The sequence below is a fragment of the Triticum urartu genome, chromosome 4A (assembly GCF_056163025.1).
Source record: "Triticum urartu cultivar PI428250 chromosome 4A, HENAU_Tu73, whole genome shotgun sequence".
NCBI lineage: Eukaryota > Viridiplantae > Streptophyta > Magnoliopsida > Poales > Poaceae > Triticum > Triticum urartu.
Genome location: NC_141876.1, coordinates 97,070,233 through 97,214,411, shown reverse-complemented (window position 1 = coordinate 97,214,411; position 144,179 = coordinate 97,070,233). Strand labels below are relative to the sequence as shown.

Sequence of the window (144,179 nt, the reverse complement as noted above, 5' to 3'; positions counted from 1 at the left end):
TATCTACCTATATGCGGTATTCTTTTGCCGTTCTAAGAAAATTTGTATGTGCCATCTCTAATTTTCAACATAAACTTCTCTTTTGTGTGTTTTTGTACTGCTCACGGAGCGGTGAGGGGTGGCTAATATTTTCCAAGCTAGATGTGTTATTCTCATGATGAGTGTTTATTCACTTGTCATTGCACGAGAGTAAGGCAAAGGTATTAGGGATGCCCAGTCCCGAAATGAAAAATGAATTTACTTTATGTTGTCAAATAATAAATTCCTTGGAAAGTGTTGGTATGGAAGGCACCCGTGGATACGGTTAGCCATGGAAAGTGAAAGTATGGTGGAAAAAGGAATAAACTTTACTTTCTATTTGGGTACCACCTATGATATATCTAGCATCGAAAGTGTTGGGAACTCTAAGTCGTTTTCATTGGTGGGAAAGACACACCTCCCAAAATGTTTTTCTCTCTAAGTTTTTCGCTTTGAGCTATGGCACCTCTACAAATCCCTACTTCCCTCTGCGAAGGGCCTTTCTTTTACTTTATGCAATTTTTATTTTGAATTTGACTCTCCATCTTCTCTTATAAAAGCACCAACTAGGAGGCAATATGATTGTACTTGAGTATTGGGTGTAGTTAATATGCGAGTGTGTTTCATGAATGGGTCAATGATTGAGCATGTTCGGCTAGGGATAACTTATTTTAGCGTTGCTATTTTGAATGACATGGTTGCTTGTTGATATGCTTGACTACTTAAGTTGTCATGTCAAAACTAGACTATTGCTTTGAATCACATAAAAGTCCAAATGACCATGCTATAAGCAAAAGAATATGATATGACATGTTAGGCAGGATTCCACATCAAAAATTCTATTTTTATCACGTACCTACTCGAGGACGAGTAGGAGTTAAGCTTGGGGATGATGATACGTCTCCAACGTATCTATAATTTTTCTATTGTTCCGTGTTGTTATATTATCAATCTTGGATGTTTTATAATCATTTTATATCATTTTTTGGTACTAACCTTTTGACATAGTGCCAAGTGCCAGTTGTTGTTTTCTGCATGATTTTTACATCGCAGGAAATCAATACCAAACGGTGTCCAAATGCAACAGAACTTCACAGAGAATGTTTTTGGACCAGAAGACACCTAATGGGCCAAGGCTGCGCCTAGGGGGTGCTCCGAGGGGAGCATAACCCACTAGGGCGCGCCAGGAGGCCCAGGCGCGCCCTGGTGGGTTTTGCCCACCTCGTGTACCCCCCGGACCGCCTCTTTGCTCTATAAATACCCCAATATTCTAGAAACCCTAGGGGAGTCAACGAAAATCAATTCCAGCCTCCACAGAGTCCAGAACCACCAGATCCAATCTAGACACCATCACGGAGGGGTTCACCACTTCCATTGGTGCCTCTTAGATGATGTGTGAGTAGTTCTTTGTAGACCTCCAGGTCCGTAGTTAGTAGCTAGATGGCTTCCTCTCTCTCGCTGAATTCTCAATACAATGATCTCTTGGAGATCCATATGATGTAACTCTTTTTTGCGGTGTGTTTGTTGGGATCCGATGAACTTTGAGTTTATGTTCAGATCTATCTTTTTATATCCATGAAAGTTATTTGAGTTTCTTTGATCTCTCTTATATGCATGATTGCTTATAGCCCCGTATTTCTTCTCCGATATTTGGGTTTTGTTTGGCCAACTTGATCTATTTTTCTTGCAATGGGAAGAGGTGCTTTGTAGTGGGTTCGATCTTACGGTGCATGATCCCAGTGACAGAAGGGGAACCGACACGTACGTATCATTGCTACTAAGGATAAAACGATGGGGTCTATCTCTAAATAGATAGATCTTGTCTAGATCATGTCATCGTTCTTATTGCATTACTCCATTTCTCCATGAACTTAATACACTAGATGCATGCTGGATAGCGGTCGATGTGTGGAGTAATAGTAGTAGATACAGGCAGGAGTCGGTCTACTAATCTTGGACATTATGCCTATATAATGCTCATTTCCTAGATATCGTCATGATTATTTGAAGTTCTATCAATTGCCCAATAGTAATTTGTTTACCCACCGTTTGCTATTTTTCTCAAGAGAAGCCACTAGTGAAACCTACGGCCCCCGGGTCTCTTTCTCATATTATTTGCCTTTGCGATCTAGTTTCCTTTGCATTTATTTTCAGATCTATTAAAGCAAAAATACAAAAATACCTTGCTGTGTTTTATTCTTATTTATTTTATTTGGCGTTCGATGTATCAATCTACTACAATTTATTCACGCCCGTTTGCCTATCTTAAGGCGCCGCTACCCAAAAGGGATTGACAACCCCTTTTACACATCGGGTTGCGAGTATTTGTTATTTGTGTGCAGGGGTTGTTTACGTTGTGTTCTCCTACTGGTTCGATAACCTTGGTTTCATCACTGAGGGAAATACCTACCATTGTTGTGTTGCATCATCCCTTCCTCTTTGGGGAAATACCGACATTGCTTCAAGCCACAATCATGTACCTGTGAATTGAATAATGCATTGGTTGTTTGAACCTAATGGATATGAATAAAACTATAGCCTACTTTCAAGTTTAAATTAGGTACAATTTTAAATAGCAGCAATTAAATTAGGGCGAAATTATGGTGTGCAGGTCATTACGGCGCACACGGTTAATAAAGCACAGCATGTGCGATATACATCATAATCTAGCACGGTTCACAGAGAGGAAACGTGTGTAACAATGCACACAGTTGTCGTTTGCAAAGCGTGTGTGATGTCAGACACTATCACATACGGTGCGGGAAAACTAAATGTGTGTGATTGTCTACCTATCATACACGGTTTATAATCACGAACTGTTTGTGATGTGCCAGGCATCGTAAAACTCCCGTGCTTGGAATCTGCCTGGAAAACTCCCGTGCCTGGAATCTGCCTAGTTTTAGGTAAAACGACAAAACTCCGACTGCAATGGCAATGCGAGCACAAACGAGTAGCAAGGATGAAGCGTTTGGGATATTCGAGATATCGGAAACGGTTATATAGGGACAACTGTATGCATTAAGGCTCCCTATCCTCGACGGTTTCTGGGTCGTGTGGGAAGGACCCCCCTATCGCCGTCACTCACTAGGCGATGGTTCCAAATGCCGTCACGGAAAGGGGTTAAAAACCGTTTGTATAGCACTGGCACGTACCAGTGTATTCATGGAGCATGATCTTGCAAAAAGCGCGAAATATGAAATTAGTTATGTGTCTTTTTGAACAACTGTCAGGTCTGAAGATTAACTTCCACAAGAGCGAATTATCTTTCTTTGGTAGGGCAAAAGAGGAACAAGATAATTATAGACAGTTGTTTGGTTGTGAACTGGAGCCATTACCTTTCAACTAACTAGGGATTCCAATTCACCATCGGAAGTTAACTAACAAAGAGTGGAAATGTATCGAACATCGATTTGAAAAAAAAAACTATGTTTCTCGAAGGGTAAGCTTATGTCGTATGGAGGGAGGTTAGTGCTAATTAATAAAATATTAACTAGCATGCCGATGTTCCTCCTCTCTTTCTTACCTAAAGGGGTACGAAAGAGATTAGATTTCTCTCGATCTCATTTCTTCTGGCAGTCAGATGAGGTTAAGACAAAATATCTCTTGTCAAGATGGGATATTATTTGTTGACCCAAAGACTAGGGGGTCTAGGGATTGAGAACTTCGAGATTAAAAATAAATGATTGTTGAGCAAATGGTTCTATAGATTATGTCAGCAACCGGAAGGTATGTGGGCACAAATTTTACGGACTAAATACCTACACTCTAAAACTCTAGCTCAGGTGACCGTAATACCTACTGATTCACCATTCCAGAAGGGACTCATGAGAATAAAAGAGTCTTTCTTCCATAGGGTGAAATTCGTTGTTGGGGATGGAACGGCAACAAGGTTTTGGGAGGATACTTAGCTAGGCGAGGCACTGCTAGCTGTACAGTACCCTACCTTGTATAATATTGTGCAACGTAAGCATGATTACATGGCTACAGTATTACAGACGGTTCCCTTGAATATTCAGTTCCGGCAGGCTTTAGTAGGGGAACGATGGACTTCCTGGTTATGCTTAGTGAGGAGGTTGATGGACGTTCAGCTTGAACCACAAGCAGATGCCGTGTACTAGAAGTTGATGGGGAATGAAGTGTTTTCGGTTAAATCTATGTACTCAGATCTTATTAATTCTGGCCCAATCCCAAGATCGATACACATTTGTAAAGTTAAGGTTCCCCTTCGCATCAAAATTTTTATGTGGTTTGTGCACAAGTGGGTCATTCTTACCAAAGATAATTTACTAAAGCGACGATAGATTGGTAGTTCACGATGTTGCTTTTGTGTTCATGATGAAACAATTCAACATTTATTTATTGATTGCCCCCTCACAAAGTTACTTTGGCGATCTATCCATATAGCATTTAACATATCGCCTTCATCTAGCATAGATACGTTGTTTGGGACATGGCTAAATGGAGTGCAACCGAACATTGCATCACATATTCGGATTGGAATATGCGCACTTCTTTGGGCTATATGGAACTGCAGGAACAATATGATTTTTAACAGATTACATGTTCTAAACTTCTTGCAGGTTATCTTCAGAGCTACGGCATGGATCCGTACTTGGTTGCTACTCACTCCTACGGCATCCAGGGAGCATTTGTCTACTGGGTCCAACCGATGGGAGATGGTAGCATGATGCGGCTTAAAGCTATGTCGGTATTTCCCAAAGAGGAAGGGATGATGCAGCACAGCAGGGGTAGGTATTTCCCTCAGTGATGTAACCAAGGTTATTGAACCAGAAGGAGAAGCAAGCAACACAATGTAGACAGCACTTGTACACAAATAACAAATACTCACAACCCGACGTGTGAAAGGGGTTGTCAATCCCTTTCGAGTAGCGGCGCCAGAAATTGGCAAACGGACGTGACAAAGAGTTGTAAATAGATTGATAGATCGAACGCCAAATAAAATAAATTGCAGCAAGGTATTTTGTATTTTTGGTTTAATAGATATTAAAATAAAAGCAAAGGAAAAGTAGATCGCAAAGGCAAATAATATGAGAAAGAGACCCGGGGGCCGTAGGTTTCACTAGTGGCTTCTCTCGAGAAAAATAGCAAATGGTGGGTAAACAAATTACTGTTGGGCAATTGACAGAACTTCAAATAATCATGACGATATCCAGGCAATGATCATTATATAGGCATCACGTCCAAGATTAGTAGACCGACTCCTGCCTGCATCTACTACTACTACTCGACACATTGACCGCTATCCAGCATGCATCTAGTGTATTAAGTTCATGGAAAAATAGAGTAATCCAATAAGAACGATGACATGATGTAGACAAGATCTATCTATGTAGAGATAGACCCCATCGTTTTATCCTTAGGAGCAACGATACATACGTGTTAGTTCCCTTTCTTTCACTAGGATCAAGCACTGTAAGATCGAACCCACTACAAAGCACCTCTTCCCATTGCAAGGTAAATAGATCAAGTTGGCCAAACAAAACCCAAATATCGGAGAAGAAATATGAGGCTATAAGAAATCATGCATATAAGAGATCAAAGAAACTCAAATAAATTTCATGGATATAAAAAGATAGATCCGATCATAAACTCAAAGTTCATCGATCCCAACAAACACACCACAAAAGAGTTACATCCTATGGATCTCCAAGAGAACATTGTATTGAGAATTCAGCGAGCGAGAGGAAGCCATCTAGCTACTAACTACGGACCCGAAGGTCTACAGAGAACCACTCACGCATCATCGGAGAGGCACTAATGGAGGTGGTGAACCCCATCCGAGATGGTGTCTAGATTGGATCTTGTGGTTCTGGACTCTGCGGCGGCTGGATGAATATTTCGTCGACCTCCTTAGGGTTTCTGGAATATTAGGGTATTTATACAGCAAAGAGGCAGTCCGGGGGCACCCGAGGTGGGCACTGTTGGAAATATGCCCTAGAGGCAATAATAAAAGCATTATTATTATATTTCCTTGTTCATGATAATTGTCTTTATTCATGCTATAATTGTGTTATCCGGAAATCGTAATACATGTGTGAATAATAGACACCAACATGTCCCTAGTAAGCCTCTAGTTGACTAGCTCGTTGATCAACAGATAGTCATGGTTTCCTGACTATGGACATTGGATGTCATTGATAACGAGATCACATCATTAGGAGAATGATGTGATGGACAATACCCAATCCTAAACATAGCACAAGATCGTATAGTTCGTTTGCTAGAGTTTTCCAATGTCAAGTATCCTTTCCTTAGACCATGAGATCATGTAACTCCCAGATACCGTAGGAGTGCTTTGGTTGTACCAAACGTCACAACGTAACTGGGTGACTATAAAGGTATACTACGGGTATCTCCGAAAGTGTCTGTTGGGTTGACATGGATCAAGACTGGGATTTGTCACTCCGTATGACGGAGAGGTATCACTGGGCCCACTCGGTAATGCATCATCATAATGAGCTCAAAGTGACCAAGTGTCTGGTCATGGGATCATGCATCACGGTACGAGTAAAGTGAATTGACGGTAACGAGATTGAATGAGGTATTGGGATACCGACGATCGAATCTCGGGCAAGTAACATACCGATTAACGAAGGGAATTGTATGCGGGATTGATTGAATCCTCTACATCATGGTTCATCCGATGACATCATCGAGGAGCATGTGGGAGCCAACATGGGTATCCATATCCCGCTGTTGGTTATTGACCGGAGAGCGATCTCGGTCATGTCGACATGTCTCCCGAACCCGTAGGGTCTACACACTTAAGGTTCGGTGACGCTAGGGTTGTAGGGATATGTATATGCAGTAACCCGAATGTTGTTCGGAGTCCCGGATGAGATCCCGGACATCACGAGGAGTTCCGTAATGGTCCGGAGGTAAAGAATTATATATAGGAAGTGCTATTTCGGGCATCGGGACAAGTTTCGGGGTCACAGGTATTGTACCGAGACCACCGGAAGGGTCCCGGGGGTCCACCGGGTGGGGCCACCTGCCCCGGGGGGCCACATGGGCTGTAGGGGTGTGCGCCTTGGCCTATATGGGCCAAGGGCACCAGCCCCAAGAGGCCCATGCGCCTAGAGATAAGGAAGGGAAGAGTCCCAAACGGGGAAGGCACCTCCTAGGTTCCTTGGGGAGGAGGGATTCCTCCCTTGGCCGCCGCCCCCTAGGAGATTGGATCTCCTAGGGCCGGCGCCCCCCCCCTAGGCTCCCTATATATAGTGGGGGGGAAGGAGGGCCTCTCATCCCACACCTTTGGTGCCTCCCTCTCCCTCTCCAACACATCCTCCTCCTCCATAGAGCTTGGTGAAGCCCTGCCGGAGTACTGCAGCTCCACCACCACCACGCCGTCGTGCTGCTGCTGGGGCCATCTTCCTCAACCTCTCCTTCCCCTTGCTGGATCAAGAAGGGAGACGTTACACTGACCGTACGTGTGTTGAACGCGGAGGTGCCGTCCGTTCGGCGCTAGGATCTCCGGTGATTTGGATCACGTCGAGTACGCCTTCCTCATCCCCATTCTTTGAACACTTCCGCACGTGATCTACAAAGGTATGTAGATGCAATCCAATCACTCGTTGCTAGATGAACTCCTAGATGGATCTTGGTGAAACCGTAGGAAAATTTTTGTTTTCTGCAACGTTCCCCAACAGTGGCATCATGAGCTAGGTCTATGCGTAGTTCTCTTTGCATGAGTAGAACACAATTTGTTGTGGGCGTAGATGTTGTCAACTTTCTTGCCGCTACTAGTCTTATCTTGCTTCAGCGGTATTGTGGGATGAAGCGGCCCACACCAACCTTACACGTACGCTTACGTGAGACCGGTTCCACCGACTAACATGCACAAGTTGCATAAAGGTGGCTGGCGGGTGTCTGTCTCTCCCACTTTAGTTGGAGCGGATTCGATGAAAAGGGTCCTTATGAAGGGTAAATAGAAGTTGACAAATCACGTTGTGGCTTTCACATAGGTAAGAAAACGTTCTTGCTAGAACCCTATTTCAGCCACGTAAAACTTGCAACAACAATTAGAGGACGTCTAACTTGTTTTTGCAGCAAGTGATTTGTGATATGATATGGCCAAAGTTGTGATGAATGATGAATGATATATATGTGATGTATGAGATGTTCATGCTATTGTAATAGGAATCACGACTTGCATGTCGATGAGTATGACAACCGGCAGGAGCCATAGGAGTTGTCTTTATTTTTTGTATGACCTGCGTGTCATTGAGAAACGCCATGTAAATTACTTTACTTTATTGCTAAACGCGTTAGCCATAGTAGTAGAAGTAATAGTTGGCAAGCAACTTCATGGAGATCATGATGATGGAGATCATGGTGTCATGTCGGTGACAAGATGATCATGGAGCCCCAAGATGGAGATCAAAGGAGCTATGTGATATTGGCCATATCATGTCACTATTATTATTTGATTGCATGTGATGTTTATCATGTTTTTGCATCTTGTTTTCTTACAACGACGGTAGTAAATAAGATGATCCCTCATAATAATTTCAAGAAAGTGTTCCCCCTAACTGTGCACCGTTGCGACAGTTCGTTGTTTCGAAGCACCACGTGATGATCGGGTGTGATAGATTCCAACATTCACATACAACGGGTGTAAGACAGATTTACACATGCAAACACTTAGGTTGACTTGACGAGCCTAGCATGTACAGACATGGCCTCGGAACACAGAAGACCGAAAGGTCGAGCATGAGTCGTATAGAAGATACGATCAACATGAAGATGTTCACCGATGTTGACTAGTCCGTCTCACGTGATGATCGGACACGGCCTAGTTAACTCGGATCATGTTATACTTAGATTACAGGAGGGATGTCTATCTAAGTGGGAGTTCATTGAATAATTTGATTAGATGAACTTAATTATCATGAACTTAGTCTAAAATATTTACAATATGTCTTGTAGATCAAATGGCCAATGTAGTCCTCAACTTCAACGCGTTCCTAGAGAAAACCAAGCTGAAAGACGATGGCAGCAACTACACGGACTGGGTCCGGAACCTGAGGATCATCCTCATAGCTGCCAAGAAAGATTATGTCCTACAAGCACCGCTGGGTGACACACCTGTTCTCCCTGCAGAACAAGACGTTATGAACGCTTGGCAGGCACGTACCGATGACTACTCCCTCGTTCAGTGCGGCATGCTTTACAGCTTAGAGCCGGGGCTCCAAAAGCATTTTGAGAGACACGGAGCATATGAGATGTTCGAAGAGCTGAAAATGGTTTTCCAAGATCATGCCCGGGTCGAGAGATATCAAGTCTCCGACAAGTTCTTCAGCTGTAAGATGGAGGAAAACAGTTCTGTCAGTGAGCACATACTCACTATGTCTGGGTTGCATAACCGCTTGACTCAACTGGGAGTTAATCTCCCGGATGACGCGGTCTTTGACAGAATCCTTCAGTCGCTTCCACCGAGCTACAAGAGCTTTGTGATGAACTTCAATATGCAGGGGATGGAAAAGACCATTCCTGAAGTATTTGCAATGCTGAAATCAGCAGAGGTAGAAGTCAAAAAGGAACATCAAGTGTTGATGGTGAATAAAACCACTAAGTTCAAGAAAGGCAAGGGTAAGAAAACCTTCAAGAAGGACGGCAAGGGAGTTGCCGCGCCCGGCAAGCAAGCTGCCGGGAAGAAGCCAAAGAATGGACCCAAGCCCGGGACTGAGTGCTTTTATTGCAAGGAAAGTGGTCACTAGAAGCGGAACTGCCCCAAATACTTAGCGGACAAGAAGGCCGGCAAAACGAAAGGTATATGTGATATACATGTAATTGATGTGTACCTTACCAGTACTCGTAGTAGCTCCTGGGTATTTGATACCGGTGCAGTTGCTCACATATGTAACTCAAAGCAGGAGCTGCGGAATAAGCGGAGACTGGCGAAGGACGAGGTGATGATGCGCGTCGGGAATGGTTCCAAGGTCGATGTGATCGCCGTCGGCATGCTACCTCTACATTTACCTACGGGATTAGTTTTGAACCTCAATAATTGTTATTTAGTGCCAAGTTTGAGCATGAACATTGTATCAGGATCTCGTTTAATACGAGATGGCTACTCATTTAAATCCGAGAATAATGGTTGTTCTATTTATATGAGAGATATGTTTTATGGTCATGCTCCGATGGTGAATGGTTTATTCTTAATGAATCTCGAGCGTAATGCTACACATGTTCATAGTGTGAGTACCAAAAGATGTAAGATTGATAATGATAGTCCCACATACTTGTGGCACTGCCGCCTTGGTCACATAGGTGTCAAACGCATGAAGAAGCTCCATGATGATGGACTTTTAGAGTCTCTTGATTACGAATCATTTGACACGTGCGAACCATGCCTCATGGGTAAAATGACCAAGACTCCATTCTCAGGAACAATGGAGCGAGCAACCAACTTATTGGAAATCATACATACTGATGTGTGCGGTCCAATGAGTGTTGAGGCTCGCGGTGGCTATCGTTATGTTCTCACCCTCACTGATGACTTGAGTAGATATGGGTATGTCTACTTAATGAAACACAAGTCTGAGACCTTTAAAAAGTTCAAGGAATTTCAGAGTGAGGTTGAGAATCAACGTGATAGGAAAATCAAGTTCCTGCGATCAGATCGTGGAGGAGAATACTTGAGTCATGAGTTTGGCTCACACCTAAGAAAATGTGGAATAGTTTCACAGCTCACGCCGCCTGGAACGCCTCAACGTAATGGTGTGTCCGAACGTCGTAATCGCACTCTATTAGATATGGTGCGATCTATGATGTCTCTTACCGATTTACCGCTATCTTTTTGGGGCTATGCTTTAGAGACTGCCGCATTCACTTTAAATAGGGCTCCGTCGAAATCCGTTGAGACGACACCTTATGAATTATGGTTTGGGAAGAAACCTAAGCTGTCGTTTCTAAAATTTGGGGATGCGATTCTTATGTCAAGAAACTTCAACCTGAAAAGCTCGAACCCAAGTCGGAAAAATGCGTCTTCATAGGATACCCTAAAGAAACTATTGGGTATACCTTCTACCTCAGATCCGAAGGCAAGATTTTTGTTGCCAAGAATGGATCCTTTCTAGAGAAGGAGTTTCTCTCGAAAGAAGTAAGTGGGAGGAAAGTAGAACTTGATGAAGTATTACCGAACCGGAAAATGGCGCAACTCAAGAAAATGTTCCTGAGGTGCCTGCACCGACTAGAGAGGAAGTTAATGATGATGATCATGAAACTTCAGATCAAGTTGCTGCTGAACTTCGTAGGTCCACAAGGACACGTTCCGCACTAGAGTGGTACGGCAACCCTGTCTTGGAAATCATGTTGTTAGACAACAGTGAACCTTCGAACTATGAAAAAGCGATGACGGGCCCGGATTCCGACAAATGGCTAGAAGCCATGAAATCCGAGATAGGATCCATGTATGAAAACGAAGTATGGACTTTGACTGACTTGCCCGTTGAGCGGCGAGCCATAGAAAATAAATGTATCTTTAAGAAGAAGACAGACGCGGATGGTAATGTGACCATCTATAAAGCTCGGCTTGTCGCTAAGGGCTATCAACAAGTTCAAGGGGTTGACTACGATGAGACTTTCTCACCGGTAGCGAAGCTAAAGTCCGTCTGAATCATGTTAGCAATTGCCGCATTCTATGATTATGAGATATAGCAAATGGACGTCAAAACGGCATTCCTTAATGGTTTCCTTAAGGAAGAATTGTATATGATGTAGCCAGAAGGTTTTGTCGATCCTAAGAATGCTAACAAGGTGTGCAAGCTCCAACGCTCGATTTATGGGCTGGTGCAAGCATCTCGGAGTTGGAACATTCGCTTTGATGAGATGATCAAAGCGTTTGGGTTTACGCAGACTTATGCAGAAGCCTGCGTTTACAAGAAAGTGAGTGGGAGCTCTGTAGCATTTCTCATATTATATGTAGATGACATACTTTTGATGGGAAATGATATAGAACTCTTGGACAGCATTAAGGCCTACTTGAATAAGAGTTTTTCAATGAAGGACCTTGGAGAAGCTGCTTATATATTAGGCATCAAGATCTATAGAGACAGATCAAGACGCCTCATAGGTCTTTCACAAAGCACATACCTTGATAAGATATTGAAGAAGTTCAATATGAATCAGTCTAAGAAGGGGTTCTTGCCTGTGTTGCAAGGTGTGAAATTAAGCTCAGCTCAATGTCCGACCACGGCAGAAGATATAGAAGAGATGAGTGTCATCCCCTATGCCTCAGCCATAGGTTCTATTATGTATGCCATGCTGTGTACAAGACCTGATGTAAACCTTGCCATAAGTTTGGTAGGAAGGTACCAAAGTAATCCCGGCAAGGAACACAGGACAGCGGTCAAGAATATCCTGAAGTACCTGAAAAGGACTAAGGAAATGTTTCTCGTTTATGGAGGTGACGAAGAGCTCGTCGTAAAGGGTTACGTCGACGCTAGCTTCGACACAGATATGGATGACTCTAAGTCACAAACCGGATACGTGTATATTTTGAATGGTGGGGCAGTAAGCTGGTGCAGTTGCAAGCAGAGCGTCATGGCGGGATCTACATGTGAAGCGAAGTACATGGCAGCCTCGGAGGTAGCACATGAAGCAATTTGGGTGAAGGAGTTCATCACCGACCTAGGAGTCATACCCAATGCGTCGGGGCCAATCAAACTCTTCTGTGACAACACTGGAGCTATTGCACTAGCCAAGGAGCCCAGGTTTCACAAGAAGACCAGGCACATCAAGCGTCGCTTCAACTCCATTCATGAAAATGTTCAAGATGGAGACATAGATATTTGTAAAGTGCATACGGACCGGAATGTAGCAGATCCATTGACTAAACCTCTCCCTAGAGCAAAACATGATCAACACCAGAATTCCATGGGTGTTTGATTCATCACAATGTAACTAGATTATTGACTCTAGTGCAAGTGGGAGACTGTTGGAAATATGCCCTAGAGGCAATAATAAAAGCATTATTATTATATTTCCTTGTTCATGATAATTGTCTTTATTCATGCTATAATTGTGTTATCCGGAAATCGTAATACATGTGTGAATAATAGACACCAACATGTCCCTAGTAAGCCTCTAGTTGACTAGCTCGTTGATCAACAGATAGTCATGGTTTCCTGACTATGGACATTGGATGTCATTGATAACGAGATCACATCATTAGGAGAATGATGTGATGGACAAGACCCAATCCTAAACATAGCACAAGATCGTATAGTTCGTTTGCTAGAGTTTTCCAATGTCAAGTATCCTTTCCTTAGACCATGAGATCATGTAACTCCCAGATACCGTAGGAGTGCTTTGGTTGTACCAAACGTCACAACGTAACTGGGTGACTATAAAGGTATACTACGGGTATCTCCGAAAGTGTCTGTTGGGTTGACACGGATCAAGACTGGGATTTGTCACTCCGTATGACGGAGAGGTATCACTGGGCCCACTCGGTAATGCATCATCATAATGAGCTCAAAGTGACCAAGTGTCTGGTCACGGGATCATGCATCACGGTACGAGTAAAGTGACTTGCCGGTAATGAGATTGAACGAGGTATTGGGATACCGACGATCGAATCTCGGGCAAGTAGCATACTGATTGATGAAGGGAATTGTATGCGGGATTGATTGAATCCTCGACATCGTGGTTCATCCGATGAGATCATCGAGGAGCATGTGTGAGCCAACATGGGTATCCAGATCCCGCTGTTGGTTATTGACCGGAGAGCGATCTCGGTCATGTCGACATGTGTCCCGAACCCGTAGGGTCTACACACTTAAGGTTTGGTGACGCTAGGGTTGTAGGGATATGTATATGCAGTAACCCGAATGTTGTTCGGAGTCCCGGATGAGATCCCGTACATCACGAGGAGTTCCGGAATGGTCCGGAGGTAAAGAATTATATATAGGAAGTGCTATTTCGGGCATCGGGACAAGTTTCGGGGTCACCGGTATTGTACCAGGACCACCGGAAGGGTCCCGGGGGTCCACCGGGTGGGGCCACCTGCCCCGGGGGGCCACATGGGCTGTAGGGGTGTGCGCCTTGGCCTATATGGGCCAAGGGCACCAGCCCCAAGAGGCCCATGCGCCTAGAGATAAGGAAGGGAAGAGTCCCAAAGGGGGAAGGCACCTCCTAGGTGCCTTGGGGAGGAGGGATTCCTCCCTTGGCCGCCGCCCCCCTAGGAGATTGGATCTCCTAGGGCCGGCGCCCCCCCCCCTAGGCTCCCTATATATAGTGGGGGGAGGAGGGCCTCTCATCCCACGCCTTTGGTGCCTCCCTCTCCCTCTCCAACACATCCTCCTCCTCCATAGAGCTTGGCGAAGCCCTGCCGGAGTACTGCAGCTCCACCACCACCACGCCGTCGTGCTGCTGCTGGAGCCATCTTCCTCAACCTCTCCTTCCCCTTGCTGGATCAAGAAGGAGGAGACGTTACGCTGACCGTACGTGTGTTGAACGCGGAGGTGCCGTCCGTTCGGTGCTAGGATCTCCGGTGATTTGGATCACGTCGAGTACGCCTTCCTCATCCCCGTTCTTTGAACGCTTCCGCGCGTGATCTACAAAGGTATGTAGATGCAATCCAGTCACTCGTTGCTAGATGAACTCCTAGATGGATCTTGGTGAAACCGTAGGAAAATTTTTGTTTTCTGCAACGTTCCCCAACAGGCACAACCTACCAGGGCGCGCCTAGGCCTCCTAGCGCGCCATGGTGTGTTGTGCCCCCCTCGCCCCCCCCCCCCCAGGCGCAGCCAGGGCGCATTACGTTCCTTTTGGTCCAAAAAAAATCTCCTTGGAGTTTCATTGCGTTTGGACTCCGTCTGATATTGATTTCCTGCGATGTAAAAAACATGTAGAAAACAACAACTGGCACTTGGCACTATGTCAATAGGTTAGTACCAAAAATGATATAAAATGACTATAAAATGATTGTAAAACATCCAAGATTGATAATATAACAGCATGGAACAATCAAAAATTGTAGATACGTTGGAGGCGTATCAGCATCCCCAAGCTTAACTCCTACTTGTCCTCGAGTAGGTAAGTGATAAAACAGAGTTTTTGATGTGGAATGCTACCTATCATGTCATATCATAATCTTTTCTTTATAGCATGGACAATTGGACTTTTATGTGATTCGAAGCAATAGTCTAGTTTTGACATAATAATTTAGATACTCAAGCATATCAACAAGTAACCATGTCTTTTGAAATATCAACGCTAAAATAAGCTATCCCTAGCCCGTCATGCTCAACCATTGATCCATTCATGAAACACACTTGAACATTAGCTACACCCAATACTTAAGTACGATCATATTGCCTCCTAGTTGGTTCTTTTGTAAGAGAAGATGAAGACTCAAATAAAAATAAAAATTGCATAAAGTAAAAGAAAGGCCCTTCGTAGAGGGAAGTAGGGATTTGTAGAGGTGCCAGAGCTCAAAGTGAAAAATTAGAGATAAAAACATTTTCGGAGGTGTATCCATCCCACCAATCAAAATGACTTAGAGTTCCCAACACTTTCCATGCTAGATATATCATAGGCGGTTCCCAAACAGAAAATAAAGTTTATTCCTTTTTCCACCATACTTTCACTTTCCATGGCTAGCTGTATCCACGGTTGCCCTCCATACCAACACTTTCCAAGGAATTTATTATTTGATAACATAAAGTAAATTCATTTTTGCATTTCGGGACTGGGCATCCCTAAAACCTTTGCCTTACTCTCGTGCAATGACAAGTGAATAAACACTCATCATGGGATTAACACATCCAGCATGGAAAATATTATCCACCCCTCACCGCTCCGCAAGCGAAACAAATACACAAAAGAGAAGTTTATTTTGAAAATTAGAGATGGCACATGCAAATTTGCTTAGAACGGCAAAAGAATACTGCATATAGGTAGATATAGTGGACTCATGTGGCAAAACTGGTTTAAAGGATTTTGGATGCACAAGTAGAGATCATACTTGGTGCAAAATGAAGGCTAGCAAAAGATTGAGAAGCAACCAACCAAGAAACGAATAATCTCATAAGCAAGCATTAAGCATAATTAACACCGGGATATCACTTCATGGCATGACTATTGACTTTCGTGCTTGCATAGGGAATCACAAACCTTAACACCAATATTCTTACTAAAGCATAATTACTCATCAACATAACTCTCATATCACATCATCATATCTCAAAACTATTACTAAGAATCAAGTTTATTTTGTCCAATGATCTTCATGAAAGTTTTTATTATATCCTTCTTGGATATCTATCACTTTGGGACTAATTTTAATGTGTTGCTTTTCATAAGCTCAAACAAATATAAGTGAAGATCATGAGCATAATTCTTTTTCTTTATTTCTCTCAAAATAATTTAAGTGAAGCAAGAGAGACTTTCTTCAAAATTTTACTAACTCTCAAATAAATCTAAGTGAAGCAAGAGAGCATTTCTTCAAAAAATACTAAGCTCAGTGTGCTCAAAAAGATATAAGTGAAGCACTAGAGCAAGTCCATAGCTCATAAAACTTTAAGTGAAGCATAGAGAGGAATTCTAACAAGTCATGACATAATTTTGGCTCTCCCAAATAGGTGTGTACAGCAGGGGTTGATGACTTAAAACACAAAATAAAGCAAGCAAAGACTCATATCATACAAGACGCTGTTGGGTAACGTAGCAGAAATTCAAAATATTCTACGCATCACCAAGATCAATCTATGGAGTAATCTAGCAACGAGGGGAAGAAGAGTGCATCTACATACCCTTTTAGATCGCTAAGCAGAAGCGTTCAAGAGAACGGGGTTGATGGAGTCATACTCGTCGTGATCCAAATCACCGATGACCAAGCGCCGAACGGACGGCACCTCCGCGTTCAACACACGTACGGAGCGAGGACGTCTCCCGCACCTTGATCCAACAAGGAGGAGGGAGAGGTTGAGGAAGATAGCTCCAACAGCAGCACGACGGTGTGGTGGTGGTGGAGCAGCGGTACTCCGACAGGGCTTCGCCAAGCTCTTAACAGAGGAGGAGAGGTGTTGGGGAGGGGAGGGGCTGCGCCTTGGATGTGGTGCTGCAGCCCTCCCCTCGCCCCTCTATTTATAGGGAGAAGGGGGAAGGGGGCCGGCCCCTCTAGATAGGATCTAGAAGGGGGGCGGCGGCCAAGGGGGAGGGGGCTTGCCCCCCAAGCCAAGGGGGCGCCCCCCTTTAGGGTTCCCCCCAACCCTAGGCGCATGGGCCCTAGGGGGGTGTGGCTCCCCAGCCCACTTGGGCTGGTTCCCTTCCTCCTACGGCCCATAAGGCCCTCCGGGAGAGGTGGCCCCTCCCGGTGGACCCCAAAACCCCTCCGGTGGCCCCGGTACAATACCGATATGCCCCCGGACCTTTCTGGTGACCGTATGACTACTTCCCATATATAAATCTTTACCTCCGGACTATTCCGGAACTCCTCGTGACGTCCAGGATCTCATCCGGGACTCCGAACAACATTCAGTAATCACATACAAGTCTTCCTAATAACCCTAGCATCATCGAACCTTAAGTGTGTAGAACCTACGGGTTCGGGAACCATGCAGACATGACCGAGACAACTCTCCGGCCAATAACCAATAGCGGGATCTGGATACCCATGTTGGTTCCCACATGTTCCACGATGATCTCATCGGATGAACCATGATGTCGAGGATTCAATCAATCCCGTATACAATTCCCTTTGTCTAGCGGTATAGTAATTGCCCGAGATTCGATCGTTGGTATCCTAATACCTTGTTCAATCTTGTTACCGGCAAGTCTCTTTACTCGTTCCGTAACACATCATCCCGTGATCAACTCCTTGATCACATTGTGCACATTATGATGATGTCCTACCGAGTGGGCCCAGAGATACCTCTCCGTCACACGGAGTGACAAATCCCAGTCTTGAGTCGTGCCAACCCAATAGACACTTTCGGAGATACCCGTAGTGCACCTTTATAGCCACCCAGTTACGTTGTGACGTTTGGTACACACAAAGCATTCCTATGGTATCCGAGAGTTGCACAATCTCATGGTCTAAGGAAATGATACTTGACATTAGAAAAGCTTTAGCATACGAACTACATGATCTTGTGCTAGGCTTAGGATTGGGTCTTGTCCATCACATCATTCTCCTAATGATGTGATCCCGTTATCAACGACATCCAATGTCCATGGTCAGGAAACCGTAACCATCTATTGATCAACGAGCTAGTCAACTAGAGGCTTACTAGGGACATGGTGTTGTCTATGTATCCACACATGTATCTGAGTTTCCTATCAATACAATTCTAGCATGGATAGTAAACGATTATCATGAACAAGGAAATATAATAATAACCAATTTATTATTGCCTCTAGGGCATATTTCCAACAGTCTCCCACTTGCAATAGAGTCAATAATCCAGTTCACATCGCTATGTGATTAACACTCAAGGTCACATCCCCATGTGACTAACACCCAAAGAGTTCTGAGTTTGATCATGTTGTGCTTGTGAGAGATGTTATAGTCCACGGGTCTGAACCTTTCTGATCCGTGTGTGCTCTACAAATCTCTATGTCATCTTGTAGATGCAGCTACCACGCTCTATTTGGAGCTATTCCAAATAACTGTTCTACTATACGAATCCGGTTTACTACTCAGAATCATCCAGATCAGTGTCAAAGATTGCATCGGCGTAACCCTTTACGACGAACTCTTTTACCACCTCCATAATCGAGAAAATTCCTTAGTCCACTAGTTACTAAGGATAACCTTGGCCGTTGTCCTGTGATCCATTTCTAGATCACACTTGTACCCCTTGGCTGACTCATGGTTTGGCATACTTCAGGTGCGGTACACAACATAGCATACTTTAGAGCCTACGACTAAAGCATAGGGGACGACCTTCGTCCTTTCTCTATATTCTGCCATGGTCATGTCTTGAGTCTTACTCAATACTCACACCTTGTAACACAGCCGAGAACTCCTTCTTTGCTAATCTATTTTGAACTCCTTCAAAATCTTGTCATGGTATGTGTTCGTTTGAAAGTACTATTAAGCGATTTTGATCTATCCTTATAGATCTTGATGCTCAATGTTCAAGTAGCTTAATCCAGGTTTTCCATTGAAAAACACTTTTCAAACAACCCTATATGCTTTCCAGATATTCTACATCATTTCTGATCAACAATATGTCCACAACACATACTCATCAAAAATTCTGTAGTGCTCCCACTCACTTCTTTGGAAATACAAGTTTCTCATGAACTTTGTATAAACCCAAAATCTTTGATCATCTCATCAAAGCATACATTCCAACTCCGAGATGCTTACTCCAGTCCTTAGAAGGATCGCTGGAGCTTGAATACCTTTTAGCATCCTTAGGATCGACAAAACCTTTCTGATTGTATCACATACAACCTTTCCTTACGAAAACTGGTAAGGAAACTTGTTTTGACATCCATCTGCCAGATTTCATAAATGCAGCTTATGCTAACATGATTCCGACGGACTAAAGCATCGATACGGGTGAGAAAATCTCATCGTAGTCAACTACTTGAACTTGTGAAAAACTCTTCGCCACAAGTCGAGCTTCATAGACGGTGACATTACCGTCCACGTCCGTCTTCTTCTTAAAATCCACATGTACCTAACAGCCTTACGACCATCAAGTAGTTCTTCCAAAGTCTACACCTTGTTTTCATACATGGATCCTCTCTCGGATTTTATGGCCTCGAGCCAATTTTCGGAATCTGGGCCCACCATCGCTTCTCCATAGCTCATAGGTTCATCGTTGTCCAACAACGTGATCTTTAAGACAGGGTTACCACTTAGAAGTTGTACACACCCTTGTCAACCTATGAGGTTCGATAGTAACTCGATCTGAAGCTCCATGATCATCATCATTAGCTTTCTCTTCAACTGAGGCAGGTGCCACAGAAACATTTTTCCTGTGCTGCGCTACTCTCTGGTTGAAGTAAAGGTTCAACAACCTTATCAAGTTCTATCTTTCTCCCACTCAATTCTTTCGAAAGAAACTTTTCCTCGAGAAAGGACCCGATTCGAGAAACAATCCCTATTGCTTTCGGATCTGAGACAGGAGGTATACCCAACTGTTTTGGGTGTCCTATGAAGATGCATTTATCCGATTTGGGTTCGAGCTTATCAGCCTGAAACTTTTTTACATAAGCGTCGCAGCCCCAAACTTTTAAGAAATGACAGCTTAGGTTTCTCTAAACCATAGTTCATACGGTGTCATCTCATTGGAATTACGTGGTGCCCTATTTAAAGTGAATGTGGTTTTCTCTAATGCCTAACCCATAAACTATCGTGGTAATTCGATAAGAGACATCATGGTATGCATCATATCCAATAGGGTGCAGTTATGATGTTCGGACACACCATCACACTATGGTGTTCCAGGCTGTATTAGTTGTGAAACAATTTCCACAATGTCTTAATTCTGTGCCAAACTCGTAATTCAGATATTCATCTCTATGATCATATCATAGATATTTTATCCTCTTGTCACGACGATCTTTAACTTCACCCTGAAATTACTTGAACCTTTCAATAATTCAGACTCGTGATTCATCTAGTAAATATACTTAGCATCTACTCAAATCATCTGTGAAGTAAGAATGTAACGATATCCACTACATGCCTCAGCACTCATTGGACTGCACACATCAAGATGTATTACTTCCAACAAGTTGCTTTCTTGTTCCATCTTACTGAAAATGAGGCCTTTCAGTCATCTTGCTCATGTGGTATGATTTGCATGTCTCAAGTGATTCAAAATCAAGCGAGTCCAAAGATCCATCAACATGGAGCTTCTTCATGCGTTTTATACCATTATGACTAAAATTTCAGTGCCACAAGTATGTGGTACTATCATTACTATCATATATCTTTTGGCATGAACATGTGTATCACTACGGTCGGGATTCAATAAACCATTCATTTTAGGTGTAAGACCATTGAAGGTATTATTCAAATAAACAGAGTAACCATTATTCTCCTTAAATGAATAACCGCATTGCGATGAACATAATCTAATCATGTCCATGCTCAACGCAAACACCAAATAACAATTATTTAGGTTTAACACCAACCCCGATGGTAGACGGAGCGTGCGATGTTTGATCACATCAACCTTGGAAACTCTTCCAACACCTATCGTAGTCTCACCTTTGGCTACTCTCCGTTTATTCTGTAGCCTTTTATTTTGAGTTACTAACACTTAGCAACTGAACCGGTATCTAATACCCTGCTGCTACTAGGAGTACTAGTAAAGTACACATTTAATATATGTCCAATACATACTTCTGTCAACCTTGTCAGCCTTCTCATCTACCAAGTATCTAGGGTGGTTCTGCTTCAGTGACCGTTCCCCTTATTACAGAAGCACTTAGTCTCGGGCTTGGGTTCAACTTTGGGTTTCTTCACTAGAGCAGCAACTGATTTGTTGTTTCATGAAGTATCCCTTTCTTGCCCTTGCCCTTCTTGAAACTAGTGGTTTTACTAACCATCAACTATTGATGCTCCCTTTTGATTTCTACTTTCGCGGTGTCGCGAACAGCTCAAGGATCATATCTATCCCTGATATGTTATAGTTCATCACGAAGCTCCAGTAGCTTGGTGACAGTGACTTTGGAGAACCATCACTATCTCATCTGGAAGATTAACTCCCACTCGATTCAAGTGATTGTTGTACTCATACAATCTGAGCACATGCTCAACGATTGAGCTTTTCTCCTTAGTTTGCAGGCTTAGGAAACTTGTCAGAGGTCTCATACCTCTTGACGCGGGCATTATCCTGAAATCCCAATTTTAGTCCTTGGAACATCTCATATGTTCTGCGATGTTTCAAAAACGTCTTTGGTGCCTCAATTCTAAACCATTTAGCATTACGCACTGAACTATCATGTAGTCATCAAAACGTGTATGTCAGATGTTCGCAACATCCATGACCGACGTTCGAGGTTCAGCTCACTGAGCGGTGCATTAAGGACATAATCCTTCTGCACAGCAATGAGGACAATCCTCAGTATACGGACCCAGTCCGCATAATTGCTACAATCAACTTTCAACTAAATTTTCTCTAGGAACATATCTAAAATAGTAGAACTAAAGCGTGAGCTACGACATAATTTGCAAAGTCCTTTTGACTATGTTCATGATAATTGAGTTCATCTAATTATTTCATGAACTCGCACTCAGATAGACATCCCTCTAGTCATCTAAGTGATACATGATCCGAATCGACTAGGCCGTGTCCGATCATCACGTGAGACGGACTAGTCATCATCGGTGAACATCTCATGTTGATCACATCTTCTATACGACTCATGTTCGACCTTTCGGTCCTCCGTGTTCCGAGGCCATGTCTGTACATGCTAGGCTCGTCAAGTTAACCTAAGTTTTTCGCATGTGTTCCGAGGCCATGTATGTACATGCTAGGCTCGTCAACACCCGTTGTATTCGAACATAAGAATCTATCACACCCGATCATCACGTGGTGCTTCGAAACGACGAACCTTCGCAACGGTGCACAGTTAGGGAGAACACTTTTCTTAAAATTTCAGTGAGGGATCATCTTATTTAAGCTACCATCGTTCTAAGAAAATAAGATGTAAAACATGATAAGCATCACATGCAATCAAATAGTGACATGATATGGCCATCATCACTTTGCTCCTTTTGATCTCCATCTTCGGGGCTCCATGATCATCATCGTCACCGGCATGACACCATGATCTCCATCATCGTGTCTTCATGAAGTTGTCTCGCCAACTATTACTTCTACTACTACAGCTAACGGTTAGCAATAAAGTAAAGTAATTACATGACGTTTATGTTGACATGCAGGTCATAAATAAATTAAGACAACTCCTATGGCTCCTGCCGGTTGTCATACTCATCGACATGCAAGTCGTGATTCCTATTACAAGAACATGATCAATCTCATACATCACATATCATTCATCACATTCTTTTTGGCCACATCACATCACATAGCATTGAAGGAAATATGCCCTAGAGGCAATAATAAAGTTATTATTTATTTCCTTGTATCATGATAAAAGTTTATTATTCATGCTAGAATTGTATTAACCGGAAACATAATACATGTGTGAATACATAGACAAACAGAGTGTCACTAGTATGCCTCTACTTGACTAGCTCGTTAATCAAAGATGGTTATGTTTCCTAACCATGGACAAAGAGTTGTTATTTGATTAATGAGATCACATCATTAGTTGAATGATCTGATTGACATGACCCATTCCATTAGCTTAGCACCCAATCGTTTAGTATGTTGCTATTGCTTTCTTCATGACTTATACATGTTCCTATGACTATGAGATTATGCAACTCCCGTTTGCCAGAGGAACACTTTGTGTGCTACCAAACGTCACAACGTAACTGGGTGATTATAAAGGAGCTCTACAGGTGTCTCCAAACGTACATGTTGGGTTGGCGTATTTCGAGATTAGGATTTGTCACTCCGATTGTCGGAGAGGTATCTCTGGGCCCTCTCGGTAATGCACATCACTTAAGCCTTGCAAGCATTGCAACTAATGAGTTAGTTGCGGGATGATGTATTACAGAACGAGTAAAGAGACTTGCCGGTAACGAGATTGAACTAGGTATAGGATACCGACGATCGAATCTCGGGCAAGTAACATACCGATGACAAAGGGAACAACGTATGTTGTTATGCGGTCTGACCGATAAAGATCTTCGTAGAATATGTAGGAGCCAATATGAGCATCCAGGTTCCGCTATTGGTTATTGACCGGAGACGTGTCTCGGTCATGTCTACATTGTTCTCGAACCCGTAGGGTCCGCACGCTTAAGGTTACGATGACAGTTATGTTATGAGTTTATACGTTTTGATGTACCGAAGGTTGTTCGAAGTCCCGGATGTGATCACGGACATGACGAGGAGTCTCGAAATGGTCGAGACATAAAGATTGATATATTGGAAGCCTATGTTTGGATATCGGAAGTGTTCCGGGTGAAATCGGGATTTTACCGGAGTACCGGGAGGTTACCGGAACCCCCCGGGAGCTATATGGGCCTAAATGGGCCTTAGTGGAAGAAGAGGAGAGGCAGCCAGGGCTGGGCCGCGCGCCCCTCCCCCCTAGTCCGAATAGGACAAGGAGAGAGGGGGCCGGCGCCCCCCTCCTTCTCTCTCTCTTTTCCCACCTCGCGAATCCTATTCCAACTAGGATTGGGGGAGAAGTCCTACTCCCGGAGGGAGTAGGACTCCTCCTGGCGCGCCTATGTTGGCCGGCCGGCCTCCCCCTCTTGAACATATATATATGGAGGCAGGGGCACCCCAGAGAGACACAAGTTGATCCACGTGATCATACTCTTAGCCGTGTGTGGTGCCCCCTTCCACCATAGTCCTCAATAATATTGTAGCAGTGCTTAGGCGAAGCCCTGCGACGATAGTACATCAAGATCGTCACCACGCCGTCGTGCTGACGGAACTCTTCCCCGACACTTTTCTGGATCGGAGTCCGGGGATCGTCATCGAACTAAACGTGTGCTAGAACTCGGAGGTGCCGTAGTTTCGGTGCTTGATCGGTCGGGCCATGGAGACGTACGACTACATCAACCAAACGCTTCCGTTGTCGATCTACAAGGTACATAGATCATACTCCCCCCCCCCCTCGTTGCTATGCATCACCATGATCTTACGTAGAATTTTTTTGAAATTACTACGAAACCCAACAAGCATACCCTGCAAAAACAAGTTAGACGTCCTCTAATTGTTGTTGCATGTTTTTACGTGGCTGCTATGGGTTTCTAGCAAGAACGTTTCTTACCTACGCAAAACCACAACGTGATATGCCAATTTCTATTTACCCTTCATAAGGACCCTTTTCATCGAATCCGATCCGACTAAAGTGGGAGAGACAGACACCCGCTAGCCACCTTATGCAACTAGTGCATGTCAGTCGGTGGAACCTGTCTCACGTAAGAGTACGTGTAAGGTCGGTCCGGGCCGCTTCATCCCACGATGCCGCCGAATCAAGATAAGACTAGTAACGGCAAGTAAATTGACAATATCGATGCCCACAACTGCTTTGTGTTCTAATCATGCATAGAAACTACGCATAGACCTAGCTCATGATGCCACTGTTGGGTAACGTAGCAGAAATTCAAAATATTCTATGCATCACCAAGATCAATCTATGGAGTAATCTAGCAACGAGGGGAAGAAGAGTGCATCTACATACCCTTGTAGATCGCTAAGCGGAAGTATTCAAGAGAACGGGGTTGATGGAGTCGTACTCGTCGTGATCCAAATCACCGATGACCAAGCGCCGAACGGACGGCACCTCCGCGTTCAACACATGTACGGAGCGAGGACGTCTCCCGCACCTTGATCCAGCAAGGAGGAGGGAGAGGTTGAGGAAGAGAGCTCCAACAGCAGCACGGCGGCGTGGTGGTGGTGGAGCAGCAGTACTCCGACAGGGCTTCGCCAAGCTCTTAACGGAGGAGGAGAGGTGTTGGGGAGGGGAGGGGCTGCGCCTTGGATGTGGTGTTGCAGCCCTCCCCTCTATTTATAGGGAGAAGGGAGAAGGGGGCCGGCCCCTCTAGATGGGATCTAGAGGGGGGGCGGCGGCCAAGGGGGAGGGGGCTTGCCCCCCAAGCCAAGGGGGCGCCCCCCTTTAGGGTTCCCCCCAACCCTAGGCGCATGGGCCCTAGGGGGGTGTGGCGCCCCAGCCCACTTGGGCTGGTTCCCTTCCTCCTACGGCCCATAAGGCCCTCCGGGAGAGGTGGCCCCTCCCGGTGGACCCTAGAACCCCTCCGGTGGCATCGGTACAATACCGATATGCCCTCGGACCTTTCTGGTGACCGTATGACTACTTCCCATATATAAATCTTTACCTCCGGACTATTTTGGAACTCCTCGTGACGTCCAGGATCTCATCCGGGACTCCAAACAACATTCGGTAATCACATACAAGTCTTCCTAATAACCCTAGCATCATCGAACCTTAAGTGTGTAGACCCTACGGGTTCGGGAACCATGCAGACATGACCGAGACAACTCTCCGGCCAATAACCAACATCGGGATCTGGATACCCATGTTGGTTCCCACATGTTCCACGATGATCTCATCGGATGAACCACGATATCGAGGATTCAATCAATCCCGTATACAATTCCCGTTGTCTAGCGGTATAGTACTTGCCCGAGATACGATCATTGGTATCCTAATACCTTGTTCAATCTCGTTACCGGCAAGTCTCTTTACTCGTTCCGTAACACATCATCCCGTGATCAACTCCTTGATCACATTGGCACATTATGATGATGTCCTACCGAGTGGGCCCAGAGATACCTCTCCGTCACACGGAGTGACATATCCCAGTCTTGGTTCGTGCCAACCCAACAGACACTTTCGGAGATACCCGTAGTGCACCTTTATAGCCACCCAGTTACATTGTGACGTTTGGTACACACAAAGCATTCCTACGGTATCCGAGAGTTGCACAATCTCATGGTCTAAGGAAATGATACTTGACATTAGAAAAGCTTTAGCATATGAACTACACGATCTTGTGCTAGGCTTAGGATTGGGTCTTGTCCATCAAATCATTCTCCTAATGATGTGATCCCATTATCAACGACATCAAATGTCCATGGTCAGGAAACTGTAACCATCTATTGATCAACGAGCTAGTCAACTAGAGGCTTACTAGGGACATGGTGTTGTCTATGTATCCACACATGTATCTGAGTTTCCTATCAATACAATTCTAGCATGGATAATAAACGATTATCATGAACAAGGAAATATAATAATAACCAATTTATTATTGCCTCTAGGGCATATTTCCAACAGACGCTACAAGCAAAACACATATTATGTGACGAATGAAAATATAGCTTCGAGTAAAATACCGATGGTCGTTAGAAGAAAGAGGGGATGCCACTCGGGGGCATCCCCAAGCTTAGTTAGTTGCTCATTCATTGGATAATAGCTTGGGATACCGGGGCATCCCCAATCTTAGGCTCTTCTATCCTTCCTTCATCCATCGTAAGATAACCCAAAACTTGAAAACTTCAATCACACAAAACTCAACAAAACCTTCGTGAGATCCGTTAGTATAAGAAAGCAAACCACTACTATAAGTACTGTTGCAACCTATTCATATTTTTTTTTGCATTATATCTACTGTATTCCAACTTTTCTATGGCAAAAACTCATCAAAGAAAACCATAGAGCCATCAAAATAAGCACACAACGCAAAGAAAACAGAATCTGTCAAAACAGAACAGTCTGTAGCAATCTGACTATTTTGAAAACTTCTGGAACTACAAAAATTATTACAAAACTAGGAAGACCTGGGTAATTTGTATATTAATCTTCTGCAAAAAGAATCAGGGCAAAAGCTCTTTTTGATTAAAAAAATGAGAATTTTTTTCGAGAGCGCAAAGTTTCTGTCTTTTTCAGCAAGATCAAACAACTACCACCCAAGAAGATCCCATTGGTTCTACTTGGAACAAACACTAATTAAAACACAAAAAACACAATCATAATAGTAGCATAATTGTTTTAAAATTCAAGAACAGAAAACAAAACGCAAAAAAATTAATTTTATTCGTTGGGTTGCCTCCCAACATGCGGTATAGTTTTATGCCCTTAGCTAGGCATAAAGCAAGGATCTAAGTTTTGACATCTTTGGTTCAAGATCCATAAGATGCCCTCATGATTGATTCATAAGGTGGCTTAATTCTTGTTCTAGGAAAGTGTTCCATACCCTTCCTCAAAGGAAATTGGAACTTAATATTTCCTTCTTTCATATCAATCACGACACCAATAGTGCGTAAAAACGGTCTACCAAGAACAATTGGACAAGACGGATTGCAATCAATATCAAGAACAATAAAATCTATGTGCACATAATTCATATTTGCAAGAATAAGAACATCATTAATTCTTCCCATAGGCCTTTTAATAGTAGAATCCACCAAGTACAAATTTAAAGAACATTTCAAGATCGGTAAAACCAGGCACATCACATAAAGATTTCTGAATTGTAGAAACACTAGCATCCAAGTCACACAAAGCAAAACACTCATAATTTTTAATCTTGACTTTGATAGTAGGTTCCCATTCGTCATGCAATTTTCTAGGAATTGATACTTCTAATTCCAATTTTATTCAAAAGCTTTAATTATATCATCAACAATATGTTTAGTAAAAACTTTATTTTGTTCATAAGCATGAGGTGAATTCATCATGGATTGCAACAAAAAATACAATCAATCAAAGAGCAACTATCATATTTAAAGTCTTTGTAATCCAAAAGAGTGGGCACATCACTAGTTAAAGTTTTGACCTCTCCAAACCCACTTTCATCAATTTTATCAACAAGATTTTGACCCTCTGAAATATTGGGACGCCTTCTACCTAAATTTGACTCTTCTCCAGTCCCTTTTTAATCAATCTTAACTTTACTAAACAAGGAATCAATAGAAGAAACACCAATCATTTTAAGATCATCATCACTTTTACCCTCTAATGAGATTGGTTTAGCGGCCATTTGACTTACTAAGGTACCTTGTGCATCGGATATTTTTCCTAGCAAACTTTCAGCAAAAGCATACTTAGATTGGAGATTGCAAACTTCTCTACTAGTATCATCAAGTTGTTTTGTAATAGCATCTAGCACAATGGAGTGCTCCTTAAGTTCTTCAGTAAAATACTTATTATGCTCAAATTGTGTAGTCATATATTCCTTAGTACTCTTCTCAATTTCAAGCAAAATATTTGGGTAAGGAACATCATAATATTTTCTTTGAGGCATCATGACTATGCAAATAGGAACACACACAAAAATAGATCCGGCAAGAAAACAGCGAACGGAAAAAGAGAGGCGAATAAAACGTCAAATTTTTGTGAAGTGGGGGAGAGCAAAATGAGAGGCAAATGGCAAATAATGTAAATTGAGAGGAGATGAGATTTGTGATTAGGAACCTGGTATATGTTGAAGATCCTCCCCGGCAACGGCGCTAGAAATTCCTTTTGATGTCGCTTGAAGCTATGTCCGTATTTCCCCAAAGAGGAAGGGATGATGAAGCACAACAGTGGTAGGTATTTTCCTCAGATATGAAACCAAGGTTATAGAACCAGTAGGAGAACCAAGCAACACAACATAAACAGCCCCTGCACACAGATAACAAATCCTCGCAACCCGACGTGTTAAAGGGGTTGTCAATCCATTCCGGGGTACGGCGCCTCAAGATAGGCAAACAGACGTGAGGTAAATTGTAGTAGATTGATAGATCGAACGCCATAAAATAAATAGAAATGAAATGCACCAAGGTATTTTTGTATTTTTTGTTTAATAGATCTGAAAATAAATGCAAGGAAAAAGTAGATCGCAAAGGCAAATATATGAAAAAGAAGACCTAGGGGCCGTAGGTTTCACTAGTGGCTTCTCTCGAGAAAAATAGCAAACGGTGGGTGAACAAATTACTGTTGGGTAATTGACAGAACTTCAAATAATCATGACGATATCCAGGCAATGATCATTATATAGGCATCACGTCCAAGATTAGTCGACCGACTCCTGCCTGCATCTACTACTATTACTCCACACATCGACCGCTATCCAGCATGCATCTAGTGTATTAAGTTCATGAAAAAACAGAGTAATGCAATAAGAACAATGACATGATGTATACAAGATCTATCTATGTAGAGATAGACCCTATCGTTTTATCATTAGGAGCAAAGAAACATATGTGTCGGTTCCCTTTCTGTCACTAAGATCAAGCACCGTAAGATCAAACCCACTACAGAGCACCTCTTCCCATTGCAAGATAAATAGATCAAGTTGGCCAAACAAAACCCAAATATCGGAGAAGAAATACAAGGCTATAAGCAATCATTCATATAAGAGATCAAAGAAACTCAAATAAATTTCATGGATATAAAAAGATAGATCTAATCATAAACTCAAAGTTCATCGGATCCCAACAAACACACAGCAAACAAGAGTTACATCATATGGATCTCCAAGAGACCATTGTATTGATAATTCAGCGAGAGAGAGGAAGCCATCTAGCTACTAAATACGGACCCGAAGGTCTACAAAGAACTACTCACGCATCATCGGAGAGGCACCAATGGAAGTGGTGAACCCCTCTGTGAAGGTGTCTAGATTGGATCTGGTGGTTCTGGACTCTGCGGCCGCTCGAATTGATTTTCGTCGACTCCCCTAGGGCTTCTGGAATATTGGGGTATTTATAGAGCAAAGAGGCGGTCCGGGGGGCACCCAAGGTGGGCACAACCCACCAGGGCGCGCCTGGGCCTCCTGGCGTGCCTTGGTGGGTTGTGCCCCCCTCGGGGCACCCCCCAGGCGCAGCCAGGGCTCATTACGTTCCTTATGGTCCAAAAAAATCTCCGTGGAGTTTCGTTGCGTTAGGACTCCGTCTGATATTGATTTCCTGCGATGTAAAAAACATGCAAAAAATGGCAACTGGCACTTGGCACTATATCAATAGGTTAGTACCAAAAAATGATATAAAATGACTATAAAATGATTGTAAAACATCCAAGATTGATAATATAACAGCTTGGAACAATAAAAAATTATAGATACGTTGGAGACGTATCAGGCCTCAACCTCAACTATACATGACTAGGAGGTGGGCCACAACACATAATACATGCAACACAAAATATATACTCACCCCCCCTAAGTCGAAGCATCGCTGGAGACACAGAGACTGGACTGAAACTCCTCGAAGACGGGAGTGGGTAATCCCTTAGTCATCACACTAGCAAATTGTTGCGACGTCGGAACGTGGAGAACCCGAACACGGCCAAGGGCAACCTGCTCTCGCACGAAGTGAATATCGAGCTCAATATGCTACGTACGTCGATGGTGCATCGGGTTGGCAGAGAGGTAAACCGCACTGACGTTATCGAAGTAGACAAGAATAGCCTTGTGAACATCATAAAGCAACTCCTGGAGTAGCTGGCGGATCCAAGAGCACTCGGCCATGGCGTTAGCCATGTCCTGATACTCTGCCTCCGCGCTGGAGTGGGAGATCGTGGGTTGCCGCTTGGAAGACCAAGAGATCAATGAGGGCCCAAGGTAGACGCAATAGCCGGACATGGGGTGTCGAGTGTCGGGGCAGCCAGCCCAGCCGACATCCGAGTAGGCCATGAGGTTGGTGGAGGCGGAGGTTGTCAGGCTGAGTCCCAAGGACATGGTGTTGCATATGTAACGGAGAATACGCTTCACCAAGGCCCAATGGGAGTCATGCGGAGCGCGCCTATGGAGGCACACCTGCTGGACAGCGTACTGCAGGTCGGGTCGAGTCAGCGTCAGGTACTGTAAAGCACCAACAATGGAGCGATAGAACGCTGCATCGGACGCGAGAGACCCTTCCAGAGCAGAGACCTTCACCTTTGTGTTGACGGGGGTGGGCTCCGACTTGCAGTTAAGCATACCGGCACGCTCCAGAAGCTCGTGGGTGTACTTCTGCTGATGAAGAAAGAAGCCTCAGTCCGTCGAACCACCTCGATGCCGAGGAAATAATGAAGAGGCCCCAAGACCTTGAGGGCGAACTCATCCCAACGACGAGCAGTCAGCCGCTGAAGGAGATCGGGGGCGGACACCGTGAGGATGATGTCATTGACGTAGAGCAGCAAACATACAGTGTCAGCTCCCTGATGATACATGAAGAGTGAGGCATTAGAGCGAGTGGGCCGAAATCCCAGAGACTGCAGGAAGGCTATGATACGCTAGTACCAAGCCCGAGGCGCCTGCTTCAACCCGTAAAGAGAACGGGAGAGCAAGCACACGAAGTCTGGGTGCTCGGCATCAACAAAACCAGTGGGTTGCTCACAGAACGCCTGGTCGGGAAGATGGTCGTGCAAGAAGGCGTTGGAGATATCCAACTGGTGCACAAGCCAGGCGTGTGAGACCGCCAACTGGAGCACGGCGTGGATCATGCCCGGTTTAACAACCGGAGTGAAGGTGTCAGTGAAGTCCATGCCTGCGCGCTGCCAAAATCCACGAACCACCCACCAAGCCTTGTAGCGCTCGAGAGAACCGTCTGGGCGGGTCTTGTGGCGAAACACCCACTTGCCAGTGATGATGTTGGCACGAGGGGGTCACGAAACAAGTTTCCACATGCGGTTGCCCTGTAGGGGATCGAACTCCTCCTGCATTGCAGCAAGCCAATGGGGATCCCGGAGGGCAGCGTGGGCGAAGGCGGGAATGGGTGATGGCGCCGATGTCGAGGCGGCGCACACATACTCGTCGAAGGAGTAGCGCGTGCTCGGCCGACGCACACCTTCCCGAGCACGGGTCATCATGCCAGGAGGTGGTGCAGCGGGGCCAGTGGCGGCGAAGGCATCGGCGGCAGGGGTCGCGGCGGCGACGGGGGCCCCGGCGCTGCGGAGGTACCGGTGGCGGCGGTGGAGGGGCCTGCGGCGGGGGCGGTGGCATCCGAGCCTGCGACCAAGGGGGCGACGGGCAAGGAAGAAGTTGAGCCCGTTGCCGGGGTGGCAGGCGGGGTGCCCGTCGGCTCAACCTCGTAGGAGGGAGGCGGGGGCCCGGTCGGACTCGACCTCAGGGGATGGAGTCGAAAAACCGGACGGTGGCGGCAGAAGGCGCCGTGCCGGTGGGCCTCTGGGGGGCGCCGCCGCGCATCACTCCAGGAAGGGACGCGGGGTTCGGCGCCGAAGGAGCCAAAGCCGGAGAAACCTGAAAAAAAGGGAACACCGTCTCGACAAAGTACTCGTGCCTCGAGGTGTACACACGATGAGTGACAGGATCATAGCACCGGTAACCTTTGGTGTTAGGAGGGTAGCCAAGGAAGACGCATGGGATGAAACGTGGGGCGAGTTTGTGTGGCGTGGTGAACGCGGTGCTAGGATAACAAAGACACCCCAAAATGCGGGGACCGTCATAGGATGGTGGTGTACCGAAGAGAAGGTGGTGAGGGGCATAGTTCCACTGTGGGAGACACGAATGGATGTTAAATAAGAGAGTGGCGGTGGGGAGAGCATCAGGCCAAAACCGAGCGGGCACGTTAGATTGAAAGAGTAACATGCGAACGCAGTCATTAAGAGTGCGGAGGATACGCTCGGCGTGGCCGTTTTACTGTGAGGTGTAGGGGAAAGTTAGATGGAAGGTGGTGCTGTGAGAGGCGAGAAGTGTGTGGAGAGCGACGTTGTCAAACTCTTTTTCATATCAATTTGGGATGCAAGTATGGGGCGACCAAACTGAGTGGTGACATAGGAATAAAAGGCGGTGAGTGTGGCTAAAGAATCGGATATACGACGAAGCAGAGAAGTCCACACATAATGAGAATAATCGTCTAAAATCACCAAATAGTATAGATAGCCCGTGTTACTCACAATAGGAGACATCCAAACATCACTATGAAGTAATCAAAACAGAAAAGTGGAAACTGTAGTAGACACACTAAAAGGAAAACGGACGTGCTTGCCCAAAAGACAAGCCTCAGAAGTATGCTCGTCGAGCTTATTACATGAGAAAGAAAAACTCCTAAGAATCTGACAAAAAACGGCGGGGTTGGGTGGCCCAAGCGAGCATGCCAAAGATCGACGCCGGCGGCGAGGGCGACGGGTGTGGAGGTGGAAGCGCTGGCGTGCACCGAATAGAGCTCGTCAGGGGTATCACATTGGTGAAACACCATCTGGGTACGGGCATCCTTCACAGGAAAAACCAACACTGTCAAATTCAACAATAAGTGGATTCTCACGAGTAAGACGACGAACTGAAACTAAGCTAGTGACTAAGTCAGGTGATACAAGGACATTAGACATAGTAATAGGTGCGGAACTAGAGGTAAAACTAGTACTACTGACATGAGTGATAGGTAAGGAAGAACCGTTGCCAACGGTGATGCGAATGGGAGTGTTAACGTGAGTAGAAGAGGATAGGTTACTGGGATGAGCTGTCATGTGCGCAGTAGCACCCGAGTCCATGTACCAGTCACCTCCACCGCCGTAGTTACTCGATGATGGCGCAGAGTGAAGGACGGCCAGGAGGGTGGGGTCCCACGGTGCAGGTACCGGCGGCGGTGGCTGGCCTCCGTAGGGTGGCGCCTGAGTGGGCGCGCCATAGCTACCAAGGGGTGGCGGCGCGAGGGGAGCACCGTACGGCTGGTAGGGGCGCCGAAGAATGCTTGGTGGCCCACGAGGCGAGGACCAAGAAGACCCGGTGCAGCAGCCCGCGGGACGGGCATGTGATAGGCGTGGACGACGCCTGTCCATGGGTTCTGCCCAGCGGCCCACGGCGGGGGCAGCTGCTGGTAGCAGGGCACCCACCCACCCCGCGCCCTGCGCCTGCTGGTGGCGGCGGCCCCCGCCACCTTGCGGCTGTTGGGTGATACCTCCCTTTTGCATCATGTTTTCTTACTGTTATTCATAATGTTTTTATCCATAATAATGCTTTTTGGAGCAATTATAATGCCTTTTCTCTCATAATTTGCAAGGTACATACCAAGAGGGAGAATTCCGGCAGCTGGAAATCTGGACCTGAAAAAGCTACATCAGGCCACCTATTCTGCACAACTCCAAATGAGCTGAAACTCCACGAGGATTTTTTGTGGTATATTTAAGAATTATTGGAGCCAATAAACACCAGAAGGGGGCCACCAGGTGGGCACAACCCACCTGGGCGCGCCAGGCCCCCCTGGCGTGCCCTGGTGGGTTGTGGCCTCCTGGGCCCACCTCCGGTGCCCATCTTCTGGTATATAAGTGATTTTGACCTAGAAAAAATAAAGAGAATACTTTCGGGACGGAGCACCGTTGTCTCAAGGCGGAACTAGGGCAGGAACACTTTTGCCCTCCAGCGGAGCGATTCTGCCGGGGGAACCTCCCTCCCGAAGGGAGAAATCATCGTCATCATCATCACCAACAACTCTCCCATCTTGGGGAGGGCAATCTCCATCAACATCTTCACCAGCACCATCTCATCTCAAACCCTAGTTCATCTCTTGTATTCGATCTTGTTACAGGAATTATAGATTGTTGCTAGGGGGTGACTAGTAGTGTTGATTACATCTTGTAGTTGGTTACTATATGGTTTATTTGGTGGAAGATTATATGTTTAGATCCATTATGCATATTAATAACCCTCTAATCATGAGCATGTTTGTTGTTTGTGAGTAGTCACTTTCGTTCATGAGGTGACGGGATAAATCATGTTGCAAGTAATCATGTGAATTTGATATGTGTTCGATATTTTGATGGTATGTATGTTATGATTCCCTTAGTGGTGTCATGTGAACGTCGACTACATGACACTTGACCATATTTGGTACTAAGGGAATGCATTGTGGAGTAGTAAATAGATGGTGGGTTGCGGCAGTGACAGAAACTTAAACCCCAGTTTATGCACTATTCCGTAAGGGACCGATTGGATCATAGAGTTTAATTATATGGTTAGGATTTATCCTTAATACTCTCGCAATTGCGAATTCTTGTGGGAGGGTTAATCATAAGTAGGAGGTTTGTTCAAGTAAGAATAGCACCTAAGCACCGGTCCACCCATCAAATTATCAAAGTAGCAAACACAAATTAAACCAACATGATGAAAGTAACTAGATGAAATTCCCGTGTACCCTCAAGAACGCTTTGCTTATCATAAGAGACCATTTTGGCCTGTCCTTTGGCTCAAAAGGACTGGGCTACCTTGCTGCATACTTGTTACAATTATCGTTACTTGCTCGTTACAAACTATCTTTCTATCAAACTACTTGCTACTTACAATTTCAGCACTTGCAGACATTACCTTACTGAAAACTATTTGTCATTTCCTTCTGCTCCTCGTTGGGTTTGACACTCTTACTTATCTAAAAGAGCTACAATTGATCCCCTATACTTGTGGGTCATCAAGGCTATTTTCTAGCACCGTTGCCGGGGAGTGAAGTGCTTTTGGTAAGTGGAATTCGGTAAGGAAACATTTATGTAGTGTGCTGAAATTTATTGTCACTTGTTACTATGGAAAACAATCCTTTGAGTGGTTTGTTCGGGGTATCTTCACCCCGTCCGTAACCACAATTAATTGCCCCTCAACCTACTGCACCTACTGAAAATATTGAATATTAAATTCCTTCGGGTATGATAGAACAACTGCTAGCTAATCCTTATGCAGGAGATGAAACTGAACATCCTGACATGCACTTGATATATGTAGAACAAATTTGTGGATGTTTAAGCTTGCATGTCTACCCGGAGATGAGGTGATGAGAAAGGTTTTCCCTTTATCTTTGAAGGGAAAAGCATTGGCATGGTATAGGTTATGCGATGATATTGGATCATGGAATTGGAATCGTTTGAAATTGGAGTTCCACCAAAAAAATTATCCTAAGCATCTAGTTCATCATGATTGGAATTATATATATAATTTTTGGACTCGTGAAGGAGAAAGTATTGCTCTAGCTTGGGGGAGGCTTAATTCAATGTTATATTCATGCCCCAATCATGAGCTCTCAAGAGAAATTATTATCTAGAATTTTTATGCTCGGCTTTCTCGTAATGATCAAACCATGCTGGATACTTCTTGTGCCGGTTCTTTTATGAAGAAAACTATTGAATTCTGGTAGGATCTTTTGGAAAGAATTAAATGCAACTCTGAAGATTGGGAACTCGGTGAAGCTAAAGAGTCAGGTATAAAGCTTAAGTATGATTGTGTTAAATCTTTTATGGATACCGATGCTTTTCAAAAGTTTAGCACTAAATATGGACTTGACGCTGAGATAGTAGCCTCCTTTTGTGAATCATTTGCTACTCATGTTGAAATCCCTAAAGAGAAGTGGTTTAAATATCACCCACCTATTAAAGGAGAAATTAAAGAACTGGTACCAGTTAAAGAAGAAACTATACTCTATAATGTTGATCCAGTTGTTCCTACTGCTTATATTGAGAAACCCCCTTTTCCTGTTAGGATAAAGGAACATGCTGAAGTTTTAACTGTGGTTAACAAAAGCTACGTTAGAACACCTAAACCTGATGAAAAAATTAGAGTTTAACCTAATATTGCTATGGCTAAAGATCTCTTAGAAGAAGATGTGGATGGGCATGTTATCTACTTCTGTGCCGAAGCTGCTAGAATTGCTAAACCCGATAAAAGGGATAAAAATAGACCAGTAGTTGGCCTGGCCGTCATTTCAGTTAAAATAGGAGATCACCGTTATCATGGTTTATGTGAAATGGGTGCTAGTGTGAGTGCTATTCCTTACAAGTTATATCAAGAAATTAGGGAAGACATAGCACCTATAGAGTTAGAAGACATAGATGTTACTATTAAACTTGCAAATAGAGACACCATATCACCGTGTGGGATTATTAGAGATGTTGAAGTCTTGTGTGGGAAAGTAAAATACCCTACTGATTTTCTTGTTGTTGGTTCCCCACAAGATGACTTTTGTCCCATTATCTTTGGTAGACCTTTCTTGAACACAGTTAATGCTAAGATAGATTGCCAAAAACAAATTGTGGGTCTTAGCTTTGGTGATGAGTGTCATGAGTTTATTTTTTCCAAGTTTAGTAGAAATCATCATGAAAAAGAATTGCCTAGTAAGGATGAATTAATTGGTCTTGCTTCTATTGTTGTGCCACCTACCGATCCTTTAGAACAATACTTGCTATACCATGAAAATGATTTACATATGCATGAAAGAAATGATATAGATAATATTTTCTTTGAACAACGTCCTCTACTTAAACACAATTTGCCTATTGAAACTCTAGGAGGTCCTCCTCCACCTAAAGGTGATCGTGTGTTTGAATTAAAACAATTTCCAGACACTTTGAAATATGTTTATCTTGATGAAAAGAAAATATATCATGTTATTATTAGTGCTAACCTTTCAGAACATGAAGAAGAAAGATTATTGAAAGTTCTAAGGAAGCATCGAGCTGCTATTGGATAGACTCTTGATGATTTAAAGGGCATTAGTCCCACTCTATGTCAGCACAAAATTAATATGGAACCTGATGCTAAACCCGTTGTTGATCACCAACGTCGGTTAAATCCGAAGATGAAAGAGGTGGTCAGAACGGAAATATTGAAACTTCTGGAAGAAGGTATAATCTATCCTATAGCTGATAGTAGATGGGTAAGTCCTGTTCATTATGTCCCTAAGAAGGGATGTATAACTGTTGTTCCTAATCATAAGAATGAACTTATTCCACAAAGAATTGTTACAGGCTATAGAATGGTAATTGATTTTAGAAAATTAAATAAAGCTACTAGAAAAGATCATTACCCTTTGCCTTTTATTGATCAAATGCTTGAAAGATTATCTAAGCACACACACTTTTTCTTCCTTGATGGATATTCTGGCTTTTCACAAATACCTGTTTCTCAACCTGATCAAGAAAAGACCAGTTTTACTTGTCCTTTTGGAACCTATGCTTATAGATGTATGCCTTTTGGTTTATGTAATGCACCTGCTACCTTTCAAAGATGCATGATGGCTATATTCTCTGACTTTTGTGAAAAGATTGTTGAGGTTTTCATGGATGACTTCTCTATTTATGGGAAGTCTTTTGATGATTGTTTAAGCAATCTTGACCGAGTTTTGCAGAGATGTGAACAAACAAATCTTGTCTTGAATTGGGAGAAGTGCCACTTTATGGTTAATGAAGGCATTGTCTTGGGTCATAAAATTTCTGAAAGAGGCATTGAAGTGGATCAAGCTAAGGTTGATGCAATTGAGAAAGTGACATGTCCTAAGGACATAAAAAGTATTCGTAGTTTCCTAGGTCATGTTGGTTTCTATAGGAGGTTTATCAAGGACTTTTCTAAAATTTCTAGGCCTCTTACTAATCTTTTGCAAAAGGATATTCCTTTTGTTTTTCATGATCATTGTCTTGAAGCCTTTTAAACACTTAAGAAATCTTTAATCTCCGCACCTATTGTTCAACCACCTGATTGGAACTTGCCTTTTGAAATTATGTGTGATGCTAGTGATTATGCTGTTGGTGCTGTTCTAGGATAAAGAGTTGATAAGAAATTGAATGTTATTCATTATGCTAGTAAAACTCTAGACAGTGCTCAAAGAAATTATGCTACAACTGAAAACGAATTCTTAGAAGTGGTGTTTGCTTGTGATAAGTTTAAACCTTATATTGTTGATTCCAAAGTAATTGTTCGCACAGATCATGCTGCTATTAAATATCTTATGGAAAAGAAAGATGCTAAACCTAGACTTATTCGTTGGGTTCTCTTCTTACAAGAATTTGATTTGCATATTATTGATAGAAAGAGAGCTGAGAACCCCCTAGCTGATAACTTGTCTAGGCCTGAAAATGTGCTGATGACCCACTACCTATTGATGATAGTTTTCCTGATGAGCAGTTAGCTGCAATAAATGTTGCTAATAGTACTCCTTGGTATGCTGACTATGCTAATTACATTGTTGCTAAATATTTGCCACCTAGCTTTACTTACCAACAAAAGAAAAAAATGCTTCTATGATTTAAGACATTACTTTTAGGATGACCCACATCTTTATAAAGAAGGAGTAGATGGTATTATTAGACGTTGTGTACCTGAGCATGAACAGGACAAATCCTACGGAAATGTCACTTCGAGGCTTATGGAGGGCATCATGCTGGAGATAGAACTGCTCATAAGGTATTGCAATCTGGATTTTATTGGCCTACTCTCTTCAAGGATGCTCGTAAGTATGTCTCATCTTGCGATGAATGCCAAAGAATAGGTAATATTGGTTAGCGTCAAGAAATGCCTATGAACTATTCTCTTGCTGTTGAACCATTTGATGTTTGGGGATTTGATTACATGGGACCTTTTCCTTCCTCTAATGGGTATAGACATATTTTGGTTGCTGTTGATTATGTCACTAAATGGGTAGAAGTTATTCCAACTAGTAGTGTTGATCACAACACCTCTACTAAAATGCTCAAGGAAGTTATTTTCCCAAGGTTCAGAGTCCCTAGATATTTAATGAATGATAGTGGTTCACACTTTATTCATGGTTCTTTTTGTAAGATGCTTGCTAAGTATGATGTTAACCATAGAATTGCATCACCCTATCATCCTCATTCTAGTGGTCAAGTTGAGCTTAGCAATAGAGAAATAAAATTAATTTTGCAAAAGATTGTTAATAGGTCCAGGAAGAATTGGTCTAAGAAATTATATGATGCACTTTGGGCTAATAGAACAACATATAAAAATCATATGGGTATGTCTCCTTATAAAATGGTTTATGGAAAAGCTTGTCATTTGCCTCTTGAGTTAGAACATAAAGCATACTGGGCACTTAAAGAACTCAACTATGATTTCAAACTTGCTGGTGAAAAGAGGCTATTTGATATAAGCTCATTAGATGAATGGAGAACCCAAGCTTATGAAAATGCAAAGTTATTCAGATAAAAGGTTAAAAGGTGGCATGACAAAAGATTTCAAAAAAATGTGAGTTTAAAGTCGGAGAGTATGTTCTTTTGTACAACTCTCGTTTCATATTCTTTGCAGGCAAACTCCTCTCAAAATGGGAAGGCCCCTATGTCATCAAGGAGGTTTACCAGTCTGGAGCCATCAAAATAAATAATTTCGAAGGTTGTCAATGGGCAACGAATAAAACATTATATCTCATGTACGCCTATTAATGTTGAAAGCAATATTGTCCAAACTTTGACACCGGAAGAACACATAAAAGAGTCTTTCCAGAACACTCCAGAATCGTCAAAATAAGGAGGTACGTAGTACGGTAAGTAAACAGACTCCAAAAAATCTGCAATTTTTTTTCAGTTTTGGAATTTTTTTTGAATTTTGGGAATAAAGAAACTTCCAGGAAGCGTCCCCTGGTGGGCATAAGATACCAGGGCGCGCCAGGCATGCCTGGCGGGCCCAGGTGGGTTGTCCACCTGGGGCACCTTTCGGACTCCATTTTTCTTCTGTTTATTTGTCCTCCAAGATAAAAAAAAATCTATATATACTTCCCGAACATGTTAACCACCATATCACAGAGAAAATCCTCTGTTCTCTTTTCTTGATGTTTCCTGTCATATCCCATCTACCATGGCCTCTTCAGGTTCCTCCAAGGACAAGATTTCTTCTTCATCACCACCATCACCTACTTCACCACCAAAGGAGAATTGGGTATCGGGTATGGGCACTCCCCTTGGCTTCCGCCAAGCTTGGGGGAGGTGCCCCGATATCGTATCATCCCACTATCCTTTTGCTTTTACTTAGCTTGGTTCAATCTTTTGCTTAGATGAATAAAGTTTAGTTCGATCTTTTCTTCTTTGAGAGTTTGCTTAGTGATATGTCATTGTTATCGTGTGCAAGTTATATAATAAAGTTAGTTTGAGTTTTACTTTCTCTACTTCCATGTTGCAAATAAAGAAAAGAAAAAGAGAAATAAAGCAAAGAAAAGAAAGGAAATAAATCCATAAGATCATATACTAATCCTATGGTAGGTGAGAGCACCACATAAGGAAAAGTATAAGTAAGAAAATTTTATTAGAGATTGACAAACATAGCATTGGTCAGTGATGCAACTCATGAAAGAATTAATAAGGGAAGGGAAGATTCACATATAAATATATTATCCTAGAAATCTTTTGTGATTGTGAGCCCTCATCAAAATATTATATGCCAAAATTGTCGACATTGGACAAGGAAGACAACTTAATGGTTTATCTTTGTTTATATTCACATAGAAGTCATATTGTCATAGATCATTTAACATGCGGTGCTTGCCCCTATCTTTGCTAGCCAAAAGTTCTGCACTAAGTAGAGATACTACTTGTGCATCCAAAAACCATTAAACCCAAATCTTTTTCGAGTGTCCACCATACCTACCTAGGGATTGAACAAGATCCCTCAAGTAAGTTTTCATCGGTGAAAAAAGGCAATAAAAATTGCTTTTAAATATGTGAGATCATTTAGTGTAAGATAAAATTGAGCGTTGTACGAACTTGGATGACAAAGAATAAAAGCGACAGACTTCATAATAAAGGGTGTCATCTTAAGGGAAAATACAACATGACGTTCTCTTGCACTAAGGGATTGAGCATGCAAACAAATAAGCGCATGGCAACCTCTGCTTCCCTCTGTGAAGGGCTTATCTTTTACTTTTATGCAAAGAGTTAAAGTTTTCCTTCTATTCCTTTTATTTTTCTCTTTTGGCAAACATCATATGGTGAGGAAAGATCTAGGGACATATGTCCAGTTGAATATTGATAGCATGAGTTATTATTGTTGACATCACCCTTGAGGTGAGTATGTTGGGAGGCGAAACTATAAGCCCCTATCTTTCTACGTGTCTGGTTGAAACATTTTTCTCATGGGTATGAGGTGAGTGTTAGCAATCATAGAAGACTATATGATGGTTGAGTATGTGGACTTGCTTAAAAGGCTTTGACACGTGACCCTTCCTGAAAAGATCATGAATTGTAGTTGCAAAGTTGACTAAGAACATAGTTTGTTGTTCTCTAATAGAGTTTTTGCTTTATACTTTGATTGTGTGATGAACTATTACTTATTCATGAGAAGTGTATGATAAAAGTTCTATAATAAAAGTTTTATGTTTAAAATTTTTTTGTTATAATAATCAACATGATGCTTATATGTCCGTATTTTGTTTTTATTGACACCTCTCTCTCAAAGCATGTGGACATGTTTTTCGATTTCGGTTTTCGCTTGAGGACGAGCGAGGTCTAATCTTGGGGGAGTTGATATGTCCCTTGCCCCACCCCCCCCCCCCACCCCGCGCCCTGCGCCTGCTGGTGGCGGCGGCCCCCGCCACCTTGCGGCTGTTGGGTGATACCTCCCTTTTGCATCATGTTTTCTTACTGTTATTTATAATGTTTTTATCCATAATAATGCTTTTTGGAGTAATTTAATGCCTTTTCTCTCATAATTTGCAAGGTACATACCAAGAGGGAGAATTCCGGCAGCTGGAAATCTGGACCTGAAAAAGCTACGTCAGGCCACCTATTCTGCACAACTCCAAATGAGCTGAAACTCCATGAGGATTTTTTGTGGAATATTTAAGAATGATTGGAGCCAATAAACACCATAAGGGGGCCACCAGGTGGGCACAACCCACCTGGGCGCCAGACCCCCCTAGCGCGCCCTGGTGGGTTGTGGCCTCCTCGGCCCACCTCCAGTGCCCATCTTCTGGTATATAAGTGATTTTGACCTAGAAAAAATAAAGAGAAGACTTTCGGGATGGAGCGCCGCCGTCTCGAGGCGGAACTTGGGCAGGAGCACTTTTGCCCTCTGGTGACGCAATTATGCTGAGGGAACTTCCCTCTCGGAGGGGGAAATCATCGTCATCATCATCACCAACAACTCTCCCATCTTGGGGAGGGCAATCTCCATCAACATCTTCACCAGCACCATCTCATCTCAAACCCTAGTTCATCTCTTGTATTCGATATCGTTACAGGAACTATAGATTGTTGCTAGGGGGTGACTAGTAGTGTTAATTACATCTTGTAGTTGATTACTATATGGTTTATTTGGTGGAAGATTATATGTTCAGATCCATTATGCATATTAATAACCCTCTGATCATGAGCATGTTTGTTGTTTGTGAGTAGTCACTTTCGTTCTTGAGGTCACGAGATAAATCATGTTGCAAGTAATCATGTGAATTTGATATGTGTTCGATATTTCGATGGTATGTATGTTGTGATTCCCTTAGTGATGTCATGTGAACATCGACTACATCACATTTCACCATATTTGGTCCTAAGGGAATGCTTTGTGGAGTAGTAAATAGATGGTGGGTTGCGAGAGTGACAGAAACTTAAACCCCAGTTTATGCACTATTTTGTAAGGGATTGATTGGATCCTGGAGTTTAATGCTATGGTAAGGATTTATCCTTAATACTTCTCTCGTAGTTGCGGATGCTTGCGGGAGGTTAATTATAAGTAGGAGGTTTGTTCAAGTAAGAACAACACCTAAGCACCGGTCCACCCACATATCAAATTATCAAAGTAGCGAACACAAATTAAACCAACATGATGAAAGTAACTAGATGAAATTCCCGTGTACCATCAAGAACACTCTGCTTATCATAAGAGACCATTTTGGCATGTCCTTTGCCTCAAAAAGATTGGGCTACCTTGCTGCGTACTTGTTACAATTATCGTTACTTGCTCGTTACAAACTATCTTTCTATCAAACTACTCGCTACTTACAATTTCAGCACTTGCAGACATTACCTTACTGAAAACTACTTGTCATTTGCTTCTGCTCCTCATTGGGTTCGACACTCTTACTTATCAAAAAGAGCTAAAATTGATCCCCTATATTAGTGGGTCATCACTGGGGAGGCATGGGGGGCGCGGGCGGCAGCGAGTAGTAGCCAGCTGGCGCGGGCGGCGCGGGCGGACGGGGCTTGGTCGGAGGAGCAGGGCCACCGCGGGTGGTGCCGGCAGCGAGGGCGGTGTGCTAAAACCGCTGCTTCAGCTTCGTCATCCGGTGCTCGTCAAGTTTGAGGTACGCGATGACGCGCTAGAAAGTGGGCTGCAGCAGTAGGGTGAGGTTGGACGCCGCGTTACCGAAGTCCTCGTTAAGGCCGGTGGTGAGGGTGCTCAGCATGAGGTCATCAGAGACCTTAGCGCTGATGTCGCGAAGCTCGTCGGCGAGCATCTTGAGCCTCTTGCAGTACTCATCAATGGTGGAGTTGTCCTGGTGACAGCCGAAGAACTCCTGCTGCAAGAAAACAAGGCACTGAAGTTTGTTATCAGTGAAGAGCGCGTTGATCTTGGCCCACACGGCACAGGCGTCGTCGTCCTCGGCGACAACGGTGTGGAAGATGTCCTTCAAGACCGTCTGGTAGAACCATCGGATGACCGTGGCCTCAATGGCGGACCACTCTGGATCGTCCCGCATGTACTCGCTATCCACGGAACCATCGATGTGCTCGGTGAGGTAGTGCTCGTGGAAGATGAGGTTGAAGTAGGTCTTTCACGCGTAGTAGGATGTACTGGAGCTGTCGAGGAGGATAGGGACCCGGGCCTCTATGTTGAGGTCACGGATGGCAGCGGTGGAGGGCTCGGGGCCGGCGAACGGATTCGACGAGCGGGTCGTGGAGGAACCGGCGGAAGACATGGTGGCGCGGCTAGGGTTAGGGTTTCTTTGTGGAGAGAGGAGGAGGGGAACCGCGGTAGCAGGGGGTGTGGCGGCGGCTATAGCGGGAGGAGGGCGCGGCTGCGGGTCGGGGAGAAGCAGCGGCACGGCGCGGCAGGGAGCGGTGCGGGGTGGCGTGGGGCAGCGGTGGCGGCGTGAATGGAGAGGCGAGGCGGCTGCTGCGAGGAGCGCGTGAGGGGGCGGGCGGAAGCGTGTGCATGGGCGGCAGCGACGCGGGGTAGGAGAAGGAGGGGCGCGTCGGCGGCGGCCCGGTGTAGTGGTGGGGGTGTGGCGGCGGCGGCGGTGCGAGGAGGTGCGGCGGCGGCGATGGCGGCAAGCCCTAGGGGAGGACCGAACAAGATGATACCATGTAGACGGAGAGTTTGCAATACAATAGACGTTGTATTGATGGGGTGCTGATGCACGCATATATAAGTACAGGGTAGGCCTCAACCTCAATTATACATGACTAGAAGGTGGGCCATAACACATAATACATGCAACACAAAATATATACTCAACAGTTGCTCCTCCAAGTGGCTCATCCATGCTTCGTCTCCTATCGAGTTGGCCTGTTGCTGGTGGCGGCGGTTCTGGGCCTCCCCTAGCCTGTGGCAGATGGTGGCGGCTTGGGTGCCTGCAACATTCGCGATCATTCGGTCGCCTGGCGCCGCTGGAATCACCACCACCTACGACATACACTTTGATTTTCGGTTTGAGATTTTTTTCGCCCCAGGTCGAGATGACCGAATTTCGGCCATTTTCAAAAATTTCAGCCGAAATTTTCAAAAATCTCCTTCCTACGGTGGAGGTTTTTCCCAAGCGATGTGGTTTACTCGTCTTCAAATCCTGATCCGGCAGCATTCGGGATTGTTCGGTCAAAGGCCAAGGTAAAATCCCTCCTCAACTTTGCCGATACTAGTAGTGGCGACACCTGTGTGTGTCATCTCCTTGGAGGCACTACCATGGCCTTTTGTTCGTGTCTCTCTTCGAGCACTAGGGGAAACCCTAGGTCCGGTTCACCGGATCAGACGGCGGCGGCGTCCTAACATCGTACCCTTCATGAAGGTCTGGTCTTGGTTGCTCATGGTGTCTCTAGTGTTGGAATTGACGATGTTGGATGCCATGCTTGGTTTTTGGCTGGTTCTCAGGGAGTGGTCATTCAGGACACAATGTACTACCATCCCAATGTTTCCTCCATGGCTTCTTCCTCCCGCCCAGCCGGATCTTGCAACCCACTTGCCTACTCCCACTACTAGGAAAAGGGCTATAGCTGATATGGACATTAATGGCGCACCAGATACAGGTGCGCCATTAGTGTCCTCATTACTAATGGCGCACTAGACACACGGTGCGCCATTACTAGGAAATTTTATTTATTTATTTATTTTTCCAAAACTATTAATGGTGCACCAGGGCATAGTGCGCCATTACTAGTTTTAACTAGTAATGGCGCACCACACGCTCTGTGCGCCACTACTGACAATTTTTTTTACTTTTTTCGAAAGTAGTAATGGCGCACCTGGTTGAAGTGCGCCATTACTAGTTCAAACTAGTAATGGCGCACCACAACCACGGTACCCCACTACTGACAATTATATTATTATTTTTTGCAAAACTAGTAATGGCGCACCCCTAACTGGTGCGCCATTAGTAACCAGGGTTACTAATGGCGCATGTTTAGGTGGTGCGCCATTAGTAACCTAAGACCAGCTAAATATTTTGGACAGCCACCTACCACACTCACTTTCCCCACTTCATTCTCTCCACCTCCTCCTCCAAGCTTGTCTCGGTTGCCTCCTCCTACTCACCTCATTTGCACCATAGATTCACCCAAATTAAGTGGTTAAATTACCTTTTTTAGATAGGTAAGTAAGGGGAAAGCTTTCTTTATGTTGTAGATCTACTTTTTTCTCCCTCCAACAACGTGCACATGCACTTATTATGGCCTAGCTAGATCTACGTATGTTTGTGGTGTTGCATATATGTCTGTGTTTGCAGGTACCGGTATTTGAAATGCGATAGTTGCCAATATTTTGCCGAAATGTTGATTCATTTCCGTTTCGGCGAGAATTTGGCACTATGCATTCTTTTTGGTCCTATTTTTAGGCAAAGTCATGCCAAATTTTTTCTTGGTTCTAAAATATCGTTTTGCTCTACCCCGCAGGCAACCATGGTCCGCACGATGACCGAAGGCATCGTGAATGGGTTTTTGAGCTCCACGAAGGCCGAGATGCTTCAAAAGAACGAGACGGAGATAAGATGTCTGTGTCGAAGATGCAAGCTGAAGAGCCTTATTGCGGACCTGGATTCCGGGCAGGTGCGGGACCACCTGCTCTTGCGTGGTTTCATGGATGGCTATCGGTGGCAAGGTAATGAAGATGATTATGAAGTCGTCCATGGGGCCGGGCAAGAAATGAGGAAGGGCAGCAAGACAACCACCACGGCGAGGGCGGGCGAGAAGACGAAGAATCTCCAGGACATGATCATGACGGTGATGCTGTACACAGTCATCATGTAGAAGATGCCGGACATGATGATGAGGAAGATCAAGATGAAGGGCATGATCATGAAGATGAAGACGTCGGAGCAGACGACGATGGACCATCGATGGGCTGGGTGCAGGACCCTCATATTCAAGAGCTGCTTCTCAAGAAGATGGATAACGCAAGAGCTGCCGCCCGAGAGAAAGCCAAGTTTGATCAACTGGAGATAGACGCGGTTACTCCATTGTATGAAGGATGCAGGCCCGAGGATACCCGCCTGAAAGTAACGCTCATGGCTCTGGAGATGAAGGTAAAACGCAAAATGACCGACGCATGCTTCGACGAGAACATGTCATTCTGGCACGAACGTCTTCCCAAGGGGAACAAGTGCCCGACCAATTTCGAGGAGGCGAAGAAAATCGTGTGTCCTTTGGATTTACCGCACATGAAATACCATGTGTGCATGAACAATTGCATCATTTATCGGGACGAGCACGCGGAGTCTACCATATGTCCGATGTGAGGTGTCACTCGATACAAGAAGAGGAAGAAAGCTCCTCGAAAAGTGGTGTGGTACTTTCCGATCACTCCTCGTCTGCAGCGGTATTTCACGGACCCTAAGCTAGCAAAGCTCATGCGTTGGCACGCGGATAGGGAGGAGAAGAAGCGAGAAGATGACGGAAATGATCCGGAGATAAATAAAAAAGACAAGATGCTGAGTCACCCTAAGGATGCGAGCCAGTGGCAAGCGTTGAACATCGAACACCCAGAATTTGGGGACGATCCAAGGAACATCGTGCTGGGCGCGAGCACCGATGGAGTCAATCCGTTTGGTAGCTAGAGAAGCACACATAGCACCTGGCCTGTGTTTGTGTGGATGTACAACCTTTCCCCTGGTTGTGCATGAAGAGGAAGTACATTCACATGAGTATGCTAATTGAAGGGCCGAAACAACTAGGGAACGACATCAATCTGTATCTGGGGCTGCTGAAAGAGGAGCTAGACACGCTGTGGAAAACGCCAGCCAATACGTGGGAAGCCGCAGAGAAAGAATATTTCCCTATGAGAGCCGCACTGCTCACGATGGTGCACGAATATCTCGGTTACGGATATCTCGCGGGGCAGGTGGTCCACGGATTTTCTGGATGCGTCAGGTGCATGGATGACACAACGTATCGCCATCTAGATAGAGATCACGGGTCTTCGAAAATCGTGTTCATGGGACATCGAAGGTGGCTTCACGACGATGACCCATGGAGAAAACGCAAGGATCTGTTCGATGGTGAAACCGAACCCCGAAGACACCCACTTACAAGGAGCGGCGAGGAAATAGACGAGCTGTTGAAAAATTGGAAAGATTGCCACTGCCGGGAAAGAAGAGAAAGGCGCTAGAGCTGCTGCTGAAGGTATGGAAAACGAGGTCTATTTTCTGGGACTTGCCGTACTGGAAGATCCACCGTGTGCCTCACAGCCTTGATGACATGCATATCACGAAGAACGTGTGCGAGAGTCTGCTTGGTACCCTGCTCAACATGCCAGAGAGGACCAAAGATGGGCCGAAAGCAAGGGCGGACTTGAAATCAATGGGCATCAGGGAGGAGCTTCACGCTAATGATGATGATGATGATGATGATGATGATGATGATGATGATGATGATGATGATGATGAGGCGAAGCAGGACACGGAAAGCCGTCGCAAAGGCAAAAAGGCCAAGAAGACCGGAAATGACTACCCTCCCGCGTGCTTCACTCTAAGTCAGAAGGAGATCGAGCAGTTTTTTACCTGCCTCGTAGGAGTAAAACTTCCTTACGGTTATGCAGGGAAGATAAGCAGATACCTAGACTCAGCGAAGCAGAAGTTCAGCAGGATGAAGTCTCATGACTGTCACGTGCTGATGACGCAGATACTTCCAGTTGCAATCCGTGGGATCATGGACGCGCACGTCCATGAAACGCTATTTGGCCTATGCAACTTTTTCGATGTCATCTCTCGGAAGTCGGTTGGCGTGAGGCAACTCAGAAGGCTACAGGAAGAGATCGTGGTGATACTATGCGAGCTTGAGATGTACTTCCCGCCCGCATTCTTCGATGTTATGGTGCATCTGCTGGTCCATATCGTGGAGGATATCATCCAACTCGGGCCGACGTTCCTGCACAGCATGATGTCGTTCGAAAGGATGAATGGTGTCATCAAAGGATACGTTCACAACATGTCACGTCCAAAGGGAAGCATAGCCAGGGGCTTTTTGACCGAAGAGTGCATCTCCTACTGCACAAATTATCTAGGCATCGAGAACCCTGTTGGTCTTCCCGTCAACAGGCACCTCGGCAGGCTCGCTGGATGGGGTCACCGCGATGGTCGCCGCGAAATGCATGTCGACTTCGAGGGTCGACTCGCCGACTTTGAAAGAGAAAACCTAGTCGCGCTACAACACATAGACGTGGTCGATCCTTGGGTGGTAGAGCACAAACCCTTTATTGAGAAGACGTACAATGACCAAGGCCAACAGAGGACGGACGGAGATATAATCAAAGAGCACAACTCATGTTTCACGCGTTGGTTCAAGGAGAAGCTTCTGTCGTACCCTTTACATGAGGATTCTTCCGCGGAAGAAAAACTCATATTCGCCTTGTCACAGGGCACTGAGCACAACCTGATGACCTATGAGGCGTACGATATCAACGGCTACACATTCTACACCGAGGACAAGGACATGAAGACGATGGTTATCAGAACTCCAGGGTAACGATGGAGTCCTACACCAGTAACGACAAGGACAGATACTACGGAAGGATCGAGGAGATCTGGGAGCTGAGCTACACTGGAGAGAAGGTCCCGATGTTCCGTGTCAGATGGGCCAAGAGCGTCCTAAAAGAAGTCCGGTATCTCACCACCATGGTTATACCCGAAGCCAAATCCAAGACTGCGGGCGCAAACGTCACCGCGAAAAATGAGCCATGGTTACTGGCTTCTCATGTGGACCAATGCTTCTTCATTACCGACCTGTCAAAGCCCAGTCGTGTTGTTGTGAGGAGAGGCAAAAGGAAGATCATCGGAATGGATGGAGTCGCCAATGAGCAAGACTTCGACAAGTACGGCGACCCGAAGATGGAACATGACGACGACGATGAAGTGCCATACACCACAAGAAGCAGGATCACCCTACCTAAAGGACGTCTGTTCCACAGAAGAACTCCATTTGCGAAAAAGAAGGGCAAGAAGATTATGAAAAGATAGTTAGCTAAGATAGATTGTATTTAAATCGTAGTCTTCATTTCTCGATTGTATTTCGACATTTTGAAATGATATTTCTTCTGTTCTAGTCCTCATGAATATTTATTTATGTTCATTATGTTATTGAATTTCTAACTCATAAAAAGTATTGAATTTGTTAATATTTTTTGAACTCATGCATGAATATTTTTAAATTTCATGGGCACGTTTTGAATTCATGAATATTTTTTCAAATTTGATGATATTTTTTCATATTCATAAATGTTTTACCAATTCACAAATGAATGCAACTAAAAATCCAAAAAAACAAATTTGATGATATTTTCAAATAACAAATTTGATGATATTTTTTCATATTCATAAATATTTTCAAATAACAAATTTGATGATATTTTTTAAAAAATTATTACTATTTTTATAAAAAATTATTACTGTTTCATATTCATATTCATTTTCTAAAAACTTATTCGATGCAAAAAATAATAATAATAATAATAATAATAATAATTACTAATGGCGCACCGCTGGGTGGTGCGCCATTGATATACAAAAAAAAGTTACTTATGGCGCACCGCTGGGTGGTGCGCCATTGCTATCCAAAAAAATAGTTACTTATGGCGCACCGCTAGGTGGTGCGCCATTGCTATCCAAAAAAATAGTTACTTATGGCGCACCGCTAGGTGGTGCGCCATTGCTATCCAAAAAAAGTTACTTATGGTGCACCGCTAGGTGGTGCGCCATTGCTATCCCTCCCCCGACTAAAATCCCCAATCCCCATCACAGTAGCCCCTCCACCATCCTCTGCTGCCCCAACAACCACTCCACTACTCCCGGCCACCATCGTCGTCGCCCCACTCCAGAGCAGCGCCGTCGAGCACCCGTTTGACAGGGAGCACCACCGTCGTCATGGAGCCACTCCATCGGCAGCCACCATCCTCGCGCGCTTCCTCCTCGAGCAGGCTCCTCGCGATTTAGGGTTTGCTGGCGCCGCCGGCCACCGGCGCGGCCCCTCCTCAACCACCGCCACGGGAGCTCCCACCCATGCCCGCCTCCTCTTCCGTCTTCTCTGGCCGCCGCCCAGCTGCTCTCCACCGGCGCTGCCCCTCGTCAACCACCGCCAACGGCCAACGTAGGAGCCTCACCATCCTCGGGTCCACCTCGAGCAGCAGGAGCTCCACCTCTGCCCGCATCCGCCATCCCCGTCCACCTCGCACAGCAGGAGAACGCCTTGAGTCTCTGCTCTTCTCCTCCTCCCTGTAACCAGAGGTAAAGAAGCAAACTTACTTGCATATGCTGCTTCTATGTTTCTAATTCTTATGGATAAATCCCAGCATGAAAACATATGTGTAGATTCGTATGTTGTGTGTGTCCTCAACATGCATTATTTCCTAGTTATGTTGATACATAGCAGCTTGTGTGTGAAACATGTACTACTATTACTTCCTGGTTATGTTGATGTGAAGTGTGTGGCAGTTTACCTTTTATACATGCTTGATTGAAATTTGTGATGTGAAATGGATGAAAAAGAAAAAGGCAAATTGGGATATGCACACCACATAGCCATTTTATGCCAGTATATGCAAAGAAGAGGTTGAAAATCATAACAGGCCAGGGGGATGTTTGAACCGTAGAGGTTATGATAAAAATCTTGGAGAGAAGTTCTTGGCTAGGTTCTTTGGTTACTAGCAACTAGCATTGTTAGATGAGTTCTTATGCTATCTTGTGATAATTGTAGTAGATTATAGCTTGCTTCAGTTTGTCATCATAAGTTGGTTAATTAGATTTTAGATTTATAAGAAACAGGGTCACTAGGTGCACCCTATAGCTAGCAGCTCTTGATTGAGGAGATTATGTAGCCACCAACATCTGTGACTGAAGTTAGTCCATAGTTCACCTGGTCCTTAGTTGCCCATGAAAATGAAATTTTTTGCTTGCTATAACAAGGTGATTGGTGAATGTGGATGATTTTTTTATCCTATGAACTCATTGTACTGCTACAAGAATTTGGTATCATCATGGTGTAATTGACTGCTTGAGAAAACTGGGTAATTTGGCAGTAGAAACAACTATTTTTTACAGTCAAACAGTTCTTGATGCTTTGGTGCTCTTAGCTAGCTTAGTGGTGGGTCCCTTGGTGTCAGGCTGTGCTATCTATACATTCATGCCCTTTTTGTCACTGGTGATTGTTAGATTGGGTTCCTACTTTGGTGCAGATCATAACTAGAGATAATTTACCTCTTCTGCCCATTTAGGACGAGCTTTCTTGCCGGGTGAGGGTAGTTTGTCACTCAGGTGTAATTACAGAAGTAGTGGAGGGATGGATACTGTCCTTTTTTTGTTATGCCATTGTTTAGTTTGTGGTGGTAGCATAGCACAGCCTAGGACCATTGATTTTGTTTCATCATGTTCATCATACATACTCTACCTCTTAATTTTGTTTCATCATGTTCATCATACATATCCAACCTTTTAATTTTGCTGGGTGCATGTTTTTATGGTCCAGATAAGCTTCTTGTTTTGTTTGGCCGAAGAGCGCGTTACAAATTTGTTTGAGGCAAACAAAAATCTTAACATGATGCATACATCTGTAGACTGGTGATGTCGGATTTTGACTGCCAGACTCAGGGGCATATCAATCTGGAATGATCCTGCTGCTTTGTATATGGATGCATGACACTCCTAGTTCATGGGGTGGGTGGTCCATGGCTCATAGCTCAGAAGATGGATATATGGCTTTAATTTGTTATAAGTTTGTGTTGTTATAAGTTTGTTGCTGTCATGGGGTGGATGATCCTGCTGCTTTGTATATGGATATACTGCAATTTCATTTATGTTGTTATAAGTTTGTTGTTGTCAGCATGAGTTAACTTGCTGTTATTTATCGAAATTCAGAATGTGTTGGACTATATGTTCATTGGTACTACTTGTGATGCTGCTGCTGTACTACTTGGGAATTTTGTCAACTTGTGATGCTGCTGTTGTACCCCGAGAGGCCCTTGAGTTTGCCGGAATGTCGATTAACTTCCATTCCGGCAAATTCGGGTACTCCGTATGTCCTACTTTCAGCAAAGGTCATGCTGAAATTTTCCGTGAATTTTAGCATGACTTTGCTAAAAATAGGACATATGGGGTACTTGCGACTAATGCATGGGCCGGGGTATCTTAGTACTTAATTAAGTAGGATCAACTGCCCCTTTATTCTTGATGCATTAAACCATAGGTGGCAATAGAGCCAAGTGATTAGGCCCAACTTAGAATTCTCCTTCCCTTTTCTTGATAGGGTATATTATTAGAAGATACCCATATATATCAGTCAACCTAGGGTGCCTCGGCATCGATAAACCCTAAATGATGAAAACTTAACTTAGCATTTAGGGTGCCTCAGCGTCGACAAACCCTAAATGATAAAACCTTGGCTTTTAGGGTGCCTCGGTGTCGATAAAAACCTAAATGATGAAAGCTTAGGCTTTTAGGGTGCCTCGGCGTCGACAAACCCTAAATGATAAAAGCTTAGCTTTTAGGATGCCTCAGTGTCGACAAACCCTAAATGATGAGACCATGATCTTGTTCCTTGACAATAACCAACTTTTTGACCAAACTTTTTTCCTATTTAGAGCGAAACATGGCCCACAACGATGAGGCCGGCGGTTCGGGCAAGGCATTCTGGGAGCTGTCCTAGGAGATGGAGGAAGAACCTCACCGCTATGAGGACGCCGCGGAAGACACCAATCCCGACTACACAACCCCTAGTGGCGTCGGGGATGACACTGATGGTGCCGCCGAGGATGCCACCACTGATGATGGAGGCGCACGCACAGATGGCAGCCAACCGAAGAGGCAACGGAAGGACCGGTGCCCGAACGTGCTCGGCACCGTCAAGGAGGAATTTACTGAAGTGTCCTCCGAGGGGCATCCAACGGCGCCCAAAGAAATAGTCAAGGGGTACGCGGGACAGCTCGGGTGCATTCTCCGGAGCACCGTCTCGATCAACACCGAGAACCTAAGGCATCGTGACCGAGGGAATTTGCGCAACCTCCTCTTCACGAAGCTGCACGAACGATACAAGTTCCCCGATGACTTCGCAAACACAAGCCTCTCGGGGAATAAGTGAACAGTGCCGCCCTCATGAAGATGAGCAAGGCCCTGGCTACTTGGAGAGGCGCGGTGAAGAGCATGATTGAAAAAGGTGATATTTATGAGAAGATCAAGGAGAAAAATCCTTCGATCAGCGAAGATGACTACCGGGAGTTCAAGATCAAGTGCGAGAGCAACGCATCCGAGGAATCAAGTCAGTGGGGGAAAGATATGCGGGACTTCAACTTAGGGGTCCACAAACTCGGTCCCGGCGGTTACAAAGTGGAGAAACCTATATGGGACAAGGAGGACGCGGAGCGTGCCGAGCAAGGCCTACCGCCCCTCTTCGAGAAATACCGTGACAAGCAGACCAGGAACTATGTCAGGGCCCGGTACAAGATTGACCCGGTAACCAAGGAGCTCCACGGATCCGAACACCAAGGCGCTTGAGCGTGTTCTGGTAAGGAATACACCCCCGCGTAATTAGCTCCATATATGGTTGCATTCTAGTTAATGAAGCCAAACTTCTAAATGGTTCATGTTCCTTCCGCATGACACTGAAAGCAGTAGCGCGGGGTCGTCTCAGAGCTCCCCTTTCGACACCCCTTTAAATAGGGCGTTGAACATAATGAAAAACAAGGATAAGCTCAGTAAGCTGTCGTCAGCTGGTCGTGTGGCCGGCAAAGGATTGTCCATGAAATGGTCGGAATACTATACCGATGGGCGAAAGGAGAGAAAGACCAGCTCGGAAAGCCAGCAGCGCGAGGTTGAACAACTCAAGGCACAAGTGGCGCGGATTCCGGAGATGGTCGAAGAGCAAGTGCGAGACCAACTGGGAGCGACGATCACCGCCATTATACCTACCTTGGTTTCTGGCCTGCAGGCGTGGGTGGCGGGCGGCCAACAGGGGCCGCCCCCGATTCCCAGCTTCACGGGCAGCAACTTGCGCAACGCGTCGGTGGCGCCATTGGTGTCTTCAGCGGAGGCGGCATTGGTGTCTCCTGCGGCGGCGCCATTGATGTCTCTGGCGGAGGCGGCATTGGTGTCTCCCGCGGTGGCGCCGGCATTGCAGCTTAATGCACCCGGGTGTGGGAAGAATACACCGGCCGGCACCTCGGCAGCAAGCGGCCCCTCCGTCAATTGCACGCCCGCCGCTGGCGGTGCCTCGACATTAGCCTAGCTCGACGCCATCACGGTAACTAATTAAGCCTCTCGGCCGATGACTTCATCTCCTTGCCTTTGACTGGGCATCCCTGACGCCCTACATGTTTTCGAAGGGCGACGCTGACGTTCCATGCACTCTCCTGCACTTCGTGAACGACGAGTTAGTCGATGTCGCTAAGGGCAGAATCGTTCAACCGGGCAACCGCGTGTTCCACGGTAATCCGATGCCACCCACCGTTTATAGGGTTCAACTGGTTCGGGTGCTGCCGGGCTTCGACGACATGTTACCTCTGTATCGACCCCATGGGGCCGACGAAGATGATGTGATGACCCTCAGCGCCTGCATAAGCTGGCCCATGCTTTGGCCGAAGAGCCAGATTCGTTAGGGGGCGGGGGACACCACCCCATAGACAACACTGCCAGTCGTGCCGGCGCCAAGCCATGGCAAGACCCCCGCAACGCTACCGGACATGCATATGGCACAGGATCCGGACATGCATATGGCACAGGATCCGGACGACGACGACGGTACATTTACCAACGTCGATAAGTACTTCAACGAACATGGGTACGGTGACGAATTCTTGGGGCCTCCTTCTCAAGAACCCAACCCTGCAAAAGACGATCTAGCTGGTACCACGGAGAAACCCAATTGCAACAGGCGTCGTCTGGCGTTCAGTTCTCAGGAGACGCCTCCAATTGCTGCCTTCACCGAGCCTCAGATAGCCGAGGTGCGAAATATTATTAGCCCCAACACACTCAAGAAGGTGATCTCTGAGCAGAACTCGATCCCATTACAGCAGAAGAAGAAGGGACGGAAAAGAAAGACTAATAAGGGTGCGAGCCAACCGGCACCGAGTACGATCCGTGCTCAGGACGGTCCATCTTCACCTAAGGATATCTCGAGGAGGGTGCATGTGGCAGGTAGGCCGATGCTACCGACTAATCTGCTCAATGCTGCAACCGGTGCTATGCGGAGTCTGCATGGCAGTGTTCTTTCTTTGGAGAAGCGGCGTCTCTCCGAGAATGATGTGGCATACCCAGTTTTTGTGGCCAAGGTGCCAGAGGGCAAGGGCTTTGTGGATAACGCCATCGGGGGTACGATCGTCATGCGGTTTGATGACATCTTCGCTATGTTTAACCTTCATCCGCTGCACTGCACCTTTGTTCGGCTATCTTCGCTGAGTATGGAGATGTGGATCATTAGAGACAAGACCCCGGACATCGTGATAGTCGACCCCTTCTACATGCGTGCCAAGATCTTGGGCAACGCTGGGGACCGGCAAGTCGCGAGTTCATACCTCGAAGGCGTCATTCTGGCAAACCCAGATAAGGATAACTTCCTCGTGCCTTACTTTCCCCAGTAAGTCATCCCCTCACCGCCCCGTAACATATGATTTCTTAGATTTCGATCGTTCTTTTTTTTCTAACATTCCGTGTTTTGTGCAGTTACACACATTGCACACTCATCCTCTTAAGCCTGAAATATTCCATGGCCACGTATTTCGACTCGGACCGTCAGTCGAAGAAAGACTACACAATTATCAAGAAAGTTCTTGATGATGTTCTTCCCGGCTACGCCAGATCTGGAGGCACCTTCAGCAGGCTAGTTCGTAGGTACGGCAAGCACGTGTTCACCCACAATACGATGTTCCCCTGCGTCAAGCAGCCGCCTGGCGGTTAGAAGGATGCCTACTAGGCCCTCCATCACATGCGGGCGATCGTACGGGACCATAATCACCTGCCGCTACCAAATAATCTCAAAGATTGGGCCGCACGCTTGTCGGCAATCCACAACGCGGACATCAGACATGAATTCTTTCGCATACAATCAGAGTTTGCGGAAATCATCCATCAAGATGTCCTTCGTACCTCGGGGCAGTTCTACCTCAGATATCAACCGTCCAACAATGAGATAAAAACAACGCTATAAATGCAGGCTGACAACGCCTGCGATTTCATGACCATCACGACAGACGGCGGCTTCATCCACGCTCTGGTCCCTGAGTCGAGTCGAAAGTAGTGATGCTATGTAGTTCTGAAATATCGATTAGCTCATGTTGTAATTAAACTTTAATGAACTTGTATGTCTCTTTGGTTTGGACAGTCGCTCAACTTATATGTAATCGATGCTATTTATTAGTAGGACCATGAATCGTGCTATTAATGTCTTGCTTTTCTCTTCTGATCCTTTTGTTGCATACTTATATATTGCTTATGTATTGTCTGTGAATTGCTACTAATGTTTTGTTTGGCTAGTGCATAGAGATGCCGTCATATGTCGTGTACAAGGGTAAGGTTTCCGGAGTCTACGACGACTGGGAGGAGTGTCGGAGACAGGTTCACCGTTTCAGCGGTAACAATTACAAAGGGTACACCACTAGGGCGGAGGCGGAAGCTAGATACGCGCGCTATCTAGCGGGAGAGAGGAGGGGGCGAAGGAGGAACCAGATGAAGACCAGTTTCATCGCGATGATGCTCATCGTGATGACCGTAGCTCTCTTCTATGTGATGGTAGTTTAGATGATCGATATCGACTTGTAATGTGAAGACAAACTCGCTACTCGCGGTCTCGAGACTTGTAATGTTCTAACTTTGTTCTGTATTTTGAATTCGGAGACTAGCTAATATGATGAATTGTATTCGGAGACTAATCTTCTATTGTATTCAATGAATCTATTGTCTATATATTTTGCTGTCTATATTCTGTGCAGTAATATATTTTTGTAACCTGTGCAAATATCAGAAAAGAAAAAAATTCCTAATATTCATACTAGTGGCGCACCATACAACACACTAGTGATGCACTGCTGTAAAAAATACTAGTGGCGCATTATCTGTTAGTGCGTCATTAGTAACCCAGAGCACAAGGTAAATATGGCCCCCTAGGAGGCATACTAATGGCGCACCAGGGGACATACTAATGACGCACTGTCTGATGCGCCACTACTGTCTGGTATACTAATGGCGCACCAGGAGTGCGCCATTAGTATTAATTACTAATGGCGTGATGATAGTGACGCACTTGTAGTGCGGTATTAATGGCCAAAACAGGTGCGCCACTAACAGGCCTTTTCCTAGTAGTGTCCTCTAGGCGCTTAAGGCGAGGGGTACGTTTATTTGGTTTGTCATGGAGTTATGGCCGCACGACGAAGGTGCCTCGCATTGGTTATGACACGGTTTAGGTGCTTGGGCCTGGTCTCCTCGCTTTGAGGCTAGATGAGTTTATGGTGTGTTGTATCCCTTCTCGCTCACCCCCCCCCCCCCCCCCCCCCCCACACACACACACACACCCAAAAAAATCTATATTATTGTTGTTCTCTCGTACCTATCAATGAAACATACACAAACTTTGCGTATTTGCGAAAAAAATCTATTCGCTCTTACTCATCCGACCAGCCTTAATTCCACGAATCCTCTAACCCTCGTTTATTAAAATGGCATGGACATATAATTCTTAATAGAAAAATGTAATGTACATATTGAAGGCGTGTCGTTAATATAATGTGTCTGTTTTTGGTATAGAGATAAATATTGGAGATACAGTATATTCTGTACATCCGTTGGCAAGATAATTAACGTTGGAACCAGAATTATGCAAAACGTGAAGAGAATAAGGCTCCCGGAGACGAGAGTGCTATAAGTACCTCGGCGCCCTACCCACACACCACAGAAATAGGTGAACTCAGAAGGGAAACCCGAGAGTTGACACTACCTGCTTCCTCCGGGGCTCTCTGTCTTCTTCCCACATGGCTGCCATGTGGTCAAAGGTCATCGCCATCCTTCTTCTGTTTCTCCGGCTCGCACGGTTGTCCTCCTCCAGTTCCATGGTGTTCGAGCTCCGGGGCAACGTCTATCCTATTCGGTACAGATTCCAACTCTTTTTTATGATGGAAGCTACTCTTGTATCTTTTCTCTACATAATAGAAGAAACTGTTGGTCCCTAATGTATTGACGTGCGGAAAATGCTGCGATTTTATCCTTGTAGATAACTTAGATGATTTTTCTTTCAGGTAGGGAGCTGCACTGAATTTCATTGCATGTTTCAAATTAATTTTCTAACTGGATTCGTATGCAAGGGTCTTGTCCTCTAACTCGATCCTGCTGTTCTATGTTCCTCTGATTATTTGTTCATTACACTGGAGTTCGGTAGTACTTCCTCCGTAAAGAAATATAAGAGCGTTTAGATCAGTAAACATGCAAACGCAGCGCAATCTGTGTGCATCAACTTGTATTAGTGCTGCATTTGACACGCCTTTTCTGCCTGTGTAACTACAGCCAGTTCTTCGTTACCATGAGCATCGGGGAGCCGGCGAAGCCCTACTTCCTCCATGTTGACACCGGTAGCGGCCTCACGTGGCTGGAGTGCGACGCCCCTCGCCAGAGCTTCCACAAGGTACACCCACGGCTACTTCATTTTTGCTTTAGAGTCTTAGCTATGAGGGCTTATCATCTGTTATGCATGCATGTGGCTCTTGCATATCTTTCGTGTGTCCCAACTCCCAAGTGGTAGTTTCATGCGGTTTTTACTATTAAGTCAATTACATCGGTGGTGCTAGAACTTGACGCAAGCGGTCACTTTGGTGCTAGAAGTTGTGGCATACATTAAAGTGGTGCAAAAACTTGGCTTTGACGTGCAAATACAGTGCTTATCTCATTTTTGCATACGAAACCAGCGCTGACTGCACGTGGGGCCTGCTGTCAGCCACTGAACCAGGAGAAAGGGGCGTGCGACTTTTTTTTGAGGGACAAAGGGGTGTGTGACTTGTTTTCTCTAGGAACACTCTCGAAATATAATTCTTTTTTTTCACAAAAAACCCTCTTGACGCGGGAGAGGTGCCATTTTCTTCACCTCTATGCCATACGATGCGGATTTGTGTGTTCGAGACCTAGAATCCGCATGTTTTATTATATTAAATACAATTCAAGATCCTGTGTACTCAATGGAAAACGAAGTTACATGTATTTAAATACAAACCATGTGGAATTTGGGCTGCAGATACTGCGAGCAATTTTACACCAGTTCCATTTTTTTCTATTCTATTTGTAGAAAGTATGTAAAATATAATCTCTTCCCTCAAAACAAAATGTAAATTATAATCTCAATACAAAAATAAAGTTTGAATACTTGTGTGCATAAATATACAAACTAATGAAATAACTAATTGTTCACGTATTATTTAGAAAATAGTCATATATTTAATATAATAATTTTGAGTTACAAAAAGATTGTATATTTTAAAATAATAACTAATATTATTAAAATTACAATTCAGAAAATTATTTTAGTTATACAAACATTTCAATCATTCTCATGTTTGTATAATTAAAGTTATTCATAATTTAAACTGTTGATATTAATATTAATTTTTAATAATTTAAATATAAGCCGCGAGTGTGTGATATTTTTTATTGGTTAATTCTGTGTAATACACGGATGTATTTTTTATTAGATAACCATTGTTTCTGCGTCTAATATTTATAACAAACAATTATTGAAAGTAATTTTTATTACTTAAGTTTTAGAAAAATAAATGAAAAACAAACCGGTGAAAATTGGGCCGCAGTATCAGCAACCCATTTAAGTTCCACATGCATACTGGTTAAACATATAACGTTCTTATCCAGGTTAAACAAGGTAGCGTGATGGGGATATGGACAACAAAACAAATTCCTCGCGGTATCTGCACATGTATTTAAACAAGGTAGCGTGATGGGAAGTTACATGTATTTAAACACAAAGCATGCCGGCTTGCATGCTTGGTGCTGATCGTTGGGTTCGACTCTGTGCAGCCAAACTTTTTAGTTTAATATTCACTCCCGCCCGACAGGCAGGACCCACTGGTCTTACATATAAAAAATCCCACATTAACAGGTTTTTTTTCTAAATATTTCGAGAGTGTTTCTGGAAAAAAAAATAAGTCACACAACCCCTTCTACGGGTCCAGTGGCTGACAGCGGGCCCACGTGCCTAGTCAACATTTATTCCGTATACAAGTGAGATAAGCACTGTATTTACACGTCGAAGCCAAGTTTTTATACCACTTTGATGTATGCCCCAACTTGTAACACTAAAGTGACCATTTACGCCAAGTTCTAGCACCACCACTGTAATTGACTCTTTACTATTGTATCAAATGCGTGGCGACGAATTGAGTCATGAAATCGACTCGATGGTGGGTAATTCTTGTTACAGGTGCCACATGAGGTGTACAGACCACGACCGAGCAACAGGGTGCCATGCGAGGACGAGCGTTGTGCCGTGATGCACAAGGACCTGGGCAGCGTACACGACTGCACCGAGCATCCAGACCAATGCGACTACGACATAAATTACAAGGACGGCTACTCATCCATGGGCGTGCTCTTAACCGACAAGTTCTCCCTCCCCATGCGCAACGACCGCCCCAACCTTGCCTTCGGGTACATACAAACTCGCCCAAACACATTGCATTGCATTGCATTGCATGGAACCGATGCAGTTCGTTGTTCATTTGCGTGTGCATGCATGCAGCTGCGGATATGACCAGCAAGGTGAAAAAGAAGAGCTGGAGGTGGACGGCATCCTCGGGATCGGTAGGGGAACGGGAGACCTCGTCTCGCAGCTCAAGCATCAAGGGTTGATCACCGAGAATGTGGTTGGCCATTGCCTCAGCAGCCATGGAGGGGGCTACCTCTTCTTTGGGGGCGACGTGCCCTCTACTGGTGTAACCTGGCTTCCCATGGCTCAAGAGTACACGTAAGATAGCATCATACATATCAATATATGTACAACGTGCATGTGAACTTAGAGTTGGGATGCCTCTTTCCTTCTCATTTGGTTGCACACATCACATGACATGATGGCAATCTTGCCCTTGTTTTTTTTTTGTCTTTCAGGATTTACTACTCACCTGGCAAAGTAACATGGAACCTCGACGTACTACTGAAATACGAGTTAAGCAAAACGCCGAGGGTTGCTGTCTTTGACAGTGGTAGCGCCTACTCATATGTGCACAAGGACACATACGAGCAGCTTATTCAGGCGGTAGGTTTCACATCACAGCGCATGTCGACTCCCATGCATACATCAGTTTGAACACAGTCACTGCCTAACTAGACATGTCACCAATTTTGGGTCTTGCAGGTGGATGTCACTCTCCAGGATTCAACACTTCAGAAGGTGTCTGACGATCCTGAACTGACTCAATGCTGGAGATACAACCAACCAATCCAATCTGTCGACGATGTCAAGCATGAATTCGAACCACTCGAATTGACCTTTACCCATGGCGCTAACCAGGTCACTCTGGACATCCCTCCCGAAAATTATATTGTTGTCACGGTAAACCTTGGCTTGGCTCGGTGACTCTAAGTGACTATGAGAAATGAATAGCAGAAGATCTTTAGCTAATATGTTTATTACTCTTTTTTATCAATCGCAGGAAAGAGGAAATGTGTGCTTGGGCATCCTCAATGGTTCAGAACACGGGATGGGGGAATTGAACATAATTGGAGGTTTGAAGTTCTATCAAGCATTTCTGCTTTCCCAAACTAGGATAGCGTTCATCGGTTTGTAATGGTTTTCCCATTGATATTCTGTTTTGCAGACATTACAATGCAGAATCATCTCGTGGTATATGACAATGAGAGAGCGCGAATCGGATGGGTTCGTGCATCGTGCGATATAATGCCGAGGTCTGCACCTATCATCGCTTCGCGTCTCTAAAGGGTGTGTTTGGTTTGCAGGATAAGTTTAAGTTGTAGTAGGTATCCTCAACCATCCGGCTAAGGATACTGACATTTTCTGTTTAGTTGGGAGAGATGTCAAGTGGTTAGAGATGGCCTTTATTTATTTTTTGGTTTGAGGGATGAGTGGCGAAAAAGGAGTCGTGGTGAACCTTTTTTATTGTGATGGTGAGATTACCCCATAACTTGCAAATTTTGCAACATAAAGCAATTGTGGCATGATCTTGTGATGGTACCAGTCGTCTACAAACAAAGATTTAACATATAGACCTTTATACAAAACTGAACATATAGACTACACATGCGTCCCATGTATTCAAATTCAGATTACAAACAACTTCCCTACATCTGGCTCGAGGCCTCGCCGCACTCTGACTTAGGCCTCATGTGCACACATATGATGCAAGGGAGCAGCTGGCAGCGGCAGCTGAAAAGGCCATATTCCTTCCTAAAAATCAGTCTTAACTCAAGGAATGAGTCCTGCTATATCCCCGAATAGTCGAAGGAGAATAGGGAGACTTACTTGGGCTTCCCCCCAAGATAACATCTTAGGTTATCAGTTAACACAACATAAGTCATCCTGCAAACTACACAGGAATAATTATGCGATCCAGCTACATCTAGGTAGTAATATCCAAACACATAGAAGGCAAACACTGCTACAAACTCAAGTCCAAGTGGAAGATTTCTCGGCGATCAAGAAGTAGTTGGTCCATCAGCAGCCCTGGTCTTGTTAACCTCGTCTCTCAAAACTGAAACCTGCCAAAAAAATACAAATATTATACTGTATAAGTTCAGTGTTCAAAAGGAATAGCATTGTGAAAAATGTGAAATTTCATTCCGCTGGTATCAAAACCAGGACAAATGAATGTAGCGTGTTAAGTCAAGTGAAATGGAACTTCAACCGGACTAATAAACAATCAACTTGAACTTGTATTGCACAGTTGGACTTGGACATGTATTAAACTGGTCTTTAATTATTAAAAAAAATGTCCCTGGTAAAGCAATCCTGCCTCTTATGCTGAACTGATTTTTTTTCTCTTATTACTAATATGGAGCTTCTAGAGATCCTCCAGTATGTTCTACACAACACAACATGCAGTACTATCGACTACCTACTACTAGCGTACAAAATAATGGAGGTAAATACACCCGCGGTCTTAGAACTTGCACTGGACGGTCACTTTGGTGCACAAACTTGCAAAATACGCATTTGTGGTCAATGAACTTGCAAAACAGTGCAAATACAGTCACTCTCTTCGTACGCAGCCGTATGTGGCGATGCCAGCGTGGCATGGGCCCGTTGTCAGTGACCATGGCCGTCCAGCGAGGCATGCACGCGGTCACTTTGCAGAAAACCCCGTGGGTTTATTATTTTTTGCGCTGAAGATAACTGAAGATAGCCACAGCTTAGTTACTGAACATAACTGAAGATAGCGGCTACTGAACTAAGCGGCTACACGATGACCCAGAGGCACGGGACGATGACCCGAACCCGCCGGACGCAGAACTGGATGCACGGCGCCTTGAGCCGGCACTGGAGCTGCCCGCGCCGGGCGCCGTCGCGGCTACGCCCTCCAATGGACATCCTCTATCGTACGGGCGGCGGAGGAGAGGAAAGAGACGATGCACACTATATGGTAGAAAAGGGAGAGATCGAGAGAATGTAACAGAATCCTCTCATTACCCAACTGGCTATATGGTGTCATCTATCACTAGCTGATCTCGGGTTCGAATCCCAGGTAGCCTACCTTTTTTGCTCTTTCTATTATTTTGCATCAGGCGACACGGATTAAATACATTTTGCAGCAACAGTTCTACAAATTAAGCACTGTCAAAACAATCTCAAGAATAAACCAATTGAAACCAGATTACAGAAATCATAGAAATTTACTTAATATTTAGAGGTCTGGGAGGCCTCTTGAACTACTAGCACTGTCATAGCATAAACCAAAGCGTAGCAAAATACAGTTTCATACAGTCTGAATATTGAGAAAACCAAAGCAAAATAAAGTTGGAAAAGGCCTTGCCTACTACATCTTTACCCCAACTGCAGGAGCAGTTCATTCATGAACTAAACCTAACCAAAAGTTCATTCATGAACTCTAACTTGTTCTGATGTAAACTAAAGAGAGAAAAAATCATGCAGATCAGTAGGTTGGCCATCTTGAGATAGAACAGAATGTGGTGCATTTTTGCTAAACAAAACCTCCTCTTCAGCCTGCATGAACTGTGCTCTATCAGCAGCTCCATCATCTCCAAACAGGAGATTGTAAAAGCCAGGAGCAGCAGCTCTTGCTCCTGTGACATCTGCAGGAGCAGCACCTCTTCCTCCAAATGTAGCAGCTGCAGTTCTTCCTCCTCTTGCACCATTTCTTCCTCCTCTACCAGCACTTCTTCCTCCTCTTGCACCATCTCTTCCTCCCCTCCCAGCAGTTCCTCCTCCTCTTGCAGCATTTGTTGCTCCTCTCCCTACACTGCCTCCCCCTCTTGCTTGTTTTTTCTTGGGTCTTGTTGCAGCTGCTGCTTGCTGACTTGACTCTGCTGCTTCCTCTCCATTTGCAGGTGCTGCTTGTCGACTCCTCACCCTCCCCCTAGCCATTGCTGTTGTCACTCTGCCTACTGGCATTGCTTCTCTAGCATTTGCAATAAATGTAGACTCAGGCAAGGGGCCAAATTCCCTAGGGGGTGGGTACGTGAACCTCTCCTGCAAAAATTAAGACAGAGCAAGTGTGAGCACACATACTAGTGATTTATGAGTGTGTACAAGTTAATTAGTGAAATCATCATTGCCTGTTCCTGCATCTTGTATACCATACAGTCAGGTGTTTGTGTTGGATCCAGCTGTGGGTATACCCTGTGTGGCATTATGTTCTGCACAAGACAAGCAATGTATGAACTTAGTGTATCCTAAATCTAAAAAAGTATATGGGAGTAAGCATAAGAGTACAAGTGTATTACAGCAAGTATTGATGGATCATCATACTCTTCTTCAGATTCCCTAGCAGCTTCTTCATTTGGAGTCTTATCAACATGATTATGGTGTCCCTTTTTGTTATGATCAGCTGCTCCACATATTGAACAATGCATGGTCACACCATGCTTGGTCACCTTCTTTACTCCATTTTTGTCACTCTTCTCTTCTGGATCTTTCTTCCTGTTTTTCTTTGGCCCGCCCATAAATTTTGTGTACAATGGTGGATACACATCAATCCCGTTCATTTTCCCCCATAGCTTTGTATCCCTCATCGGCATCATGTTATATCCATAACACTTTTTGTACTCCTCCACTGTATAGCAGGAGTGAACCATGCTCTCTGGTTCAATCCTCTCATGCCTGAAAGTTTCTATTGCATGATGACAAGGGATGCTAGACAGTACCCACCTTTTGCAGTCACAGCTTAGCATATTTAAGTCCACTATGTATGAGGTTTGTAGAGAGAGAACTTTGAACACACCTCTACCGTACTCTTGCACCCTGCAATTCTTTGCCCACTCAATGTATTTGTCGAGTTTCTTCTGAATCTTGGGGCATAGTCTTCCTGTCCACTTTTCTGACTCCCTTTGCTTACCAACTATCCTATTTGTGAGCTTCGTAAAAATATAATCCAGCATTGACTTAATCGGTAGCTCTCTTCCATCCAATATATAACTGCAGATATTTTCATATGTTCATGTTATGTTAGTACCCAATGGCATTGTTTGACATGATATGAAGGAAAGGTGGGAGGGCAATGCAAACCTGTTGAAGACTTCAGACATGTTGTTTAATAATATGTCACACTTGCAAAATGGGTCGAAGAAAGCTTTGATCCATGTTTTCGGAGCTAACTTCTCAACCCACTTGTAAGCATCAAGGCTGTGCTCTTTGATCTGATTCATGCTTCTCGTGTAGGCCATCTCATTTGGGGATCTAGCTATAGCCCACAAGTCATTTTTCAGCTGCTCACCCTTGTGGACTTTGTGAAAATTTTGGTAAATATGCCTAACACAATTTCTGTGTTCTGAATAAGGAAAAACTTTCTGAACTGCATTTATTAAACCCTACAAAATAGCAATATCATCAATAACAATAATTGCATAAACTAACAGCAAACACTAGCATAAAATGGAAGGAAGTGTGCCCACCTTCTGCTTGTCACTCATAAGTGTATATGGTGTATTGTTGCTTATGTTGAGATCATCCTTCAATGAAGTTAAGAACCACTCCCAGATGTGTGTTGACTCCACTTCACATAGGCCAAATGCAATAGGAAATATGCAATCATTTGGGTCAATTCCTACTACTGTCAGCAAATTCCCCTTATATCTTGTTTTAATGTGGCACCTATCAAGGAAAATGATTGGCCTACAAGCCTTAAGAAACCCCCTCTTACATGCATCATAAGACCAATATAATGTTGAGAAGTGGTCCTTTGTCATCTTGGCCTTGTTGTCAAACACCTCCTTTGTGCACAAGAAGAACTGACTTCCTGGATTGCTTCTTCTAAGCTCCTGCCCATAGTCCCATAGGGTTTTGTACTGATCATCATCTTCTCCCCTAATCTGCTTGACTGCTGCCCTTCTTGCCCTTCCCAACTTGGTCCTCTTTGCAACCAAGTTGAATTCTTGCTCAACTTTCTCTGAAAATTTCCTGAGAGGCATTTTCTCATTGTCTCTGAATTCATTCCTGAACTTGTGAGTAAGAAAAGGTGCAGTAAGAACTCTCAGGTCCCAAGCTTTGGTGCATGTATGCTTGTCAGTGTACTTTTTTATTTGAATGCTACTTGACCTGTTATCATGTCCTGCCTTCAAGTACCAAGTACAACCTGGCTTGCATACAGCCTCTAACAACTTTGAAGTATTCCTACGCTTGTTCACCTTCACTCTATTTCTGACACTATATGCAACGAGAGCATGCCTCAACTCTTTCATATCTCCAAAGACCATCCCAAGCTTGAAAACAGGCGCATTAAGATCAGTGCTTGGGTTGAAAGTGCTGAATTTGTGCTTCAGCTTCTCTTTCTCTTCTTTTGACAAGTTCAAATGACTATCCTCTAATGCATCTTCTGGAAGTTCTCCTTCAAAGTCCTGCACATTTTCTTTCTCTCTGTGATCATCAACATCTTTGTCCACATTGGCATCAAAAAGATCATCATCACCTGCTGCTATTTCATAATCACTCTCATAGAAATCCTCATCTGTCTCGGCCTCTACATCCTCTCCATTTCCCTCTGAACCACTACTTTCACCATTGTCACTAATGTCAAACTCTTCCTCCTCTTCTTCAACTGCAATACCAGAACTAGATCCTTCTCCAAATGGCATAAACCTCTTTACTGGGCTTGAAAGCTTCTCTGTTGTACTGGGTTGTTTCTCTGAATAGCTGATGTTTTCTTTACCATGCCTTAGTTTTGTTGGACTTATAACCTTTGGCAAATCAGGCACTCCATGTATCAGCACATCATCTGTGGTTACTGACTGAGGTGTGTCACCATGGTCTACAACCAGTACCAGGTTATTGTGCTCAATTGTTGCAACAATCATAAGAACAATGTCTGCATCGCATGTCATAAGCTTCAGGCCCTCACCAAATGATTTTCCTGGTTGACACCAATACACATCAGTCTTGGACACTTCATTGTCATATCCTAGTTGCACAAGAAAATCATTTATCCACAGCATTGACCAAGTGTCACTCTGACAATTGTCAAACCAGCCAACCATATAATCCATGTATGTCATGTTGCTTCAAGTTCCACAAAAAAAACCATTATGATGGATCTCAACAGTGAACAAGCCATCAAATTGTCCTGCATTGTCAAATAATTAAACTTCAATTACGTACTGGAATGATCAAATTCAGTACAGAACAGAGCACTCACATTCAATACAAAACAGAGCACTCACATTTAGTACAGAACAGCGAACTCACATTCAGTAAAAACAGAACTTTCACATTCAGTTATGAATAGTGCAGCCATATTCAATTAAATTGCAGCAAATATTCAGTATTTTCAGACATGCTAATTATACAGAAAGCACACGTCCAATTCCACATACGTTTAGTTAAAACACTGCATCAACGACGAAATCTGTCAACATAGCGTGCCTAACATGAATTCTGGATTACTTTCATCAACTTTTCTGAAGCAAAAAAGACGCCTCCTTGAAAACCCCCAATTAAACCCTAGGTCAGATTGGAGAAGCAGGAGTTCTGGCCGGTCGCAACTAATCCATAGGGAAAATATGCGCTTGAATCAAAGTCTGAACATCTCAATCAACTGGTACAACCCACCGATCCTACTACACAAATCCTACCCGCGGCGGGCTGACAAAATCGGTAAATAAAAGAGGAGGTAGATGCATGGGATCACTCACCGTATGTGGGTGCTGCTTCGCCCGGCCGTCGGCGGCGCGGTTCTTCCATCTCCTCCGACGACGGCCGCCGTGCCGCAGTTCCGCCTCCGCCAGCGCCCTGGAACGATCGATAGAGAAGGGAGACGAAGCGGTGGGGAGTTACAATGGGCTGCCAGCGATTTTGGGGTACCTATACGCTTATTTGCAAAGCGCTCTGTTCCCGCGTCTCTAGGGGCTTTCTGCGTAAAAATTAAGAAACCCACGAGGTTTTCTGCAAAGTGACCGCACACACGCCTCGCTGGAAGGCCATGGTCGCTGACAGCGGGCCCATGCCACGCTGGCGTCTCCACATACGGCTGCGTACGAAGGGAGTGACTGTATTTGCACCGTTTAGCAAGTTCCGTGACCACAAACGCGTATTTTGCAAGTTCGTGCACCAAAGTGACCATCCAATGCAAGTTCTAAGACCGTGGGTGTATTTACCTCAAAATAATGCTATGACTCAAAACACAGAAATAAATATGATGACACATCTACCAAATTTGCCTGTTGCATCCCACGAGAATAAATAAAGAATGCATGTCATAATGCAAATCAAACAGCTGTACATCATCTTACTGATCATATTTTTGTTGCATGACAATACCGGCCCACAAATAAGTTTATCACAAAGTGCTGGGGTTCTACCATGGAACAAAATTGGGATGTCTGTAACTAACACTTATCAAACTATCAAGACATGTTTTCATTGTTTGCTTTTGTATAACTTACACAGCATGAAGAGTGAAGTTATTTACAGTAAAATCATACTTGCTACAGCTTTTGGACATTAATTTTCTCCAGGGATTTGCTGCTGAAGCTCAAGGTCTTCAAAAGATTATGAACCTGCTCATCAATCATTTGACATTTAACTTCCACTATCTTCAGGTACTTCAGCACAAGGGATTGTTCCAAAAAGTCATTGCCTTCCAATTCCATATCTGATTTGGGTTTCTATAGGAAATAAAGTACATTTAAAGATCAATCATGGATCATAGTTCCGTAAAGGCAATACACATCATACTTACTTAGAAGATATATATACCTTACAGACTTGAAGAGTGAGTTTCTCTAGAACTGGTGCGTAATGGAGAAAGTGCAGTAGTGTTTGTAAGTCAGCAACTACACACCAGTCACTGAGTAACAAAGATTTTAGCTTACTGAATGCAGGGCAGTATTGAAGATCCCTTTTGAATGTAACCTGTGGAAAGCACAAAGAAGTAAGAACAATAATATGTAATGTTCATACAAGATGAAATGATAATGCAGTGGATATGAAATTTGAACATGTAAGCTCGAATGAACTGCAAGCATACCATTTTAGAGGAAGCTATCAATTCCAAACATGTAACGCTGGACAGACCCACAAGATGCACAGAGACATCGGGTGTATAATCATTGTCTGGATACATATAACACATCCCACATTCACAATCTCCAAAGCCACCTTTATCACAGAAATCACAGTATTGCTCATTCTGGTGGCCAAGATTCACAGTTGCTGTTTCTAGTAACGGCATGCTTTCAAGGACTGGAGTCACACCAATACAATCATTTAGCTGCAGTGAAATAAGACTTGGAGCAGATATGAGAGTTGGGTGAAGTCGCCAACAAAGCTCACAGCCCATGATGCTAAGTTTTTTCAAGGATTGGGACAAGATATGATCAGTATCGATGACACAATTAGTGATCTCTAGATCGTTCAACACCGAGCAGCTCGAAAAATCAAGCAAGCTATCTTCCAAGAAGACACCATTGAGCTCTAATCGCCACAGGTGCGGGGAGAAGAGAGGTCGATTGTCCAGTCTGAAGATTAATGGTCCCTGAGTGGCTGGTAGATTAGCGTAGAGATGGACTTGTAGCAGCCGGGTATGGCACTTCAAAACACGCCGAATCCAGAGGTTAACATGTGCGTCCTCAAGTTGCAATAACCCACGGAGATCGAACTCGCACTCGTCGATAGTGGAGCCGCGGTCTCGGGGCAGAGTCAGCTGGTCGACAAACTCGTTCAGCTTCTCGACACGCCGAAACGCGTCGACGTCGGTGATGCGCAGGCGAGGGATGAGCCTCCAGATGTGGCGCCAGCGCCGGGCGAGCACGCACGTCCGCACGGCTTCCCGCGCCTCAAGGAAGCCAAGCGCGTGCTGCAGCACGGAATCCGAGAGGGCGCTGAGGTGGTCTCCGGTGCTCGACGGCGACACTTTTGTGGTCTTGCGCCGGTGAGACATTTGGCCGAACAGGTGGCGGGCGTCGGTTCCGCGGAGGAACAATCTACGTCAGCGGCAACTGGAAAGAAGCGAGACGGTGTCACGCCCCGATCCAGAGGATTTGGGAGGAGGAGAAGGGGATCGGGATGAGGAAGAGAGAGGTAGGTGAGAGCGAGAGAGGTGGCATCGATGCCGTCTCCAACCAGTCGTTTCGGTTACAAGTAAGCCACCCCTGGCTTCACACGCACGCCAACACTTGTCTTAACACCCACGCATACACTTGGCCGCCAGGCCCCACGGTGACCTGGTCGTTGCAAGTGGCTAGCTGCACTTGCACTGGTTAGTCCGCTGCAGGTTGGTCTGCAGGCGTGACATTTGCCCCCTCTTGAGCAGCTTGAGCTTCCTCTGCCCAAAGGGGCGCGTCCGGATAACGTTGCCGTAGCACGTAGTAGTCCTCCCAGGTTGCAAACGACGGCGGCATGGTGCTCCACTGCACCTGTACTTGGACGACTGGGGTGTCTCCCTTCTTCATCATGCGGCGGTCCAGAATGGCAATCGGAGCACGGTCCGCGGCCGTGAGGTCCGGTATCTTGGGCAGCTCCGCGAAGACCAGAGTGTAGTCGGGGACGAATGGCTTGAGTTGCGAGACGTGAAAGACGGGGTGAATACGGCTGTCCGCCGGCAAGTTCAGGCGATATGCCAACGTGCCAACGCGCTCCGTCACCGTGAAGGGTCCGAAGAACTTGTACGCCAGCTTGCGATAAGGGCGGTTGGCGACGGATGACTGGGTGTACGGTTGAAGCTTGAGGAGAACTTGCTCGCCCACGTCGAAGGCGCGCTCGGCGCGGTGACGATCTGCTTGTTTCTTGAAACGCGCCTGGGCGCGCGCGAGCTGGGCGCGCAGCAGCTCCCTGTGCGTTGCCCAGTCGATCTCATCTGGCGGCGCATCCGCGGGCATGTTGGAGTTGACCGCTGGCATGCCGCCGAGGTTGGGCTCCCGGCCGTACAGCGCCTTGAACGGGGAGCAGTTGAGGGAGGCGTGGTGCGATGAGTTGTACCAGAACTCCGCTGCAGAGAGCCACCGGCGCCATTGCTTGGGTGTGTCGTGGACGGAGCACCGCAAATACATCTCCAAGCACTGGTTGACGTGCTCCGTCTGGCCGTCCGTCTGGGGGTGATACGCCGTGGAGTACAGGAGCTTGGTGCCCGCGGCGCTGAGGATCTCGCGCCACATCGCGCTGGTGAACACCTTGTCGCGGTCGGAGACGATGGATTGCGGCACGCCGTGGAGGCGAATGACGTTGTCCCAGAAAGATCTGGCGACTTGAGCGGTGTTGAAGGGGTGGCGGAGAGGGACGAAGTGGGCGTACTTGGTGAGCCGGTCGACGACAACCATGATCGCGTCGTAGCCATCGGACTTGGGCAGCCCCTCGACAAAGTCCATGGTGATCTCCTGCCAGGGCTCTTGTGGAATTGGGAGCGGTTGCAGCTTGCCGGCCGGATGCGTCTACTCGTGCTTCGCATGCTGGCAGATGCCACACTGCCTGACAAAATCTTCGACAGCGCGTTTCAGGCCGGTCCAGGCGAACAGCTTGCGCACCCGGTGGTAGGTGGCGGTGGCGCCAGAGTGACCCCCGACGGCGCTGTGATGCAGTGCAGCAATGAGCTTCGTCTGAAGCGCGGTGTTGGCGCCGATCCACAGACGTCCCCGCTGCCTGATCACACCTTGCTACAGGGTGCGACCCTGGTCGTCGGTGTTGCAGAGCGCGAGCTTGGCGAGCAGTTCTTGCTCGTCGGCGTCTGTTTCATACGAATTTGCCACCTCCTGCAGCCATTGAGGTTGGCACACGGACAGAGCGTCCAACGACAGAAGATGCCCCACCCTGGAGAGCGCATCGGCCGCGCCATTATCCGTGTCCTTCTTGTAGCGAAACTGGAACTACAATCCCACCATCTTGGACATGGCTTTGCGCTGGAGATCAGTGACGAGCTGTTGGTCTCCAAGCGAACACAAGCTCTTGTGGTCGGTGAGGATCTCGAATGGGGCGCGCTGGAGGTACGGTCGCCACTTGTCGATGGCCATCATGACCGCCAGGAACTCCTTTTCGTAGGCTGACAACTTCTGGTTGCGCACGCCCAGGGCCTTGCTCAGGTACGCGACGGGGTGCCCATCTTGGACCAGCATGGCTCCCACACCGGTGTCGCACGCGTCCGTCTCGATGGCGAACGGGCGCTTGAAGTCAGGGAGAGCGAGCACGGGCGTTCTCACCATGGCCTGCTTGAGCATCTCGAACGCGGCCTGCGCCTTGTCGTCCCAGAGAAATCCCTTTTTGTGAGGAGGCGCGTGAGCGGCTTCGCGATGATGCCGTAATGGGGCACGAACTTGCAATAGTAGCCGGTCAGGCCGAGGAAGCCGCGCAGCTCGGTGGGCGTGGTGGGCACGGGCCAGGCGCTCATGGCACTGGTCTTGCTCGCGTCAGTGGCCACGCCGTCCTTGGAGATGACGTGCCCCAGGTACTTGATCTTCTATTGCGCGAACGAGCACTTGGAAGCCTTCGCGTACAGCTGGTGTTCGCGGAGCAGGTCGAGGACGATGCGCAGGTGTTCTTCGTGTTCCTGGAGATCGAAGCTAAAGACCAGTATGTCATCGAGGAATATGATTATAAACTTATGGACATGGCAGCCGAACACCGAGTTCATGAGGCACTGAAACATAGCCGGCGCATTGCAGAGGCCGAACGGCATCACTCTGAAGTGATAATGCCTGTGGTGTGTTTTGAATGTCGTTTTCTCTTCGTCCTCCTCGCGCATGCGAATCTGATGGTACCCAGCGCGGAGATCTATCTTGGAGAAGTAGGTTGCTCCTCCCAGTTCGTCGAGCAGTTCATCGACCACCGGAAGCGGAAACTTGTTCTTGACTGTCGCTGTGTTCAGGCGCTGGAAATCCACGCAAAAACGCCAGCTGCCGTCCTTTTTCTTGACCAACAGCACCGGCGCTGCGTACGGGCTCAGGCTATGTTTTATCACTCCGGACTGCAACATCTCTTGAACATGCTTCTCAATCTCGTCTTTCTGAGCTGGTGAAGCGGTATGGCCTTGTGTTAATTGTAGTAGTGCCGGGCTCCAAGTTGATGGCATGATCGTATTGCCTCTTAGGCGGAAGGGTTTTGGGTTCAGAGAACACGTCCTTATATTCAGATAAGAGTTTCTGAATATTGGCCGGAACTGGTTCAGGTTCAGGTTTTTCCACTGTTTCCACCGTAACCAAAGCTGCAGTCCAGATATCATTGGCCACTTCCATTCGGTGCAGTTCATATGCATCGAGCTGGGATATTGGAGGCAAGTCTGAGGTACGCACTCCTTGTAAGTGTACGCTCTTGCCCTGGGTGTCGAAGTTGATGGTTTTGTGTTGCCAGTGACAGTTCATGGGACTGTGAGCCAATAACCAGTCTATGCCCAACACTCCATCATGAGCATCAAGTGGAAGGACGCGTAGATCCGTGTGAAATGTGTGTCCAGGCACTTCCCAAGCTAATCCTCGCACGATTTGAGTGCACTGGAGTCGTTGCCCGTTGGCCACGCGAACTGAAACTGGAGGCAGTTGTTCTGTCTGGACTGTCAGACGAGAGAGGAAAGCTTCGCTGATGAAACTGTGTGTGCTTCCAGAATCAACCAAGAGCAACATAATTTGATCACCCACTTGAGCTCGGAGACGAATTGTGGATGGTGTTTCCTCCCTAGAGAGCGCTTGCTGGGATAATGAGCAGCACTCGGGTTCTTGTAATGCCGGTGCATCAAGCAGTTGCAGGGCTGGACTGTGTCATCTGAAAGGATCTCGCCGAAGTCGCCGACCTCAATCATCAGGATCTGGCCGGTGCGTTTGCACTGATGCTCTCTGGAGTACTTGTCCCCGCAGTGAAAACAGAGGCCGTTCGCTCTTCTGAACTCGCTCAGTTGGCGCTCCCGTGCATAATCATCGCCCCCTTGCCGTGGTGCAGGTGCGGCGCGGGCTGGAGCGGCGGCGGCTGGTGGTGCAGCTGGTGGTGGTCGCCCCACTGGTGTGATGCGCGGACGCGCTGTGCGCTGCTTCTCCAACTCTTCTTCCTGAATGCGAGCCAACACTGCGGCCCGAGTGATGCTGGTAGGTGCTTGTAATCGCACACCGAGGCGCAGCTCGTCCTTGAGGCCGATTAGGAACTGTGAGATGAAGAATTTGGTGCTCAAGGTCGGATCCAGAGCGAGCAAATGGTACATGGCTGTCTCGAACTGATGGCGATAAACCTGAACACTTCCTGTCTGCCTTAACTGAATGAAGTTGTGCATCTGAACCTCGAACTCCTCTGGACCAAATTCCTCTTGCACTGCAGCTCTGAATTGTTGCCAATTGACCCTAGGGTGCGTCTGTCGATAGGCCTGGAGCCACATTGCGGCCAGGTCGTCCATGTACAGTGCCGCGGTGGTGACCCAGTTGTGTTGTGGCACCCGGTACAACTCGAAGTAGGTGGTGCAGCGGTCCAGCTAGATGCGCAGGGCGTCGCCGTCGAACCGTGGAAAATCGTGCTTGGGTGGCTTGATGTAGTGGTCGCCGTGGCGATCGAGCTCCGAGGACGTCGGTGACCGCGCGGTGAGCAGCGGCGGCCCGTGGTTGACAAGGCGGGCGAACGAAAGTTGTGCCGCACCGTCGGTGTAGAGGGGCAGCGGCGGAGGGCGACTCGGTGGTGGTGGTGGGGGGGTGGGCGGTGCGCGGAGGAGTCCGCGGTGGCCGTGACGCCAGACGGAGATGCGGCGCCCGAGAAGGTCTCCGCGGGATCGACTATCGACGCAGCCTTGCGGGCCTCGTCCACATCGGCTTGCGTGAGGTCGATCTGCTTGGACAGGAGCTTGAGCTCAGCGGAAACTTGGTCGTTGTAGGCGACCTGTGCCTGGTGGCGTTCGTCGGCGGTCTTCTGATTTGCGTCGAGGCGGCGGATGACGGACTCGAGCAAGTTCTGCAACTTGTCTGTGGTCTCTGACATGGCGTCAAGCACGCGGCGGGTCTGCACCGAGGGCTTGGATGGTGGTGCCGTGGTTTCGCAGGATCAGATCGAACCCCGGGCAGGATTTCGTGCGAGCTCGCCGGAGCGGCGCGCGGTGAATGTTACCGATCGATCGGAGGCCAACGGTGGTGGGGAAAAAAAATTGGCTCTGAATACCAGATTGTCACGCCCCGATCCAGAGGATTTGGGAGGAGGAGGAGAAGAGGATCGGGATGAGGAAGAGAGAGGTAGGTGAGAGCGAGAGAGGTGAGGCGAGGGGAAAGTGATTTCATTCACTGCATCGATGTCGTCTCCAACCAGTCGTTTGGTTACAAGTAAGCCACCGCTGGCTTGACACGCACGCCAACACTTGGCTTAACACCCACGCATACACTTGGCCGCCGGGCCCCACGGTGACCTGGTCGTTGCAAGTGGCTAGCTGCACTTGCACTGGTTAGTCCGCTGCAGGTTGGTCTGCAGGCGTGACAGACGGTTCGTTTAAGAGAAAGCGGGAAGATAAGGGGGAGCTTCTCACTCCAAGACGACTTCACCTTACTGGCCCGCCGCAGCTTTCCCGCACGCCGCCGGCAAAGAGTAGTCGGAAGAAGACGACAGCTTCCTCCGCGCACCCGTGTGCCTCTCTGGCTCTCTCCTTTGCCTTCTTTGGGTTCTTCTGCCACTGGACTATGGACCTCAAGATTCACAATTACATACGGCTCTGCTAAAAAATCAGTCGACTGATTTTTAGTGAAGTCGCAGTCATAAAAATTGGGTGGGCCTGCTTTTTTCGTCGGGGCAGGCTTCAAGTGGTGGGCTGGGCGGAGGTCCTTTTTCATTGTGTGTTGGGCTTTATTTTGCCGGTTGTTATACAAGGTTTAGATCCGTTTCTTTTTTTCTTTTTAATCTTTTTGACGGGTTGATTTTTTTCTACAGGATGGGAACGAACAGGTAGAGTGAAGTGACTTATGTGTGTCTTTTTGTTCTTCAGTTAGTAGCAGTTCATAGGCCTCGACTTTTTTTTATTTTTTTCTACAATTATTTTTATTATTTATTTATTTTTCATTTTATTTATTTCTCTGTTTAGGTTCATACATGACTGTTAAATCTCAGTCGACTCCCTGGCCATTAGATCATTGTTGTTTCAAGATCTATGTAGTTATGTCTGTCTTATATTCAAATCGATTGCTTAGGTGCGCGATGGGCCAATTTCCTTTTCTTTTGTTGTTTCTTTTGGCTCGTGTTGGCCAAATATGCGCTATGGGCTGGGCTTGAGAGGTTTCATTTTTGTCTAGTTTTGGGCTTAATTTTTCGATGGGGAAACAAAACGTCTAAAGAGAGGGTGGGGAAGGGAGCCCCTAGTCGGCGCCTTCAGGATGATTTTTGACAGGTTGATTTTTTTCTACAGGATGGGAACGAACAGGTAGAGTGAAGTGACTTATGTGTGTCTTTTTGTTCTTCAGTTAGTAGCAGTTCATAGGCCTCGACTTTTTTTATTTTTTTCTATAATTATTTTTATTATTTATTTATTTTTCATTTTATTTATTTCTCTGTTTAGGTTCATACATGACTGTTAAATCTCAGTCGACTCCCTGGCCATTAGATCATTGTTGTTTCAAGATCTATGTAGTTATGTCTGTCTTATATTCAAATCGATTGCTTAGGTGCGCGATGGGCCAATTTCCTTTTCTTTTGTTGTTTCTTTTGGCTCGTGTTGGCCAAATATGCGCTATGGGCTGGGCTTGAGAGGTTTCATTTTTGTCTAGTTTTGGGCTTAATTTTTCGATGGGGAAACAAAACGTCTAAAGAGAGGGTGGGGAAGGGAGCCCCTAGTCGGCGCCTTCAGCGCGGGTTAAACAACTTGGCGCCTGCACGTTCTTGATTGGGCCGGTTTGAAATCTGGCCCATTACCTGCTGAAAACAACAACGTGAGAGCTGGTATTCGAATTCCCCACCTCACGTCCACAGACTAACAAAGCAACCACTGGACCAAGCACGTCTTGGGTGTCCGCTAACAGAAAACAGTACTAGTTATTGCTTTTAATAAAACGTTAAATTAAATTTAAAAATCACTTGAAAAGTTCATAGGTTTTGAAAAAAGCTCATCAATTTTTAAGAAAAGTTCACAAAAAATTTGAAAAAACTCATCCATTTTAAGAAAAGTTCACAAAAAATTAAGACAATTCATCTATTTTGGAAAAAAAATCATCAAAATTTTAAAAAAAAGGTTGATCAATTTGAAAAATAGTACACTGAAGTAAAAAGGTTCATCAATTTTTTGAAAAAAAATCATTGAATTTGAAATAAGTTCATCGAATTTAAAAAAAGATCATTAAATTTGCAAAATAGTTCATCCATTTTTAAAAAAAATCCATCGATTTTGAAAAATTGTTCATGAATTTGAACAAAAGTTCATGGGTTTTGGGAAAAGGTTCATCGATTTTGAAGAAAAACCAAGGAAGAAATGAAAAACCGAATGAGAAAAACCATGATTGCAGAAGGAAATAAAAACAGCAAAATGAATATATTTCACAACCGGTTGGGATGGCTGAATGGCTAGTGCCATTCACTTCGAACACGAGGTCGGTTTGAAAGCCGATCGCAAAACATTTTTTTGCGAGTTTGCAGAAAATATAGGGGCCGGCCCAGCTTGGGGCGCTGCAGGCGCCTGTTTGCAAAATACTCCCTCCGTTTCTAAATATTTGTCTTTCTAGAGATTTCAGCAAGTGACTACATACGAAGCAAAATGAGTGAATCTATACTCTAAAATATGTTTATAATTCTATACACATCCATATGTGGTAGTCTATTTAAAACCTCTAAAAAAGAATATTTAGGAACGGAGGGAGTACAAAGTAACAGGCGCCTACAGCGCCAAATAGAATTTGCCTAATACTACAAGTGGGTTTGGATAGCAAGAAAACATAACACGTGACACAGGCCTTACTAGACAACCGAGAAAAACAAAATGAGAAACGAGCCGGACTAGCCATCGCTACAGAAGCTGAGCGCGGCGCTGCTTCACGAATGGTGAAGAGTTTTCTGATCGAACGGTCTAGGAATTGAATGAAACCAAAGTATTTCTCAGCTAGCTGAGATATAGCAAAACCAGTATCTGTTTGTACGTCTAGCATTTTTGCGACGACAGTCTCTTCCGGCCCAATTCAACAAAAAACCTGGCGAGGTCCACGTTGTCGCAAAGCCGGTGCAGCCTCACCATGGGGTCTTCTTCTTCATCGTCGTCGTGGTGGCAGAGCTCGTCGACGTCCATGCCTTGGGCCGCCGCGCCGCATGGCTCGTGGAACTGTATGCTCGGCGCGCAGTTGATCGCCGAGAGGTGCTCCAGGGCTTTCACCCTAATGGCGGCCGCGTCCTTATTCTCCCCGCTGCTGCGGCTGCCGGCCGCCTCCGTGCGATACTGGAGCTTGTAACCCTGGCTCCTGTAGTAGTGATCGTACGGATGGTGTGGTATCTCGTCGGCGATCTCGTCTTCCTTGCCCACGGCCACCGCCGTCTGTATGGAATGGATGCAACAGACGAATTAAGTTAGAGATTGCTCGTTTGCCATTAGATAGAGCTAGCTAGTGTTACTTTGATCAATCACGAGTGAGTTCATGCATGCATGTGCGTACGTACCTCGTAGCACCAGCAGGAGGCGACGTGGTTGATGGTGTAGCCGCCGCCGCCGAGGAGGAGCAGCGGCGCGTTGAATCCCCGCAGGTACCTGACGCACTCGGCGTGGCCGCCCACCGACAGCTCGAGGCCAGCGAGCCGGTCGCCGGAGAGCGAGTCGGCGCCGCACTGCAGCACCACGGCGTCCGGCTGGAACACCTGCATGGCCTTGCCGACGATCGGCTTGAACAGCTCATGGTACCCCTGGTCGTCCATGCCCGCCTTGAGCGGCACGTTGAGGGCGTGGTACCTGCCGGCCCCCTCGCCGACGTCGTCGATGCTCCCGGTGCCGGGGAAGAAATCGGTTTGGTACTGGTGGAAGGACAGCGTCATCACCTGGTTGGAGCCCGCGAAGGCCTTCTCCACGCCGTCCCCGTGGTGCGCGTCGATGTCCACGTACAGCACCCGCCGGAAGCGGCCGAGCAGCTGCTTGATGGCCAGCACGATGTCGTTGACGTAGCAGAAGCCGTTGGCGTGGCCCCGGCACGCGTGGTGCATGCCGCCGGACCAGTTGATGGCGACGTCGTGGTCGCCCCCGCAGAGCGCGCGCGCCGCGGCCAGCGACCCGCCGGCGTAGCTCAGGCAGTACCCCATGAGGCCGTCGATGACGGGGTTGTCGTTCGTGCAGGCGCCGTCGACCAGGCGGCGCACTGGGCCGATGCCATGCTCCTCGGCCGTCCGCCGGAGATCGCCGTCGCTGATGTACGCGGCGGGGGTGAGCCTGCCGAGGAGGTCGACGTATTTCTGGTCGTGGAACGCGAGGAGCTCCTCCGGCCTGGCGGGCCTGGTGCGGAGGCGAGTCATGTGGTTGAGGAGGCCGTAGGAGGCGACGAGGGAGTGGGCCATCGCGACGCGGCGGGGCACCATGAAGTGTCGCTCGCCGTAGTCGACGTTGCAGATGCCCGGGTCGTAGTAGTAGCACACGCGCCGCTTCCTGCCGTCGGGGCACGACGGCGACGGCAGCGAGTTGGCGCCCATATCCATGGCTGGTTCTTGATTCCAGAACGAGAGAGAGAGATCGTGATTTTTCAATCAATTGCGACGAAAGAAATGCGTGGAGAAAGAACGTAGCACGCGCGTTCGCATATATGTAGAGCGAGCTCCACATACACATAGTCTGAGGTGGAGTCGGTCGCGGTCTCGAAGACGAGTCGGAACCTGTTCACTTCCAAAGCAACGGAACAACCTTTTTTTTCACTGGCGTACACACTTCCGTGTTGTTCTCTGAATCAAGGAGACACATTAAAGTGACACCTCAATGTCCGAACTGCGATCCAGGAGAAGAGTGTGTGAAGCGCACGCCCGTCCGCTGTAAAAAAGTCAAAAGAGATATGGACGCTACTTGCCATGGATGACATTATCAGTAGATCATGCCGGGCCGTATCTCGGGATTAAATCCTCTTCAATCCCTGCCAAACCCCCTTCAAATCCCTCTCAACTGAACACAGCCTGAAAGAATTTTATGTATTCAGCCGTGCTCTAACGAGTAACGACAACAGATAAAAATGTCTCTACCTATTCTTACTCCCCACGTCTTATTTCTAAAGTCCGAAGTTTCGACTATGTCTGTGCGAGGTAAAGCTAAACGTCCATGCCGCCTTTGATGCAAACCTATCACATGCATCAGTCAAAGCTGTGATACATGACAACAATGGAGAGATGATCGTCGCAGGTCACAAGCAGATAGAACGGGGCCAGGCGTTATATATGCTGAAGCCATTGGTCTTCTGTTTATCCTTTCTTTAGCAGAGTCCCGCTGAAAACGATGAAAGAATGAGGTCGATCCCCAGAAACGGCATCTGCTATCTTCGACGATTGTTACCACTTAACTTTTTTTCGAGAAAACACAGGAGATCCATGCGTTTCATTCCATTGAAAAGAGAGAGTTTGTAATTACAATCCTCCTAGAAGGCGGTTTCACAAAGAAAGTAGATGCTAGTGCACATCTCATGAGGTGGGCAGCACGACTCTAAGGCCAGCAGTGGCCCAGAGCCTGGCTTCGGCCTTGATCCTACTCACTAAGGCGTGAACGGACGGTTGCACGCGGTCGAAGATGCAGTCGTTTCAGTGTTTCCAAATCATCCAGGATGTCAGAAGCGTCGCGGATGCAAGCCCCTTGCGCATCAGCTGGGAGGTGTCTTGCCTAGCGTTGAGCCACCAATCGAGTAGGGAGATGTCATTGGCCGGCGCTCGGCAGGTCATGCGCATCCAGGAAAGGATCTCGTGCCAGACCTGCCGCGAGAAGGGGCAGGCTAGCAGGAGGTGCTGCATCGTCTCCGGGGCCTGGTCGCACAAGGGGCACGCCGTGTGGTGCTGAAGCCCATGTCGATCAAGGCGGTCAGCCGTCCAGCAGCGGTCAAGGCTGGCAAGCCAGAGAAAGAACTTCACTTTCGGCGGCGCCCAACTCTTCCAAGTGAGCTTCCAATGGTTGCAGGCGATTGATCCGTGGACGGATGCGAGGTAGGCGGATTTAGCAGTGTAGGTGCCGGCCTCAGTCCACTTCCAAATCAGCTTGTCAGGCTCGGCGGAGAGGGCAATACCCTTGAGGAGTCGCCAAAGCAACAAGTACTGGCCGATCTCGTGAACGCCCAGGATGCCGTGGATGTCGCCTGCCCAGAGATGGGCCTGCAGGCCCTGCTCAGCGACCGTCCTATTCTTCCTTCGCCGTTTTAGGATGCACGCGTGCAGCAAGGGCGCAATCTCGCGAACGGAGCGTCCATTGATCCACCGGTCCTCCCAAAATTTGGTGTTGTGGCTGTTCCCAATGGACGTGTGGGTGCTGGCGAAAAAGAAGGCCTGCTCCTCAGCAGAGAACTGGAGGTCGAGACCAGTCCAAGCACGTGCCCGTCGGTTTTGCTGAACCAGAGCCAACGGGTCCTGAGCGCCATGCTTGTTACCACTTAACTTAGCATGTGATTTTGTGCAAGAAACATTCAAACATTGCCATAGGGAAGTGAATACTTTCGCTCATGAACTTGCTCGGATGGCTAGATTTTCTATTACCTGTGAATGGATAGAAGAGCCTCCTATAGTGGGTTGATTCCTCTACTGAGTTATCTGACGTAACCTTGATCGCAGCTTAAAAAAGATGGATTATGCTTTCAAAAAAAGGCCAAGAACTTTTACTTGCAAGTGCAAATCAAACAAGCATGAATTGACAAGCAGGCAAATCAGAAAGTTCTACAACTTTGGACGACTCAGTTTCTCTCACATACTCAACCAATTCTCAAAGTCGCCACAAGTTACATGAAGGCTACGAGTAACGGAGTAAGGATTGTTGTTATGCCAGGTTGAACTATATCAGTATATTTATATCTAAGTAGCCAGTATAATCAGTTTAAAGCTCCATTTCTATGAGCATGAACATGCAGTGAGGTTCCTGCAAACCAAGACAATATACTTCTTGATAATTGAGAGCTAGCTGGTTGACCCATCATCATAATCCCTAATCTGTCGCAAAACTGAACCCTGTAAAAAGATGACAAGAGCACGGTAAGTTCTGATAATATAACCAGAAAGTAAGCCTATACAAACTTGCTAACATGACCTTGCTTTGGGAAAACTGGAATTGTTCGGATTATTATAAAGGAGTTTAACCAAAATACTAATATCACATCCTACCAATTTTCCCTACATCACAGCCATCAAAAGAGCACCTCAAGCGGAATCTTAGTATACAAATCTTGTCTCTAGTGAAGATGTGTTGATTTCCTCCAGTAATAAGGACTGAGAAGAGAGAAGTGGCACATGATACGGTCGTCTGGGTGAACAAACCAATAATGACTTGAAGTAGAACTACAAATCTGGAACAACCCATTAGTTAGTAACTTCAAGCAGAAATAAAGCCGTGTACTAGAAGCACCAACACGAAGAACTGCAAAACTTTTATATTCTCGATGAAGATCAAATTGCACTAGGTTCTCTCCCGGTACCAGTCAGCAGAGTATTAGATATTTAAAACAAAATACTATTTTTGGAATTTCCTGATGACATTTGCAGTTGGCAACAACAACAAAGCCTTTTATTCTCATTCGCAAAAAAAGCCTTTTGTTCCCAAACAAGTTGGGATAGGCTAGAGTTGAAACCCATAAGATCTTGAAACCTAGTGATGGTTTTGGGCTTTTGGCACGTGCATAGCTAACTTCCATCTTCCATGCACCCCTGTCCATGCACCCCGGCCTACATCGCCACCTTCAATGGCTCCACGGGCTGCGACGCTTGGAAGCTCACATGGAAGAACTGGGCACCCCCGCGCGTCCGATTCTTCCACTGGCTCGCCCGCCGCGGCCCACCCCGCGCGATGCCCCCTTTGCGACCAGACCCCCGAGACCATGCACCACCTCATCCTAGCTTGCCCCTTTGCCCGGCAGATCTGGTACGAGGTGCTGCATTGGCTCCGGCTCCCCTGTGCCCCGCCTGACAGCGAGACCTCTCTCAACGACTGGTGGTACACGATGCGGCAGCACACCCCCAAACCCATGCGCAAGGGCCTCGCCTCCGCGACCCTCCTCGTCCCATGGATGATCTGGAAGCATCGTAACGACTGCGTCTTCGACAGAGGACGGTCCTCGGCGACCGACCTGCTCACGAAGATCAAGGACAAGGCCGCCCTCTGGGCCAGAGCCGGCGCCCTAGGGCTACGAGCCATCGTACCGCAAACTTGGGACGCTCACTGATGTGCCTTTGGGCACTGTAATTCCCTCCTTGGAGGATTGTAACTAAAACCCTCTTTCTTTCCAAAGCAATGAAATGCAAGCTCTCTTGCGTTTTCTCGAAAAAAAGTACCAAGTTGAGAAAAGGTGGAAGATCAAGTGGGCACCAAGATAAGGACCGGTGAATTTGATAGATGTGTAAGTACGTAGGAGAAGAAAACAGAAAATCCAAATGATTGACTATGGGAGCACCAGCTACATAGGCACCACCCTGCACCGGAAATCCGGAATGCATATTACATTTTAGAGATATTTGTAATAGCTTCTGAGCGCTATCAGTTCCTGATTGATGTAAGGATCAAGTACTTCAACTCAAACATCATATCAACATGAAAATATTGTTAAGCTTTATCTTCTAACATACTGTAAACTCAAAAAAAAAGAATAAAATCAATACCTTTATGCATCTACAATGTCACACTCGTTTTGCTAGGCAGCAAGGTAGAATCGCTTCTTTATTTTGAATTTTGATGTGTATTTCAAGGCAACAGCCAAATAGTAGATATAATTTGCAGATTCAAGAGAGCTGTTACACACACAATTTAACATCTATTATCCAAATTACGAACAGAACCTATGACATAAATAATTTCAGGTATGTTGCTGCCAAACATAAAATCACACTAGGTTTCATTTCTGAGAATAAATCAGATTAAATTCGTACTGTTTACCCCTACATAACCCAGTTCTTTCTCAACCAATCAGATATCCTAATTCTAGCTATAACAATATAAACATAAATTTTGCTTGTTTAAGAAAAACATAAATTTTGTAAGAGCACAACATATGAGCTGTTACGAAATGAATTAAATTTTCCATTTTAAGAAACAATGCTAAAAGAGTAGGACCATCCCAATAGTGATAAACTGCTGACGGCCTTCACATGTGTGAAATAATTTGATACATAATATGATCTTGTGCATAAATGATGATTCGTTTTGATACATCTCTAGTACTGTTTTGGATAATAGTTGCTACAAAATGAATGCATAATTACCATTTTCTTAACCAATGCTAAAATGTCAAAACATAACTCCTAGTTATTGACTTCTTCAGTCATTGCTTTGTGACTAATATAAACAGATACAATGTTATAAAAATAAGCATGCCAAAATATCCATATTTAACTTACATGGAATGGAATATTAGTGTTCGTTCTTCTGGATACTGAAGTTATCAAGAGTCAGCATCTTTGAACAAATGTGAACCACTTTCATCAACCTTTGTGCATCTGAATTCGACAGTTTTAAGGCGTAGAGATTGAAGGTGACTTTCTTCCATATTCATCATAGGCTTTTGATCCTACAGCCGACAAAACTATCTTTAGGTCAATCAACCGTGCATCATAAGTTTGGTAACACATCAACTATGAGATTAGAATGCACGCACCTCATGCAGGAGAATAATGAGCTTCTCTAAAACTGGTGTATGGTGAAGAAAGCAAAGTAGTGCACAAAAGTTACGACCAACAACCGACTCATTGAGTAGCAAGGTCTTTAACTTGTTGAATATAGGGCAGCATGCCAAGTCTAGCTTGAAAATATGCTGCAAAAATAAAGAACAAGTAACGGTTTCATTCATATCTAAGATACAGGTGGGGAGCCCTTCCCTCCCCATGAAAGTTAACCAACTTTCAGGAATATGTTTACTGAAATAGTAGTATAGTAACTTTAAGAACAGAACTGGAGGCACCAACAAAGTAATGGCACACATACAAATGCTGCGCAATAGTGAATGGCGAATAAGGCCAGGAATTAATAAGGAAGGAATGTAAACATACCACTCCATCTGCAGCTTCCAACTCCAAATGAGTAGCATTGGTCAAACCGCTAAGAAGCACACACTTTCCACTGCCGTCAGGATGATTAGAACTGCTATCTCCATGGTAGCCAAACCATCGATGATCTAGTGGGAGGGAGCTAAGTTTGACAAATGCTGTTTCTAGTAATGGCATGTTTTCCAGCAAAGGAGCCCGCCAGCACTGAACACTCAGGCGCAGCGAAACAAGACCCGGGGTAGAAATCCGTGTGCGGAAATCCGGTGCAATGCTACATTCAGCGACGCAGAGGTGCTTCAGCGAGTGCGATGACATCCTCTGAGCAGAAATTATGCATAAGCTCATCTTTAGATCCTCCAACACAGGACAGCTCGAGAAATCCAAGGCATCATCGTCCAGCTCTACACACTGAAGCTGCAGGGTCGTCAAGCACCGGGAGATCAGAGGCACGGCGACGAGCCGCAGCGGTTCGGTTGTTGGGCTGACAAGGACCCTGAGCACCTGAACGTCGCACACGACAGCGTGCCCAATCCACTCCTCGACTTACCGGACCGGCTCCTTGGCGTGGACAAAGGGAAAGGGTCGAGCATGTTGCGCCGGAAACGTGCAGAGCTCGACCTCGCGCAGGCTCCAGGCGGGGCGCAAGAGCAGCATGAAGTTGACGAACCTGTTGAACTTGGCGGCGCTGCTCCAGCTGCCGGCGTCGGTGATGCGCAGGTCGGTCACGGACTTCCAGAGCACGCGCCAGCGGCGCGAGAGCACGCACGAACGCACGGCCTCGTGGGCGGGGAGGAGCGACAGCACCTGCTCGAGGATCGCGTCCGGGAGTGCGCTGACGTGGTCCTCCGCGTCCGCTTCCTTTTGCTTCCTGTCGGTGCGCGTCTCAGGCATCCCGTCGAACAGGTGGTGGGCACCGGCGCCACGGCAGCGGAGAAAGAGGAGACGATTCGCCGAAGCGGCGATGAACACAGAGGGAAACGGCAAGCTGTCGAAGCTTGGGTTCACGTCGCCGGCCAGACTCTTCGCTCCCCGGCCGCCGCCGCTCACCTGCACCCTACTCAATCCCAAGTCGGAAGAGCGCACGGTCGACAAGTCGTTCCCTTGCTTTAGAAAGTTTAGGCAACGACAAGGAGTCCATCATCCGCCAAGGCGCACGCCCTCCTCATGTCGGGTATGTGCCGCCCCACGCCGGTCAGGACAGGCTCCTCGGCCCATCGTCCGCCACAGCACTATTCCCTGAGCTCGTCCGTCACACACGAGACGTCGGATGGTTGTGACGCCCTAACTTAATCGTGCACTAATCATACATGTAAATGTGCACAATCAAAATCAAAGACTCACGGAAAGATATCAAAACATAATTCTAAAACCAAAATAAAGTCATACAATCTTTATATTACAAGTCAGTAGTCTCGAGGGCTCGAATACATAAGCTCGAATACAAATGAGTCAGGGGAAGTAACAATATCTGGATACATACATAAGGTAAACAAGTCTGTCTTAAGAAGGCTAGCACCAACATCAACAACGATTGAAAAGGCAAGGCCTCTTGCCTAGGAGCCTCCTAACTACTCCTGGTCGTCGTCGGCCTCCACGTAGTAGTAGGCACCCTCGAGGTAGTAGTAGTGGCATCGGGCTTCTGGGATCCGTCATCTGATCGTAGCAATCGAGTATAGGGGAAAAGAAGTAGCAAAGCAACCATGAGTACTCATCCAAAGTACTTGCAAGACTTACATCAGATCTATGCTAAGTATGCATCGGTATCAAAGGAATGGGGCTATATCTTTGGATTGAACTGCAGAAATGCCAGAAGAGTAGGGAAAGCCTAGGTTATTGAAGACTAGCATCTTGAAGCATCTTGCAGCATCAGAAGATAGTAGAGTAACATAACATAAGTAATAAGTATGTTGTAGTATCGCCCAGAGATCCTTTCTCGACTCCCTGCGAGAAAGCAATCTTGAAACCATCATATTCATTTCACATCTCTGATATCCAGTTCTAGTTGTATAGATCGGGATACAACTCTGAGCGTCTGTTACCGTGGACACGACTATTCGAATAGATTAACTTCCTTCCAGGGGTGCACAAACTTACTCAACATGCTCGATTAACTCCGGCCGAACACACTTTCTTGGGTCATGCCCGGCCTCGGCTGATCGACATGTCGTAGTCCTACCTAGGCTCAATAAAGAGGCCAGCACGCCGGTCTACATCCTAAGCACGCAGGGGTCTTGGGTCTCCATCGCCATTTGCACTCTTGCACGTTGCGTACGCGGCCTGGAGCAGACCCAAGCCCTTATACAAGCGCAGGTGGTTACCGTCCAACCGGGCGTGCGCCGCTCAGTCGCTGACGCCCGAAGAGCTTTTGGAGAATCGTACGACGCCGAGTGCCCATACTTATTCCCGCGTGGTGGTCAGTGCGAAAAGGCCAGAGGCCTGCTCGGATCACATATCCAAACCGTAAGTGTCTTGGGAGCGCGCGGTAACGACCAATGACCCATGATATGTGGTCCCGTCGCCCCGTCTCACAGACTTACGGCTAGGGCTAATGCTCGGTCGTGCCATGTAGTTATCTCGTGGGTACGCTCCAGGTCAACCTGACTTCACATCACTCGTGGGTACCCCTCAGGGCCGACCTGATTTCATCATGGTTCTAGGGTAAAGTCAAAGTAACCGTGTGTCCATAACACCAAGGGGGAATCCGAGGAATCACCCTCGATGGATTCCACTTCATGTAACTGTCAAGGTGAACTTGGAGGAATCACCATCGGGGTTCACTCTTGATGCATTGCATGACAGAGTCGTTATCGGAGGTGGTGAAGGAGAAATCACCATCTGTAGATCATGACCGATTAACTACACTACAGAGATCTCATCGGAAGTGTTATACGAGGTATCACCCTCGGCACTCGATAGTAACCCTGCAGTGTCGTACAACTAAGGGGGTGTGATGTGATGTGTCGGGCTCAGGGTGTCGATCACGTTGATCGAGTCATCGGTCATAAAGCAAGGGCAATAGGGACAAGGTGAGGGGTCATTGGTGGATCACTAACCAACCTATACTAAGCATATAGGATAAGCAAGTAAGGTAACAATAGCAGGTTACAAAATCATGCTATGCATTAGAATAAGATCATACAATTACAGTTGCAAAATCTAATGCAAGCAAGAGAGAGAGAAGGAAATGAGCGGTATAGGAATAATCAAGGGGGTTTTGCTTGCGTGTAAGCTCTGCTGAGAGTGGCTGAACGTCAGGAGTGTAGTCGTACTCGGCAGCAGCGCCGGTCTCGACGTCTAACGGAGTGAAGAGGGGGAAGAAACAATAAATATAATGCAAACAATATGCATCATGATGCATGACATGACAATATGCAGTGCTAGGGGTGACCTAACACGGTACTACATGTTTTCCCAGCGTTTGGCATTTTTCGGACAGATGAATCAAAGGGGAAGGATCCATGTTCATCATGCTAGAGGCATGTGACAGACGAACGAATTGCATATTTGGATTCGTTATCTTTTTCCGAGAACCTTTCATATAAAAATTATTTTCATCTGACTTATAGATTATTTAATATGATTTTTTTCAAAGATTTAAGTATTTTCTAAAATTATTATTAATTCAAAAATCAATTTAATGTGTCAGCATAACGTCAGCAGTCAGCCCAGCTGGTCTAGGTCAAACCTGACCACTGGGTCCCACATGTCATTGATAGAAGGGTTAACAAGGGTTTAATTTTAACAAAAAAGTTAATTAACCGCTAGGGCCCACATGTTAATGACTAATTAAATTGACCTAATTAGTTTTAGAGGGGCCCACCAGTCAGTGATTGGAGCTCCAGTCAGCACCGTTGACTGGTCAAACCAGCCAATGGGGTCAGCTTGGCCCATGGGGTCCACCGGTCAGTGACACTCAGGTGTGAAAGTGCAACTATCCCTGGGTGGTTTTGGTAATGATTAACAACATATAGCTCATTGAGATAACACTATTTCAAGATAAATATTTCAGGAAAGCTCAATGATTGGCATGGCATGGATTAGAAAGTGTACCCCTGAAAATGCTAAGGACAAAGATTGGCTCCAAGATCAAAGCACAAGACTCTACATTTTATTTTTAGTGATCCAAGATCACATTGAGTCCATAGGAAAAGCCAATACTATCAAAAGGGGGTGAGGTGTTGCTTAATGAGTTTCTTGCTCAAAATGCTTAGTGATATGCTTCAAAAACCCTCAACTACTTTCTCATATCCACATATGTCCCAAACCAAAAGTCAAACTCGGCCCCACCGAAACTTTGTATCCGGCGCCACCGAGTTCTCTTGACATAGCCACTGCCACAAACCATAGTCACTTCGGTCACACCGATAGGGATCTCGTCTCACCGAGATGGGATTGCAAACTCTCTGTTTCCCTTCGTAACGTTTCGGTCTAACCGAGATGAGCGATCGGTCCCACCGAGTCTGCAATGCAAACTCTATGTTTCCTTTTCGTAACGCTTTGGTCCCACCGAGACGAGCGAATCGGTCCCACCGAGTTTGCCTGACCAACTCTCTGTTTGTCTATTACCAAAATCGGTCCCACCGAGTTTGTGTAATCGGTCCAACCGAGATTACGTTATGCCCTAACCCTAATGATATCGGTCCCACCGAGTTGACATATCGGTCCCACCGATATGCCTAACGGTCACATTATGAACCAAATCGGTCCGACCGAGTTTTCTAATTCGGTCCCATCAAGTTTGGTGATTTGTGTGTAACAGTTAGATTTTGTGTGGAGGCTATATATACCCCTCCACCCACTCTTCATTCGTGGAGAGAGCCATCAGAACATGCCAACACTTCCAACATATATTTTTTGAGAGAGAACCACCTACAGTTGTGTTGAGGTCAAGATATTCCATTCCAACCACATAAATCTTGATCTCTAACCTTTCCCAAGTTGATTTCCACTCAAATCATCTTTCTACCAAATCCAATCCTATGAGAGAGAGCTGAGTGTTGGGGAGACTATCATTTGAAGCACAAGAGCAAGGAGTTCATCATCAACACACCGTCTATTACCTTTTGGAGAGTGGTGTCTCCTAGATTGGCTAGGTGTTACTTGGGAGCCTCCGTCAAGATTGTGGAGTTGAACCAAGGAGTTTGTACGAGCAAGGAGATCACCTACTTCGTGAAGATCTACCCTAGTGAGGCAAGTCCTTTGTGGGCAATGGCCATGGTGGGATAGACAAGGTTGCTTCTTCGTGGACCCTTCGTGGGTGGAGCCCTCCGTGGACTTGCGCAACCGTTACCCTTCGTGGGTTGAAGTCTCCATCAACGTGGATGTACAATAGCACCACCTATCGGAACCACGGATAAAAAATCTCCGTGTCTACATTGCGTTTGCTCCCTTCAAACTCCTCCCTTTACCTTCATATGCAATTGTTTTACATTCTGCTGCTATACTCTTAGAATTGCATGTGTAGGTTGATTACTTGATTTGTGCTAAGTTGCTAAAATCTGCCAAGACTTAAAATTGGGAAAAGGCTAGATTTTTATTTGGTCAAGTAGTCTAAGCACCCCCTCTAGACATACTTTCGATCCTATAATTGGTATCAGAGCTTTGGTCTCCATTTGCTTTGATTTTCATAGCTTTTGGTGATCACAGCCTTGGTTTCACAACCTAGGAGAGTATGGCGTCTAGCGAGGGAAATTACCACCGTAGAGGTCCTTACTTTGATGGTACTAATTTTGCTAGTTGGAAGCATAATATGAAAATGCATATTCTTGGACATAACCCCGCCGCTTGGGCCATTGTGTGTATTGGCTTGCAAGGTGAATTCTTTGATGGGAGAGAACCGAACCGTGAAGCTACCGCAGAAGAGTTGAAGATGCTACAATACAACGCTCAAGCTTGTGATATTCTCTTCAACGGATTGTGCCCCGAAGAATTCAACAAAATCAGCCGTCTTGAGAATGCAAAATAAATTTGGGATACTTTGATTGATATGCACGAAGGTACCGACTCTGTCAAGGAATCCAAATTGGATGTGCTTCAAAGTCAACTTGACAAGTTCAAAATGAAGGATGGTGAAGGTGTCGCTGAAATGTACTCTAGGCTTGCTCTCATCACAAATGAGATTGCCGGCTTAGGAAGTGAAGAGATGACCGATAAATTCATCATCAAGAAGATCCTAAGAGCCTTGGATGGAAAATATGATACCGTGTGCACATTGATACAAATGATGCCCAATTACAAAGACCTCAAGCCAACAGAAGTCATTGGAAGAATTGTTTCTCATGAGATGTCACTCAAGGATAAGGAAGAGCTTCACAACAAGTCAAGCGGTGCTTACAAAGCCTCATGTGATGCTCCCACATCATCAAGTGAGAAACAAACCTTCAATGAATAATTGAGCCTAATGGTAAAGAACTTCAACAAGTTCTACAAGAGTAGAAGCAAGGAAAGAAGTTCCAAGTCAAGGTCCTACAATAACAAAAGATCTTCAGGTCATGAATGAAATTCCTACAATTGTGGAAGACCCGACACTACTCCAATGAGTGTACGGCTCCCTACAAAAGAAGAGAAGATTCTCCCAAAAGAAGAAGTAGAGGAGAAGAATCACCACCGAGAGAGAGAAGGAGTAGAGATGATCGTTATGAACGAAGACCCTCTCGGAGAAGCAAGGATTCAGAGAGGAAAGACAAATCATCAAAGAGCTACACAAAAAGAAGACATCAAGCTCATGTTGGTGAATGGGTATCCGGCTCCGACTCCGACCATCACTCCGAAAGAAGTTATCACTCCGACTCCGAATATACTCAAGATGAAGGTGTTGCCGGTCTAGCACTTGTGTCAACCAACTCCTATGACATATTTGACTCACCAAATGAAGGAATTGAAAGATGCTTCATGGCTAAAGGTCCAAAGGTAATACACCCGAGTATGTTGATTTCAATAGTGATGAAGATGATTTGCTAGGAGATGATGATTTACTTGTTGACAACTCTAGTTATAAGAACTATGATGAACTTGCTATTAATCGTGATAATCAAGATAAAACGAATGACAATGATAAGGAGAAGATTGAGCGTCTAACTAAAGAACTAAACACTCTTAAGTTAGCTCATGAAACTACCTTGGAAGATCATCGAGAACTTTTAAAGACTCATGAGAAGCTACGCTTTGAAAAGCTCAACCTTGAGCAAGAGCATGAGTTCTTAAAAGCAATAAATGACGATCTTCTCAAGAAAAGTTCTTCTTACATTGCTAAGCGTTTACTCTTGTCTACTTACATGACACAAGTTAAATCTAGCAATAAGAACAAGAAAGATTCTTCCTCTAGTAGTAACAACAATCATGCTAAATCCAATGTTGTTGCTTCTAGTAGTTCTCTTGATTCCATTAATGATTCTCTTAGCCAAGTTACACTTGAGCAAGAAAATATCTTATTGAAGGGAATTATAGAGAAAGGTGTTTACAAGAGTCTTGCCAGAAGTAGCAATTTGAGGAAATTGTACGCAAGCAAGGAAGACACCGGAAGAATCAAAGTGTTGGTTTTGAACGAAAGTTCAATGCCAATGGAGTTGAGTGGGAAGAAGATCAATACCCCAAGACAAAGTTTGTTCTTCAACAAGAGAAGTATGATCCTACTTCTTTCCAAGGAACACAAGCTGACCACAAGACCACAAGCTAAAAGGCAAGGACAAGCTTCAAGAGGAAATTGATGCATTTGAAGAAGCTCCTAAAGCCTTGGTCAAGTGGGTTCCCAAGACTACATCAATTTCCACTTCATCAAGTACGAGTACAACTCCAAGGATTCCCATCAAGATGGTGTGGATCCCTAAGAAGAAGAACTAGAGAGTTCTTGAGGGTGACTCCGCCAACATACTTCACTCTTATCATTTGGGCAAGGACGAGTGCAAACAACTTCCATATCTTGCACTAGTTCAAGGAGTCACGAACCCTCTTGTTGGTAAGACAAGGGACAAGGTAACCTAATGCGTTCATGGACATCATCTCATGTGAACATCACTCTATGTCTATGGATATCCTTGTTTGTTCCTTATGGGACTAACCCGTGTAGGTATTGAAAGTGCAACTCATTCCGAAGGATTGCTCCGAATGATCTACATCAATATTGAGCATCCACATCTTCGACACCTACATGAAGTCATCATCGACGAAACCCAAGGTTAGTTCATCCCTCTTAGGGGGGATATCAGATCTAGGGGGAGCTTTACTCTAATCAATTAAGCTAAAGCAACTCTAATGATGTAAACATAATAATGTTGTATGTAAAAGTGGCAACCCCACTTGTGCTTAAACGATGAGTATGACCTATGATCAAATGTTCTCATTTGACTCCTAAGTCAATATACTCATATATAGATAACCTAGTCATCGCCAAATTGCTTGATAGATGCTAGAGTGATTGTGCATGCTTTGTCACATATTTCATTTGTCATTTTATTGTGTGAGCATGTTGGATGCATATTTTGCTCATTCGAGGACACCCATTTGTTGTTTTGTTTGTTTGGTTTCTTTTGCCAAATGGATGGACAAGAATGCCTAAGAACTCCCTCTAGCTATCTATGCTTTTCTAGTCTCAAACTCTATTCATGCTACATCACAAAGTTTGACCAAGTCAGATTCGAACCACTCTGTGTGAGGAGCACTGATACGTCTCCAACGTATCTATAATTTTTGATTGCTCCATGCTATATTATCTACTGTTTTGGACTATAATGGGCTTTATTTTCCACTTTTACATTATTTTTGGGACTAACCTATTAACCGGAGGCCCAGCCCAGAATTGTTGTTTTTTGCCTATTTCAGAGTTTCGGAGAAACAGAATATCAAACGGAATGAAACCTTCGGGAACGTGATTTTCTCACCGAACGTGATCCAGGAGACTTGGACCCTACTCCAAGGAACAAAAGAGGCGGTCACGAGGGTGGGGGCGCGCCCCCTGCCTCGTGGGCCCCCTGTTGCTCCACCGACATACCTCTTCCTCCTATATATACCTACGTACCCCCAAACGATCAGATACGGAGCCAAAAACCTAATTCCACCGCCGCAACCTTCTGTACCCACGAGATCCCATCTTGGGGCCTGTTCCGGAGCTCCGCCGGAGAGGGCCATCATCACGGAGGGCTTCTACATCATCCTAGCCCCTCCGACGAAGTGTGAGTAGTTCACCTCAGACCTACGTGTCCATAGTTATTAGCTAGATGGCTTCTTCTCTCTTTTTTGGATCTCAATACAATGTTCTCCCCCTCTCTCGTGGAGATCTATTCGATGTAATCTTCTTTTTGCGGTGTGTTTGTTGAGACCGATGAATTGTGGGTTTATGATCAAGTCTATCTATGAATAATATTTGAATCTTCTCTGAATTCTTTTATGTATGATTGGTTATATTTGCAAGTCTCTTCGAATTATTAGTTTGGTTTGGCCTACTAGATTGGTTTTTCTTGCCATGGGAGAAGTGCTTAGCTTTGGGTTCAATCTTGCGGTGTCCTTTCCCAGTGATAGAAGGGGCAGCAAGGCAAGTATTGTATTGTTGCCATCGAGGATAAAAAGTTGTTTTTTTATCATATTGCATGAAACTATCCCTCTACATCATGTCATCTTGCTTAAAGCGTTAATCTGTTTTTAACTTAATACTCTAGATGCATGCAGGATAGCGGTCGATGAGTGGAGTAATAGTAGTAGATGCAGGCATGAGTCGGTCTACTTGTCTCGGACATGATGCCTATATACATGATCATACCTAGATATTCTCATAACTATGCTCAATTCTGTCAATTGCTCAACAGTAATTTGTTCACCCACCGTAGAATACTTATGCTCTTGAGTGAAGCCACTAGTGAAACCTATGGCCCCCGGGTCTATTTTCCTCATATTAATCTCCATCACTTTAATCTTGCTTGCTTTTTTACTTTGCCTTTTTACTTTTCAATTTGCATCTCTATACCAAAAATACCAAAAATATTATCTATCATCTCTATCAGATCTCACCCCCGTAAGTGACCGTGAAGGGATTGACAACCCCTAATCCCGTTGGTTGCGTGGAGCTATTGTTTTTGTGTAGGTACGAGGGACTCGAGAGTGGCCTCCTACTGGATTGATACCTTGGTTCTAAAAAACTGAGGGAAATACTTACACTACTTTGCTGCATCATCCTCTCCTCTTCTGGGAAATCCAACGCAGTGCTCAAGAGGTAGCAAGAAGAATTTCTGGCGCCCTTGCCGGGGAGTCTGCGCAAAAGTCAACATACCAAGTACCCATCACAATCCCTATCTCCCGCATTACATTAGTTGCCATTTGCCTCTCGTTTTCCTCTCCCCCACTTCACCCTTGCCGTTTTATTCGCCCTCTCTTTTCCATTCGCCTTTTTCTCGCTTGCCTTGTCGTCATGGCTAGTCCCTTATTCACTCCGTTGTCCCCCGAGTTTGAAGTCTTTCACTTCAAACAAAGACAAGGAGAAAACTTAAAAGATGCCTGGTTGAGAATAATGGAGTCCTATCGTAACTGCACCTTTGAAGTTAATCTGAGAATTTTGCTTCGTAATTTTTATGTTGGGTTAAGTATGTCTCATAGACAACTTTTGGACTATGTTGCTAAAGGCAACTTTATTGAAATTGATCCCCATATTGCGCTTGAAATTATAGAAGGTATAGTGGGAACACTACCTCAACAAAAGGGGGCTCATCCCAACAAGGAAGAGACACAAGTTTTTGAAAAAATTTGTGAAGTTACTAAAATCTTACAAAAGTCTCTTGAACCACTTAAGAACGTTAGTGGAAATATCCACCGCATGAATATGTTGATTACCGTTTGCAATAAGCGGTTGGATTCTTTTGATCTAAAAATTTCAGAATATGAAGGGGAACGTAAAGAACCTCCCGGATTCGAGCTAGACCCTGCTAAAAAGTTGAAAATTAAAGATGGCACTACCTAGATCTATTCTAGCTTTTATGCCTAGCTAGGGGCGTTAAACAATAGCGCTTGTTGGGAGGCAACCCAATTTTATTTTAGTTTTTTGTTTTTGCTTCTGTTTAGGAATAAATAATCCATCTACCTTCTGTTTAGATGTTGTTTTGTGTTTTAATTAGTGCTTGTGCCAAGTTAGACCTATAGGATCTTCTTGGATGATAGTTATTTGATCTTGGTGTAATTTCCAGAATCTTTCTGTTCACTAAAACAATTATTAAAAATCACCAGAACGTGATAAAATACTGATTCAAATTGCTTCTAATCAATAAACAAATTGTATAGGTCTTCCTATTTTGGTAGATTTTTTGGAATTCCAGAAGTTTGCGTTAGTTACAGATTACTACAGACTGTTCTATTTTTGGCAGATTCTGTTTTTCGTGTGTTGTTTGCTTATTTTGATGAATCTATGGCTAGTAAAATAGTTTATAATCCATAGAGAAGTTGGAATACAGTAGGTTTAACACCAATATAAATAAATAATGAGTTCATTACAGTACCTTGAAGTGGTCTTTTGTTTTCTTTCGCTAACGGAGCTCACGAGATTTCTATTGAGTTTTGTGTTGTGAAGTTTTCAAGTTTTGGGTAAATTCTTTTGATGGATTATGGAACAAGGAGTGGCAAGAGCCTAAGCTTGGGGATGCCCATGGCACCCCCAAGATAATCCAAGGACACCAAAAAGTCAAAGCTTGGGGATGCCTTCCGGGGCATCCCCTCTTTCGTCTACTTCCATCGGTAATTTTACTTGGAGCTATATTTTTATTCACCACATGATATGTGTTTTGCTTGGAGCGTCTTGTATTATTTGTGTCTTTGTTTGTTAGTGTGCCACAATCATCCTTGCTGTACACACCTTTTGAGAGAGCCATATATGAATTGAAATTTGGTGGAATACTCTTTGTGCTTCACTTATATCTTTTGAGCCTTATAATTTTGCTCTATGTGCTTCACTTAGATCTTTTAGAGCACGGTGGTGGATTTGTTTTAAAGAAACTATTGATCTCTCATGCTTCACTTAGATTATTTTGAGAATCTTAATTAGCATGGTAATTTGCTTAATAATAATATTAAACTTGGTATTCAAGATTTGTAAACTTTCTTTTGAGTGCGTTGAATACTAAGAAAGGTTGGATGCTTGATAATCGTTTTGAGATATGGAGGTGATAATATCAAAGTCGTGCTAGTTGAGTAATTGTGAATTTGAGAAGTGCTTGAGTTGAAGTTTGCAAGTCCCGTAGCATGCACGTATGGTAAACGTTATGTAACAAATTTGAAACATGAGGTGTTATTTGATTGTCCTCATTATGAGTGGCGGTCGGGGACGAGCGATGGTCTTTTCCTACCAATCTATCCCCCTAGGAGCATGCGCGTAATGCTTTGGTTTTTGATGGCTTGTAGATTTTTGCAATAAGTATATGAGTTTTTTATGACTAATGTTGAGTCCATGGATTATACGCACTCTCACCCTTTCATCATTGCTAGCCTCTTCGGTACCGTGCATTGCCCTTTCTCACATTGAGAGTTGGTGCAAACTTCGCCGGTGCATCCAAACCCCGTGATATGATACGCTCTTTCACACATAAACCTCCTTATATCTTCCTCAAAACAGCCACCATACCTACCTATTATGGCATTTCCATAGCCATTCCGAGATATATTGCCATGCAACTTTCCATCATTCCATCATGACACATCCATCATTGTCATATTGCTTAGCATGATCATGTAGTTGACATAGTATTCGTGGCAAAGCCACCATTCATAATTCTTTCATACATGTCACTCTTGATTCATTGAATATCCCGGTACACCGCCGGAGGCATTCATATAGAGTCATACCTTGTTCTAGTATCAAGTTGTAATCATTGAGTTGTAAATAAATAGAAGTGTGATGATCATCATTTTCTAGAGCATTGTCCCAAGTGAGGAATAAAAAAAAGAGAAAGGCCATAAAAAAGGAGAAGGCCCAAAAAAATGAGAGAAAAAGAGAGAAGAGACAATGTTACTATCCTTTGCCACACTTGTGCTTCAAAGTAGCACCATAATCATCATGATAGAGAGTCTCTTGTTTTGTCACTTTCATATACTAGTGGGAATTTTTCATTATAGAACTTGGCTTGTATATTCCAACGATGGGCTTCCTCAAATGCCCTAGGTCTTCGTGAGCAAGCAAGTTGGATGCACACCCACTTAGTTTCTTTCGTTGAGCTTTCATACATTTATAGCTCTAGTGCATCCGTTGCATGGCAATCCCTACTCCTTGCATTGACATCAATCGATGGGCATCTCCATAGCCCGTTGATTATCCTCGTTGATGTGAGACTTTCTCCTTTTTTTGTCTTCTCCACATAACCCCCATCATCATATTCTATTCCACCCATAGTGCTATATCCATGGCTCGCGCTCATGTATTGCGTGAAGATTTATGAGTTTGAGATTATTAAAGTATGAAACAATTTCTTGGCTTGTCGTCGGGGTTGTGCATGATGACATCATTCTTGTGTGACGAAAATGGAGCATGACTAAACTATATGATTTTGTAGGGATAAACTTTCTTTGGCCATGTTACTTTCAGAAGACATAATTGCTTTGTTAGTATGCTTGAAGTATTATTATTTTTTATGTCAATATGTACTTTTGTCTTGAATCTTTCGGATCTGAATATTCATACCACAATTAAGAAGATTTGCATTGAAATTATGCCAAGTAGCACTCCGCATAAAAAATTCCCTTTTTATCATTTACCTACTCGAGGACGAACATGAATTAAGCTTGGGGATGCCTGATACGTCTCCAACGTATCTATAATTTTTGATTGCTCCATGCTATATTATCTACTGTTTTGGACTATAATGGGCTTTATTTTCCACTTTTACATTATTTTTGGGACTAACCTATTAACCGGAGGCCCAACCCAGAATTGCTGTTTTTTGCCTATTTCAGAGTTTCGGAGAAACAGAATATCAAACGGAGTCCAAACGGAATGAAATCTTCGGGAACGTGATTTTCTCACTGAACGTGATCCAGGAGACTTGGACCCTACTCCAAGGAACAAAAGAGGCGGTCACGAGGGTGGGGGCGCGCCCACCCCCTAAGGCACGCCCCCTGCCTCGTGGGCCCCCTGTTGCTCCATCGATGTACTTCTTCCTCCTATATATACCTACGTACCCCCAAACGATCAGATACGGAGCCAAAAACCTAATTCCACTGCCGCAACCTTCTGTACCCACGAGATCCCATCTTGGGGTCTGTTACGGAGCTCCGGAGAGGGCCATCATCACGGAGGGCTTCTACATCATCCTAGCCCCTCCGATGAAGTGTGAGTAGTTCACCTCAGACTTACAGGTCCATAGTTATTAGCTAGATGGCTTCTTCTCTCTTTTTTGGATCTCAATACAATGTTCTCCCTCTCTCTCGTGGCGATCTATTCGATGTAATCTTCTTTTTGAGGTGTGTTTGTTGAGATCGATGAATTGTGGGTTTATGATCAAGTCTATCTATGAATAATATTTGAATCTTCTCTGAATTCTTTTATGTATGATTGGTTATCTTTGCAAGTCTCTTCGAATTTATCAGTTTGGTTTGGCCTACTAGATTGGTTTTTCTTGCCATGGGAGAAGTGCCTAGCTTTGGGTTCAATCTTGCGGTGTCCTTTCCCAGTGACAGAAGGGGCAGCAAGGCACGTATTGTATTGTTGCCATCGAGGATAACAAGTTGGTTTTTTTATCATATTTCATGAAACTATCCCTCTACATCATGTCATCTTGCTTAAGGCGTTACTCTGTTTTTAACTTAATACTCTAGATGCATGCTGTATAGCGGTTGATGAGTGGAGTAATAGTAGTAGATGCAGGCAGGAGTCGGTCTACTTGTATTGGACATGATGCCTATATACATGATCATACCTAGATATTCTCATAACTATGCTCAATTCTATCAATTGCTCAACAGTAATTTGTTCACCCACCGTAGAATACTTATGCTCTTGAGAGAAGCCACTAGTGAAACCTATGGCCCCCGGGTCTATTTTCGTCATATTAATCTCCATCACTTTAATCTTGCTTGCTTTTTACTTTGCCTTTTTACTTTTCACTTTGCATCTCTATACCAAAAATACCAAAAATATTATCTATCATCTCTATCAGATCTCACCCCCGTAAGTGACCGTGAAGGGATTGACAACCCCTAATCGTGTTGGTTGCGTGGAGCTATTGTTTTTGTGTAGGTACGAGGGACTCGAGCGTGGCCTCCTACTGGATTGATACCTTGGTTCTCAAAAACCGAGGGAAATACTTACGCTACTTTGCTGCATCATCCTCTCCTCTCCGGGGAAATCCAATGTAGTGCTCAAGAGGTAGCAAGCACTCGGAGTCCCCGATTCGTCATAGACTTAAACTTCGAAAACCTCTTTGTGCATTTCGGTCTGACCGAGAAATCAATTTCGGTCAAACCGAGTTCACTAAGTTGATCTAGGTTTTCATCTCGGTGCAACCGATTTGAACACTTCGGTCACACCGAGTTTCAGCAACCGCTTGCGATTCTGCAATCTCGGTGCCACCGAGTTGTTCCACTCGGTCACATCGACAGGGTCGGGATATAAATACCCACAGGTGAGACTTTGAAAATTTCTTTGAATTCTCTCAGCCCGCATGTGTCCTGCTCTGCCTCCTCGGGTCTCTGGATTGTCTCCTCGCTGCCAACGACCTCCCGCTGTCGGTATCAAAACCGGCAGATCTCGGGTAGGGGGTCCCGAACTGTGCGTCTAGGATTGATGGTAACAGGAGACGGGGGACACGATGTTTACCCAGGTTCGGGCCCTCTCTATGGAGGTAATACCCTACTTCCTGCTTGATTGATCTTGATGAATATGAGTGTTACAAGAGTTGATCTACCACGAGATCATAATGGCTAAACCCTAGAAGTCTAGCCTATATGAATATGGTAATGAGTATATCACTATCCGGACTATGCTCTCTGGTTTATATAAGCACCGGAGAGATCTAGGGTTACATGGGGCCGGTTACATAAGAGGGAATCTTCATAGTCGGTCGCCTAGCTTGCCTTCCACGCCAAAGAGAGTCCAATCCAGACATGGGTATAGTCTTCGGCCTTCATATCTTCACAGCCCATCAGTCCGGCCCAATGAATTAATAGGCCGGACGCCCGAGGACCCCTTAGTCTAGGACTCCCTCAGTAGCCCCTGAAGGAGTATTTGGCGAAGGAGATCGACCACCGTCTGCCGGCCGAGGGACAAATTGTCCCCACGCCAAAGCCCACTGAGAGGGTAGTATTCATCCCCCATTTCTTCTGCAGGCTAGGGTTTCCACTCCACCCTTTCGTCCGCGGGCTGATGTATTATTACGGGATAGATTTCCATGATCTGTCCCTGAATTCCTTCCTCAACATCTCGGCGTTTATCATCGTGTGTGAGGCCTTCCTCCGCATCCAACCCCACTTCGGGTTGTGGCTCAAAGTCTTCAACGTGAAGCCGAAGGTGGTGGATGGCCAGCACGCAGAGTGCGGAGGAGCCATGGTGAGCAAGTTGTCCAACGTCTCTTGGCCCAAGGGCACTTTTGTGGATACGGTAAAGGAGTGGCAGAAGCAGTGGTTCTACATCACAGAACCACACGGCACCACCTGGGCCGCAACTGCCGAATTCCGCTCCGGCGCTCCTATGCGACTCACCTCCTGGGCCGAGAAGAGTCCGGACTGGTGTTCTCCCGACGAGCTGATAGTGCTGCAAATGCGTGTTTAGAGCATGGTAACCAAGAGCGTCAAGCTCATTGATGTGATCCAGGTGATGTTAGTTCGCCGGATCCTTCCGTGCCAGCGCCGAAGCTGCCCGCTATGGGAGTTCAACCCAAAGAAGCACCGGACCCTGGTGAGGCTCTTCGAGACTACACATGAAGGTGCATGGAAGTTGCTCTTCAAGGGTAATGAGAAACCACCGGCCACGGATTCAGACCGTGGTCACGACTATAAAAACCCCCGCCAACGAGGTATGTTATTTTTGATGTGCCCCTAACTTAACTGTTTCGAGGATGATGTGTGAGCTTTTATTATTGCTCTTTCAGGACTGGATGGAGAAGGCAAAGCAGATCTAGTGTCCGGCTCCGCTGCCTGAAGAACCAGTTGTCCTGCGTCTAGCGAAGATGCTGGTGCCGGCGCCATATAAGGCGCCAGAGAAGAAGGCCAAGAAGAAGGCAAAGGGGGCCAAGAGTGGCCTCCGCCGTAAGGGCACTTCGGACGTGACGTCCGAAAACGAAGAAACTCATTCCTCTGTCCCTGAGGACAATGACGAGGAAGAGGAGGAGGAGGAAGAAAACAACCCTCCCCCTGAGGAGAGGAAGAAGAAGAAGAAGAGGGCGGCTTCGGCGCATCTAGAGGCAGAAACGCCCAAGAAGGGGAAGGGGGTCCCGGCGGTCAACACCGCGTGGGACGTTGATATTAGTCCGGAACAACGCCCCCGTGCTAAACCCCATGCCGCATCGTAAGTGACATGGCTCGCTTGTGCGCACATCCGGCCCTTTCTCTCCATTATCTTGACATAGTTAACTGTACTATTGCAGTCCAACTCGCGACCTAATCCAACGATCCTCGTCTGGAGGTTCGTTGGCTCCGTCAGAGATGGCAAGCATGTCGCCGCCGCCTGCTTATTCCCCTGGGGCCAGGGATGACACCGAAGTGTTGTCCCGGAGGGTCGATCCGAACCGGGGAGGAGCCCAGGACGCTGTCCGGGAGGCGCCACAAGGCGAAGCCTCCACTGTCGGATACATGGAGGAGGCGATCCCCATGGAGACTAACGAAGAGGGCCGCATCTAGTTTGGCCCTCAGCCAAATACGATTCCAGAGACCCTATGGCTCCGGAGTCGGGCGAGCAGCCCCCTTTGAAGGAGGGGGTGCGCCGCTTCCGCCGGTGGTCCCTGTCCATCCAGGGGCGCTGGATAACCTGATGGAGGCGCTACGAGGTGCCTCCATTATGGACGAGCACCGTGTCCTTGTGGGCGCAGTGATCGAGAAGGTTCAGTCTGCCAAGTGTGGACTGAACAAAGCCTGCATTAACTTGTTGACAGGTTTCGAGGTAAGTGACATAGAAAGAGAAAAACCCCATGTAGTCAGTAGCCCCTGAGACACTGTCCGGTGTTCGGCGAGAAGAACCGGACAGATGATCTATTGTAGGAGACTAACATAGCATGTATGCATAAGCAGGCGTCGCTGTTGGCCGCAACCTCGCATGCTGCCGAAGTCTCTGAATTGAAGCAGAGGCTGGAGCGGACCGAGAACGAGCTCGACGAGGTTACAATGCGGCTTCAGGAGAAGCAAGGTGAGTAACGTCTTGCTGTGTGTTCGGAAAGCATAGGCGCCGTGTATTGACTATAATGTCGTAATATGTGCAGGAGCCGCGACCGAGGTCGAGGCCTTGAGGAAGGCCTTGGGCGAGGCCGAGGAGAAAGCTGTCCAGCAGCAGGCCGCTCGTAAGAAGCTCAAGGCCCGGGTCAAAGAAGTCCAGCAGGAGCTCCAAGATGCAGTAAAAAATGTGAGACCTTGGAGAATGATGCGTCGGCTCAAGAGGCCGAACTCACCAAGGCTCGTCAAAGCACGGAGACCGCACGGAATGAGGCCCAGGCCGCCCTCCAGGAGATCCAGGAGGCCTAGAAGATCACGGCGGGTAAGGCATTTAAGATGCAAAGCAAGTATGCAGAGAAGAAATACCTTTTACTAACCCAGGTTCGGAGTTCCCCAGGGGCTTTTGCGGATCTACCATGCAGCGTATCAAATGCTGCAGAGTTCTACCGAGCCAAAGGAGGAGGTTCTACGGAGAAGATATTCTAGTCACAGTATGCGACGCTAGAGCATCCCGTGTCCTTCACCGATTAGTTGAAGCAGTTGGTGGAGCTGCAGAGGGTGGCCGGACTAGCCATGAAGGATTTGACAATCCGGCTATGGCCAGCCGAAGCTATGCCCGGCAGCTACTTCGGACTCGTGAGGCGGCTAGTGGAAGCCTATCCGCGGCTGGACGTCGTCAAGCGCTCTGCCTGTATTGAAGGTGCCCGTATGGCCTTCGCTCGTTGCAAGATGTGGTAGGCGAAGATGAACGCCATTGAAGTTGCCAGCAGGCCGCCGGAGGGCAAGGAGCACTGCACACCCGAGAGATATTTTGCGGATGTCACAGAAGGGTCTCGACTTGTGGTAGCTCAATGTTCGCAGGACATTGTATTTGAATAAATGTATTCATGTTGCCCTTGCACTGTATTATGGAAACAAAGCCTGTAATGTGATTTTGTTATGCTTTAACTGTTTCCTCCTGTGCGGCCGTATTGTTTGTAATCTGAGGGTTGGCCAGTCGTCGGCTTCTGCCCTCGCGTAGGTAGTACGGAGGTGTTCGGGATGGGATCTAAACAATCTTGATCCAATTATATGGTCCTTTGGAGGAGTTGTTTAGCGCAACGAACAAGGCAATCAGACTATATAGCTTAAACGCCCTCACTTAGCCATAGGAGTTTTATAATTAAGCAAGTGCACAGCCCCTGGTCCGAGCTAGGGTGTTGTCAGCATCTGATCGGGAAGTGCCGATCCTTCGCATGACGCGGAAAAAATCTCCAACGATTTTGTAACCCTCGAACAGCTGACGGGCTCTCGCCATATCATGACAGTCAGTTTTCGGCTTTCTCTACTGAGGTGCTCATCCGGTCAAGGCCAGGGCACAATCGCAATAGTTCTCCCTTTACTAACCTAGCCGATGGAGCGGAACATAGGGTAGCAAGCACAGGAGCCGGGCAACCCAACTATTGACCAAAGACATGATTCGAAGCCAATGCATATAATGTTAAATTCGGGGTGCCGAACTTATATATAAGAAGTGTTCGGACTTTGCTGCCGTATTGTGGGACGATAAGTAGCCCGTGGCGAATATGAGATGTACCAAAGAGTACCGATGCAGCTGATAAGCAGATCGAAATAAAATGAAGTAAGAGGCGAAAACCACAGAAACTGGGCCACAAACCATTTTCATTATAACTGGATGGATATGTTAAGGCGTATCTTGTACAAATAGTGCGATAGGCCTCCGGGTTATTTAACATGCCGGAATCAAGAGGGCGCAACGTGCGGGTCATGAGAAATAAATATAAATACCGTCAAGAAGACGTATAGAGGTTACTCTACGCACCTATGTTGTTTGCATCCTTTATATGCTGATCCTTCAAAGGGACTGGTCAGCAGGCCCGTGGGAAAAGGAACCTGAAACAAAAAGAAAAAGGTGAAAAGTATGTGTGTCCGGGATCGGTCTAGCCGAACTGTAGATCCCGGGTTAGCTTCTGCCTCCGTCGATGTCCATGGGATTTTGAGTGCGTAGTTATGTACGCGTGGTACCAATGCCACTACTTCATCGGGACTGGGACGGAGGCCGAATTGCTAATCGAGCTCTTGATGAGCCACATTGTCCTGCTGCAGTGTAGTCCGGAACCTCTTGATCATGTCTAGGGGCTCGACCACCGCACTACGGTGCTGCTTGAGAAGGCCGCTCTGTACCTCTGCTGCTAGGGCGGCGGTGTGCTCCTCAGTTTGGAGGGAGCGTTCCATATTGCCATTGTCTGTTATGACACCGCGTGGACCAGGCATCTTGAGCTTCAGATAAGCGTAGTGTGGCACTGCGTTGAATCTAGCAAACGCTGTTCGTCCGAGCAGTGCGTGGTAGCCGCTGCGAAAGGGGACGATGTCGAAGATTAACTCCTTGCTTCAGAAGTTGTCCGGAGAACTGAAGACCACTTCCAGCGTGATTGAGCCCGTACAGCGGGCCTCTATGCCTGGTATGACTCCTTTAAAGGTAGTCTTTGTTGGTTCAATTCGTGAGGGGTCAATGCCCATCTTCCGCACCGTGTCTTGATAGACAAGGTTGAGGCTGCTACCACCGTCCATCAGGACTCGTGTTAGGTGAAACCCGTCAATAATTGGGTCAAGGACTAGTGCGGCTGAACCACCGTGGCGGATACTAGTTGGGTGGTCTCGACAATCGAAGGTGATCGGGAACGACGACCACAGATTGAATTTTGGGGCGACTGGCTCTACCGCGTAGACATCCCTAAGTGCTCGCTTGTGCTCCCTTTTGGGGATGTGTGTAGCGTATATCATGCTCACCGTTCTGATTTGAGGGAGAAATTTCTTATGCCCCCAGTGTTCGGCTGCCGGGGCTCTTTGTCCTCGTCCTCACTTTGTGATCCCTTTTCTTTGTTTTTGGCATTTAACTTGCCAGCCTGCTTGAAAACCCAACAATCCCTGTTGGTATGATTGGCTTGCTTGTCTGGGGTGCCGTGTATCTGGCATGGATGGTCGAGTATGCGATCCAGGCTGGAAGGTCCTTCATTGTTTCTTTTGTAGGGCTTCTTCCGTTGGCCGGATTTGGAGCCAGTGAATCCGGCGTTGACTGTGGTGTCATCGGTGTTGTTGCCATTGCTTCGGCGTTTGTGTCTATTGCGCCGGAGCTTGCTGGTGCTATTCTTGGACTCAGAGGGGCCTGTCTCGCTGGTTGTGTTGTTACTACGAGCCAGCCAACTGTCCTCTCCCGCGCAAAAGCGGGTCATGAGTGCCATGAGGGCTGCCATGGACTTCGGCTTTTCTTGGCCGAGGTGTTCGTGCTAGCCATTCGTCACGGATGCTGTGTTTGAAGGCTGCTAAGGCCTTGGCATCCGGACAGTCAATGATCTGGTTCTTTTTGGTTAGGAACCTAGTCCAGAATTTTCTGGCTGATTCTCCAGGTTGTTGAACTATGTGGCTTAAGTCATTGGCGTCTGGTGGCCGGACATAGGTTCCTTGGAAGTTGCCCAGGAAAGCTTCTTCCAAGTCCTCCCAGCTGCCGATAGAATTTTCAGGCAGGCTGTTAAGCCAGTGCCGAGCTGACCCTTTGAGCTTTAGTAGGAGGTATTTAATGGAGTGGAGGTCATCTCCTCGAGCCATATGGATATGGAGAATGAAATCCTCGATCCATACTGCAGGATCGGTTGTGCCGTCGTATGATTCGATATTGACGGGCTTGAACCCCTTACCGTAGTGTCGTAATATGTGCAGGAGCCACGACCAAGGTCGAGGCCCTGAAAATGGCCCTAGGTGAAGCCGAGGGGAAGGCTGTCCAGCAGCAAGCCGCCCGTAAAAAGCTCAAGGCCCAGGTCAAGGAGGTCCAGCAGGAGCTCCAGGACGCAGTGAAGAAGTGCGAAGCCTTGGAGCGCGAGGCGTCGGTTCGAGAGACCGAACTTGACAAGGTTCGCCAGGGTGCGGAGGCCGCATAGAATGAGGCCCGAGACGCTCTCCAGGAGATCCAGGAGGCCAAGAAGATCGCAGCGGGTAAGGCATTTAACATGCAAAGCAAGTATGCGGAGAGGAAGTACCTTTTACTAACCCGCGTTCGGAGTTGCCTAGGGGCGTTTGCGGATCTACCACACAGCGCGTCCGATGCTGCGGAGTTCTTTTGAGCTCGGGAAGGGAGTTCCACGGAGAATGTCGGAGTAATTGGACACGGGTACTCCGAAGACGGCAAGACAATATTTCAAGACATCGGGGCTAGCAAAGCCCCTTAGTCCGACTGCCCGGCTACTCCTGCCGGCTCCCCATCCGACTGCTCTGCCCGGCCGGCTGCCGGCTGCCGACTGCGCTGACCAGCCGGCTGCCAACTGCGCCAACCAGCCGGCTGCCGACTGCAGCCCGACCCGACACCAACGAGATGGCCATACCACGGACAAGACAACCGTACCGCGACACCATCATGTACAGTGTCACTTGTCCCCTGACACTATTTATGAAGTGACCCAGGGGACAAGCATGACATGCACCATGCCTAGCCCATGCCATTACATAGCTTGGTTTGTAAGCTACCAAGGTAGCTTACAACCAACGCTACCACCACCCATGCCTACCACTATATAAGCTAGCTCCATTCATCCATCAGGAGGAGACACACATGGACTCCCACGGCCACATTCATTTGGCCACAAGGCCACTCACGGCCACAAGTCATGGCCACTAGAGCCGGCCATACGCATGCATATACTAGATCAGATGCACTTGGCACTGATCCCAGATACAGCTCTAGGAACACTTTGTACTGCCCGATGTACACCTCAGATATATACTCAGACATGCAGGAGTAGGGGTATTATGTCTCCGGAGAGCCCCAAACCTGGGTAAACTAGCGCGTGATACTCGCATACCTGCTCCCGGTCCTATCAGCAACAGTCTTACCCTCACACTAAGCCCTTGTGGCATCTGTCGACTCGCAAAGCCCCCCGTGAGAAATACCACGACAGTTGGCGCCCACCGTAGTGTGGTACTACTACTATGCTACCATGCTGCTGCTGGTTTCGCTGTCCGGGTGGGACCATCTTCGTCTTCATCATCGCGGCGTCGCGCCGCCTCTCCGATAGCAGTCGGGGGCTCGACACCGACATGCCCCTGGAATGGCCGTGAGGGGCGGCGTGACCTCGCCATCGGCCTTGCCTTCTTCACCACCACCGCAACGTCGATCGTCCGTCCGCGCGCGGGGCCTCGTTTTGGTCGGCCGTGGCCACCCACACGCCGCTCGCGTTTGCTCCTCTCGGTGCTACGCCTTGCTATGGCCAGAACGCGCATTAGCTTCTCCACATGCCATCTTTGCGAGCTAGCTAGATGCAAGTCAAAGTATGGTCAAACCATAGCCATGCATGCCTCACACACTTCCCATAATTTCTTGTTCAATAGCCATATACTCCTCGTATAAACACCCAAACATATCCCAGACAATGGCCGTACACTGCAGACACATTAGTCAGATGCAGCCTGTACGTCGGCCATACACAAATCGGATGTTGGGCATGCGCAGCTCACCTCCAAGCCTCCGCTTCACCGCGTCGCCGCGCGCCCGTTGCTGTGGCCGCTCCTAGCCATCGCCGCTGCTGCTCGCTTCTGGTGCTGCTAATGCTTATCGCACCGCCACGGTTGCTGCTGCTTGCTGTTTCTACTACCTGCCGCTGCTGCTTGTATCACTGCTTGCGAGCGCTGCTTCTTCTTGCTGTTGCGCCGTCGCCGTTGGTGTTGATGCGTTGCTGCCGCTTGCTGCTCCGCGTGAGCCTTGGCCATTTGCGCGCCCGCCTGCGCCGGCTCCCAGACGCAGCCTGCCGCCTCCTGCGCACCCGGCCGACGGTTCGCCAGCGCCCTCGCCACCCGGCCGCCTCGCTGGCTCCGGCCTCTCCAGCACCCGGCCCCGTCCGGCTCTGCCCACGTCACGGCCGGCTCCGGCCTCCCAGGCATCCGCCTCGCCACCCGGCCACCTCGCTGGCTCCGGCCTCCCCAGCCCGCCTGGACCGCCGGGCCCTCCGCCGTCGCCGCGCTCGGGGACTTCCCCGTCCGTTCGCGTCCGTGCCGCGCCCCGGCTCCCAGCGTCTGCTCCGCCCCGGTCGCTGCACCGCCTCACCGCACGCATGCGCTCCCCAACACCGGTTGTCGCCCCGCAGCCAGTCTTCCTTGCCGCCGGCCGCCTCGCGCAGCCCCTGCCGGCTCCCAGGCCGGCCGGGCGCTCCTCTGTTCGTGCCCGCGCGCGACCTGGCCAGCCGGCTGCTCCGTCCGCGCGACCGTGTCGCCCTGGGCCGACTGCTGCTCCGCGCCTCCGGCCCGCTCCGTCTCTCCCGCTGCTGCCGCGCGGTCATCCTCGTCCCCGCACACGCGCCCCGGCACCCCCGCACGCGCCGAGCCGCTGCACCTCCGGCCGGCCTCGCGCCTCCACGGGCGACTCCCCGTCGCTGCCGGTCGCCGCGCCTCCGGCCGGCCTCTGCCGCGCCCTCCGACTCCGCCGACTCCGGGTGGCCGGCTCGCCGCTCCGCCTCCACCAGCACCCGGCGCGCACCAGCCGGCCCCCGCTGCTTGCTGCTGCCGTCTTCTGCGAAGAGAAAAAGAAAGAGAAAAGAGAGGCCGGCTGGTTCAGCACAGTACGCCGGTTGCGGCAAAGAGGAAAGAAGAGGCCGATTGCCTAGGGGCCGGCTGGAGAAAGTAGGCCGACTGCCCGCTAGCCAGCTGAAGAAAAGTCTTCGGGCCGGATGAAAAAAAAGAGAAAGAGCATCGCGTCCGGCTGAGAAAGTGGTCAGGTACTGAGAAAAAAGAAACGTGCCCGTCCGGCTACCAGCAGTTGGCGGACGAAGAGAAAAGAGAAGAAGATAAAGGAGTTGCCGGGAGATCCGGCCCGACTGCTCAGCAGTCGGCCCGAATCTCGGGGGCTACACCTAGCGGGTGCGCTGACGCGCCCCCGCGAGAGAGAAGACAAAGTAGTTGCTGGGAGATCCGGCCCGACTGCTCAGCAGGCGGCCCGAATCTCGGGGGCTACACCCAGCGGGTGCGCTGACGCGCCCCCGTGATAAGAAGACAAAGTAATCGCCGAGAGATCCGGCCCGACTGCTCAGCAGTCAGCCCGAATCTCGGGGGCTACACCCAGCGGGTGCGCTGGCGCGCCCCCGCGAAGATTGCAGACAAGAGAAGAGTTCTGTCCGGCTGCCAGCAGCCGGCAGAAGAGGAAAATAAGAAAAAGGGCGTTGCAAGACGCCTCGCCGACCTGGCCGGTCGAGCCTGACTGGCCGGAACCCCCCTTCGAGCACCTGGGGGCTCAAAGGCTACACCCAGCGGGTGCGCCAGCGCACTCCGCGAGCGCCGAGCCGCGCCGGTTGTCTTCGGCAAACTCTGCCTCGGCTACACGACAACCAATGTGAGCTCCTCACCCGCATATTTTTTTGCACCACACAAGCACGGATAACCCTGAGCATCCCGACCGATGCTCGGGGGGTTATCTCCGCATTTCATTATAGTTGCATCACTGTTTGCCCCGGCGCCAGCTAGAGTTGGCCCGGGGTCTGGCCGATTGGCCTGAGATGTTTGTTCTCGCAGACGGCTTAATAGCGTGCGCAGTACCAAAGGCTCACTCTTAGTCACAGACCGCAGAGCGGCTGTCCGGCTAGCAAGGGTGAACGCTGGAGGCCACCCACACGAAAAACGTCCGGGAAGAAAAAATGGTTCGGGCGACCCGGCCGTTTCCTTTATGAGTATCTGCTCGGTTAAATCTGCTCCCAGATTCTGAGTACTGTACACTCCGCTTCACGGCCCACTCTCAGCCATAGACCGCAGAGCGGCTGTCCGGCGAGCGAGAGCACAAGCCAAAAAGCGGAGGGAACATGAAAAAGATTGAAGGGGGCTCAGACGAAACCGAGTCGGCACCCTCTGCATAAAACTTGCAATGCTAAAAGCAAGCATATGATATATCTGCGTGGACTAACTTTGTCTTTTTCATGATCATTTCCATGAACACTCGCAAAAAAAAACCTCCGCCCAACTTTGCCAAGTTGCCCGGAGGCTTGGGGTCTACTGTCGGAGTAATTGGACACGGGTACTCCAAAGACGACAAGACAATATTTCAAGACATCGGGGCTAGCAAAGCCCCTCAGTCCGACTGCTGGCTGCTCCTGCCGGCTCCCCGTCCGACTGCTCTGCCCGGTCGGCTGCCGGCTGCCGACTGCGCCGACCAGCCGGCTGCCAACTGCGCCAACTAGCCGGCTGCCAACTGCGCCAACCAGCCGGCTGCCGGCTGCAGCCCGACCCGACACCAACGAGACGGCCATACCACGGACAAGACAACCGTACCGCGACACCATCATGTACAATGTCACTTGTCCCCTAGCACTATTTATGAAGTGACCCAGGGGACAAGCATGACATGCACCATGCGTAGCCCATGCCATTACATAGCTTGGTTTGTAAGCTACCAAGGTAGCTTACAACCAACGCTACCACCACCCATGCCTACCACTATATAAGCTAGCTCCATCCATCCATCAGGAGGAGACACACATGGACTCCCACGACCACATTCATTTGGCCACAAGGCCACTCACGGCCACAAGTCATGGCCACTCATGGCCACTAGAGCCGGCCATACGCATGCATATACTAGATCAGATGCACTTGGCACTGATCCCAGATACAGCTCTAGGAGCACTTTGTACTGCCCGATGTACACCAGATATATACTCAGACATGCAGGAGTAGGGGTATTATCTCTCCGGAGAGCCCCGAACCTGGGTAAACTAGCGCGTGATACTCGCATACCCGCTCCCGGTCCTATCAGCAGCAGTCTTACCCTCACACTAAGCCCTTGTGGCATCTGTCGACTCGCAAAGCCCCCCGTGAGAAATACCACGACAGAGAAGCTGTTCTAGTCGCAGTACACTGTGCTAGAGCATCCGGTGCCTTTTACCGACCAGCTGAAACAGTTGGTGGAGCTGCATAGGGTGGCCGAACTAGCCATGAAGGATTTGATAATCCGGCTATGGCAGCCGAAGCTATGCCCGGCAGCTACTTCGGACTCGTGAAGCGGCTGGTAGAAGCCTGTCCACGGCTGCACACCATCAATCGATCAGTCTGCGTTGAAGGTGCCCGCATGGCCTTCGCCCATTGCAAGATGTGGTGGGCGAAGATGAACGCCGTTGAAGTGGCCCGAGGTCCGCCAGAGGGCAAGGAGCACCGCACACCCGAGCGGTATTTTGTGGATGTCCTAGAAGGCTCTTGACTTGTGGCAGCGCAGTGCGGGCAGGACATCATTTTCGAATGAATACATTCGTGTTGTCTTTGCTTTGTATTATTGAAACAAACTCGGTTTGTAATATAGTGTTTGTTATGTTTTGATTGTTTCCTCCTGTGCGGCCGTGGTGTATGGAAATTTGAGGGTTGGCCAGTCGTCGGCTTCTGCCCTCACGTAGGTAGTACGGAGGTGTTTGGGATGAAATCTAAACAATCTTGATCCAATTATATGGTCCTTGAAGGAGTTGTTTAGCGCAACGAACCAGGCAATCAGACTATGTGGCTTAAACGCCCTCACTTAGCCATAGGAGTTTTATAATAAAACATGGGCGCAGCCCCTGGTATATGAACCAGGGTGCTGTCAGCGTCTGATTGGGAAGTACCAATCCTTCGCATAATGCAGAAAAATATCTATCGATTTGTAACCCTCGAACAGCTGACCGGTTCTCACTGCATCATGACAGTCAGTTTTCAGCTTTCTCTAGTGAGGTGCTCATCCGGTTTAGACCAGGGCACAATCAAGTAGTTCTCCCTTTACTACCCTAGCCGATGTAGCAGAACATAGGGTAGCAAGCACAGGAGCCGGGCAACCCAACTATTGACCAAAGACATGATTCGGAGCTGATGCATATAATGCTAAATTCGGGGTGCCGGACTTCTCTATAAGAAGTGTTCGGACTTTGTTGCCGTGTTATGGGGCGATGAGGAGCCCCTGGCAGATATGAAATGTACCAGAGTGTACGGGTGCTAGGAAATAGGTAATTTAAAGGAAAACAGAAGGAGAACAGAGATAGTATCTGGGGCCCTTGAACTTGGACTATGAACTGTTTCCGTTATAGTCGGATTAATGCGTCAAAGCACATTGATACAAAGTAGTGCAATAAGCAACCGGCTATTGGACATGCCACAACCAAAGGCGAGCTGCGTGTGAGTCCTGAAAACGGATAGAGTAATCGTTGAACTGGCCTCTAGGGCTTCCCATGTACGCCTGTGCTCCGTGTCAATCCGGTGTATTTATCCTTTGACAGGACCATTAATCAGGCCCTCGATGGAGGCCCGCATAAGAGAAACCTGAAAAAAAGGGAAAAGGAGATAGTAAAGTTGTATGTGTGTCCGGGATCGATCTAGCCGAACTATAGATCCCGGGCTAGCTTGTGCCTCCGTCGATGCCCATGGAATTTTGAGTGCGTAATTATGTACGCGTGGTACGAATGCCACCTCCTCATCGGGATTGGGACAGAGGTCGAATTGCTAATCAAGCTCTTGACGAGCCGCGCTGTCCTGTTGCAGTGTAGTCCGGGCCCTCTTAACGATGTCCAGGGGCTCGGCAGCCATACTATGCTGCTGCTTGAGAAGGCCGCTTTGTACCTCTGCTGCTAGGGCGGCGGTGTGCTCCTCTGTCCGGAGGGAGCTTTCTATGTTTCCGTTGACTATTATGTCGCCGCGTGGACCGGGCATCTTAAGCATAGACGTCCCTGAGTGCTCGCTTGCGCTCCCTTTTGGGGATGTGTGTAGCATATATCATGTTCACCGTTTTGACTTGAGGGGGAAATTTCGTCTGCCCCAGTGTTCGGCTGCCGGGGCTCTTCGTCCTCGTCCTCACTTTGTGATCCCTTTTCTTTGTTTTCGGCATTTAACTTGCCAGCCTGTTTGAAAAACCAACAATCTATGTTGGTGTGATTGGCTTGTTTATCTGGGGTGCCATGTATCTGGCACGGACGATCGAGTATGCGGTCCAGGCTGGATGGTCCCTCATTGTTCCTTTTGTAGGGCTTTTTCCGTTGGCCGGACTTGGAGCCGCCGAATCCGGCGTTAACTGTGGTGTCATCGGTGTTATCGCCATTGCTTCGGTGTTTGTGCCTATTACGCCGGAGCTTGCTGGTGTTATTCTTGGCCTCGGAGGGGCCTGCCTCGCTGGCTGTGTTTTTGCTATGAGCCAGCCAGCTGTCCTCACCCGCGCAAAAGTGGGTCATGAGTGCTGTAAGGGATGCCATGGACTTCGGCTTTTCTTGGCCGAGGTGGCGTGCTAGCCATTCGTCATGGATGATGTGTTTAAAGGCTGCTAGGGCTTCGGCATCCGGACAGTCAACGATCTAGTTCTTTTTGGTTAGGAACCTAGTCCAGAATTTTCTGGCTGATTCTCCAGGTTGTTGAACTATGTGGCTTAAGTCATCAGCATCAGGCGGCCGGACATATGTACCTTGGAAGTTGTCGAGGAAGGCTTCTTCCAAGTCCTCCCAGCTGCCGATGGAATTTTCAGGCAGGCTATTTAGCCAGTGTCGAGCTGGCCCTTTGAGTTTTAGTGGGAGGTATTTTATGGCGTGGAGGTCGTCTCCACGGGCCATGTGGATGTGGAGAATAAAGTCCTCGATCCATACTGCGGGGTCGGTTGTTCCGTCGTATGATTCAATATTGACGGGCTTGAACCCCTTGGGGAATTCATGATCCATTACTTCATCTGTGAAGCAAAGAGGGTGTGCGGCACCTCTATATCGGGCCGTGTTGCGGTGCACCTGCGATGGAGTCCGCCTACGGTTATCGGCCCGGGCGTGACTGGGTTTGTCACGTCCGAATAGGTAGCCGTCGTCGCGAGTCGAAGAACGTCCTCGTGATCCGTAAATTGATCTGGTGAGTCCTGCTCTTCTGTCCAAGTCCTGCCGGAGGTCGTATGTATAACCCCGAGCTGTTTTGTCTCTGCTTTTGCGTGGTGGAGCGGGCTGGTGTTCGGCCTGAGTTGCCTCTTTATCCCGACCGCGGGTTGGTCGGTCTGCTGCACTGTCCCATCCATGTGGTGGTCGCTCCGTATTGCGCGAGGGAGGTATGGGCTCCGGCGCCTCCTCGTCGAACTGATGTGGCAGTCTGCATTTCGGGTAGCTCTTGGCTGGGCGCTCGAGGTCGTATTCTTCGGTTGCTAGGACATCAGTCCACTTGTCAATGAGCAGGTCCTGATCAGCTTGGAACTGCTGCTGCTTCTTCTTCAGGCTTCTTGCAGTGGCTATTAGCTAGCGATTGAAGCGCTCCTGCTCGAGGGGTGCCTCAGGCACGATGAAGTCCTCATTGCCGAGGCTCTCATCATCCTCGGAGGGTGGACGATAACTATCGTCCTCTGGGTCACTGAGCATGGCCTATTTATCAGGGTTAGCTTGCTCGTTGTCTTGTTACTCTTGTTCGGATGTTACTCCAACAGGGTCTTCATTGTTTTCGGCGTCGTCAGGAGTACTATTTTCCCCGGTGCCAGTGTTGCTGTCCTTTGAGCGACGTGACTTAGAGTGGCGTTTAGGGCGCCGACGCCTGGACTGCGTCTCAGAGGGTTTATTCACATCCGGCTCTTGTTTGTCATTGCCGCCAGATCCTTATGTGTATCAACAATGTACACATCGTACGAAGAGGTGGCCGTCCAACATCCAGTGAATGGCGGGTCTTGGCCTTGCTCCTTGTCGGCATCGTCGTCCATACCGTCGATGTCTTCGGAGCCATAATCAAGCTCGTCAGTTAAGTCTTCGATAGTGGCTATGAAGTGGGTGGCAGGTGGGAAGCAAAATTCCCCATCATCAGCCTCTAGTTCGAACCAGACATAGTTCGGCTGTGAGTCCCCCGTCAGGGACAGGTTTTTTAATGAATTTAGCACATCGCCCAAGGGCGAGTGTTGGAAGACGTCTGCGGCGCTGAACTCGAAGATCGGTGACCGATCTAGCTTGGTATGTACAGGCGCATGCGGTTCGGAGTTTATAGCCGGAAACGAGTCCGGAATTCCGTTGACGCATATATTCCTTGGTGTCGAGTCTGTGTGCAGCTCCAATGCCGCTGACTCTATGGCTTCGGATGGTGCAATTTGCTCTGGATCTAAGGCCGTAGTGGTTACGGGAACCAGCTCCTGAACCTGGTCCGATGACAGATTTAAGTCATGTTCATCGGAGCGAGGGGGAGCGATCGCCACGGTCCCGAATCCATTGAAGATCAAGTCTCCACGGATATCCGCGATGTAGTTCAAGTTTCCAAATCTGACCTGGTGGCTAGGGGCGTAGCTATCGATCTGCTCCAGATGGCCAAGCGAGTTGGCCTGCAGTACGAAGCCACCGAACACAAAAATCTGTCCAGGGAGGAAGGTTTATCCTTGGACAGCGTCACTATCAACGATTGAAGGGGCCATCAAACCTTTCATCGACGGCACAATGGAACTCTCAATGAAAGCACCAATGTCGGTGTCAAAACCGGCAGATCTCGGGTAGGGGGTCCCGAACTGTGCGTCTAAGGTCGATGGTAACAGGAGATGGGAGACATGATGTTTACCCAGGTTCGGGCCCTCTCTATGGAGGTAATACCCTACTTCCTGCTTGATTGATCTTGATGAATATGAGTATTACAAGAGTTGATCTACCACAAGATCGTAATGGCTAAACCCTAAAAGTCTAGCCTGTATGACTATGGTAATGTGTGTATCCTTTCCAGACTAACTCCTTCGGTTTATATAGACACCGGGAGGATCTAGGGTTACATAGAGTCGGTTACATAAGAAGGAATCTTCATAGACGGTTGCCAAGCTTGCCTTCCACGCCAAGGAGAGTCCAATCCGGACACGGGTACAGTCTTCGGCCTTCATGTCTTCACAGCCCATTAGTCCGGCCCATGGATAACAGGCCGGACGCCCAAGGACCCCTTAGTCCAGGACTCCCTCAGCCTGTCCTTGTTGAAGGTTAAAACAACACACTTGACGAAAATCGTTGTGGTTTTGATGCGTAGGTAAGAACGGTTCTTACTAGAAGCCCGTAGCAGCCACGTAAAACTTGCAACAACAAATTAGAGGACGTCTAACTTGTTTTTGCAGGACATTTTGTGATGTGATATGGTCAAGACATTATGTGATATACGTTATTGTATGATATGATCATGTTTTGTAGAAGTTATCGGCAACTGGCAGGAGCCTTATGGTTGTCGCTTTTTTGTATGAAATGCAATCGCCATGTAATTGCTTTACTTTATCACTATGCGGTAGCGATAGTTGTAGAAGCAATAGTTGGCGAGACAACAACAACGCTACAATGGAGATCAAGGTGTCATGCCGGTGACGATGGAGATCATGATGGTGCTTTGGAGATGGAGATCAAAGGCACAAGATGATGATGGCCATATCATGTCACATATTTTGATTGCATGTGATTTTTATCTTTTATGCATCTTATTTTTCTTAGTACGACGGTAGCATTATAAGATGATATCTCACTAAATTTCAAGCTATAAGTGTTCTCCCTGAGTATGCACCATTGCTACAGTTCGTCGTGCCGAGACATCACGTGATGATCGGGTGTGATAAGCTCTATGTTCACATACAACGGGTGTAAGACAGTTTTGCACGTGCAGAATACTCAGGTTAACCTTGACGAGCCTAGCATGTAGAGACATGGCCTTGGAACACTGAGACCGAAAATTCGAACGGGAATCATATAGTAGATATGATCAACATAGAGATGTTCACCATTGAAAACTACTCCATCTCACGTGATGATCGGACATGGTTTAGTTGATATGGATCACGTGATCATTTAGATGACTCGAGGGATGTCTATCTAAGTGGGAGTTCTTTAGTAATATGATTAATTGAACTTAAATTTATCATGAACTTAGTCCTGATAGGTTTTTCATATCTATGTTGTTGTAGATTAATGGCCCGTGCTACCGTTCCCTTGAATTTTAATGCATTCCTAGAGAAAGCTAAGTTGAAAGATGATGGTAGCAACTACACGAACTGTGTCCGTAACTTGAGGATTATCCTCATTGCTGCATAGAAGAATTACGTCCTTGAAGCACCGCTAGGTGCAAGGCCTGCTGCAGGAGCAACTCCGGACATTATGAATGTCTGGCAAGCTAAATCTGATGACTATTCGATAGTTCAGTGTGCCATGCTTTATGGCTTAGAATCGGGACTTCAAAGACATTTTGAACGTCATGGAGTATATGAGATGTTTCAGGAGTTGAAGTTAATATTTCAAGCAAATGCCCGAGTTGAGAGATATGAAGTCTCCAACAAGTTCTATAGCTGCAAGATGGAGGAGAATAGTTCTGTCAGTGAACACATACTCGTCTGGAGTACCATAACCACTTGACTCAGCTGGGAGTTAATTTTCCGGATGATAGTGTTATTGACAGAGTTCTTCAATCACTGCCACCAAACTATAAAGGCTTCATGATAAACTATAATATGCAAGGGATGGAAAAGACAGTTCCTGAGCTCTTCACAATGCTTAAGGCTGCGAAGGTAGAAATCAAGAAGGAGCATCAAGTGTTGATGGTTAACAGGACCACTAGTTTCAAGAAAAAGGGCAAAGGGAAGAAGGGGGACTTCAAGAAGAATAGCAAGCAAGTTGCTGCTCCTGGGAAGAAACCCAAGTCTGGACCTAAGCCTGAAACTGAGTGCTTCTACTGCAAAGGGACTGGTCACTGGAAGCGGAACTGCCCCAAGTATTTGGCGGATAAGAAGGATGGCAAAGTGAAAGGTATATTTGATATACATGTTATTGATGTGTACCTTACTAATGCTCGTAGCAGTGCCTGGGTATTTGATACTGGTTCTATTGCTCATATTTGCAACTCGAAACAGGGGCTACGGATTAAATGAAGATTGGCTAAGGACGAGGTGATGATGCGCTTCGGAAATGGTTCCAAGGTCGATGTGATCGCCGTCGGCATGCTACCTCTACATCTACCTTCGGGATTAGTTTTAGACCTGAATAATTGTTAATTGGTGCCAGCATTGATCATGAACATTATATCTGGATCTTGTTTGATGCGAGACGGTTATTCATTTAAATCAGAGAATAATGGTTGTTCTATTTATATGAGTAATATATTTAATGGTCATGCACCCTTGATGAGTGGTCTATTTTTGTTGAATCTCGATCATAGTGATACACATATTCATAATATTGATGCCAAAAGATGCAAAGTTAATAATGATAGTGCAACTTATTTGTGGCACTGCCGTTTGGGTCATATTGGTGTAAAGCGCATGAAGAAACTCCATGCAGATGGGCTTTTGGAATCACTTGATTATGAATCACTTGATGCTTGCGAACCATGCCTCATGGGACAGATGACTAAGACTCCGTTCTCCGGAACAATGGAGCGAGCCACTGACTTATTGGAAATAATACATACTGATGTATGTGGTCCAATGAGTGTTGAGGCTCGTGGCAGGTATAGTTATTTTCTGACCTTCACAGATGATTTGAGAAGATATGGGTATATCTACTTAATGAAACACAAGTCTGAAACCTTTGAAAAGTTCAAAGAATTTCAGAGTGAAGTGGAAAATCATCGTAACAAGAAAATAAAGTTTCTATGATCTGATCGCGGAGGCGAATATTTGAGTTACGAGTTTGGTCTTCATTTGAAACAATGTGGAATAGTTTCGCAACTCACGCCACCTGGATCACCACAGCGTAATGGTGTGTCCGAACGTCGTAACCATACTTTATTAGATATGGTGCGATCTATGATGTCTCTTACCGATTTACCACTATCGTTTGGGGGTTATGCTTTAGAGACGGCTGCATTCACGTTAAGTAGGGCACCATCTAAATCCGTTGAGACAACACCATATGAACTGTGGTTTGGCAAGAAACCTAAGCTGTCGTTTCTTAAAGTTTGGGGTTGCGATGCTTATGTGAAAAAGCTTCAACCTGATAAGCTCAAACCCAAATCGGAGAAGTGCATGTTCATAGGATACCCAAAATAAACTGTTGGGTACTCCTTCTATCATAGATCCGAAGGCAAGACATTTGTTGCTAAGAATGGATCCTTTCTAGAGAAGGAGTTTCTCTCGAAAGAAGTGAGTGGGAGGAAAGCAGAACTTGATGTGGTAATTGTACCTTCTCTCGAATTGGAAAGTAGTACATCACAGAAATCAGTTCTAGTGATGCCTACACCAATCAATGAGGAAGTTAATGATGATGATCATGAAACTTCATATCAAGTTACTGCCAAACCTCGTAGGTCAACCAGAGTACGTTCCGCACCAGAGCAGTATGGTAATCCTGTTCTGGAAGTCATTTTAGTAGACCATGACGAACCTACAAACTATGAGAAAGCGATGATGAGCCCAGATTTCGCAAAATGGATTGAGGCCATGAAATCTGAGATGGGATCCATGTACGAGAACAAAGTATGGACTTTGGTTGACTTGCCCGATGATCGGCAAGCCATAGAAAATAAATGGATCTTCAAGAAGAAGGCTAACACTGATGGCAATATTACTGTCTACAAAGCTTGACTTGTTGCGAAAGGTTTTTGGCAAGTTCAAGGAGTTGACTACGATGAGACCTTCTCACCCGTAGCGATGCTTAAGTCTGTCCGAATCATGTTAGCAATTACCGCATTTTATGATTTTGAAATTTGGCAAATGGATGTCAAAACTGCATTCCTTAATGGATTTCTTAAAGAAGAGTTGTATATGATGCAATCAGAAGGTTTTGTCAATCCTAAAGGTGCTAACAAAGTGTGCAAGCTCCAGCGATCCATTTATGGACTGGTGCAAGCCTCTCGGAGTTGGAATATACGCTTTGATAGTGTGATCAAAGCATATGGTTTTATACAAACTTTTGGAGAAGCCTATATTTACAAGAAAGTGAGTGGGAGCTCTGTAGCATTTCTAATGTTATATGTGGATGACATATTGTTGATTGGAAATGATATAGAATTTCTGGATAGCATAAAAGGATACTTGAATAAGAATTTTTCAATGAAAGACCTCAGTGAAGCTGCTTATATATTAGGCATCAAGATCTATAGAGATAGATCCAGACGCTTAATTGGACTTTCACAAAGCACATACCTAGATAAAGTTTTGAAGAAGTTCAAAATGGATCAGTCAAAGAAAGGGTTCTTGCCTGTGTTACAAGGTGTGAAGTTGAGTCAGACTCAATGCCCGACCACTGCGGAAGATAGAGAGAAAATGAAAGTCATTCCCTATGCCTCAGCCATAGGTTCTATCATGTATGCAATGCTATGTACCAGACCTGATGTATGCCTTGCTATAAGTTTATCAAAGAGGTACCAAAGTAATCTAAGAGTGGATTACTGGACAATGGTCAAGAACATCCTGAAATACCTGAAAAAGGACTAAGGATATGTTTCTCATTTATGGAGGTGACAAAGAGCTTGTCGTAAATGGTTACGTCGATGATAGCTTTGACACTGATCTGGATGAATCTAAGTCGCAAACCGGATACATATTTATATTGAATGGTGGAGCTGTCAATTGGTGCAGTTCCAAGCAGAGCGTCGTGGCGGGATCTACGTGTGAAGAGGAGTACATAGCTAGTTCGAAAGCAACAAATGAAGGAGTTCATATCCAATCTAGGTGTAATCCCTAGTGCATCGGGTCCAATGAAAATCTTTTGTGACAACTGGAGCAATTGCCTTAGCAAAGGAATCCAAATTTCACGAGAGAACCAAACACATCAAGAGATGCTTCAACTCCATCCGCGATCAAGTCAAGGAGGGAGACATAGAGATTTGCAAAATACATACGGATCTGAATGTTGCAGACCCGTTGACTAAGCCTCTTCCATGAGCAAAACATGATCAGCACCAAGACTCCATGGGTGTTAGAATCATAACAATATAATCTAGATTATTGACTCTAGTGCAAGTGGGAGACTGAAGGAAATATGCCCTAGAGGCAATAATAAAGTTGTTATTTATATTTCCTTATATCATGATAAATGTTTATTATTCATGCTAGAATTGTATTAACCGAAAACTTGATACATATCTGAATACATAGACAAAACAGTGTCCCTAGTATGCCTCTACTTGACTAGCTCGTTAATCAAAGATGGTTAAGTTTCCTAACCATAGACATGTGTTGTCATTTGATGAACGGGATCACATCATTAGAATAATTATGTGATGGACAAGACCCCTCCATTAGCTCAGCATTATGATCGTTAAGTTTTATTGCTATTGCTTTCTTCATAACTTATACATATTCCTTTGACTATGAGATTATGCAACTCCCGAATACCAGAGGAACACCTTGTGTGCTATCAAACATCACAACGTAACTGGGTGATTATAAAGGTGCTCTACAGGTTTCTCCGAATGTGTTTATTGGGTTGGCATAGATCGAGATTAGGATTTGTCACTCTGAGTATCGGAGAGGTATCTCTGGGCCCTCTCGGTAATGCACATCACGATAAACCTTGAAAGCAATGTGACTAATGAGTTAGTTGTGGGATGATGCATTACGGAACGAGTAAAGAGACTTGCCGGTAACGAGATTGAACTAGGTATGAGGATACCGACGATCGAATCTCGGGCAAGTAACATACCGATGACAAAGGGAATGACGTATGTTGTCATTGCGGTTTGACCGATAAACATATTCGTAGAATATGTAGGAACCAATATGAGCATCCAGGTTCCACTGTTGGTTATTGATCGGAGATGTGTCTCGGTCATGTCTACATAGTTCTCGAACCCGTAGGGTCCACACGCTTAACATTCGATGACGATTTGTATTATGAGTTATGTGTTTTGGTGACCGAAGATTGTTCAGAGTCCCGGATGAGATCACGGACATGACGAGGAGTCTCGAAATAGTCAAGAGGTAAATATTGATATATTGGACGATGGTATTCGGACACCGGAATGGTTTCGGAGTGGTTCGGGTATTTTTTGGAGTACCGAGGGGTTACTAGAACACCTTGGGGAAAGTAATGGGCCACTATGGGCCATAGGGGAGAGAGGAGGCAGCCCACAAGGGGTGCCCCCCATGGGAGTCCAAATTGGACTACGGGAGGGGGAGGCGCCCCCCTTTCCTTCTTCTCCTCCCTCTCCTTCCCCCTTTCCCCCCTCCATGAGAAGGAATAAGAGGGGGGGGGGCGAATCCTACTAGGACTGGGAGTCCTAGTAGGACCCCCACTTGGCGCGCCCCTTGGGCCGGCCTCCTCCCTCTCCCTCCTTTATATACGCGGGTAGGGCACCCCTTGGAGACACACCAATTGTTCCAAGCCGTGTGCAGCGTCTCCCTCCACAATTTACTCCTACGGTTATATTCACGTAGTGCTTAGGCGAAGCCCTGCGCGGATCACATCACCATCACCGTCACCACGTTGTCGTGCTGACGAAACTCTCCCTCGACACTTTGCTGGATCAAGAGTTCGAGGGACGTCATCGAGCTGAACATGTGTTGGACTCAGAGGTGTCGTACGTTCGGTACTTGATCGGTTGGATCGCGAAGACATTCGACTACATCAACCGCGTTAACCTAATGCTTCTGCTTTTGGTCTATGAGGGTACGTGGGCACACTCTCCCCCTCTCGTTGCTATGCATCTCCTAGATAGATCTTGCGTGATCGTAGAAAAATTTTGAAATTGCATACTATGTTTCCCAACACTCACTGGGACGGATCTCATCACTGCCTTCATCGCGCGTCGGGTGCTGCCGCTGCAACACTGGATGCATATGATCGGCTGGATGACCGGCCTCCAAGACCCCAACCGAATGTCATCCTGGCGGCTGAAACAGGCTCATGTCGCCGGCTGGGTCAATGATATTTCGAAGGCCGGGCTGAAGGAGGAGTGACAGTTCGGGAAGCCTCCATACAGCCAAGGGAACCCGGCATCGGCGGTGAGTCACTGGTCTTTATACTTCGCTGCATCTCATCTTCTTCTCCGTCCCGATGCAAGAGGGGGGTGCTGCTAAATGCCATCCGGCATCCATATGATGGCGCAATGACGCAGGTGGCGGCCGCCCAGCAGGCCGGCTTGGAGGAGGCGGCGACCCCCGCCGGGGGCTCGGAGATGGCCGACGCCGAGGTCGATGACGCGCACCATGCGGGTAAGTTTCTGCCATTCAGATCCCTTTGCGAGATTGTTTGGAGGGCGACGCCGGGGATTTTGACGCACGCTGATGGTACAACACTGTCGAGGGGAGGAGATGGCGACGCAGCCAGGGCCGGGTGGTCGCGCGCGCCGACACCAGCTAGCTGGCCACATGGGAAAGAAGACATAGCGCCGAGGAAGCCGGCCGCCAAGCGCTCGGTGGACCCGGCTGCTGGCGGCAAGCCGCCCACCACAAAGAAGGGTTGCGCCACCCCGGTGGTGATGGCGAGGTCGACCGCTCGGTTGGTGGTTGGGTACATTTTCTTGCTAACTCCGGTGAGCTGCCGACCTGTTTTATCCATGTGCTTATTTTGTCGTGATCCAGGTTGCCGATGGCGCTGGCGAGGGAGTCCTGGATCAAGGGGTCCTTGGGCGTCCGGACTATGTAACGTGGGCTGGACAGATGGGCCGTGAAGATACAAGATAGAAGACTCTCTCCCGTGTCTAGGTGGGACTCTCCTTGGCGTGGATGGAGAAAAGAGTCTTGATGACCCACAAGTATAGGGGTTCTATCGTAGTCCTTTCGATAAGTAAGAGTGTCGAACCCAACGAGGAGCACAAGGAAATGATAAGCAGTTTTCAGCAAGGTATTCTCTGCAAGCACTGAAATTATAGGTAACAGATAGTTTTGTGATAAGATAATTTGTAACGAGAAAAAATAAATAAAGTGCAGCAAGGTGGCCCAATCCTTTTTGTAGCAAAGGACAAGCCTGAACAAACTCTTATATAGAGAAAAGCGCTCCCGAGGACACATGGGAATTAACGTCAAGCTAGTTTTCATCACGTTCATATGATTCACGTTCGGTACTTTGATAATTTGGTATGTGGGTGGACCGGTGCTTGGGTGCTGTCCTTACTTGGACAAGCATACCACTTATGATTAACTTCTATTGCAAGCATCCGCAACTACAAAGGAAGTATTAAGGTAAACCTAACCATAGCATGAAACATATGGATCCAAATCAGCCCCTTACGAAGCAACGCATAAACTAGGTGGAGGAGTCCTGGATTAGGGGGTATCCGGACAGCCGGAATATTTCCTTTGGTCGGACTATTGGACTATGAAGATACAAGATTGATGACTTCGTCCCATGTTCGGATGGGACTCTCCTTGGCGTGGAAGGCAACCTTGGCGATACGAATATGTAGATCTCCTTCCTTGTAACCGACTCTGTGCAACCCTAGCCCCCTCCGGTGTCTATATAAACCAGAGGGTTTAGTCCGTAGGACCGAGAACAACAATCATACCATAGGCTAGCTTCTAGGGTTTAGCCTCCTCGATCTCGTGGTAGATCAACTCTTGTAATACTCATATCATCAAGATCAATCAAGCAGGAGTAGGGTTTTACCTCCATCGAGAGGGCCCGAACCTGCGTAAAAACATCGTGTCCCCCGTCTCCTGTTACCATCTGCCTAGACGTAGAGTTCGGACCCCCTACCCGAGATCCGCCGGTTTTGACACCGACATTGGTGCTTTCATTCAGAGTTCCACTGTGCCGTCACCTTAAGGAAGGATGCCTCGTCTCGTTGTTAAAAACAACATTACCGCTTGGGAGCCCTGGCTGTCGGCCAAACTCTCCGGCTAGGCAGTTTCATCATGACCGCCCGTTCGGCTGCTGCACCGATGATGACTTCTCGGGTCATCGAAAACAGCCTCCACGTCGGCTCGGAATTTGCCGAGCAGATGGATCCAATGGAGCTCTCTTCCCTAAACGAGCTATTGGATCGCATCTCCGCCTTGGGAGTCGCTACGGACTATGATCGGATTGGGCTTAAACCCGATCAAAGGGAGATTAATTCTCCACCGGTCACCCATCATATTGCGGTGGTGGAGGAACAATGCGGCGATTCTTCCTCTATCTTGAGGACTAGCTATGTCCGGATTCCTGAGCTCTCCGAGCCGGATACCCGTTTACGGGAGGACATCACCCAAGCCCTGAACCTAGAGTCAGGCAGCGGGCCAGACTCATCGGGCAACATCCCGGAACCTGAACTTCCAAAATCGGAAACTCCTTGGCCCCTGGGTCTCAGATCGGGTAAGGGTTCGGACTCAAATCCACCCACCCACCCAAACATAAACGATCTTTCCCACATCAGGCAAGAGCCCCAGGAAACAGTACATCATTATTGGGCCAGATTCCTCCTCGTAATGAACAAGGTTAAGGACTGTCGCGAGGAAGACGCAGTCTCATTTTTCTGCAATAATTGCATGGACAAGGGAATACTTAACGCCATAAGTCGCCGTGGCATATCATGCTTCGCTGACTTAGCGTCCATAGTATGAAAGTACTATGCGATGGAAAGCGCCTGGAAAACCGAAACAAAATTTTGGGGTAATCCGGCTCTGAATACACACCCAGTCCGAAGTAAAAGGGTGCACTATCACAAGACACCCGAGTTAATTACAAAGAAGCAAAAACCCTCTACGGGGCGTGGAACCATATTGGAGGGATGGCCCAACGGGCCCTGCAAAATTCATAGTACAGCGGATACCATACCAACACACAACCTTAGAGCATGTTGGGTACTCCGGCAGGTGGCCAAAACTGGTGAGGATCTTCTCATCCCAGATGCCACAGAGCACCATCCCGGGGATAACAATACGATATTAACAGTCGTTGAGACCTTCGCATCAAATAATAGGCGCAAGCGAACCCTCCGCAGCCTTGCCGAAATATGCCACGTGGCAGCAATAAATCCATGGAGTGACACGACTATTACCTTCAATGCGAGTGACGAACCTAAATTCCGAACAACCCGAGCACCAGCTGCACTGGTCCTCAGTCCAATTGTGGACGGCTTTCGACTCACCAAAGTACTCATGGACGGCGGTAGTGGATTAAACCTCATCTATGAGGAAACTCTTCAAAAAATGGAAATAGACTGGAACCGCATTGAGCGAAGCAGCACAACCTTCAGAGGAATCATCCCCAGTCGGGAAGCACGCTGTGCTGGGAAAATCACACTAGATGTGGTATTCGGCACGCCGGAGAACTATAGGTCCGAAGAAATTACATTCCAAGTGGCCCTATTCAGTAGCGGATACCACGCCCTTTTAGGGCGGGAGGCGTTCACGATCTTCCAAGCCATACCCCATTACGAGTACATGAAGCTCAAAATGCCCGGGCCCAACGGAATCATCACTCTCGCTAGTGATCCGGACACAGCACTCCACGCCGAAAACAAAATAGCCGCATTGGCCCTCGAGGCGTTATCCGAAGCCCTTGCGGCTGAGGAATTAACGGCGCTACGCTCCACAGTGGACAGGGACGACGTAATACTTCACAAGAGATCCAAGTCCACCTCTTTTAAACCAGCGGATGAAATAGTCAAATTCCAAGTCCACCCAACGAACCCTACAAAAACAACCTCCATCGGGGCACAGTTAAACCCCGCCGTGGACGCCGCACTACGGGAGTTCCTGCGCGAGAATTGGGACATATTCGCCTGGCACCCCTCAGATATGCCAGGAATCCCACGCAGGCTGGCCGAGCACAGCCTTAATATTCTAAAGGGATTCAAGCCGGTCAAGCAGACTCTTCGGCGTTTCTCTGAACCTAAGAGACAAGCTATGGGAGAGGAACTAGCCAAGTTATTGGAGGCCGGATTCATTAGAGAAATAAAACACCCGGACTGGCTAGCAAACCTGGTGATGGTACCAAAGAAGGATAAATCCTGACGCCTATGTGTCGATTTCAAGGACCTTAACAAGGCTTGCCCAAAGGATCCCTTCCCCCTCCCCCGCATCGATCAAATTATCGACACTACCACAGGACACGATTCATTGTGTTTCCTCGACGCATACTCCGTCTACCACCAAATCAAGATGGCGGAGTCCGACCAAGCCGCAACGGCATTCATCACACCATATGTCCCCTTCTGTTTCAACACAATGCCTTTTGGGCTCAAAAACACCGGCGCAACATATCAGCGCATGATTCAGACATGTTTGGAAAAACAGATTGGCAAAATAGTGGAGGCATACGTAGATGATGTGGTAGTTAAAACCAAACATGTCGACTCTCTAATAGATGACTTGAGGCTCACGTTCGAGAACTTCAGAACACACGACATCAAGCTCAATCCAGAAAAATGCGTTTTTGGTGTATCGGCCGGAAAGCTCCTGGGCTTCATTGTCTCCAGTAGAGGAATTGAAGCAAATCCGGCCAAAATCTGAGCTCTGTCACAGTTGGCTATCCCAACGGACCTCAAACAAATCCAGAAATTAACCGGATGTGTGGCGGCTCTAAGCCGCTTTATCTCCCGCTTAGGAGAAAAGGCATTACCCCTTTATCGCCTCCTTCGGCACACCGAACACTTCGAGTGGACGGATGCTGCCATAGCCGGATTGGAAGAAATAAAAGCCATGCTGGCAACCAACCCAATCCTGGCCGCGCCAAACATCGGCGAACCAATGTTGTTATACATTGCGGAAACTCATCAGGTTGTAAGCGCAGTGCTCGTCGTCGAACGAGAAACGGACGGACATAAATTCCCCCTTCAAAGCCGGTATATTATGTATCCACTGTCCTCACTCGATGCAAATCACGGTACCCACATTATCAAAAGATAGCCTATGCGGTATTCATGGCATCCCGAAAGCTGCGACACTACTTTCAAGAGTGTTCAATTATAGTGGCCTCGGAAGTGCCACTTAATGATATTATAAAAAACCATGATGCCACGGGCCGGATTGCCAAATGGGCCATTGAGCTCCTCCCGTTCGACATAACATACAAAACTTGGCGAGCCATTAAGTCGCAAGTATTGGCCGACTTTGTTGCCGAATGGATGGAAGCCGAACTCCCTAAAGAGTATGGCGCATACTCCAATTGGATCATGCACTTCGACAGCTCTAAAATGCGGGCTGGTCTGGGGGCTGGCGTTGTCCTGACGTCCCCAACTGGAGATACAGTTCAATACGCACTCCAGATACTGTATACAGACTCCAACAACGCAGCCGAATACGAGGCCCTGCTGCATGGTCTTCGGATGGCAATTTCCATGGGCATTCGACGCCTGGAGGTGCGTGGGGACTCGAACCTCGCAATATCCCAAATAAATGGAGACTTCGATGCTAAGGATCCAAAAATGGTAGCCTATCGCAATGCCGTCCTCAAGATGTTAGCTTGGTTCGAGGGGCTCGAATTCCACCATGTGGCTCGGGAAAACAATCAGGCGGCGGATATCCTCGCCCGCATGGGCGCAAAACGCGACGCGATCCCACCCAACATCTTCTTGGAGAGGCTGTTTAAGCCATTAGTGGTATGGGAAGGGGACACCAGTAACAATAGTCCGGACCCAGCCACAATGCCGGATACCGAACACTCTAACATAATCAGAGGCCCTGCCACCAAAATAACACCTTCAGCCCACATAATAATGGCCATCATCGCCCCGTGGACAGAACCATTCCTGGCCTACCTAACTAGGCAGGAACTTCCCGAGGACCAAAATGAGGCACACTACATAGTGCGGCGATCTAAATCCTACAGGGTCCATGAGGGAGAGCTTTATAAGAAAAGCACTATCGTAGTCCTTCAAAGGTGAATCTCCAAAGAGGAAGGGCGGAAGCTTCTGGCAGAAATTCATGCCGGACTCGGCGGCCACCACGCCGCAGCCCGGGCCCTTGTAAGCAAGGCCTTCTGTACAGGTTTTTATTGGCCGACGGCCCGGGCAGATGCACAGGACTTGGTCCAACACTGCGTCGGTTGCCAGCTTTTTTGCAAACCAAAGCCATATGCCGCCCACCGCCCTCCAAACAATCCCCATTACCTGGCCCTTTGCGGTCTCGGGGCTTGACATGGTTGGACCCCTTAAAGGGGGAACCCATAAGAAAAAAATACTTACTGGTCATGGTGGATAAATTCACCAAATGGATAGAAGCCAAACCTGTTAAAACGGCCGAATCCGGACCGGTGATAGACTTCATATCCGGGGTTGTACACCGTTATGGCGTCCCCCACAACATCATCACTGACAACGGCACGAACTTCACTGCCGACGAGGTAAAACTCTGGTGCAAAAACATGGGCATTAAGCTTGATTATGCTTCTGTCTATCACCCACAAACTAACGGTCAAGTTGAGCGAGCAAATGGTCTTATCATGAGCGGCATCAAACCCAGATTAGTGCGGTCCTTAAAGGAATCTAACATGCACTGGGTAGAGGAGCTAGACTCCATACTCTGGGGGCTGCAGACCACGCCGAATCGTACTACCGGATACACACCCTTCTTTATGGTGTACGACGCAGAGGCGGTTCTGCCTTGCGACATAATTCATGACTCACCTCGAGTGCGCATGTACGACGAAAGAGAAGCCGGGCTCGATCGGCAGGACAGTCTGGACACCCTGGAGGAGGAGCGCGACGTGGCAAAAGCCCGTTCCGCATTCTATCAGCAGCAGGCTCGAAGATACCAAAGCAGAGAAGTACGGGCCAAAACTTATAATGTTGGCGAGCTAGTTCTACGCCTGCCGGAGAAGAAAAAGACCAAGCTCGAGCCCAAATGGGAAGGTCCCTTCATCATTAACCAAGTTCTGGCCGGTGGAGCGTACCGTCTGCGGGATGCATCGGATAATCGACTTGAGCCGAACCCATGGAACGCAGCCAGGCTCCGAAGATTCTACACCTAGTGCCGGACTCTATGTTCATCTCCTTCCTCTATCCATTTTTGCATATACATTATCTGTCTTTTCTTTCTTTCTTTCTTTTTTTTCCTTTCTCAAGGCCTTCAAGGGCCAACTTGTGCCTTGCTTGCACACTATTGACGCGCTAACCGTGCTCATTATACCTGGGGGCTTCTTACACAGAAGCTTAATTAGTTATCCGGGCTTCATGCCCCGCACATGTGTCATTCTTCCGCATGTACCTTTTCTTCGCCATTATATGCATCGATATGACTTAAGTTTTGGCCAAGCTGGGTTGCCTAGCTCTTGTATTTATGCCCTACGTTCCCGTTAATTCGGCTAGGGCATAAGGGGAGCACCTCTGCGATTGTTACTGCCGGGTCAGCCGGATGTGTACCTCAGACTGGGTGAAGCCGAATGCTAGCGTTCTTAAGGGAATATTCGGTCGGTGAACAAAAGATGATTGTTATTTATTTTCCATATGTGCCCCCAGATGTTTTTGCCTGCGTCTCTTCTCGTAGTCCGGACATGCACTTTAGGGCATGCGTACCCAGGGAAAGGAACCATTAACGGAACTATTCTCCCTGGAAGATGTTTCTTACTACCCATGTAATATAACATAACTAGTTGGGTACTTGTCTGTTCAAGCACTAATGACCCCTACGCCTGGTTTCCACGCATACCCCGGTTCTTATATAACTGAGCGGGTATTCGGATACACTCCGGACTATCGGGTCCCGAGGTTGAAGCGAAAGGGTCCGCCATGACAAATGATTTACAATCCGGCTAGAAGGCATTGTACATGTCACTTTAATTACATAGTCATTTAGAATGACTAAATTCCTCTTCTATACCATCCAACAGGCTGTCTAGCCTACAATCCTGTTGGGAATACTTTGCGGCTAATTCTAATTGCCCATACACTAAGCTAACGGGGATCTCTTTCCCATCGGGCCCCACAGGTCTGACCTCGGCCATGTGGTTTGGGTCAGCCTTGGTATACTGCGTCTTCACCATGGCCCAGGCTTCCCTGGCACCTTGACGGCAGACCGATATCTTCCATAATCGGAAGCGCCGCCATGCTCCCTTGAGCTTCTCCGCAAGCTCTCCAATGCTTGCTGGCAGGGAGATGGCTGGACACAAGGCCTGGGCAATACCTTGCATCACCTGCCGAACTTGTTCGTGCAGTTGTGAAAGCTCGAGTAGAAGATCATCTGCAGACCCGGGCATCTCCTCCGCGGGACGACCCGTCAGCATACCTGCAGACATAACTCTGTTAACCGGCTTCTTCGCCACACTCTTTTAAGGGTTCGTTCAAGCACTTACTGAAAATGCCGCGTCGAAGCCGCTTATTATCCTTCACGGAGTTCGCAAACTGGGCTCAAACATCTTTCAGTTCCACGCTCAGCTTGGTATTGGCGTCTTGGAGATTGTTTTTCTCCCGCATGACCTTAGTCAGCACGCGTTCGCCAGCCTTTAGCTGTCGTACGACTTGCTGGTCCTCTGGATTCTCTCCGGAGTCATCTGCAATACCTATTGTTAGATTTACAGCCATGCCGCACACAATATGGTACCTATCATTCTTTGAAACAAGTGTTACCAGCTGGGGACTTTTCAGGTTCCTTCAATGCGGCAACGTTGGCCCGAAGTTGGGTCTTGCATTCCTCCAGCTCCTGTGACAGTCGAGTATTCTTCTCTATAAGAACTTGCACAATAAATGATCCTTAAATCAGTTGTGCCAACTATTTCAAGTCTCAGGGCCTATTGATATATATACTCATCAAATTTTATTACCCGTACATCCTTTACATACTGGGCCGTGGCTCTGGCTAGACCATTTTGAGATGCACGGATATATGCATCTCCTGAGTTGAAGGCATCAAATGCTTCTTGGGAGAAACAAGCATCACAGAGTACGGCTCGGCGACGCCTGTGATTCATGGCGCTCTCCACTTTGGAATTCGTAGCGGATATTTTGTCCGCATCCTCTGTAGAAGGAGCATCCGGTGTGCGCCTCGTGTTAGCTTCCGCCTCCGTGTCCAACCCTGGAGCCCGACTGGTAGAGGCGTGATCGGCGACCTCTCCAGATATAGTCCGGCGAGCATTCTTCCTTCTAGGAAACACGGGTGTGATTATGTTTTTAAAAGACGACAACCGCGGAGCGAGGCGTTGCATCATACCTCTGCGCCGGCGTCTCCGTCCGGACCGCCTTCCTTTTTAGCCTGTCCGGCCTCGGAGCTCCTTGTTGGCGAGTCGCTGCGGGCTCGGCATGGCGTCCCGAGGGCCTTCCCTGTAAAACACCGTTTGTGTACGGTAGGCGAAGTGCATAAAAGGGAATCCTTTTCAAAAGTCGGGACTTTGGTCTCATTTACCTGCGAGGCTGGGAGTAGCCCAGGGTAGTCGGCTATAATGGCCACCAAGGCGTCATCGCAGCTCAATTGGTAGAATACCCTATCAATCAGCTCCACGAATATGTCCGGGTCCTCTTTAAGGCCGGGGTCGAGGGACCGTTCAGGATCCTCTGGTTGTGGAGGTGGGCTGTTGATCTCCCTTACAGCCTTACGCAGCTCCTGCGATGAAATGGCAAGATAAAATATTTGCTGTAAAAATGTGGAAGGGGTGGGTATAAAAAGTGGCAGCTTACCCAGCTCGAAGGTTTGTACATGGAAAATCCATCCCGTGGCTTGATGCGGAGGAACTCCTCTTCCTCTCCCTTGTACAAACCGGACAGGATTTTTGCTAAGGCAGCAATTGAGTCCGGCCCCTTATGGCCGCAGCGGGTGGCATCATCTTCCCTGTTGAAGTCCCACATAGGGTGGCCTCGATATTGAAGTGGTTGCACCCCCGCATAATGCATATTGACATAACCTCGGTTATGGTCAGTCCCGATTGAGCCAATACCTTTATCCGGCCCACCAGGTAAAGAACGTCTCTATCATCTTCCTCCCGAGGGCTCCGTGGTCACCAGCTCAGGTGCTTCTTCAAAGGAGCATTATCAAACTCGGGGAGGCCGATCCGAATAGGATCCGGAAGGGGGACGTCCTCCATATAAAACCACTCTGAAGGCCAGTCTTCGGACGTCTTCTTCAGGGTACCAGATAGGTATCCGGTCCCGGCGATGCGCCATACTTTGGCTCCGCCCACTTGATATATTGATCCCCTCTATGTATGGGGCACAAGGCAGAACAACTTCTTCCACAGCGTGAAATGAGCTTCGCAGCCCAGAAACAACTCGCAAAGGGCTACGTAGCCAGCGATATGCAGTATGGAGGCAGGGGTGAGGTTGTGCAACTGGAGGCCATAGAACTCCAGGAGCCCTCGGAGAAACGGATGGATTGGAAATCCGAGTCCCCTTAATAAATAAGGGACAAGGCATACCCGCTCTCCCTTAGAGGGGTTGGGAAAGCTCTTTGCTTGCTCCCCACCATTATAGGTGGTGGGCCTGGCTCGAACCGGGACCATATACGCTGGGGGGAGAAATCCCTGGGTCTGTAGCTTCACTAATTGACTGTGCGGGACAGAACACTTCTCCCAATCTCCGAGCTTGGGGCCACGGGAGCGATAGGAGGAGCTGCGCTGGCCAGCCATGTTGGGATGGATTTTTTCGGGCGCGCTCCGATGAATACTCGCTGAGGGAGGATGGTGTGGTTTGGATCTGAGAATCCTCGTCTCTTTAATAGACAGTTCATTCACATAGCTAGGGTGGTAAATGTAAAAACACCCTGGCTCCTCACATTCGCTTGACACGTGGAAGATGGACATTATTGACGCAGAAGCCAAGAAGCGCAACATTTACGAGAAGCCGGACACTATTTAACAGGTACTCGGAGTTTGAAGAAGAACCCACCTTGCAATGCCGAAGACAATCTGTGCGCCGGACTCATCGTCATTGAAGCCTGGTTTGGGGGCTACTGAGGGAGTCCTGGATTAGGGGGTATCCGGGCAGCCGGACTATTTCCTTTGGCCGGACTGTTGGACTATGAAGATACAAGATTGAAGACTTCGTCCCATGTCCGGATGGGACTCTCCTTGGCGTGGAAGGCAAGCTTGGCGATACAGATATGTAGATCTCCTTCCTTGTAACCGACTATGTGTAACCCTAGCCCCCTCCGGTGTCTATATAAACCGGAGGGTTTAGTCCATAGTACCGAGAACAACAGTCATACCATAGGCTAGCTTCTAGGGTTTAGCCTCCTCGATCTCGTGGTAGATCAACTCTTGTAATACTCATATCATCAAGATCAATCAAGCAGGAGTAGGGTTTTACCTCCATCGAGAGGGCCCGAACCTGGGTAAAAACATCGTGTCCCCTGTCTCCTATTACCATCCGCCTAGACGCACAGTTCGGGACCCCTACCCGAGATCCGCCGGTTTTGACACCGACACTAGGGTTTAAGCTTCTGTCACTCTAGCAACCCATCATATACTTATTACTTCCCAATGCCTTCCTCTAGGCCCAAATAATGATGAAGTGTCATGTAGTCGACGTTCACATGACACCACTAGAGGAGAGACAACATACATCTCATCAAAATATCAAACGAATACCAAATTCACATGACTACTAATAGCAAGACTTCTCCCATGTCCTCAGGAACAAACATAACTACTCACAAAGCATATTCATGTTCATAATCAGAGGAGTATTAATATGCATAAAGGATCTGAACATATGATCTTCCACCAAATAAACCAACTAGCATCAACTACAAGGAGTAATCAACACTACTAGCAACCTACAGTTACCAATCCCAGACTTAGAGACAAGAATTGGATACAAGAGATGAACTAGGGTTTGAGAGGAGATGGTGCTGGTGAAGATGTTGATGGAGATTGATCCCCTCCTGATGAGAGGAGTGTTGGTGATGATGATGGCGATGATTTCCCCCTCCCGGAGGGAAGTGTCCCCGACAGAACAGCTCCATTAGAGCACTAGATTGGTTCCGCCAAGGTTCCGCCTCGTGGCGGCGGAGTCTCGTCCCGAAAGCTTTCTTATGATTTTTCTTCGGACGAAAGACTTCATATAGCAGAAGATGGCCACCGGAGGGCCACCAGGGGGCCCACGAGGCAGGGGGCGCGCCCAGGGGGTAGGGTACGCCCCCACCCTCGTGCCTGGTGGGTGGCCCCCCTCTGGTATTTCTTCTGCTCAATATTTTTTATATATCCTGAAAATAACTTCCGTGGAGTTTCAGGACTTTTGGAGTTGTGCAGAATAGGTCTCTAATATTTTCTACTTTTGTAGCCCAGAATTCCAGCAGTCGGCATTCTCCCTCCTTATGTAAACCTTGTAAAATAAGAGAGAATAGACATAAGTATTGTGACATAATGTGTAATAACAGCCCATAATGCAATAAATATCGATATAAAAGCATGATGCAAAATGGACGTATCAACTCCCCCAAGCTTAGACCTCGCTTTTCCTCAAGCGGAAGCCAATAACGATAAATATGTCCACATGTTTAGAGGTAGAGGTGTCGATAAAATAAAATACGGACATGAGGGCATCATGATCATTCTTATAACAACAACATATATGGATATTGTCATATGATTTCTTATGCTCAAGTAATAATCTATTCACAATGTCAAGTATGAATCAGAAACTTTATTGAGAACCAACAAACTATAATCTCAGTCATTGAAGCAATTGCAATTTATCATAACATGAGAAAGAGTCTATATAAGAGCTTTTCAGCAAGTCCACATACTCAACTATCATTTAGTCTTTCACAATTGCTAACACTCACACAATACTTATGGTTACGGAGTTTTAGTTGGACACAGAGAAAGATAGGGGCTTATAGTTTTGCCTCCCAACGTTTTACCTCAAGGGTAATGTCAACAATAATAGTTCATGCTAACTTACATCCAATTGGATATATATATCAGGATCTTTCCAACACAATGTGCTTGCCAAAGGATAAAAAATAAAAAAAAGGAAAGGTGAAGATCACCATGACTCTTGCATAAGGGTAAGAGATAAAAGTAAAAGATAGGCCCTTCGCAGAGGGAAGCAGAGGTTGTCATGCGCTTTTAGGGTTGGATGCATAAAATCTTAATGCAAAAGAACGTCACTTTATATTGCCACTTGTGATGTGGACCTTTATTATGTAGTCCGTCGCTTTTATTTCTTCCACATCACAAGATCGTATAAAGCTTATTTTCTCACACACTAATAAGTCATACATATTTAGAGAGTAATTTTTATTGCTTGCATCGAAGACAACTTACTTGGAGGGTCTTACTCAATCCATAGGTAGATATGGTGGACTCTCATGGCAAAATTGGGTTTAAGGGTATTTGGAAGCACAAGTAGTATCTCTACTTGGTGCAAAGAATTTGGCTAGCATGAGGGGGAAAGGCAAGCTCAACATGTTGGATGATCCATGACAATATATTTTATTTCAGATATAAGAAAACATAACCCATTACGTTGTCTTCCTTGTCCAACATAAACTCTTTAGCATCTCATATTTTAATGAGTGCTCACAATCATAAAAGATGTCCAAGATAGTATATTTATATGTGAGACCTCTCTTTCTTTATTACTTCCTATTAATTGGCACGGTGACCAAAGCTATGTTTGTCAACTCTCAACAACTTTTAATCATCATACTCTTTCTATGTGAAGTCATTACTCTTCATAAGATCAATATGATCTCTTTGTTTCTTTTTATTCTTTCTCTTTTTATTTTATTCCCTCAAGATCATAGCAAAATAATCAAGCCCTTGACTCAACACTAATCTTTATTATATATAGCTCACGGACTCGATTACATAAGGGGATCATAAAGCAAAACTCAAAACTAAATCATGCCAAAAACTTTATTCTACTAGATCGAGATAATACTAAAAGGATCGAACTAAGAAAAACGGTAAAGATAGGAGTGTGATGATGATACGATACCGGGGCACCTCCCCCAAGCTTGGCAGTTGCCAAGGGGAGTGCCCATAACCATATGATTATATCTCCCTTGTTGGTGAAGAAGATGGTGGAGTTGATGATGATGTAGGCTTGTCATCCGTCTTCCAAGGTCATAGAAGGATGATCGAGTCTCCGGGATCCTCAAATCTGCAGCCAAACTCATCCTTTTGAATATGTATGCATACTCACAGTTTTGGTTTTGCAGGTCATAGATTTGGGCTTGGAGGTGCTCGATCTTCTCGTGAAGCTTGAAGATGGCCTCCTCAATGTTCTTGGCATCCGGCTTGTGTTTGTTGGCGAACTCCGTGATCATCATGTGGTTGGCATTGAGTCCACGTTCCACCATCCCCTAGCACATGAAAACTTGTTGCTCCATTGCTTCAAGACTCGTCTCCATGCTTTCAGTCCTCCTTGGTCCCTCAACATCGCGGATGTGCAGCAACCCATCACGCATCTCAATGGTTTGAGGGTGTCGCAGCACCTCCACGAGGTAAGGGTTACTGACCTTCTTGCAGAACTTGTCCTTGGGGGCGTTTGCAGATGTCATGGTGATCTAGATATGTCAGAAAAACAGCTCGAAACAAAGACAGAGGATATTTGCGTGATACAGGAGTCAAAACCTTCGGGAGATCATATAATGAATTTTTACCGACCAAAATACGTATCATGCAAGAAAACGGAGTCCGGAGAGCGCACGAGGTGCCCACGAGGCAGGGGGCGCGCCCAGGGGTAGGGCGCGCCCTCCACCCTCGTGGAGGCCTCGTTTCCTTCCCGGACTGCTTCTTATTTTTCTATTTTTCTAAATATTCCAAAACGGAGAAAAATTGCCATTAGAACTGTTTTGGAGTCGGTTTACTTACCGTACCACATACCTATTCCTTTTCGGAGTCTGAAACATTCTGGAAAGTGTCCCTTATGTATTCCTCCGGGGTTACGGTTTCAATAACATTGGTTTAAAACATTTATAGGATTACCTTAGATATAATGTTTGATTCTTTGACCGTTCACCACCTTCGGATTTGTGCCTTCGAAGTTGTTGATTTTTATGGCACCGGAACGATAGACCTCCTCGATAACGTAAGGGCCTTCCCATTTAGAGAGAAGTTTTCCTGCAAAAAATCTTAAACGAGAGTTGTATAATAATACATAATCACCTACATTAAACTCACGCTTTTGTATTCTTTTGTCATGCCATCTTTTAACTTTTTATTTAAACAACTTGGCATTTTCATAGGCTTGGGTTCTCCATTCATCAAGTGAGCTAATGTCAAATAACCTTTTCTCACTGGCAAGTTTGAAATCATAGTTGAGCTCTTTAATAGCCCAATATGCCTTATGTTCTAGTTTGAGAGGTAAGTGACATGCTTTTCCATAAACCATTTTATATAGAGACATACCCATAGGATTTTTATATGCAGTTCTGTAGGCCCATAATGCATCATCAAGTTTCTTGGACCAATTCTTTCTAGATCTATTAATAGTCTTTTGCAAAATTAATTTAAGCTCTTTGTTGCTCAATTCTACTTGACCACTAGACTGTGGGTGATAAGGAGATGCAATTCTATGATTAACATCATACTTGGCAAGCATTTTACGAAAGTCACCATGAATAAAATGTGAACCACCATCAGTCATTAAATATCTAGGGACTCCAAACCTTGGAAAAATAACTTCTTTAAGCATCTTAATAGAAGTGTTATGATCAACACTACTAGTTGGAATAGCTTCTACCCACTTAGTAACGTAATCAACAGCAACTAAAATATGTGTATATCCATTAGAGGCAGGAAACGGTCCCATATAATCAAAGCCCCAAACATCAAATGGTTCAATAACAAGTGAATAATTCATAGGCATTTCTTGACATCTACTAATATTACCAATTCTTTGACATTTGTCACAAGATAAGACAAACTTATGAGCATCCTTGAAGAGAGTAGGCCAATAAAAACCGGATTGCAATACCTTATGCGTAGTTCTGTCTCCAGCGTGGTGTCCTCCATAAGCCTCGGAGTGAAACTTGCATAGGATCTGTTCCTGTTCATGCTCAGGTACACAACGTTAATAACACCATCTACTCCTTCTTTATAAAGATGTGGGTCATCCCGAAAGTAATGTCTCAAATCATAGAAAAACTTCTTCTTTTGCTGGCATGTGAAACTAGGTGGTATAAATTTAGCAACAATGTAATTAGCATAATCAGCATACCATGGAGCAGTACGAGAAGCATTTATGACATTTAATTGTTCATCAGGAAAGCTATCATCAATAGGTAGTGGGTCATCAAGAACATTTTCTAACCTAGACAAGTTGTCTGCAACGGGGTTCTCAGCTCCCTTTCTATCAATAATATGCAAATCAAATTCTTGTAGCAAGAGAACCCATCTAATAAGTCTAGGTTTAGCATCTTTCTTTTCCATAAGATATTTAATAGCAGCATGATCCATGTGAATAGTTACTTTAGAATAAAAAATATAAGGTCTGAACTTATCACAAGCAAATACGACTGCTAAGAATTCTTTTTCAGTAGTACCATAATTTCTTTGAGCACTGTCTAGAGTTTTACTAGCATATTGAATAATATTTAGTTTCTTATCAACTCTTTACCCTAGAACAGCACCTACAACATAATCACTAGCATCACACATAATTTCAAAGGGTAAATTCCAATCAGGTGGCTGAACAATAGGTGCAGAAATCAATGCTTTCTTAAGTATTTCAAATGCTTCTACACAATAATCATCAAAGACAAATGGTATATCTTTTTGTAATAGATTAGTCAGAGGCCGAGAAATTTTTGAGAAGTCCTTAATGACCCTCCTATAAAAACCGGCATGACCAAGGAAACTTCTTATATCTTTGATGTCCTTGGGACATGGCATCTTTTCAATAGCATCAACCTTGGCTTTATCAACTTCAATACCTCTTTCAGAAATTTTATGCCCCAAGACAATACCTTCATTAACCATAAAGTGGCACTTCTCCCAATTCAAGACAAGATAAGTGTCTTCACATCTCTGCAAAACTTGATCAAGGTTGCTTAAGCAATCATCAAAAGAGGATCCATAAACGGAGAAATCGTCCATGAAAACCTCACAAATCTTTTCACAGAAGTCATAGAATATAGCCATCATGCATCTTTGAAAGGTAGCAGGTGCATTACATAAACCAAAAGGCATATGTCTATAAGCGAAAGTACCGAAAGGTCAAGTAAAAGTGGTCTTAGCTTGATCATCAGCTGACACAGGTATTTGAGAGAAACCAGAATAACCATCTAGAAAGCAAAAATGTGTATATTTGGATAATCTTTCTAGCATTTGATCAATAAAAGGTAAGGGGTAATGATCTTTTTTAGTACCTTTATTTAATTTGCGGAAATCAATTACCATCCTATAACCTGTAATAATTCTTTGCGGAATCAATTCATCTTTATCATTAGGAACAACAATAATACCTCCTTTCTTAGGGACACAATGGACAGGGCTTACCCACTGACTATCAGCAACGGGATAAATTATACCTGCCTCAAGGAGCTTTAATATTTCCTTTCTTACCACTTCTTTCATCTT

At 46.4% G+C, this 144,179-nt stretch overlaps 5 protein-coding genes, 1 non-coding gene and 2 pseudogenes across 6 annotated transcripts; 2 read left to right on the top strand and 6 right to left on the bottom strand.

Moving 5' to 3' along the window:
* Nucleotides 1-44,555: 44,555 nt before the first annotated feature.
* LOC147974957 (uncharacterized) lies at nt 44,556-44,936 on the bottom strand. Its single transcript, XM_087520217.1, has one exon. The coding sequence runs from the start codon at nt 44,934-44,936 to the stop codon at nt 44,556-44,558; it is 381 nt and encodes a 126-aa protein (XP_087376343.1).
* Nucleotides 44,937-59,824: 14,888 nt separating this feature from the next.
* Nucleotides 59,825-64,030, top strand: LOC125550921 (aspartic proteinase Asp1-like). Its single transcript, XM_048714043.2, has 8 exons — nt 59,825-59,997; nt 60,411-60,528; nt 62,329-62,555; nt 62,647-62,871; nt 63,012-63,159; nt 63,259-63,456; nt 63,557-63,629; nt 63,722-64,030. The coding sequence occupies exons 1-8, from the start codon at nt 59,882-59,884 to the stop codon at nt 63,838-63,840; spliced, it is 1,224 nt and encodes a 407-aa protein (XP_048570000.1). The 5' UTR covers nt 59,825-59,881; the 3' UTR covers nt 63,841-64,030.
* A 1,744-nt stretch (nt 64,031-65,774) lies between these two features.
* Nucleotides 65,775-69,883, bottom strand: LOC125550919 (uncharacterized). Its single transcript, XM_048714039.2, has 5 exons — nt 67,989-69,883; nt 67,603-67,904; nt 66,822-67,512; nt 66,654-66,734; nt 65,775-66,567 (listed from the first exon to the last, which is right to left on the bottom strand). Exons 1-5 carry the CDS (start codon nt 69,582-69,584, stop codon nt 65,986-65,988), a joined length of 3,252 nt encoding a protein of 1,083 aa, XP_048569996.2. The 5' UTR covers nt 69,585-69,883; the 3' UTR covers nt 65,775-65,985.
* An 881-nt stretch (nt 69,884-70,764) lies between these two features.
* Nucleotides 70,765-72,690, bottom strand: LOC125550920 (MEIOTIC F-BOX protein MOF). The gene is made up of 3 exons (XM_048714041.2): nt 71,555-72,690; nt 71,284-71,439; nt 70,765-71,192 (listed from the first exon to the last, which is right to left on the bottom strand). Exons 1-3 carry the CDS (start codon nt 72,464-72,466, stop codon nt 71,013-71,015), a joined length of 1,248 nt encoding a protein of 415 aa, XP_048569998.2. The 5' UTR covers nt 72,467-72,690; the 3' UTR covers nt 70,765-71,012.
* Nucleotides 72,691-73,952: 1,262 nt separating this feature from the next.
* On the bottom strand, nt 73,953-77,514 carry LOC125554643 (uncharacterized; annotated as a pseudogene).
* Nucleotides 77,515-80,584: 3,070 nt separating this feature from the next.
* Nucleotides 80,585-82,113, bottom strand: LOC125554645 (histone deacetylase 19-like). Its single transcript, XM_048718137.1, has 2 exons — nt 81,094-82,113; nt 80,585-80,971 (listed from the first exon to the last, which is right to left on the bottom strand). Exons 1-2 carry the CDS (start codon nt 82,111-82,113, stop codon nt 80,585-80,587), a joined length of 1,407 nt encoding a protein of 468 aa, XP_048574094.1.
* Nucleotides 82,114-84,262: 2,149 nt separating this feature from the next.
* Nucleotides 84,263-88,784, bottom strand: LOC125550922 (putative F-box/FBD/LRR-repeat protein At2g05300). The gene is made up of 3 exons (XR_015600436.1): nt 87,622-88,784; nt 87,231-87,386; nt 84,263-87,143 (listed from the first exon to the last, which is right to left on the bottom strand). It is a non-coding gene; the product is annotated as a putative F-box/FBD/LRR-repeat protein At2g05300 (transcript).
* Nucleotides 85,283-85,805, top strand: LOC147974956 (uncharacterized; annotated as a pseudogene).
* Nucleotides 88,785-144,179: the final 55,395 nt, after the last annotated feature.

Bases quoted from the DNA above. Each gene is read 5' to 3' on its own strand.
- LOC147974957 (XM_087520217.1), bottom strand. From the start codon at position 44,936: ATGCGGGACGATCCAGAGTGGTCCGCCATTGAGGCCACGGTCATCCGA.
- LOC125550921 (XM_048714043.2), top strand. From the start codon at position 59,882: ATGGCTGCCATGTGGTCAAAGGTCATCGCCATCCTTCTTCTGTTTCTC. The intron at 62,556-62,646 runs GTACATACAAAC...GCATGCATGCAG, and splicing joins CGCCCCAACCTTGCCTTCGG to CTGCGGATATGACCAGCAAG. The intron at 63,457-63,556 runs GTAAACCTTGGC...TATCAATCGCAG, and splicing joins AAAATTATATTGTTGTCACG to GAAAGAGGAAATGTGTGCTT.
- LOC125550919 (XM_048714039.2), bottom strand. From the start codon at position 69,584: ATGACATACATGGATTATATGGTTGGCTGGTTTGACAATTGTCAGAGT. The intron at 67,513-67,602 runs GTTTGCATTGCC...AAATATCTGCAG, and splicing joins ATGTCTGAAGTCTTCAACAG to TTATATATTGGATGGAAGAG. The intron at 66,735-66,821 runs GTAATACACTTG...TGTCTTGTGCAG, and splicing joins ATGATCCATCAATACTTGCT to AACATAATGCCACACAGGGT.
- LOC125550920 (XM_048714041.2), bottom strand. From the start codon at position 72,466: ATGTCTCACCGGCGCAAGACCACAAAAGTGTCGCCGTCGAGCACCGGA. The intron at 71,440-71,554 runs GTATGCTTGCAG...TGCTTTCCACAG, and splicing joins TGATAGCTTCCTCTAAAATG to GTTACATTCAAAAGGGATCT. The intron at 71,193-71,283 runs GTATATATATCT...TATTTCCTATAG, and splicing joins TCACTCTTCAAGTCTGTAAG to AAACCCAAATCAGATATGGA.
- LOC125554645 (XM_048718137.1), bottom strand. From the start codon at position 82,113: ATGGATATGGGCGCCAACTCGCTGCCGTCGCCGTCGTGCCCCGACGGC. The intron at 80,972-81,093 runs GTACGTACGCAC...CATTCCATACAG, and splicing joins CCTCCTGCTGGTGCTACGAG to ACGGCGGTGGCCGTGGGCAA.